The sequence below is a fragment of the Schistocerca nitens genome, chromosome 4 (assembly GCF_023898315.1).
Source record: "Schistocerca nitens isolate TAMUIC-IGC-003100 chromosome 4, iqSchNite1.1, whole genome shotgun sequence".
NCBI classification, from domain to species: domain Eukaryota; kingdom Metazoa; phylum Arthropoda; class Insecta; order Orthoptera; family Acrididae; genus Schistocerca; species Schistocerca nitens.
This window is the reverse complement of record NC_064617.1, coordinates 223,847,052-223,968,740: the sequence shown is the minus strand read 5'-3', so window position 1 is coordinate 223,968,740 and position 121,689 is coordinate 223,847,052. Positions and strand designations below refer to the sequence as shown.

At 38.7% G+C, this 121,689-nt stretch overlaps 1 protein-coding gene across 1 annotated transcript; it reads left to right on the top strand.

Annotated features, from left to right (window-relative positions):
* Nucleotides 1-33,396: 33,396 nt before the first annotated feature.
* On the top strand, nucleotides 33,397-121,362 carry LOC126252775 (opsin, ultraviolet-sensitive). The gene is made up of 8 exons (XM_049953704.1): nucleotides 33,397-33,595; nucleotides 88,145-88,324; nucleotides 93,116-93,331; nucleotides 97,917-98,047; nucleotides 99,250-99,422; nucleotides 112,539-112,699; nucleotides 112,814-112,915; nucleotides 120,726-121,362. Exons 1-8 carry the CDS (start codon nucleotides 33,540-33,542, stop codon nucleotides 120,838-120,840), a joined length of 1,134 nt encoding a protein of 377 aa, XP_049809661.1. The 5' UTR covers nucleotides 33,397-33,539; the 3' UTR covers nucleotides 120,841-121,362.
* The last annotated feature ends 327 nt before the right edge of the window (nucleotides 121,363-121,689 follow it).

Sequence of the window (121,689 nt, the reverse complement as noted above, 5' to 3'; positions counted from 1 at the left end):
CCCCCTCCCCCCCCCCCCAATTGACAATATCAAAGAATAATATTTCCTTATGCCATCTCCAGTATCTAATCCTTTGGCTTCACCAGTCACATCCTTGTTTACTGTGAGGTACACTCCACAGGAACGTACTAAATCCGCACATATCAGGGGTATGGACAAACTTTTAAGTCTCTGTCTACAACAATTCCGTTAAACACTCCATTACTTTTTAATGTGTACAATACATCTACATCACTTAGAATGCCTTGCCCCTCACTTGCCTTTCTGCCAAGAACTGGCTCTCTAATGGTAATAACAATAGACTTACTAGCTTATGTAATATGTATTCATAACTGTTCGGCTGAACACTTGTTCAGGCACAACTATCTGCCATAACCATGCTTAAAACTAACATGCATCTCAGTATATCCACTATGAACTATGACTGACCTTATCCATGATGTGTGCAAAACTTAAATATTCATGTAAGTATTCATTTGAGTTGAAATTTTTCTCATACTCAGGCTTATGATCATCATACATATTGATACCCCACTGGAACACAGAAATTCATTTCTAGCTATGTTGATATTATCACAAACTCTTTCTTTACATCCTCATTAACTTTACCCATATCTTGTGCAACTTGTAAAAGGTCCATAATTACAGCCAGGAGCATAATGGAAAAGTATTATAAGTGGTTCATAGTCAACAGCTCAACACTTAATCTTACAAAACTCACATTATGCCAATATAAACAAATCAAAATGATTTGCAGGTACCAGAACTAGAGATCAATGAGCATATAATGGAGACTATATGTGAAGTTCTTATGGATCCAAATGAATAATAAACTAATATGGCACCAGAACATAGATAATTTAACCAAAAACATCAGTTCTGTACTCTTTGCAGTAAGGAATCTCTCATTATGTTGATCTACAAACAGGATTTCTAATATACTTTCTTATGGAACAGTTTTCTGGGGAAATTCAGCAAACGTGATAAAGTAATTACTCTATGAAGCATGTAATATGAATATTGCCAGTTTCTTCAGGGACCTGGGCATTTTTACATATACTCCCTAATATGAAACGATATTGACAATAATATTAAAGGAAAGGAAGAGGAAGTAAATGAAGATGAATTGGGAGATACGATATTGTGAGACTAATTTAACAATGAAAATAATCATTTTTTGACTGTAACTGTATAGATAAAAAAAATCTATACACCAAGCAGCGGCAGGAGAACACATATATAAAGGTTTTATGTATGCAAGCTTTCAGAGACAGCTTTGGAAGACAGGGTAGTATGCAAGACAGAAATTACTGCTAAAACATCATGCATGAGTTAATAAGAGTGAAAATTGCATTGTATGTAATAGAGGTGGGAGGGGTACGTAGTGAAGAGGAGTAGTTACTGTGAAGAAATGCTGAGACAGAGGAAATTAGCATAAATTAAGACCAGGTGGTTGGTGAGAGCCAAGGACATGTTGGAGCATCAGTTCCAGCTGGAGTTCTGAGAAACTGGTGTCTGGGGGAGAATCCAGGTGGCACCCGTGGTAATGACTGGCACGTCATAGAGCCTGTTCTGCAACAGGATATTGTGTATTGCCAGTATACATCCTCTATGTCCGTTCATCCTATCTGATAACTTGGTGGTAATGATGATGATGCAAAAGGCCGAACAGTGTTTACATAACAGCCGGTATAGGACATGTGTCTTTTCACAGCTTCCTAAACACCCACACCATCAACTACCACTCCTCTCCTACAAACCGAGATTAGCCAACCTCCTTAACATCCCACAGCCTTCACCACTGCCGCCCAGACCAATAATAACTCATTATCACAAGAACCAGTCACAAAAATACAGTGGTCTCAACCTCTCATCTAAAGCACTCTGCCCTCCTGAATTATCTGTATTATTCAATGGTGTCACTTTCAGCCCTAAACCTGCATTTCATCACGCTGCTTTGGTGAAGGACCTACTTTCCTTCACATGTAATGTCAACTGGAAATATCACTTTGCAACCCAATCCAAAAACCTTCCCTACAGCAAACCTGATATTGAACCCTGCCTTGAAGAGTTCCAATCATGATCCCAACTTGATCTATAAGTACCACCACTACCTAGAAATCATCTCTTACAAACCCGTCAGGAATTCCTCACATTCAGGATTGCTTCACAACCCATACTCATGTCCCTACAGCATGACCCTAACCTGTCCTCTGCAGAACTCCAAGCTCTACATTCCCTAAAATCTGATGACTACATCACTACCCTCCCAGCAGACAAAGGGTCTATGTGGAACGTGGCCAACAGAAATATATTAGTGGAGGTCTACAGCAACTGTCTGACACCTGTACACACAGCATCTGCCATCAAGGTCCCTTCCTGACTCAAATTTACCTGCAGTTCCTCCTTGAAACCTCAGACCCCTCACAAGGACTAACACTTCAATCCAGAGAATTTTACCTTCTTCCTAAGATCCATAAACCAAATCATCCTGGCTGCACTATAGTTGCTGCCTTCAAAGCACCCACCAGACATACATCTGCCTTAGTTGACCCATACTGCACCCCATAGCACAAAGACTTCGCTCCTGTATTAAAGATACCAATTATTTCCCAGATCATCTGAAATCTGCGCCTGTCTCACTCCCATCACACATCTTGCTTGTCATCACTGATGCCACCTCCCTCTATACCAACGAGCCCCATATACATGGTCTGTCTGCTGCTGAACCTTTCTTCAGTCAGAAACCATCTGATTCCAAACCTATGACATCCCTCCCTGCTCACTTTAATCAACTTTATACTTAACAAAATTACTTCACCTTAGAGGAGCAGATATACTAACAGATCAGGGGTATGGCCATGGGAACCAGGATGGCCCTTCCTATGCCTACTTTCTCAGGGTCACTTGGAGGGGGCTTTCCCAGGATCCATAAGCCTTCAGCCACTGGTATGGTTTAGATACATTGATCACATCTTTGTCATATGTACTCATGGTGAGGCTGACCTGTTAAAATTCCTGGAATCTCTAAATACCTTCTCCCAATTAAATTTCACATGGTCCTATTTCGAATCCCATGCCACTCTCCTTTATGTTTATCTCCACATTAAACCTACTAACAAATAATGGTAATTATGTGGTTCTTGAAGTTTTCCCAGTGTACTGAATGTTTGATGATGATGTGGGATTTCAGACGGATCATGTTGACATCTTGCCACAATATTCCGACTGGCAATCATCCAGTCATCTTCAGGTGAGTGTCCATCACTGGAGACAGCAAATTTTCAGCATCAGCTTTATAAAAAAAATTGGTGCAAAAACGCATGTGCATTGGCAGCTGTCACAGGGGCATCCTCTATCGAAATCCATGCCCTCTGGAAATACTATTCTGTCTGTGGCACGCAGAGTAAAAACTACATGTCCGCCCTCTGTCAGAATACACACTCGTGTCACTAAAAACCAGATGTCAGATGTCACTAGACATGTCATTATGAATAAGCTGTCTTCTCTCAGAAGAAATTGGAGAGATCACTGGGGCCCAAGCCTTGTCCAGTTGAAAACCGTCATCATGATTTATAATATTTTGTGCTAGGTGTATTTCCACAGATTCTTTAATTACTGAATCCCAAAAAGTTCTCACTGGGCCAAGATTTTCATGGCATAAAAATCCATAGCATGTCCTGTGGTAATAAAATGCTCAGCTATGACTGACTTCTAACGTTTTTGACGACTAAGAGTGTGTGAAGTGTACATGCAAATTCCCCACTTCTCTTACACGAGTTCACTTACTTGGAAATGCGTAGCGAATCCTCTTCTCTGGATAGCCAGCTTCGGGAATCTCTACAAACTACTTCTCCAAAGAATGATGCTAGACACAGGAACCTTTAAGACTCTCTCTCTCTCTGACTTTGTGAAATAATGAGGTACTCAAAGACTACTATCAGAATATTTGAACTTCCACAAAGAACAAAATTCACACTTCTCACATAAACAATTAACTTCTTGTAAGTCACCCATGTCATCTCACATTAGAAACAATTAAGTTACATTTACAACAGAGTTGGCTTGATAACACCGACTCTATTATACAGGAATCATACACATGTCTTGCCTCTAGCAAGTTCAAGTTAAAAGTTACTAAAAAATCTTTTTTCATTCTACTGTTCTTTCATCACTAACAATAGTCACAGTTACAAAACAGCACAGAATAACACAGAAGTTCCTTGGTGCTGCCGTGTGCTTTCATTACGACTTCCATGGACTGGCCGACAAGTACTTGTCAGTGCCGTTCGACTGCCGTGTCTACAGTCTTCTCACGATAAACTTTGGACCTGCACACACAGACAGGAGATGTGCAATAGATAAGGTTAATTTCTCCCCACTCCCATCTAAAATGTCATGTATTCGAGACGGTGGAAGGCTGAGAGATTCTAGAACTATGCCGAAATTCTCGAAGCACTACAGACTTACTGGGCTGCGAAAGGCAAGTGTGGTGCTCAGATACCTCTTCAGGGAGGTGATGGCATTACAAATCCAGAGGCTGGACAAGCTATGCAATAAGCAAGCGAGATTGTTAAGTTCTCTGTGTATTTACTGAAATGTCGGGACAATGGCCTTTTTCTGAAGTTTGCCAGAGTGAGTAATTTTATTCGGACCGCCGCAGCAAAATTCATTACACGAAAGGCAAGCTTAGAACTAGTGAAGGAGAGGATCCAGTTTACTTACTGTGAACTGGACATCATATCGAAACAGCTGTTTCATCTGCATATGGAGATTGCATCCAGCCTGCCATCACTTTCCTGTGCATGGGATGACGGCGTGTCTGGACAAAATCAGACTAGGTCCATAAAGAGTCTACAGCAAGACAGTTTTCAAAGTTCATCAGGCTGTGAGTAACATTACCGCAAGAAGATGCTTTTCAATGCTCCTTGGTCAATTTAACGGATAAGGTTTTGAACAATGTAACACTAACTGTGCTTGGGAAAGGCTTGAACTTCGCCCCTATGCCGAGAACTCTGTCTCTGACTGATTTTTTTAAAGTGCTGTTGAGGAAGCTGTTAGACATCTTCCTAGTGATGCTGCAGAAGAAATAACATGTGAAACATGTCGTGCAATCATGAAAGCTCCAGCTCAGAAGAGCAACATTTCTGCCATAGAAAGGGCCGCACTACATAGTCTATGAGAAGATCCTCATATGGTGGTCTTACGATTGGGTAAGGGAAATGCCACAGTGCTGTTGCCACGTGAAGTTTACAAACAGAAGATTTATAACTTGCTGAATGAACCAATGTATCGGAAGACTGACAAAGACCCCACAGCGAAAGTGGAAAGGTAAACATCAGCACTGCTGAATTCTTCTTCTATTCCGCAAGAAGTGGCCAAAAGACTAAGATCTCATAGTTCTATGCCACCCAGGTTATATGGTCTTCCAAAGATCCATAACAAAAGAGGTTCCATTATGGCTGAATGTCAGTAATATCAATTCCCCCAAGTAAGATTTGGCAATGCATCTCGCCTCTATACTGAGACCTTTTGGGGGGAAGTGTGCGCATCATGTTCGCAACTCAGCTGACTTTATCAATAGACTGAGGTCACTTCAACTCAGTGAGCTTCGATGTCATCTCACTTTTCACTAAGATCTTCTTATTGACTCTTCATCGCTTATCAGCAAAAAGTTCACGGCCGACATAACAGCACTTTTCTGTCATGTCCTTTCCTCAACCTACTTTTTATTTAACAACGAATATTTTGAACAGACTAACAGTGTTGCCATGGACAGTCCTCTCTCACCTTTGGTTGCAAACTTTTTTATGGAAGACTTTGAGGAAAGGGCACTTGATTCAGCAGAACTTAAACTGAGAATCTTCTGGCAATATGTAGATGCCACTTTTATAGTGTGGCCCCATGGTGAAGAAGAACATCTGAATGCAATTCACAAGAACATCCAGTTTATGATGGAAACAGAGAAGGATGGTTGCTTGCTGTTTTTGGACATCTTGGTTACTAGGAGAGTGGATGGATCATTAGGGCATTCTGTCTACCTTTACCTGCAAGCATCAAGTTGCCATCATGCTTCACAAACTACCAGCATCCTTAGAACGTTAGGGTACCAGGCTCATGTTGTTTCTGATGGGGACAGCCTTACAAAGAGCTAGAACATCTACAGTCGGTGTTCAGAGGTAATGTTGACTCTCCACATCAGATTAGCATAGCACTAAGAAGGAAGAAATGTTACCACCCAAAACATCAAGAAGATAAGCAGCTATTCAATTCCAGGGCATTCCTTCCATATGTCAGCAACCTTTCATCTAAAGTGGGCAGGATCCTAAGGAAACATCACGTTAAAGTAATCTTCTGGCCACCAGCAAAGATTAGTGCCCTTCTCGGTTTGGTAAAATGTGATCTGCGTCTGCGGAAGGCCAGGATCTACAAAATATCTTGCCAGTGTGGAAACGCTTACATTGATCAGACGACATGTACAGTATATGAAAGGTGCACTGAACATGAGCACCACACTTGCCTTTTGCAGCCCAGTAAGTTGGCAGTAGCTGGACACGCTATGGATTTTTCTGCTACAAAAATCTTGGCCCCAGCAAGAACTTCTTGGGATTCAGTAATTAAAGAATCTTTGGAAATACGCTTAGCACAAAATCTTATAAATCATAATGGGGGTTTTCAATTGGACAAGGTTTCTGAGAAAAGGCAGTTTATTCATAACGACACACCTGGTGACATCTGGCATCTGGTTTTTAGCAACATGAGCGCACATTCTGACAGAGGGCGGACATGTAGTTTTCATCTTTATGCATGTGCCTGCGTGCCACAGATAGAACAGTATTTCTAGAGGGCATGGATTTCAATAGAGGATGCTCCTGTGACAGCTGCCAATGCACATGTGTTTTTGCACCAGTTTTTGTTATAAAGCTGACGCCGAAAACTTGCAGTCTCCAGTGATGGACACTCACCTGAAGATGGCTGGACGATTGCCAGCTGAAATATAATGGCTAGAAGTTATCATGATCTGGCTGCAATCCCAAAACCTCATCAAACAATGGTAGTTATATTTTGACAATTTCCATCCTTTCCATGTCAAATGTTACCTCCCATACCTTAGCATTTGAAACATACCTATTTTTTTGGATGGAGAGAATTTACAGCAAAACATCACCTTTTTCGCCTCAGCCTTCACTGAATGTAATTACCCCACCAGCCTAGTTCAAAAGCAGATTTCCTTGGCTATCACCTGCAATCCTGGTACTGATGGTTTTCCAAAACTCCTTCACCAAAGAAGACGAAGTAAATATTCCTGAATTCCAATAAAGAACAACAGCCGAGATGAGAAACGTATAAGTAGATATCCTTGGTGTAGCAAAGCAGCTTAAATCACTTAGTAAAGGCAAGGTCTCTGGTCCAGATTGTATACCAGTCAGGTTCCTATCAGAGTATACTGATATAATAGCTCCATATTTACCAATCATATACAACCACTTGCTCACAGAAAGTTCCATACCTAAAGACTGGAAAATTGCTCAAATCACACCAGTACCCAAAAAGGGAAATAGGAGTAATCCACTGAATTACAGACCCATATCACTAATGCGATTTGAAGTATATGCCTATGGAATATAACCTCAGTTGTGCAACTGGATTCGTGATTTCCTGTCAGAAAGGTCACAGTTCATAGTAACAAGCAGAAAGTCATCAAGTAAAACAGAAGTAATATCCGATGTTCCCCAAGGAAGTGTTATAGGCCCTCTATTGTTCCTGATCTATATTAACGACACAGGAGTCTAGCTGAGTAGCCCTACTAGATTGTTTGCAGATGATGCTGTCATTTACCATCTTGTAGTCATCAGATGATCAAAAAGACTTGCAAAATGATTTAGATAAGATATCTGTATGGTGCAAAAAGTGGCAATTAACCCTGAATAAAGAAATATGTGAAGTTATTCACATATGTACTAAAATAAATCCACCAAATTTCGATTATGTGGTAAGTCACACAAATCTTAAGGCTGTAAATTCAACTAAATACTTAGGGATTACAATTACAAATAACCTAAATTGGAATGATCACAAAGATAATGTTGTAGGTAGAGCAAACCAAAGACTGTGATTCATTGGCAGAACACTTAGAAGGTGCAACAGGTCTACTAAAGAGATTGCTTTCACCAAGTTTGTCCACCCTATTCTGGAGTATTGTTGTGCAGTGTGGGATCTGCATCAGGTGAGACTGATGGATGACATCAGAAAAGTTCAAAGAAGGGTGGCTTATTTTGTACTATCGCGAAATAGGGGAGATGGTGCCACAGACATGATACGTGAATTGGAGTGGCAATCATTAAAACAAAGGCATTTTTCTCTACGATGGGTTCTTCTCATGAAATTTCAATCACCAGTTTTCTCCTCCAATTGCGAAAAAATTGTTTTTTCCCACATGCCGTTCAAGAGTGGAATGGTGTTTCATTGAGCCCTGTGTCAGGCACTTTATTGTGAATTGTAGAGAAATCATGTAGATGTAGATGTACTGCTGACTCCTTCAAAAAACAACTTCAGAGCACGCCACTTTACACTCAGTATCACCAGGGTCTTGATTGTTTTAATCAGCTACTTCAAAAGGCCACGACTTCAGAAAATCATGCTCTGAAATGAGGTCTGTTCTGTATGAGATTTTGCCTACCACACCTACAATAGCTTTTCGTCACCCTCTGAATCTCCACAACATCCTTGTCAGCCCCTATGCTCCTTCTGCACCCATTTCCATATCCTATGGCTCCCACACCTCGGACTGTCCTTGCTGCAAGATTTGTCCTATGCACCTGCCTACCACTACTTATACCACCACATATACCTGGAAAAACATATACTATCAAAGGGAGAGCCACCTGTGAGCTGCTATGTAAGCACTGTTCAGCCATTTACATCAGCATGACTACCACCAAGATATCAGTTGCAATGTATGTGCATAGGTAGAGGATGTATACTGACAACATACAATGCACTTTTGCAGAGCATGCTCTACAACATGACATCTGGATTCTTCCCCCAGACACCAGTTTATCAGAATTCCACAGGTGGGAACTGGCACCACAAGCAAAATGGAACACAGATGGCTAAGAAATGAGATGGGCAGGAAGTGCAAAATAGGAAAACTGGAATGGCTAGAGGAGAAATGCAAAGCTGTAGAGCCATGCATAACTACTGAAAAGGTAGACACTGCATATAGGAAATTTTTTTAAAAAATCTTCAGAGAAAAGAAAAGAAGCTGTATGAATACTGTAAGTTCAGATGACAAGCCAAGTCAATATTAACCAAAGGAGGGAAGGATCAAAAATGGAAGGTATATATAGAAGAGCTACACAAGGGAAACAAATTTGAAGACAATGTCATAGAAAGGGAAGAGGGAGAATATAAAGATTAGATGGGAGATGTGATACTGTGAGAAGAAAATGATGATGCACTGAAAGATCTTAGATGAAACAAGGCAACTGGGTAGATGACATTTTCTCAGGTTTATTATGGTCTTAAAAAGAATCAACAATGACAAAACTATTCTATCTGGTACACAAGGTAAGCATCCACAAGACAAAGTTGGTTGTCTTCCTACACATATACACCATTGGCAGGTATGTAAATGATCATCAAATCGCATTAGCCTTGTTAGCGTTTAGTGTTGTTACCACACCTGCTAGGTAGGGTATATAAGGAGTAGGAACACTGTCAGATTTTGAGTGGTCACTGTGAAGGACAAAGAGATGTCACATACTCATGTAAGACAGAGTTTGTAGGGAGCATCATGTGGGTGGCTGGTCAGATCATGTAGTATCTAGATTTATGGGGCATTCAGAAGTGACAGAGGCCCAGTCTTGGACTGCATGGTATCAGGAGGGCAGGCATACTTGTCATTGAGGTTCCAGTCTACCACATCCGACCAACACAAACAAAAATTTCCGAACTGTGCACCAAGCACATAGCAACCTTTTCTGGTCTGCACCTGGCATCCGAGAACAACTTATGGACTCCCAGAAACATTCTGTGTCTTGCCAGTCTGCTATTAACAGCCAGCACAAAAGGCTGCATTTGCAGTGGTTCCATGGCCAGGAAGCATGAACTGGTGATGAATGGCATCACATTGTATTCAACAAGCTTTCTGGAGAAATGTAGGAACACTTGAAGCAATACCAACCCCACAACATATATCAAACCTACATTATTTTCTAGCATTTATAGCATTTTTAGATCTGGAGAGAACTCTTGATAATTTTCACTGGAATACATTCTTTGAAATTCTGAAGGTAGCAGGGGTGGACTAAAGGAGTGAAGGGTTATCTACAACTTGTACAGAAACCAGGCCACAGTTGAGGGGCATGAAAGGGAAGCAGTGGTTGAGAAAGGAATGAGACAAGGTTGCAAACTATCCCCCATGTTATACCATCTTCACCTTATGTAGGCAGTAAAGGAAATCAAGGAGGACTGTGGAAATTGATCGAAATCCAGGGAGAATAACTAAAAATGTTAAGGTTCCTTCATAAATTTGTTAGAGATCCAATGAAAGACATATGTCTTGAAACAAGATTGTATGATAGTCATCAACAAACATCGAACAAAGATAATGGAATGTACTCAAACTAAATTACATGATGTTGAGAGAATTATTTGAAGAATGAGATGCTGAGCAGTAGACAAACAACTGACAATAGCACAAGTGAAGATGATATTGTCAGTTGTGATTTATTTGTCTCATAACAAACAATGCTAATTGTTTGAATTGAGCCCAGGAGATGTGGTGTTGGAAATATGGATAATCCAGTTTTGTTAATATAAAACCCTAGTAAATATTGATGTAACTTTTTTGTGAAAAAAATTAAATTTACACAAGACAATTGATAAACAACATCCTTCCCAAATATTCAGTTCATACTTAATGAAATCTTCAACTGAGTAGTATCATTGCTAAAGTAGAGGATCATATATCCTTTTTTCAGTGAATCTAAGTTTTTATTAACAATGTCCTTGCAGACTTGTAATATCAAGAGAAGTTTTTCTGAGAAAGAGAAATATGTTATAAACATATAAATTTAAGCAGAAGAACTATTTTCTGAAAGCATTTGTCTGAAGTGTAGCACTATACAGAAGTAAAATGTGTGCAGTAAATAGTACAACAAGAAGAAAATAAAAGCTTTTGAAAAGTGGTGTTGCAGAAGAATGCTGAAGATTAGATGGGTAGATCAGATTACACAGGATGGACTATCAAGGAAAGATGCATCAAACTGAAGACCACAACAACAAGAAGAACTCATACAATTCCCTGCAAGCTACGTGCCATCATGATTCATGATGGAATACTCCAAATTATTCCCTATAGATAAAACACAACAATAATGCAAAATATGGAAGATGGTCACTGTCTCTATGAGATTTTCCCAAATAGTGATAGCTGGTCTCTTTATGACTAGGGATCATTGGTACTCTAGCAGCCTACTAAATGTATTTTGAAGACAATGTCATAGAAAGGGAAGAGGAAGAATATAAAGATTAGATGGGAGATGTGATACTGTGAGAAGAAAATGATGATGCACTGAAAGATCTTAGATGAAACAAGGCAACTGGGTAGATGACATTTTCTCAGGTTTATTATGGTCTTAAAAAGAATCAACAATGACAAAACTATTCTATCTGGTACACAAGGTAAGCATCCACAAGACAAAGTTGGTTGTCTTCCTACACATATACACCATTGGCAGGTATGTAAATGATCATCAAATCGCATTAGCCTTGTTAGCGTTTAGTGTTGTTACCACACCTGCTAGGTAGGGTATATAAGGAGTAGGAACACTGTCAGATTTTGAGTGGTCACTGTGAAGGACAAAGAGATGTCACATACTCATGTAAGACAGAGTTTGTAGGGAGCATCATGTGGGTGGCTGGTCAGATCATGTAGTATCTAGATTTATGGGGCATTCAGAAGTGACAGAGGCCCAGTCTTGGACTGCATGGTATCAGGAGGGCAGGCATACTTGTCATTGAGGTTCCAGTCTACCACATCCGACCAACACAAACAAAAATTTCCGAACTGTGCACCAAGCACATAGCAACCTTTTCTGGTCTGCACCTGGCATCCGAGAACAACTTATGGACTCCCAGAAACATTCTGTGTCTTGCCAGTCTGCTATTAACAGCCAGCACAAAAGGCTGCATTTGCAGTGGTTCCATGGCCAGGAAGCATGAACTGGTGATGAATGGCATCACATTGTATTCAACAAGCTTTCTGGAGAAATGTAGGAACACTTGAAGCAATACCAACCCCACAACATATATCAAACCTACATTATTTTCTAGCATTTATAGCATTTTTAGATCTGGAGAGAACTCTTGATAATTTTCACTGGAATACATTCTTTGAAATTCTGAAGGTAGCAGGGGTGGACTAAAGGAGTGAAGGGTTATCTACAACTTGTACAGAAACCAGGCCACAGTTGAGGGGCATGAAAGGGAAGCAGTGGTTGAGAAAGGAATGAGACAAGGTTGCAAACTATCCCCCATGTTATACCATCTTCACCTTATGTAGGCAGTAAAGGAAATCAAGGAGGACTGTGGAAATTGATCGAAATCCAGGGAGAATAACTAAAAATGTTAAGGTTCCTTCATAAATTTGTTAGAGATCCAATGAAAGACATATGTCTTGAAACAAGATTGTATGATAGTCATCAACAAACATCGAACAAAGATAATGGAATGTACTCAAACTAAATTACATGATGTTGAGAGAATTATTTGAAGAATGAGATGCTGAGCAGTAGACAAACAACTGACAATAGCACAAGTGAAGATGATATTGTCAGTTGTGATTTATTTGTCTCATAACAAACAATGCTAATTGTTTGAATTGAGCCCAGGAGATGTGGTGTTGGAAATATGGATAATCCAGTTTTGTTAATATAAAACCCTAGTAAATATTGATGTAACTTTTTTGTGAAAAAAATTAAATTTACACAAGACAATTGATAAACAACATCCTTCCCAAATATTCAGTTCATACTTAATGAAATCTTCAACTGAGTAGTATCATTGCTAAAGTAGAGGATCATATATCCTTTTTTCAGTGAATCTAAGTTTTTATTAACAATGTCCTTGCAGACTTGTAATATCAAGAGAAGTTTTTCTGAGAAAGAGAAATATGTTATAAACATATAAATTTAAGCAGAAGAACTATTTTCTGAAAGCATTTGTCTGAAGTGTAGCACTATACAGAAGTAAAATGTGTGCAGTAAATAGTACAACAAGAAGAAAATAAAAGCTTTTGAAAAGTGGTGTTGCAGAAGAATGCTGAAGATTAGATGGGTAGATCAGATTACACAGGATGGACTATCAAGGAAAGATGCATCAAACTGAAGACCACAACAACAAGAAGAACTCATACAATTCCCTGCAAGCTACGTGCCATCATGATTCATGATGGAATACTCCAAATTATTCCCTATAGATAAAACACAACAATAATGCAAAATATGGAAGATGGTCACTGTCTCTATGAGATTTTCCCAAATAGTGATAGCTGGTCTCTTTATGACTAGGGATCATTGGTACTCTAGCAGCCTACTAAATGTATTTTGAAGACAATGTCATAGAAAGGGAAGAGGAAGAATATAAAGATTAGATGGGAGATGTGATACTGTGAGAAGAAAATGATGATGCACTGAAAGATCTTAGATGAAACAAGGCAACTGGGTAGATGACATTTTCTCAGGTTTATTATGGTCTTAAAAAGAATCAACAATGACAAAACTATTCTATCTGGTACACAAGGTAAGCATCCACAAGACAAAGTTGGTTGTCTTCCTACACATATACACCATTGGCAGGTATGTAAATGATCATCAAATCGCATTAGCCTTGTTAGCGTTTAGTGTTGTTACCACACCTGCTAGGTAGGGTATATAAGGAGTAGGAACACTGTCAGATTTTGAGTGGTCACTGTGAAGGACAAAGAGATGTCACATACTCATGTAAGACAGAGTTTGTAGGGAGCATCATGTGGGTGGCTGGTCAGATCATGTAGTATCTAGATTTATGGGGCATTCAGAAGTGACAGAGGCCCAGTCTTGGACTGCATGGTATCAGGAGGGCAGGCATACTTGTCATTGAGGTTCCAGTCTACCACATCCGACCAACACAAACAAAAATTTCCGAACTGTGCACCAAGCACATAGCAACCTTTTCTGGTCTGCACCTGGCATCCGAGAACAACTTATGGACTCCCAGAAACATTCTGTGTCTTGCCAGTCTGCTATTAACAGCCAGCACAAAAGGCTGCATTTGCAGTGGTTCCATGGCCAGGAAGCATGAACTGGTGATGAATGGCATCACATTGTATTCAACAAGCTTTCTGGAGAAATGTAGGAACACTTGAAGCAATACCAACCCCACAACATATATCAAACCTACATTATTTTCTAGCATTTATAGCATTTTTAGATCTGGAGAGAACTCTTGATAATTTTCACTGGAATACATTCTTTGAAATTCTGAAGGTAGCAGGGGTGGACTAAAGGAGTGAAGGGTTATCTACAACTTGTACAGAAACCAGGCCACAGTTGAGGGGCATGAAAGGGAAGCAGTGGTTGAGAAAGGAATGAGACAAGGTTGCAAACTATCCCCCATGTTATACCATCTTCACCTTATGTAGGCAGTAAAGGAAATCAAGGAGGACTGTGGAAATTGATCGAAATCCAGGGAGAATAACTAAAAATGTTAAGGTTCCTTCATAAATTTGTTAGAGATCCAATGAAAGACATATGTCTTGAAACAAGATTGTATGATAGTCATCAACAAACATCGAACAAAGATAATGGAATGTACTCAAACTAAATTACATGATGTTGAGAGAATTATTTGAAGAATGAGATGCTGAGCAGTAGACAAACAACTGACAATAGCACAAGTGAAGATGATATTGTCAGTTGTGATTTATTTGTCTCATAACAAACAATGCTAATTGTTTGAATTGAGCCCAGGAGATGTGGTGTTGGAAATATGGATAATCCAGTTTTGTTAATATAAAACCCTAGTAAATATTGATGTAACTTTTTTGTGAAAAAAATTAAATTTACACAAGACAATTGATAAACAACATCCTTCCCAAATATTCAGTTCATACTTAATGAAATCTTCAACTGAGTAGTATCATTGCTAAAGTAGAGGATCATATATCCTTTTTTCAGTGAATCTAAGTTTTTATTAACAATGTCCTTGCAGACTTGTAATATCAAGAGAAGTTTTTCTGAGAAAGAGAAATATGTTATAAACATATAAATTTAAGCAGAAGAACTATTTTCTGAAAGCATTTGTCTGAAGTGTAGCACTATACAGAAGTAAAATGTGTGCAGTAAATAGTACAACAAGAAGAAAATAAAAGCTTTTGAAAAGTGGTGTTGCAGAAGAATGCTGAAGATTAGATGGGTAGATCAGATTACACAGGATGGACTATCAAGGAAAGATGCATCAAACTGAAGACCACAACAACAAGAAGAACTCATACAATTCCCTGCAAGCTACGTGCCATCATGATTCATGATGGAATACTCCAAATTATTCCCTATAGATAAAACACAACAATAATGCAAAATATGGAAGATGGTCACTGTCTCTATGAGATTTTCCCAAATAGTGATAGCTGGTCTCTTTATGACTAGGGATCATTGGTACTCTAGCAGCCTACTAAATGTATTTTGAAGACAATGTCATAGAAAGGGAAGAGGAAGAATATAAAGATTAGATGGGAGATGTGATACTGTGAGAAGAAAATGATGATGCACTGAAAGATCTTAGATGAAACAAGGCAACTGGGTAGATGACATTTTCTCAGGTTTATTATGGTCTTAAAAAGAATCAACAATGACAAAACTATTCTATCTGGTACACAAGGTAAGCATCCACAAGACAAAGTTGGTTGTCTTCCTACACATATACACCATTGGCAGGTATGTAAATGATCATCAAATCGCATTAGCCTTGTTAGCGTTTAGTGTTGTTACCACACCTGCTAGGTAGGGTATATAAGGAGTAGGAACACTGTCAGATTTTGAGTGGTCACTGTGAAGGACAAAGAGATGTCACATACTCATGTAAGACAGAGTTTGTAGGGAGCATCATGTGGGTGGCTGGTCAGATCATGTAGTATCTAGATTTATGGGGCATTCAGAAGTGACAGAGGCCCAGTCTTGGACTGCATGGTATCAGGAGGGCAGGCATACTTGTCATTGAGGTTCCAGTCTACCACATCCGACCAACACAAACAAAAATTTCCGAACTGTGCACCAAGCACATAGCAACCTTTTCTGGTCTGCACCTGGCATCCGAGAACAACTTATGGACTCCCAGAAACATTCTGTGTCTTGCCAGTCTGCTATTAACAGCCAGCACAAAAGGCTGCATTTGCAGTGGTTCCATGGCCAGGAAGCATGAACTGGTGATGAATGGCATCACATTGTATTCAACAAGCTTTCTGGAGAAATGTAGGAACACTTGAAGCAATACCAACCCCACAACATATATCAAACCTACATTATTTTCTAGCATTTATAGCATTTTTAGATCTGGAGAGAACTCTTGATAATTTTCACTGGAATACATTCTTTGAAATTCTGAAGGTAGCAGGGGTGGACTAAAGGAGTGAAGGGTTATCTACAACTTGTACAGAAACCAGGCCACAGTTGAGGGGCATGAAAGGGAAGCAGTGGTTGAGAAAGGAATGAGACAAGGTTGCAAACTATCCCCCATGTTATACCATCTTCACCTTATGTAGGCAGTAAAGGAAATCAAGGAGGACTGTGGAAATTGATCGAAATCCAGGGAGAATAACTAAAAATGTTAAGGTTCCTTCATAAATTTGTTAGAGATCCAATGAAAGACATATGTCTTGAAACAAGATTGTATGATAGTCATCAACAAACATCGAACAAAGATAATGGAATGTACTCAAACTAAATTACATGATGTTGAGAGAATTATTTGAAGAATGAGATGCTGAGCAGTAGACAAACAACTGACAATAGCACAAGTGAAGATGATATTGTCAGTTGTGATTTATTTGTCTCATAACAAACAATGCTAATTGTTTGAATTGAGCCCAGGAGATGTGGTGTTGGAAATATGGATAATCCAGTTTTGTTAATATAAAACCCTAGTAAATATTGATGTAACTTTTTTGTGAAAAAAATTAAATTTACACAAGACAATTGATAAACAACATCCTTCCCAAATATTCAGTTCATACTTAATGAAATCTTCAACTGAGTAGTATCATTGCTAAAGTAGAGGATCATATATCCTTTTTTCAGTGAATCTAAGTTTTTATTAACAATGTCCTTGCAGACTTGTAATATCAAGAGAAGTTTTTCTGAGAAAGAGAAATATGTTATAAACATATAAATTTAAGCAGAAGAACTATTTTCTGAAAGCATTTGTCTGAAGTGTAGCACTATACAGAAGTAAAATGTGTGCAGTAAATAGTACAACAAGAAGAAAATAAAAGCTTTTGAAAAGTGGTGTTGCAGAAGAATGCTGAAGATTAGATGGGTAGATCAGATTACACAGGATGGACTATCAAGGAAAGATGCATCAAACTGAAGACCACAACAACAAGAAGAACTCATACAATTCCCTGCAAGCTACGTGCCATCATGATTCATGATGGAATACTCCAAATTATTCCCTATAGATAAAACACAACAATAATGCAAAATATGGAAGATGGTCACTGTCTCTATGAGATTTTCCCAAATAGTGATAGCTGGTCTCTTTATGACTAGGGATCATTGGTACTCTAGCAGCCTACTAAATGTATTTTGAAGACAATGTCATAGAAAGGGAAGAGGAAGAATATAAAGATTAGATGGGAGATGTGATACTGTGAGAAGAAAATGATGATGCACTGAAAGATCTTAGATGAAACAAGGCAACTGGGTAGATGACATTTTCTCAGGTTTATTATGGTCTTAAAAAGAATCAACAATGACAAAACTATTCTATCTGGTACACAAGGTAAGCATCCACAAGACAAAGTTGGTTGTCTTCCTACACATATACACCATTGGCAGGTATGTAAATGATCATCAAATCGCATTAGCCTTGTTAGCGTTTAGTGTTGTTACCACACCTGCTAGGTAGGGTATATAAGGAGTAGGAACACTGTCAGATTTTGAGTGGTCACTGTGAAGGACAAAGAGATGTCACATACTCATGTAAGACAGAGTTTGTAGGGAGCATCATGTGGGTGGCTGGTCAGATCATGTAGTATCTAGATTTATGGGGCATTCAGAAGTGACAGAGGCCCAGTCTTGGACTGCATGGTATCAGGAGGGCAGGCATACTTGTCATTGAGGTTCCAGTCTACCACATCCGACCAACACAAACAAAAATTTCCGAACTGTGCACCAAGCACATAGCAACCTTTTCTGGTCTGCACCTGGCATCCGAGAACAACTTATGGACTCCCAGAAACATTCTGTGTCTTGCCAGTCTGCTATTAACAGCCAGCACAAAAGGCTGCATTTGCAGTGGTTCCATGGCCAGGAAGCATGAACTGGTGATGAATGGCATCACATTGTATTCAACAAGCTTTCTGGAGAAATGTAGGAACACTTGAAGCAATACCAACCCCACAACATATATCAAACCTACATTATTTTCTAGCATTTATAGCATTTTTAGATCTGGAGAGAACTCTTGATAATTTTCACTGGAATACATTCTTTGAAATTCTGAAGGTAGCAGGGGTGGACTAAAGGAGTGAAGGGTTATCTACAACTTGTACAGAAACCAGGCCACAGTTGAGGGGCATGAAAGGGAAGCAGTGGTTGAGAAAGGAATGAGACAAGGTTGCAAACTATCCCCCATGTTATACCATCTTCACCTTATGTAGGCAGTAAAGGAAATCAAGGAGGACTGTGGAAATTGATCGAAATCCAGGGAGAATAACTAAAAATGTTAAGGTTCCTTCATAAATTTGTTAGAGATCCAATGAAAGACATATGTCTTGAAACAAGATTGTATGATAGTCATCAACAAACATCGAACAAAGATAATGGAATGTACTCAAACTAAATTACATGATGTTGAGAGAATTATTTGAAGAATGAGATGCTGAGCAGTAGACAAACAACTGACAATAGCACAAGTGAAGATGATATTGTCAGTTGTGATTTATTTGTCTCATAACAAACAATGCTAATTGTTTGAATTGAGCCCAGGAGATGTGGTGTTGGAAATATGGATAATCCAGTTTTGTTAATATAAAACCCTAGTAAATATTGATGTAACTTTTTTGTGAAAAAAATTAAATTTACACAAGACAATTGATAAACAACATCCTTCCCAAATATTCAGTTCATACTTAATGAAATCTTCAACTGAGTAGTATCATTGCTAAAGTAGAGGATCATATATCCTTTTTTCAGTGAATCTAAGTTTTTATTAACAATGTCCTTGCAGACTTGTAATATCAAGAGAAGTTTTTCTGAGAAAGAGAAATATGTTATAAACATATAAATTTAAGCAGAAGAACTATTTTCTGAAAGCATTTGTCTGAAGTGTAGCACTATACAGAAGTAAAATGTGTGCAGTAAATAGTACAACAAGAAGAAAATAAAAGCTTTTGAAAAGTGGTGTTGCAGAAGAATGCTGAAGATTAGATGGGTAGATCAGATTACACAGGATGGACTATCAAGGAAAGATGCATCAAACTGAAGACCACAACAACAAGAAGAACTCATACAATTCCCTGCAAGCTACGTGCCATCATGATTCATGATGGAATACTCCAAATTATTCCCTATAGATAAAACACAACAATAATGCAAAATATGGAAGATGGTCACTGTCTCTATGAGATTTTCCCAAATAGTGATAGCTGGTCTCTTTATGACTAGGGATCATTGGTACTCTAGCAGCCTACTAAATGTATTTTGAAGACAATGTCATAGAAAGGGAAGAGGAAGAATATAAAGATTAGATGGGAGATGTGATACTGTGAGAAGAAAATGATGATGCACTGAAAGATCTTAGATGAAACAAGGCAACTGGGTAGATGACATTTTCTCAGGTTTATTATGGTCTTAAAAAGAATCAACAATGACAAAACTATTCTATCTGGTACACAAGGTAAGCATCCACAAGACAAAGTTGGTTGTCTTCCTACACATATACACCATTGGCAGGTATGTAAATGATCATCAAATCGCATTAGCCTTGTTAGCGTTTAGTGTTGTTACCACACCTGCTAGGTAGGGTATATAAGGAGTAGGAACACTGTCAGATTTTGAGTGGTCACTGTGAAGGACAAAGAGATGTCACATACTCATGTAAGACAGAGTTTGTAGGGAGCATCATGTGGGTGGCTGGTCAGATCATGTAGTATCTAGATTTATGGGGCATTCAGAAGTGACAGAGGCCCAGTCTTGGACTGCATGGTATCAGGAGGGCAGGCATACTTGTCATTGAGGTTCCAGTCTACCACATCCGACCAACACAAACAAAAATTTCCGAACTGTGCACCAAGCACATAGCAACCTTTTCTGGTCTGCACCTGGCATCCGAGAACAACTTATGGACTCCCAGAAACATTCTGTGTCTTGCCAGTCTGCTATTAACAGCCAGCACAAAAGGCTGCATTTGCAGTGGTTCCATGGCCAGGAAGCATGAACTGGTGATGAATGGCATCACATTGTATTCAACAAGCTTTCTGGAGAAATGTAGGAACACTTGAAGCAATACCAACCCCACAACATATATCAAACCTACATTATTTTCTAGCATTTATAGCATTTTTAGATCTGGAGAGAACTCTTGATAATTTTCACTGGAATACATTCTTTGAAATTCTGAAGGTAGCAGGGGTGGACTAAAGGAGTGAAGGGTTATCTACAACTTGTACAGAAACCAGGCCACAGTTGAGGGGCATGAAAGGGAAGCAGTGGTTGAGAAAGGAATGAGACAAGGTTGCAAACTATCCCCCATGTTATACCATCTTCACCTTATGTAGGCAGTAAAGGAAATCAAGGAGGACTGTGGAAATTGATCGAAATCCAGGGAGAATAACTAAAAATGTTAAGGTTCCTTCATAAATTTGTTAGAGATCCAATGAAAGACATATGTCTTGAAACAAGATTGTATGATAGTCATCAACAAACATCGAACAAAGATAATGGAATGTACTCAAACTAAATTACATGATGTTGAGAGAATTATTTGAAGAATGAGATGCTGAGCAGTAGACAAACAACTGACAATAGCACAAGTGAAGATGATATTGTCAGTTGTGATTTATTTGTCTCATAACAAACAATGCTAATTGTTTGAATTGAGCCCAGGAGATGTGGTGTTGGAAATATGGATAATCCAGTTTTGTTAATATAAAACCCTAGTAAATATTGATGTAACTTTTTTGTGAAAAAAATTAAATTTACACAAGACAATTGATAAACAACATCCTTCCCAAATATTCAGTTCATACTTAATGAAATCTTCAACTGAGTAGTATCATTGCTAAAGTAGAGGATCATATATCCTTTTTTCAGTGAATCTAAGTTTTTATTAACAATGTCCTTGCAGACTTGTAATATCAAGAGAAGTTTTTCTGAGAAAGAGAAATATGTTATAAACATATAAATTTAAGCAGAAGAACTATTTTCTGAAAGCATTTGTCTGAAGTGTAGCACTATACAGAAGTAAAATGTGTGCAGTAAATAGTACAACAAGAAGAAAATAAAAGCTTTTGAAAAGTGGTGTTGCAGAAGAATGCTGAAGATTAGATGGGTAGATCAGATTACACAGGATGGACTATCAAGGAAAGATGCATCAAACTGAAGACCACAACAACAAGAAGAACTCATACAATTCCCTGCAAGCTACGTGCCATCATGATTCATGATGGAATACTCCAAATTATTCCCTATAGATAAAACACAACAATAATGCAAAATATGGAAGATGGTCACTGTCTCTATGAGATTTTCCCAAATAGTGATAGCTGGTCTCTTTATGACTAGGGATCATTGGTACTCTAGCAGCCTACTAAATGTCACAATATGCCAGCTACACCTCATTTTTGTGGCCTAAATTGGTTGTAACACAATGTGACAGAAAATTTAATTTTGTTAGAGGTTTATTAAACACTGGACACCATATTTTTCAAGTATCTCTAAATCTACCCATGGCAGTTATGTGGCATGGCTTTTTCTTACTGGTTTCTTCTGCAGGTGCTGTTGGACTGTGATGCAACAAGTACATGAGTAATTTGCTGTTCTGAATACCTATGAAACACACACCTCTCTCTCTCTCTCTCTATCTATCTATCTATCTCTCTATCTGAGGTGTCACAGTTCTTCCTCAAGGCTTTGTTTATGAGACAATGTATATATGCTCTGTGGAGTATTGTCTGCAGAATCCTCTGTGAAGGGGGGTAATGGCTTGTGTTATGAAGATGGAAGTTACTACAAATGGACTCACTGTTGTCATAGTTGCTGATGGATCCATTTGCTCTTCTCTTAACCAGAGTGTCAAAACAAGGTAGCTTATCCTCTAGTCTAAATCCATTGTGAATTTCATAATACATCAGTGCTGAAGACATTCGTGAAGTTCTCCATCTCACTTGTCCAGACTACAAATATATCATCAACATACCAAAAGGAATGTGTTAGCTCCAAGTAAGTTGGAAATTACTGGAACTAACAGGCTGTCTCACCAAAAAGTGATGAAGCTGACAGAAGAACATGGCAAAAGAGATCTGTTAAATCCTTCTCAAATTTCTCAGCAATTAGTTTCAAAGATTCATTGAGTGATACTCTCATGAATATGACACTGCATAGAAACTGACCATGAAATTTCTCTTCTGAACTGCAACTCACCAGGACAGTGCACCAGTGCAGTTTTCATTTCTCATACAACCACAGTGTAATAATTGCACATGCTGTTATTTTTGTACTGAAACATGTTGTGCTCAACAGTGTGTTCTCCATAGAACAAGCAGAATCCACTGCTGTGCCCAATTTCAGTGGCTGCTTCACAACCCATGCCATTTGGATCCTTCCTGTCAAAACAAGTTTCTCTTACCTACATAGATTGACTACATCCTTGAAGCCCGTAATTCTGCTGACCTCATCTCCAGTAGCCCTTGCTCCTTGCCCACCTCCATCCCTGCTCCATGACTCTAAATTCACATGTACTGCACTCACATCCTCTTCTCAACAGTCTCCCTTCTCCTCTATTCCATCTCTCCCTCCCAAACAACTCTACCACATCATTGTGCACCGTGACAACTGCTGATGTCTGTGGTCGAAACGAGGTCACTGGTGCCATATTCTTATCCTGTGCATTTTCTGCTTCCCACTCCTATCCATCAATCCAGCCTTCCATAATCCTCTCTCCCATTCTCCAGCTGCTACCCCCCCCCCCCCCTATCCCCCATACCTGATACTACCCCTGACCCCAGTCATGCTGCAGTGCTGCACAGTGTCATCAGCTGGGACAATGTAGCCATACAATTGTATGAGTTTGTAGTTATATGTATTTACTCTACAGCTCTGAAGAAGTATTTGTTCAAAAGCTAGCAACATTCCCAATCTTGTTTATATGACTACTGATGACTCAACTCATCACCTGTTTGGTAAATTGTTATCTTTACTCTTTAAATTATAAATATTTTTATTATTCTAGTGTCAGAAACACTTAGTACAAAGTTAAAAACTACCATCACTGAAAAAAAAGTGTGTAATACCACTTCTGACCTATACATTGCAACATGAAACACATACTTCATTGTCTTAAACATTCAGTCACCAGTACAATGAAAAGGTCATGCTACACACTCGAGCTTATGTTTTCATGGTTGATTTTTGTAAAATTCACACTTAATGCTATTGGGACTGATGTAGACCCATCTCACAAGAAGTTAAATCCACTAAGACAGAAAATGAATCTGCAAGCAAGATCATTTAGGCAAGACTTAGTATCAACGATGGGCGTAAACCTGTAACTGCAACCTTTTGTTGGCTGACAGAGTAACGCCCAAATGTAATGAAAAACTTCAGAGATAATATCAGCTGGCTAATACATATGTTCTCCAAACATACCATTATCTTTGGAGGAGACCTGAATCATTCAACAATCAACTGACAAACTTAACAGTCTTATAAAGTGCTGGGTATAATAAGTCATGGCACCAAATAGGCTGGAATTCTTTGAGGATGTCCACATTGAATCGGGTATCAATAATCATGGGAAAATAAAACAATCAGAAAAAAAATACATTGTCAGTAAACTACGTAAAAATGAAGTAATGTCATATCTCAATGAAAAATGTGAAGCATTTAGTTCTGGGCAGTGACATGTAGGGAACTGAAGCTCAAGTTAAAAGAATAGTTTACCAAATACTGGATAGATATGTAGTAGCTATTAGAACAAATGATAATTAATTGAAACCCTCAGCTGAAAACAGGTGTTGTTGATATACCTCGATTGTATGAGTGTGTAGTTATATATATTTACTCTATAGCTCTGAAGAAGGATTTGTTCAAAAGCTAGCAACATTCCCAGTCTTGTTTATATGACTACTGATGACTCAACTCAACTATTAGAACAGTTTATGATGGGAGGGACCCACCAGGACATACAGTCTCTGTGAAAAACTTACAAAAAAGAGCAACTACTGCACAATATATGTTAAACAGGGCACAGAGGTATAGCTAGAGAGATACTAAATGAAATGCATTTGGCTGTGAAAAGAGTAATGTGTAAAATCTTAGATGTATACTGTAAAAGAAAGTTACTGAAAGACTTCCCTCTAACCCAAATACATTCTTGTCATATGTTACAGCTGTTATTAGTATCAAAGTTGGTGTCCAGACACTCATTGATGACACAGGAATTGAAACTGAGAATAGCAGAGCAAAAATAGAAATATGTTTTCAGATCCAGAATGAGATTTTCACTCTGCAGCGGAGTGTGCGCTGATATGAAACTTCCTGGCAGATTAAAACTGTGTGCCCGACCGAGACTCGAACTCGGGACCTTTGCAAAGGTCCCGAGTTCGAGTCTCGGTCGGGCACACAGTTTTAATCTGCCAGGAAGTTTCATGTTTTCAGATGTTCTGTACAAAGACAGATCTATCAGCAGAGCACTAATTTAATACTTACACCACTGCAAAAATGAGTGATATAGGTATAACTGTCAGTGGCATTCATAAATATGTGAAATGAATAAAATAGAACAAGGAGGAAGAGCCTGATGGAAACCCTCTCAGAATCTATACAAATTTTGTAGCTGAGTTAATTCCTCTCTTAATATAATATAATATCTTAATCTTTGGAACAAGATAACTGTGACCACTGGTTAGAAAAAAGCACTGTTCACACATATCTACAAGCAAGAGTAGCAGGAGTTATCCACAAAATTATTGTCCAATATCTTTGACACCCATCTGTTGCAGAATACTGGAACATATTCTGAGATTAAACATAATTAGGTATTTCAAACATAATACCCTCTTCCATGACAAACTGCATGGGTTCTGTGAACATCATTTATGTGAAACCCAACTCTCCCTTTTCTCACAAGACATCCTGGAGGCTATAGATCAGTAGTCAGATATATGCAGTATTGCTTGACTTCCAAAAAGCATTTGACTCAATCCCATAACATAAGTATGATCATATGGCATATCAAATGACTGGAGTGATGATTTCTTGGTAGTGAGGATGCAGTATGTTTCCTTGTATGGAGAATGAACAGTTGTAGAAATAACTTCATACATATCTCAGGGCAGCATAATCATATATTTTCTATTCACATTGTATATTAATGACCTGATGGACTTTTTGCTGATGATCCAGTTTTGTAAAATGAAGTACTACCTGAAATAAATACCACAAATATCCAGTTACATCTTGAGAAGATTTCAAAGTGGCACAGAGACTGACAAGTTTCTTTGAATGTTCATAAATGTAAAATTGTGCACTTCATAAGTACATTACAGATTACCTAATAACAGTAATAAAGTTCCATAGTTCAAGGCTCTAAGATGTACAGAAGTTATGACATTTCCTCTGACCACTTTACAGTAATAACTTAAATAAATTTTCCTTTAAAAGGGAGGTGTGCAGTGACTATTTTCCACAGACTGTCAAGATAAACCTCCTGTGACAGTCTGGTACACAAAGATTATACTGTCAGTGATCAGATACGAAAACAGAACACAGAGCAACAGTACTTGATGTTGAAACTGACCAGAAAAAATTAAAGAATGTAATCAGAAAAGTTTTAATCTCACAGTACAAAAGAGAAATGTAAAAAGGACTGTCAATTTGGAATGACAAATTTGCCATACTCATAACAAACACAGAGGAAGATAAAACTGAATACTCATGAGAGAGAAACCAGGAATGCAATTAAAGAGTTGGGATCATTATATGAGTAGCCCAGTTGTGAAAGTGACTAAGTGACCAAAAATCGGAAATTGAGTTAGAGGCACTTTCTGGCACAGGTTTTCACGCTCTATGTAATAATGTATCGATCAGGCTTCAAAAACAGTTCTAAGTATTTTAGAATGAGGTGAAAAAATTGCATGCGGATGCAAAGGCAGCTATGCTTTCTACGCATAAGGTTGCAAAAGCGACCAAATCCTATTCAGTTGCAAAAGTGGCACAGTCTTAATGGGATAATGGCTGGGCGTTACTCTGTCAGCCAACAAAAGGTTGCAGTTACAGGTTTACGCCCATTGTTGATACTAAGTCTTGCCTAAATGATCTTGCTTGCAGATTCATTTTCTATCTTAGTGGATTTAACTTCTTGTGAGATGGGTTGCAGAACCAGACATATCGTCTTGTCACATGTAACTCTAGTACCTTCCGCCACGGAAGTCGAACACGCGGCAGAACAAATGGACGTGGTCAGCCCATAGAGGGCTCCACCTCCGCGGCGGCTATTTTGCGCAGCGGCTCTCGTGCAGCGAGGGCACCACCGCTAAGCCACATGCAGACAGTGGCCAATAGCCGCTCCCTCCGGTTTCGCATATAGGGACCCGCTCTGCCCTAGTCCAGTCAGTCTGGTACTCACTCTGGATTTTGTTCCTGTCTTGGCGGTACTGCGTTCTGGTCGTTGCTCGTTGTTGACATTTGCCTGGCTCTGGTTCTGAGTGGATTTACGTTTGGTGTTGTGGTTTCCACAAGCCTCCGTTGTTTATCTCTTCCTTGTTGTGTCGCTCATAGTCGATCATGGTCAGTTGTTGTCAGTTGTCGTTGGTCTGTCGTCCGACTCGTCCTGTGTTTATCCTGGTGGTGCGTGCTCCACCGCCGGCGGCTTCCCCGCCTGGCAGCTCCGATCTGCAGTCCAAGGTGTTCCCGCTGTTGGTTGCGGTTACTACAGTAACACTTTTTAAAAGTTCCGATTTTCAGCAACATGTGACTAAAATGTTTGGGTTATCAGTACTGGGTAGGTTATCGTATGTTTTTGCTTCTATTGCTATGTTGTAGGAAGGAAAGTGCAAGAAGGCATTGTTATATGATAAAAAGACCTATCAGCACACTCGTTCCACTGTGTATATTAAAATGACTTTGTAGGCAGTTTTATTGTAGCACAGTTTGAAATGGACAAGGATAATGAAGAGAAAATTTCTACTGTTGGAGTACATTTCGATGAACCCAATGACAATAGAGCTGAGATTAGCATTAATGGTGAGAGGGAAGATGCTACAAGAAACTCTACTTCTAGGACGAGAAAACTGAATTTACAGCAATGGAAACGAAACATTGAGAAAAGGAAGAGGTAAGGAAGACCACTGTTTGTAGTAATATTCAAATATTCATTATAGGTTTAATTTGGTTGGAATTAATGATCTAGCAACATTACCTAACCTTTTCTGGAACATATTTCTTGTAAATTCAATGTACTTGAAAATAAAAACATTGAACTTCTCATTGCATTGACATAAAACTACTATCTGTAGGTACCAACCAAAAGAGTTTCCACAGATGCCAAACTGTAAACATCCTCCTGGAAAGCTGAAATGTAAAGAACTCACTATGCGGGAAGTAAGACAGATCCATCAAAAATTTTACAAACAAAATAATCGAGAATGGCAGAGCAACTACATTCAACAGCATGTCACTGTGTTATCTCCTCGAACATCTAAGCTTACAGGAGACAAAGTATCAAGAAAGCACTTATATATGAAGTTTGTGCTCCCAAAAAAACGTGAAAGAGTTTCTATAAACATCAGGGTTTGCAGAGCGGCTTTCATGGGGATTTTTCAGATAAAAAAAAAAAAAAAATGAGACTCAACAAAATTTGTCAGAGTATAATGAACTATTCCTCACCTGCAACTGCTGAAAGAAGAGGAAGTGACAGAAGAACGAAGTTGTATGAAGATAGGAAAAATGCAGTTGTCAGACACACTGAACAATTCAAGCTGATGGAAAGTCACTATTCTAGAGGAAAAATGCTACATCGCCAATATTTGCCCACTGAATTAAATGTGAAAATAATGTGGGAAATGTTCTGTGACAAACATCTTGATCTGGACATAAAGTATGACTACTACTGGACAACATTCTGCAATAATTGCTTCGGAGCACCTTATATTGACACATGCTCTACATGCTCGTCCCTACAAAGCATGATTTCCTTGGAAAATCAGCCATTGGAATAGAAAAATTTGGAACAACAGCTTACAACTCACAAAGTTCGGAGCAATGTTTTTTATGATAGACTGAAGGAAGACATCAAAGGTCAACTAATTTTAAGTTATGACTGCCAGAAAAATTTAGTCCTTCCCAGAGTCCCAGAGCAGGCGGCTTATTATTCCAGACACTTATATAATTTCAAGGTTGGCCGAGGTTCCTCTTCGAGTGGCCAGATGAAAGACAATGTAACCTCGTATGTTTGGCTGGAGAATGAAATTGCAAAGTGGTCGAATCAGACTGCGTCACCTTTTCATTATCAACTGCTGAACACCAATTTGCATGGTGTCACCAAACTACATCTCTTTTCAGATGGATGCAGTGGACAAAACAAGAATACAACAATGATTGGGATGTTGATGTACTGGTTCCTGTATGCTGCTCCAGTACACGTAGAGAGCATTGAAGCGTGGTTCTCAATTGTCAGTCATTCTTTTATACCTCTGATAAAGTTTTTGGAAACATGGAGAGAAAATTTTCAAAACTGAGCATAATCAAAAACCCAGCAGTATACGTCAGTATAATGGAAAAATTTGCCACAGTGATACATTTGGGGTCAGATGACTGCAAAGCTCCTGGATCATGGCACTTCCAGTTTCAAAAGTCAAAGAGAATTATCATCACAAAGACAACATACAGAAAATTATGTCTTGTGCAAGGAGAAGCATTCTTCAATTTTGAAAGTGGAGAGCCGAAATCTATTCTTAAAAGAGGCAAACATATCATGAAAGAAACTCTCCCTGAGGGGATTCCAAAAGGCCTCCCACTGAAAAAAGCTAAAATTATGGACATCAAGCGGCTCTTAGCACTACAGTGGAGAGAGACATGACCCAAGGAGGAAAAGTTAAAATTCTACACTGATGTTTTTGAGCAGCAGAAGATCATGGAAACAGATGAATGTCGAAACGGTGAGGATGAAGGACTTGACTTTGAGCTCTTAAATGACGACAATTCCCCAAACATAGCTTACACACTGTATACCTCATTTTACCTTGTGATTGTTGCTTTGTAATATTTCATTTACCCAAGATTTGTTTCCAAAGATTTCTCACTTTCATGACAGGTGTTAAGATTGGATTCAGTGATTAAATCTGAGTAATATTAAAATTGTACCTTCATGTTTAGTTTTTTTTTTATGTAAAGGTTTCAATCTTCTTAAATATTTAAAATGAAACAGCATTTCAGCACTTTGTTCATTTAATTTTCTTCCTTTCGCATTATTTTAGTATACTACTGTAGTTTATCATTCTTACCGACGTAGCCAGATAAACACCAGACTTAATTTTTCGGCCAGTTTTGCAACCAACTGCATCCCATCATGGTCGCCGATGCAGCTGCAGAAGCGGTTAACTGGCCCATTAGGTTGTAAAACGGGCTAAGTGCAAATTTTTACATAAAAATACTAATAATGGGTTAATGTAGGATTATAGAGACATTTATTATTTGGTTTCTACAGTCTTTTTCCCTTTTTTTTCAGACATTAATCACCATTGTAAAGTTGCTGTGAGAGCAAGGCAACACTTTTCGACTTTTCCCAAAAATCTTTTAAAACTGACTTAGTTGCTTTTGCAGCTGGGCTACTCATATGAACAATATAGAATATGAATTAAACATAATGCATGATAAAACATATCAACTAATGACCAAGCAGCAGCAGCAGAACACACACATGAAAAATGGTTATAATTATGCCAAAATAAATGCTGAAAGCATGAAGGATGTCGTGTGAAACCAGAAGGATTGACAGATTGATAGCTCATTCTCAACTGGTGGGTGGTGGTGCATGGCCATTCTTAGTTGGTGGTGCGCTTTTTCTGGTTAATTCCAATAACAAGTGAGACTCTAGCCTATTAACTAGTTGTGTGACATCCTTTGTGCTGCCAGGGATTAGTTTTGCATAGTTGTAGCCTTTTTTACGTACATGTTCTGCCACAACTTGATGGGTAGATTTTTTTATCCATCCAATTACATTATAATGTCAAAAATTGATTGTTTTTGTTGTTATATAAACTAACAAAGCACTTTAAGAAGACTCAAAGAGCAAAATCACATTATGTATAATTATGGACCAATTCAAATTAAAGTGGTGATGAACTCAGGGTCCACAGTGAAAATGATTGTCTTTTATACTATACATATCATAATTTTAATTAAAATTTTGACTACAGAGTATATTATCTTCTGGGGAATGGAATTCAGTGTATACTTAAAATCTGCTTTCCCATCTCTCATACATGTATATTACTGGGTAATTTGTGACTACATACAGCACATTGTTCTTCACCACTGACAGCTTTACTACTGAAGGTCATCTTTTCCTCTAGTGTCATAGCCATGGACATTTAAAAAAAATGTGGTGGATTATTTACATTGAATTTCATTAGTGTATACAAACCTGAACCTTGTGATTTTAATGCCTACTTCTTTGAAGATATGATTACAAGATGACCGTAAGTAAACATCACATACATGGTGACAATTGCTGAACTATAAGAAATAAAAATGCCGTAACTTCTGAATGGTTTGCATTAGGATGTTCAAACTGCACCATTGATCGCAGGGCATGATGAGCATTAGCATGCACATGCATTGTTTGATTTTAGCAATGAAGCCCTGTTTCATTTGGATGGGTTCATCAATAAGCAAAATTGGAACATTTGGGGGACTAAGAATCTGCATTTTGCAATTGAGAAGTCTTTTCACCCTCAATGATGAACTGTGTGGTGCGCAGTGCTCAGTCACAGAATAATTGGCACAATATTTCTTGATGGCATGGTGACTACCGAATGGTACGTGAAGCTTTTGGGAGATGATTTCATCCCCATTATCCAAAATGACCCTGATCTTGATAAGATGTGGTTCATGTAAGATGAAGGTTGACCCCATTGAAGGAGGAGAGAGTTTTATGTCCTGGAGGAGCACTTTTGGGACAGCATTCTGGCTCTGGGGTACCCAGAGGCCAATGGCATGGGCCTCAATTGACCGCCATATTCTCCAGATCTGAACACATGTGACTCCTTTTTGTGGAGCTACATTAAAGACAACTTGTACAGCAATAACACCAAAACCATTGCTGAGCTGAAAACAGCCATTCAGGAAGTCATCAACAGCATCAATTTTCCGACACCTCAGCAGGTCATACGGAATTTCACTATTCACTTGCATCACATCATTGCCATTGATGGCAGGCAGTTCATAATTGACATCCTGTATTATTCTCTGTGTTCACTGTTGTGCTAATGAGTACAAATGTGCTAAATATGTCAAGAAGTCGACTTATTCATTTCTAAAAAGCTTGTGCATATTTTCATCACTATGCACATCAGAAAGTTTGGAGCTTTCCACCCTATTCGAAGACTTCTGTTCACATGCTTCTTTAAAACATTATTAACAATTTCTTCTGTTGTTTCTCTAAGAGGATTAATTCTAAAAATTGTGTCAGCATAGAAAAATATCAACTCTGGTTGATTTATGCCAAGTGAGATGTCATTCACATATATGAATGATTGGACTGAATTCCGTGGGGCACCATTCATGATTTCTCCTTAGTCACTGAATTTTCTTCTTTCCTGTAACTTTTTCAGTTGTTTACTAACATTTTTTTGCATTTCCTCCCGTGTATCTATTTCAAACCAATTGTTTGTAATACCATAAATTCCATAAAATTTAAGCTTTTCTGAAAGATGATCATGGACTGCACAATTAAATTCCTTTGAAAGATCACAAAAATATCAACAGGTGACATTTTACTGATTAAGACTTGTAATATTTTGCAAGTAAATGTAGAAATGGAAAAAAAAACACTAAAATTTTCAGCAAGTAACCATAAGTGCAAATTTATTTTTGGTGTAAATGTAAAATGACTCATTCTGCATCATTATGATTTATCGTGCAAAATGACCCATGGAACATGAAACTAACTAACTAACTTCCCAGTTGACAACCCTTTCTAGAACTCATAGTGCACATACTAAATTGTTTCTGCTCTTGAGTAGACAACTTTTTAAAAATGTTTTGAGAAGAAAATTCACAGTAATCAAATTGGATAACAGTTACTTACATATTTAATGTTGTCTTTCTTATAAGAGTTTTAATAATGGCCTATTTTCACATCTCTAAAATAATTATCTGTGTTAGTGGTGCTTATAATGTGGTGTAGTATGTTAGAGCAACTCTTCTGAATTCTAGCTGTAATTCCAACATCCTAAAAACTTTTATTTTGGAGAACCAGTATAATCCTGTTAATAACAGAAAGTGACATGTTACTACTACTTCAAATTACTCAGATTTTTACAGAACATTATACTAATTAGGGAAGAAATGTTATTTTGTATATTTTCACATTTTGTGGATCACTTTCGTCCACTGAATACCTTTCTTGCATTTTATGTTTGCAAACTCTACTGTACATATATATTAATACAACAAAGATGTCAGATTGCTCTAACATTGCAAAGAGGATTTAACACTGCTATTGTGAATTGTATAATTCTATCATCCAAAGGATTATTCTCACAGCTGACATGGCACAAGCACTTCACAAGCTTCAGGCTTAATGTTCTGCTGTATCAGTAATCTGCTTCTACCTCAACCACTACACTGATAGGAGTACACTGGCCTATATAAATGCCTGGCTTTCAGTAATAGATCCAGTTGCTTATCCAGCTGGGTAATTGGATAGTCCTCTATAGCTGCTGATCTTGGCTCTGTTTACGTACGGAGGTCTAATCTCCTATTAATCAGATACATCCAAGCCACCACACACATATAAAAGGAGACCTGGATTACAGTCAACTGTAGTAGCCCAGGATGCAGCTCCAAAGCAGTGATTATTCAAACTCCACCGTGGTGGGACCCGAAGCAAGGTACACAAAAAAAAAAAAAAATCAAGATTTTTCACTTTTAAAAGTAACTACCTATTTTTTAACCATATTAGGGAAAATTTCTCTATTTTCAGAGAGTAAACACAATCTGGAGCTACATTTTTGTTTATAAATTATATATACATGTGAAATCATAGAAAAGTAGTAATCCATGGACAAAGTTTGCATATTTAATAGTGATGACAATAATATGATCATGGTTATGTGTGATACAAGCTTTAATTGGACATAAATTCAGCATTACACGTTAATGTCAGTGTTCTTACTAGAAATGATATAGATGTGTAGTACCAAAACTGTGAACTAGATTGTCTTTTAAGGTCCCAAATTCGAATTTTTCTCCAAAGGACGTAATTCTTTTGTCTTGTCTTAATTTACCTAACAAGGTGTGAATGGATTTACCACAAACAAGCTGCTAACTTGATCTTAGCAACAAACTTGTTGGAGGCACTTGTTGGAGGCACTTATTGTACTCACCTTTCAACAATTATGTCAAATATTAAGACAATGTATAAAGACACAATAATAATTCTAAGAACATGGAGAATCTCAAAGAATCAGTACATATGATGTGCACAAATGAAGATATAAAGTCGAACAAAATTTTTTATACTTAATTCTGCTAGCTTCATTTATCATTGCATTCTTTAAATTTTCAGGATCAAGGAACACCATTAAATTAAAAGAGAAAACACACATCTACAAACTATGATTACCAGATGAAAATATTTCTGTATGTTTTATAGAAAACAGACTGTGAAGTACCTGGGCAGCTGGTACCTCATTTTGTGAATGGTTGCAAGCATGTTCATCAACACTCAAATCAGTCCTGTGTGGTTCTCACAGTGCAGACCAATAATGATGAATGTCTAATACAGAGTATGTTGACAGAGCAATATCTTGTGAAGCTGCTACCAGGCAGCTAAAAGCAGCCAGGATTTCAGCTAGGGGGACACAACTTATGTCAGTTTTGTGTTGAATGATGCAATAATTTTGAGGTTTCACAATGAATGGCTCCGCTACATTTTCTAGTAGTCTATTATTTTATATGAAAATTAGTTGGCATTGTGATGTGATGGCATCATCATTAAAATGAATCAACACATTATTGCCTCAACTAATGTCATGTTAAGGCTAATGAGCTCATTATTAGCATGCAATCAATTTTCTTGTAAACAGTACAATATTAAAAATTGACTAGCCTAAACATTCTTGTAAGAGTGGTGTAAGCAGTACATTCTGGATTGCTTCCAACTATAGATAAATGCATTCAGAATGTTGTACTTCCTGCTAAGTACAAAAGACCAGAATTCAGGCAATAAAATTTCTGTTAAATAATTATTACCAATCACATCTGAGATAAAGAAGAGCTACGTTTTCTTTATTCTTATCAGACTCAAGATATTACTTAGTCCAAAATATAATAACAAAATTAGTATGTTTAGCATACAAAAGTAAAACCTTTGGCTGTGACCCACCCAACACAAGCCCCTTCTGAGATGTCAGATCAACAGACATATGTTGCCATTTATTTGATCAGTCAGTGGCGCTTTCTATTAACTCATTTTCATAACATCAGCTTCTTTTCACATTCATATGCTATTGCCTTATTAGATTGGGGTGAAAGCCCTCTGAAGGTTACTGAAACAGTTTCAGGAATAAGGTACACAATATTGTAGCTCTGATACCACAGCAGATCATGCCATCATGATGTTGTCTCTCTCTTCTGCTTACAATCCTTATGTGTTCTATATTTAACAGTCTCTCTTTCTCTTAAACCTCACCAATATGAACAATCTCTTATAGCCCTGATTTGAATAGCTAAAGGAGCCTTGAAAAAGTTTGTGCCTAGTCTCAGTTCTTCAAGATTCTTTCAAAACATTGTGTTATAAAAGTATAAAAATTTTTTATCTTTAGTGCTTTGTTGCCATACTTACATAAATTTTTTCCACACATCAAAGCCTCACGAGTATCATCTAAAAATATTGCCCTCTTAAACAATTTTCTGGAATGACATTAACTTATTTTTCCATCACTTCTCGGTAGAAGAACATCATAATGACACATGACAAGGATGCTATTGTGGATGTTCTACAGTACTAATTCATTCAGTTAACCAGTTTTTGGCTTACAAGGCCATAATTAGACTTTTAGTATCTATTGTTATCAAAGATGATATAATATTGAAAAAGATGTTAGACATCAAGAGGGAGTTACAATCTCAGAGTAAATGTCATCTTTGATAGCACTATGCTTATGTGATCAAAAATCTTAAAATAAAACAGCAGGTAAATTTAAAGGTAAAACGGCCAGAAAACTTTAACATTTAACATAAAAAAATTCCACATCATCTATTCAGTTCCATTCCTCCACGTTACTTCATCAATACTGTCAAACACAGTGCTCAAGTGAATCACCTAAGGAATGAATATAAGTGGGAAAGGTGCCAACTTGGATGATAAAATGCAACGTAAGAAAGTAAATCTGTCATTAACCCAAAAGATGATATCAGCACAACTGCGCTTAACTAAGCATGGTCCTATGTTAATATCCCTTGCCTTCTTCTACCTCTGGAAATAGCTTATCCTGCCAGTTGTACAGGAACCTATAGTATAACATGGACTCCAAATCATTGTGCAACAAGGCATTTATTACATTAACAAACATTGCCATAGGTGAAATAAGTGATACATGACAGATAAAAATCTTAGGGCTGACCAGGAATTAAACATGAGAGCTTCGGCTCTGTGGTCTGGCACTGTGCCACTGGCAGACCTACGATGTAAGGGTGTCTATTATTGTAATAATATTTACTTTTCTGTACAAGATTAATTTTCTACAATATTTTTTATCTGTAATGTTCATTTTTCTGTAATAGTAGCAACACTTTTAGAGATGTCCAGTTCATTCAAGATTTTGTTTGCAACAGTAGATATGGAGTACACGAAATGATTACATTTACAGATCAATAGCACAAGCAGTTCTGAGGTACCAGGTATCGACCCATGCTGAAACACCCATATTAGTAAGTGGTGTAGACTCCATGGGCAGCAATGTAGGTGCTGACTCTGGCATCCAGTCAACTGTACAGATGGTTAATACTGTTCTGGGATACACTGTGCCATGCCTGCTTGACTTGTTCTTGTAGTTCTGTAAGAGTTGTTTGTTGACGAGTCACCCAAGTCATTTCGTGTCCCATCGTATCCCACATGAGCTCAATTGGAAAAAAGTCTGGAGATCGTGCTGGTGAGGGGCATTGCTGCACGTCTTGTTGAGCACGTTAAGTTTCACAGACAGTGTTTGATTGAGCATTATACTGTTGGAACAACACATCATCTTCCTGTTGCAAGAATGGCAAAAGAACTGATCTAACAACATTCTGCACATATTGAGCACTGATCAGTCTTCCCTCCAGAAACACCAAAAGAGAATGAGAGTTGTAGCTTACCACACCCCAGACTGTAAGCCGTGGGGTGGGACCAGTGTATCTTGTATGAATGCACTCTAAAACTCAGCACTCACTAGTTCTATATTGTACGTACAAACGACCATCATTTGCATGCAGACAGAATCTGCTTTCATCGCAGAAGACCATGGCACATGGCAGATCTTCCAAGTGATTCTCTGGTGGCACCAGTCAAGCCATGCACATTGATGCTGTGGTATGAGTGGAAGATGGGCTAGAGGTATGTGTGCCCGTAGTCCCATTGTTAATAACCAGTTTGCAACAGTTGGTGTTGTCACATCTGGCCTCACAAGCTCTTTTATCGGTGCTGTGGTAGCTGTATGATCTGCCACTGCTGCCCTTACAATACCAGGATTCTGGTGAGCATCTGGGATGTGTTGATGTCCAGAACTTCATCTACAGGTGTGAGAATGTTCATTTGACCACTGATACCAGCATCATTGCAAACTGACATAGCACGTCCAACTGTGTGGTAATTCTACAAAAGAACCATTTCCTGTCACTCAGAAGACTACCATTTTACCTCTTTCAAACTCACTCAGTTGGGCTGTTGGAAGCACGAGTGTGTCTCCAGGGCACAGTTGCCTGCTTGTTTCACACGTCTGCACCACGCTGAGCCTTCTGGCTGTGAGCATTCCCTATTAAAGGATAGATGCTGATGGCGTTCTGGTAGCCATGCCACTATGCTATCTGTTGGCAGATGATGTTGAAACCATTACCTGTACATCTACTATCCAACAGGTGACATATGCCACCTTTGGATGAAAACTAACGTCTTTCCAGGTGTACTATTTTTTTCCCAGCAGTGTATTTACAATGTTGATCACCAGAATGTGAAATAAATAAATAACAAAACAAACAGGCAATGTTGAGATGCAAACAAATGCTGGAAAGAAACAAGAGATGATACTCTCAGAAGAAAAACTCAGACTGATCCATTTCAAGTTAGGGATTTGAGATTTGCTGCAGTAAAGAACTTGAGATACCTGCTCAAACGAACTCAACATAAATCTGTATGTAGAACAACGGATTATAAATGCACCCAGGGCTTAACTTAAGTACAAAAAAGAAACACTAACATCAAGGTTTCTATGATGAAAAATTAATTTGTTGAAACCGGTCAAGTGAAATAAACTCTGCAACTGATGACTAAATTTTATTCTGAAATATATACTACAGTTGCTGAAAAATAACAACTGTGAATAAAATAATAATATAATTTGATAATAGTAACTGTGGAGTTATATGTAACTGAGACTTTGAGTACTGCATTTGCAAATGACAAGAAAATATTTTTAGCTCAAAATGACAAATAAAATATTTGGTCCAACACAGGACACTGATGGCTGGAGAAGAAGATGGAAACAAACAAGTTTGGAAATTATCTAGCAGCCTAATATTGTCCAAAAAATCAAAGCAAGAACACACTGGTGGGCAGGACATGTGGCTCATACACGTGAACACATTCCTGCCAGAGCTGGGATGGTAGCCGGGTACTAAGCAACATATCAATTTCATAGACCTTGGAAGTGCTGAATGAATGATGTCATAAAAGATGAAACTTCCTGGCAGATTAAAACCGTGTACCGGACCGAGACTCGAACTTGGGTCCCAAGTTCGAGTCTCAGTCCGGCACACAGTTTTAATCTGCCAGGAAGTTTCATATCAGCGCACACTCCACTGCAGAGTGAAAAATCTCATTCTGGAAACATCCCCCAGGCTGTGGCTAAGCCATGTCTCCACAATATCCTTTCTTTCAGGAGTGCTAGTTCTGCAAGGTTCGCAGGAGAGCTTCTGTAAAGTTTGGAAGGTAGGAGGCGAGGTACTGGCAGAAGTAAAAGATGTGAGGACGGGGTGTGAGTCATGCTTGGGTAGCTCAGTTGGTAGAGCACTTGCCCATGGTAGGCAAAGGTCCCGAGTTCGAGTCTCGGTCCAGCACACAGTTTTAATCTGCCAGGAAGTTTCACATCAGCGCACACTCCGCTGCAGAGTGAAAATCTCATTTTGTCATAAAAGATCTTTGAGAGTCAAAGATAACTGAATATGAAATACCCAATAACTCAGTTACTTGGGGCAAACTATAAGGGTAGCATGTCATCTCAAAGGTCAATATTAGACGCAGTATAGAATTCAAAGAGACATGATCTTAGATGGATCATGGTCTTGGATACGAAAAGAGTTCAAAAGGTGGCCTTCAAATGGACAACGGTATTATCCATCTATGTTCTTCAAACTGATATAACACAGTGGAAACTATTGTCACAGAGTGAAGAGGAATGCAAAATTGATGTGATGAGAGTGCACCTCTTAGGGTAGGTAAAGATAGAAGGGTAGAGAAGTGACTTGCAACAGTCAATGTGAATTGTTTAAGCAGTAGTCTACAATGTGAGGTGGAGAATGTGTGGCTACATTTAGAGCCACTAGACTAATGATTCAGTTTAAAAGGCCACTGTCTTGGCTGAAAACTTCTTGGGTCACTAATATTGATGCTTTCAATCACTATAGTAAGTAGAGATTTTAAAACCTGAGAGCCTTCAAGTCTTCACATCTCCTACGGTGCAGTCCCTAACAATCAGTCTTTCCTTCTCATCCCATCCGGTAGGTCTCCACTGACCCAGGGTTCTGGGTGACTTTTCTGAACTGTACCCCTTTCCTTAAACCTTTCCAGTCCTTTTCCTTCACCCCTCTCCCTTCCCCTTCAACTCTTCTGTCGGAAGAAGAAGCCACTGGCTATGAAAGCTTGTAAACATTATATCCTTTTGTGTGTGTGTGTTCCCCTGCCACCACTTGGTGAGTGGTTTTTTATCTGTCATTTTACATTATATTAACTATAGCATGTAAGTAACACTTTTGTCTACCACAATACTTCTGTTTCCTCAAAGTGAAAATACGCTCTCTGTGATGCTGTGCTTTGATGTTAACTTCGTAGATTAATAAAAACCATCAACAATGGTAAATGACAGCAGCTAATCCTGTATGCATGAAAAGACATTTTTAATCATTCAAGGCAACAGCTGTGGAATTTTATTAAAATGAAGCAAATGACTTTGGTGTCTGCAGGAAGCAGTGTTCTTACTTCACTCCAGTCTCTAATTCTGGGTAACTATATGAGTAGATATATTATTTTACAAAAGAGGCTCTAAATTGTAAGCTGGTTTCCATAAATTAGAGAAAAGTCACAAATCCAAAAGGAACATAGAAAAACAAATATTGATTGGTTGCATTGATTTGGGGGAAGACACCAAAGTGCGAGGTCACTAGTCTCATCAGATTAGCGAAGGATGGGGAAGGAAGTCGGCTGTGCCCTTTCAAAGGAACCATCCCAGCATTTGCCTGAAGCAATTTAGGGCAATACGGGAAAACCTAAATCAGGATGGCCAGATGCGGGATTGAACCGTCATCCTCCCGAATGTGAGTCCAGTGTGCTAACCACTGCGCCACCTCGCTCGGTAAAAACAAAAATTAGTTGACATAAAATCTGGGTATTTTGTTATCACATTAGTGTATCACAAAAGTAATAAATGCAAACTAGGGGTGATGCAATTTATTTGCCTTGTTAGTATCTACATCTACATCTATGAGACGGAGGGTAAATGTGGAGGCTGGCCGTGTGGCGTTGCCCGCTCTGCCTGTGAGTGGACATGTGGCTGCTCCTTCAGCAAGGTCTGAGCAGGCACACGGGTGGAGGGGTTTATTAGTTATTGGGAGCTCCAACGTTAGGCGGGTGATGGAGCCCCTTATGGAAGTAGCGAAAAGGTCGGGGAAGAAGGCCAGTGTTCACTCTGTCTGCTTGCTGGGAGGGTCTCATCCGAGATGTGGAGGAGGCCCTACCAGCGGCGATAGAGAGCACTGGGTGCACCCGACTGCAAATTGTTGCTCATGTCGGCACCTATGACTCCTGCCGTCTGGGTTCAGAGGTCATCCTCAGTTCGTACAGGCGGTTGGTGGAATTGGTGAAGGCGGAAAGCCTCGCTCGCGAGGTGGAATCAGAGCTAACTATTTGTAGTATCGTTCCCAGAACCGATCGCGGTCCTCTGGTTTGGAGCCGAGTGGAAGGTTTAAACCAGAGGCTCAGACGATTCTGCGGAGATCTGGGGTGCAAATTTCTCGACCTCCGCTATCGGGTGGAGAAATGTAGGGTTCCCCCTGAATAGGTCAGGCACGCACTACACGCCAGAAGTGGCTACAAGGGTAGCGGAGTGCGTGTGGAGTGCACATGGGGGTTTTTTAGGCTAGAGAATTCCCTCCCTAGGCCCGACAAGACGCCTCCTGAGACGCGGCAAGGTAGGAGTAGGCAAAATGAAACAGGGAATAACAATATTAATGTGCTAATAGTAAACTGCAGGAGCGTCTATAGAAAGGTCCCAGAACTGCTCTCATTAATAAACGGTCACAACGTCCATATAGTACTAGGGACAGAAAGTTGGCTGAAACCAGATGTAAACAGTAATGAAATCCTAAACTCAGATTGGAATGTATACCGCAGAGGCAGGACAGTGAAGGGGGAGGCGTGTTTATAGCGATAAGAAGTGCAATAGTATCGAAGGAAATTGACAGAGATCTGAAATGTGAAATGATTTGGGGGAAGGTCTCGGTTGAAGCAGGCTCAGACATGGTAATTGGATGTCTCTATAGGCCCCCTGGCTCAGCAGCTGTTGTGGCAGAGCACCTGAAGGAAAATTTGGAAAATATTTCGATTAGATTTCCCCACCATGTTATAGTTCTGGGTGGAGATTTTAATTTGCCGGATATAGACTGGGAGACTGAAACGTTCGTAATGGGTGGCAGGGACAAAGAATCCAGTGAAATTTTTTTAAGTGCTTTATCTGAAAACTACCTTGAGCAGTTAAACAGAGAACCAACTCGTGGCGATAACATATTAGACCTTCTGGTGACAAACAGACCTGAACTATTCGAAACAGTTAACGCAGAACAGGGAATCAGCGATCAGAAAGCGGTTATGGCATCGATGAGATCAGCCGTAAATAGAAATATTAAAAAAGGTAGGAAGATTTTTCTGTTTAACAAAAGTGACAAAAAGCAGATTACAGAGTACCTGACGGCTCAACACAGAAGTTTTGTCTCAAGTACAGATAGTGTTGAGGATCAGTGGACAAAGTTCAAAACCATTGTACAATATGCGTTAGATGAGTATGTGCCAAGCAAGATCGTAAGAGATGGAGAAGAGCCACCGTGGTACAACAACCGAGTTAGAAAACTGTTGCAGAAGCAAAGGGAACTTCACAGCAAACATAAACATAGCCAAAGCCTTGCAGACAAACAAAAATTACGCGAAGTGAAATGTAGTGTGAGGAGGGCTATGCGAGAGGCCTTCAATGAATTCGAAAGTAAAGTTCTATGTACTGACTTGGCAGAAAATCCTAAGACATTTTGGTCTTATGTCAATGGGGTAGGTGGATCAAAACAAAATGTTCAGACACTGTGTGACCAAAATGGTACTGAAACAGAGGATGACAGACTAAAGGCCGAAATACTAAATGTCTTTTTCCAAAGCTGTTTTACAGAGGAAGACTGCACTGTAGTTCCTTCTCTAGATTGTTGCACAGATGACAAAATGGTAGATATTGAAATAGACTACAGAGGGATAGAGAAACAATTAAAATCACTCAAAAGAGGAAAGGCCGCTGGACCTGATGAGATACCAGTTCGATTTTGCACAGAGTACGCGAAGGAACTTGCCCCTCTTCTTGCAGCGGTGTACCGTGGGTCTCTAGAAGAGCGTAGCGTTCCAAAGGATTGGAAAAGGGCACAGGTCATCCCCGTTTTCAAGGAGGGACGTCAAACAGATGTGCAGAACTAAAGACCTATATCTCTAACGTCGATCAGTTGTAGAATTTTGGAACACGTATTATGTTTGAGTATAATGACTTTTCTGGAGACTAGAAATCTACTCTGTAGGAATCAGCATGGGTTTCGAAAAAGACGGTCGTGTGAAACCCAGCTCGCGCTATTCGTCCACGAGACTCAGAGGGCCATAGACACGGGTTCACAGGTAGATGCCGTGTTTCTTGACTTCCGCAAGGTGCTCGATACAGTTCCCCACAATCGTTTAATGAACAAAGTAAGAGCATATGGACTATCAGACCAATTGTGTGATTGTATTGAGGAGTTCCTAGATAACAGAACGCAGCATGTCATTGTCAATGGAGTGAAGTCTTCAGAAGTAAGAGTGATTTCAGGTGTGCCGCAGGGGAGTGTCATAGGACCGTTGCTATTCACAATATACATAAATGACCTGGTGGATGGCATCGGAAGTTCACTGAGGCTTTTTGCAGATGATGCTGTAGTGTATCGAGAGGTTGCAACAATGGAAAATTGTACTGAAATGCAGGAGGATCTGCAGCGCATTGACGCATGGTGCAGGGAATGGCAATTGAATCTCAATGTTGACAAGTGTAATGTGCTGCGAATACATAGAAAGATAGATCCCTTATTATTTAGCTACAAAATAGCAGGTCAGCAACTGGAAGCAGTTAATTCCATAAATTATCTGGGAGTACGCATTAGGAGTGATTTAAAATGGAATGATCATATAAAGTTGATGGTCGGTAAAGCAGATGCCAGGCTGAGATTCATTGGAAGAATCCTAAGGAAATGCAATCCGAAAACAAAGGAAGTAGGTTACAGTACACTTGTTCGCCCACTGCTTGAATACTGCTCAGCAGTGTGGGATCTGTACCAGATAGGGTTGATAGAAGAGATAGAGAAGATCCAACGGAGAGCAGTGCGCTTCGTTACAGGATCATTTAGTAATCGCAAAAGTGTTACGGAGATGATAGATACACTCCAGTGGAAGACTCTGCAGTAGAGACGCTCTGTAGCTCGGTACGGGCTTTTGTTAAAGTTTCGAGAACATACCTTCACCGAAGAGTCAAGCAGTAAATTGCTCTCTCCTACGTATATCTCGCGAAGAGACCATGAGGATAAAATAAGAGAGATTAGAGCCCACACAGAAGCATACCGACAATCCTTCTTTCCACGAACAATACGAGACTGGAATAGAAGAGAGAACCGTTAGAGGTACTCAAGGTACCCTCCACCACACACTGTCAGGTGGCTTGCGGAGTATGGATGTATATGTAGATGTAGATACATCCAGAAGGTCTAATATGTTATTGCCACAAGTCAGTTCTCTGTTTAACTGCTCAAGGTAGTTTTCAGATAAAGCACTTAAAAAAGTTTCGCTGGATTCTTTGTCCCTGCCACCCGTTATGAACGTTTGAGTCTCCCAGTCTATATCCGGCAAATTAAAATCTCCACGCAGAACTATAACATGGTTGGGAAATCTAATCGAAATATTTTCTAAATTATCCTTCAGGTGCTCAGCCACAACAGCTACTGAGCCAGGGGGCCTATAGAGATATCCAATTACCATGTCTGAGCCTGCTTTAACCATGACCTTCACCCAAATTATTTCACATTTTGGATCTCCGTCAATTTCCTTCGATACTATTGCACTTCTTATCGCTATAAACACGCCTCCCCCTTCACTGCCCAGCCTGTCTCTGCGGTATACATTCCAATCTGAGTTTAGGATTTCATTACTGTTTATGTCTGGTTTCAGCCAACTTTCTGTCCCTGTCTCCATTTATTAATGAGAGCAGTTCTGGGACCTTTCTATAGACGCTCCTGCAGTTTACTATTAGCACATTAATATTGTTATTCCCTGTTGCATTTTTCCTACTCCTACCTTGCCGCATCTCAGGAGGCGTCTTGTCGGGCCTAGGGAGGGAATTGTCTAACCTAAAAATGGTAGATAACTGCATGCTTGTAGTTAGGGCAACACTTATTACTCAAAGATTGAGGGAGAAGCATTGAGATGATGAAAAAAGCTAAGCAAGCCTTGAATACCACATGATGACTGGCTGCTGTCTCATTCTGTCATCTCACATCATGTGGATGTGGTATGGAGGAGCATGAGGTCAGCACTGTTTTCAACTTTTCAGACCGTAGATCCTCTACTTTTCATTCAAGTAGTTACTAAATTGGTATCATGAGGCTGAGTGCATCCCGTCAGACACATAGATCATTTCGGTATTGAGATGGCTAACTATATCAAATTCCCTTTGCCATGTACATTTTAGGATCCAAAAATTGTGGATATTGATATACATAATGACTTGAAGATCAAAGCATCAATGACAAAACCACAATGGATGGCTATTGTCACATTAGAGGCAGGTCAAACTAAGATGGATGCTAGCAGTAAGTTAAATGCACTCTTGTTTATTGTTCCTAAACTGGGGTTATTATTTTTAACTGCTTGTTAGGATACAGAAACATCAACCAAGAACAACCATGTTCTGTGTATGATTCATGCTAATGATCAATATTGATGATGTTGTGCATTCGAATGAATAGAGCCACAACCTAAACCCAATTATGGTACACCTAATTATGGTGATGTCACCAGGGCTGTGTGCAGATTTCACAAAGGCAATTCAATGAGACAAATAACTTACATGTTCAAAAGAAGTGCTTGCAAAGGTCATATCAACAAATGTAGTAGACTACATATCAATGGATGACTGTTCTCTTAACTGACAAAGCTCAGTTTAGTCTGAATGACGGTAGCCACATTTTGCTTTGCGGATGATCTAGAAGTCATTGTTATATACCAAATATCAAATTTTGACAGTGATCTAAGCTACTATCCTCAACAATATCGAACACACTCCATATGCTGCACCATTTCCTGAAGTCAATGCCGGAATTTCGTGTCATATGCCAAATGGCAGTCCTTGTCTGTTCATTGTAAACCTGTTCCAAATTTCATAATAAATTATTTGCCTCGCATTTGTGAATTTATTGGTCCTTTAAATTGCATTTTGTACATCTATGTCCCCATAAAATCTGCATACACATTCATGTTCTGTTAAGCACATGGTAGCTGGCACTTCCCATTGTACCAGTCATTAATGCTTATTCCCGTACCATTTACATATGGATTGTGGGAAGAATGATTGTACATACACCTCATTGCATGCTGTACTTAGTTACATCTTGACTTTGCCATTCCTGTTGGATCACTATGTAGGTGGCTGTAGCACATTCCTAAATTAATCATTTAATGCTAGTTCCTGAAGCTTACTAAGTAGGCTTTCATGGTATAATTTGAGTCTAGTGTTTGCCAGATCAGATCTTCCAGAATCTGGTTGCATTCTCCCTTGTTTCAAACAAATTGGTGACAGGATGTGCTGTATTTGTTTTCGTAGCTTCAACATCCCCTGCTAGTTCTCTTTGGTATGTGTCACACACACTTGATCAATATTCTAGGATGGGTTGTGTGAGTGTTTTGTACGCAATCTGCTTTGTAGACTGATTGTATTTCCCTAGTATTTCCCCAATAAACTGAATTCTGTCACCTGCTTTACTTACGACTAAGCTGTTTGATTATTCCACTTCATATCCATAATATTCCCACAAATTGTGATGTACCTTGGTTTTGTGCGAGTTGATTTATAACAACTGTGACTCATTGATTTTATATTCACACAATATTATGGCTCTCTCTCTCTCTTTTCTCTGTCCAAAGTGCAAAATTTACATTTCAAGCTTGTTCCCAATCTTTGTATCACTTTGAAATCTTATCAAGATCTGACTGAATGATGGTGCAACATTTTTAGACAGCATTTCACTAAAGATAACTGCTTCATCTACAAGAAGTCCGAGTTACTATTAATATGGTTTGAAAGATCATTAAATTACAACATGAACAGTGAGGGTCCTCACACACTTGTCTAGGGCATACCTGAAGTTACTCTATTTTGTTGGTGACTCGCTATTCAAGATAACACACTGAGTCTCTCTTCCAACACATCCTCAATCCAGTCACAAATTTTACTTGATACCCCATACTGTCAGATTCTTGATAATAAGAAGTATTTCTGATGCTAAATCAAATGCTTTTTGAAAGTCAAGATATACTGCACCTACTTGATTGCCCTTGATTCATGGCTTTCAATATGTCACATGAGAAAAGTGCATGTTGGGCTTCTCATGACCAATATTTTCAGAAGTCATGCTAGTTGGCATGGGGCAGCGGGAGGTGGAATTCTGTTCAAGACAGCCATTACATCTGAGATATCAGCATATGTTTAAGGTTCTACAGCAAGTCGATGTCAGGGGTATTCAATGGTAGTTTGGCTGATCATTTCTGCTGCCATTTTTGTAGATGGGTATGACTGCTGCTTTTTTCTTACCACTTAGCATGGTTTTTTGTTGGAATCTATGGTATATTATGGTTAAAAGAACTACAAAATTCAGTATAGAATATAAGTATTCCATCAGGCCCTGAACCTTTGTCCACTTTTAACAATTTCAGCTTTTTCTCTAAGCCTTTGACACTAATGTGTGTTTCACTCACCTATGCGATGGCATGAGCATTAAATTGGGGCAATACTCATGGACTTGTAAAGATACATTTGAATGCAGACTTCAGCACTTTTGCTTTTCTGCCCTCACTTTCAGTTCTTGTGTCAAGGCAACAGTGTTTTAGCTCAGTAAGGAACTATAGCTAAAATTTAAATGAATAACTGACCACAGCTTGTGATGCGAAGGACCCTCCAAGTCATACACTCACTCTAGATGAATTTCTAATGAAAGAGACCACTGCATAATAGGTGTAAAATAAAGCATAGGGCTATAGATAGAGAATGCAACACATTTACTTGTCAGGAAATAAATGTGTGTAGTCTTGCTGTCATAGCAGAATATCACCAAAAGATTTCTCACAAAACACAGAAATTGTGGTCATATGTAAAAGCTGTTGGTGGCACAACAGTTAGTGTCCATATACTTACAGGCCCATGGTCACTGATACCAGTTTCAATATGGAAATAATCAGAGGGGTTAGGTCTAATGTGTGGGTCAGTCTGCACCCCTTTTACTGGGAAATGGAGAAGGCATCACAATACACAATCCAAAACTAGATGAACAACACAAAGAGCTTAACATAGTTGGAGTGACAAAAACGAAAAGACTCCAACAGTCAGGACCATATAGTGAAAATGAGAGAAATGACATGGCCCAAAACTGCAATGGACTGGATCCCATCAGGTAGCAGATCAGTGGGAAGACTGAGGAAGAGAGGGATGGATGAGGTAAAACAAGACTTGCTGCTGCCAACAGTGTTAAAGAACAGGATAAAGTAACAAAAGACAGAAGCAAATGGAGAGCCTCAAGTATGTTGTTGCATGGTCCTCTGGGCATGATTGCAAGAAAAAAAGTAAGTAAATCTATTTGCTGGAATATTTAGTGACAGTGAAGATGATAACCACTCACACAATTAATAAGGGAATGTCATTCATGTAGAATTTCCTTCAGTTGTGGTATCTTATCAGTCTTTTCCACATTGCTCCACCCCTATGAAAGTCATAAAATCAAAGTAGGCCCTAATGGTACTTTACTTACTAGTAAGTGCTACACAATATTTCATATTCTATTAAGCTTTATGACCAATCAAATCCCATTTTATAGTAGAAAATCTTTGTTTTTGGTAACAGTTAATTGGCATCGAAACTATAAATTACTAAAGCGTTTTTCGCAAAAACACGAAATTATTTCATCACTCGGCACCTCAACATTTCTGGAGGCAAATGTAAAGAATTAAAGACTCTCTGCTATGCAAAACATTCATTTCAAAATGAAAAATTAACAGCTTTGTTAACGTGAAGATACGGAACTGACAAATATATAATATATTCAAACATCTTTTTCGTATAGACTAGAACAGTCAGAATTGAGCGATGATTCATTGTTGTTACAGAAAATAGTTTCCAATGTTCAACATTTTATACAAAAAATACTCAATATAAAACGGTACCATTATTTGACCCTATGTTGGGTGTAAGAATAACCTCTTGCATTATGAATTGTCTATCATAAAACGTAAGGAATACAAAATATTAGGGAAAAGAAAATAGTCAAATTTTTAGTCTGAAAGTAAGAAATAAAAGATGTTACAACAACATTTGACGTGCCTTTTGAATGCTTCTCGAAATTCTGAACAGAAAATGGAATGCAGATTGAGAATGCCCATTTCCTTTCCTGATATTCGAAGGAATCTCTATGAAAAAAATTTTGAGACACCTTTGGGCGAAAATAACAGATAAAAACGTCAAACGCATACAGCAGCAAACAGCATGTGGTCTATATTAATACACCAGACAAATATCTTCTAGTACCATTCTAAGTTAAACACTGAACTTTCAGTACTCAATCTTTCGAGCTTTCGACGGGCACGTCAAATGGTTGTCTAATTTGTTTTATTTCTTACTTTTAGGCAAATCGTTTCACAAAATTCTGCTTCTTCTTCTAATATTTCGGCTGTATACCTTTCAGCCATCTTCAGAGAGAGCCGTACGGCTCTCTCTGAAGATGGCTGTAAGGTATACAGCCGAAATATTAGAAGAAGAAGCAGAATTTATGCGGCTGCATTCCCGAAACCTAATGGAGCAGTCTTTGCGCCGCGAAAACCTGAAGATTCACGTTTCACATAAGTTTGACAGATGGTTCAAATGCCTCTGAGCAGTACGGGACTTAACTTCTGAGGTTATCAGTCCCCTAGAACTTAGAACTACTTAAAACTAACTAACCTAAGGACATCACACACATCCATGCCCGTAGCGGTCACGCGGTTCCAGACTGTAGCGCCTAGAACCAAGCGGCCGCTTAGGCCGGCCAAAACTTTGACACTGCTTTTTCCAGTTTTACATTTTCGTGTTTGTTCAGAAATCATGACCTTTTTGACACCTTGTTTGCTTTTCTGCCGTCTCCTGAGCTCAAACTGCCCTGGATTAAGGACTTGATTTGAAGGAATCCATTTTGACAGTTAGATAACACACCAATGCAACTTTTTATCCCGAAACGGCTAGGTCTTGAAGAGCTGAACTTCAAGATACTTCATTTACATAGTTAGCAGCAGCTGCTAGTGGAATATTCCATTTTCTCTCAAATCACTAATTATCTTTTCTTAATTACAGTCCACTGGCTAAAGCAATTATTTTTTCCATTTCCTACTCTTCGTTTGGTCGTGAAAATTCGAACAAAAACGCATCATGTAATTTAGAGTAAAGTCTTGTTTTCGCTCTGCTCAAACATTTGACCATAAAGAGCAATAATGGCCGCCCGGTGTGGCCGAGCGGCTTTAGGCGCTTCAGTCTGGAACCGCTCGACCGCTACGGTCGCAGGTTCGAATCCTGCCTCGGGCATGGATGTGTGTGATGTCCTTAGGTTAGTTAGGTTTAAGTAGTTCTAAGTTCTAGAGGATTGATGACCTCAGATGTTCAGTCCCATAGTGCTCAGAGTCATTTGAGCCATAATGATCACAAGTTAAGCAACTGCCGGTACCCGAGCTCGCTTGAAAAATAACATGTGAACAGAAAGACAGTGTAACGCTCAGTGTAAACAGCTAGGCGCTTTTCGCCATTGCACTTCTCTAAAGCCCACTTTACAACTAAGCGAACTTGCATCAGCGAACATGAATTCCCCTTAGAGTAGTGCAGACCAGCCCACTGTGGCGGCCTCCGAGACCAATGGTGTCTGGCCCAGTCAGCCGCAGTCGACACGGCTACGTGCCGGCTGCCTCAGCTCAGCAAAACAGGGCGGGCCGCTTCAGTGCGGCTAACGCTAGGAGGCAATCCACAGAAATACTTTTCGCATGTAACTGGGTAGAAGAAGGTTCAAAGTTTTATGTTGGGACAGACACTTTACTATATAGTCAGCATAAGAACCATGTGTTGCTCGAGAAACATTCGGTAGTGCATTTCATGCCACACATGAATCGGATAAATTCTAGTGTCTGATTCCACTCGTCAGCCTTGAGTAATAACGTTATACCAGAGGCAAGGACACTAGATAGAGACAGTATTTGAAACATAGATCACATATAGCATAGACTGCGCATGTCCCTATCTCTGTCGTGTTAACGCTTGAAACCGACATCCAAGTCACATGGCTCGGGGCAGAAAGCAGAGTTCCTGTCATTATGCGGTGTGTGAAGTGGAGCTGAGAGTTACAGTTTCTCTCATTTATAGCTGAAAACAAGCATTGATTCTGACAATTCGACAAACTGTAGCACTACTGTTACACATGTAGTAGTGCAGTTAACCTAGTTTCTCCGAAATTCCTGATAATAAAGTATTGGTTATCGTTTTTATATGTGGTCAAGCTGAAACGTATTGACAGTTCTTTTAACAAGCGACAGAATGACTGTTCTTTAGTGACTAATTGTTTTTCTTTTTGTACTTTGAACTCTTGTAGTTCATGGCTTCTACAGATATGGAAGACAACATAACAATTTCGAACGCAGCCATTTGTATTCTAACGATTCCATAAGAATATGTGTGTAATGCTTTACTAAGCTTCAGTAAGGAAGAAAATTGGTGTATATGCATAATGTCAGGTATTTACACAAAAGAAGCACCTGGGCAGAGTTCCTGTCATTACGCAGTGTGTGAAGTGGAGCTGACAGTTACAGTTTCTCTCATTTATAGCTGAAAACAAGCATTGATTCTGACAATTCGACAAACTGTAGCACTACTGTTACACATGTAGTAGTGCAGTTAACCTAGTTTCTCCGAAATTCCTGATAATAAAGTATTGGTTATCGTTTTTATATGTGGTCAAGCTGAAACGTATTGACAGTTCTTTTAACAAGCGACAGAATGACTGTTCTTTAGTGACTAATTGTTTTTCTTTTTGTACTTTGAACTCTTGTAGTTCATGGCTTCTACAGATATGGAAGACAACATAACAATTTCGAACGCAGCCATTTGTATTCTAACGATTCCATAAGAATATGTGTGTAATGCTTTACTAAGCTTCAGTAAGGAAGAAAATTGGTGTATATGCATAATGTCAGGTATTTACACAAAAGAAGCACCTGGGCAGAGTTCCTGTCATTACGCAGTGTGTGAAGTGGAGCTGACAGTTACAGTTTCTCTCATTTATAGCTGAAAACAAGCATTGATTCTGACAATTCGACAAACTGTAGCACTACTGTTACACATGTTGTGGTGCAGTTAACCTAGTTTCTCCGAAATTCCTGATAATAAAGCAGAAGTTGGTGAAGGGGGCAGCGGCTGGGGCGTTGGGAAAATGGAATATCGTTTAACAAAAGGAGAGTTGGGGTCCTCCGCCGACAATATGGTAAAATTTGGTTTTGCTGGAAGTAGTTTTTGGTAACTGTTTTGGAGTTCATGGTAAAAAATGTATATTAATAAATAATAAGACGCCCATTTTAAGTGAAATGATATTTATTGGTTTAGATAGTAAGCTAATTGCCCCTCCCATTCTTTTGTTAAAATGTGTTTAGAAATACATTGCAACTATATTGCTACATAATTATTAAAAAATGATTGAATCTGTTGGAGTAATATATTCGCTAATTTCTGAAGTCATTTTATCCAGTGTAATATGATACTCCATTGGGGGAGGGGGGCTATAGTCCCCACAGGCCCCCCTCCAACCCCCCCCTCCCCCCCCTCCACCCTTTGCCACCACCCTGATAAGCACGAGTTGTGTGTGAATTCCAAAGGGAACAAACTGCTGAGGTCATCAGTCCCTAGTCTTACACACTACTTTAACCAACATAAACTAGCTTCTGCTAAGAAAAACATACACACAAACCCATGCCTGAGGGAGGACTGGAACCTCCGGCGGGAGGGGCCGCGCAATCCGTGACATGGCGCCTGAAACCTCGCGTCCACTCAGCGCGGTTTTCTTTTGCTTTATGTAGTACACATTCTGAAACGATATCAAGATAGGAAGTGTAATATATTACAAAATGTTGGTTACACTGGTGTAGTGAGCTAGATACTAACGATATGTCCTCTCAGAATATTAGTCATTCACCTAGTTTCACATCCAAGGACCAACATCCATCCTAACCTTTAACTTGTGGAAATACCTAACAAAAAGCGTAACATTTGATCTGTAACAAAAATGTCAAATTGTGCACTATAAATGCCTAATGACATGGTCGGCATCATGTCCCGAGTCACGTGACTCAGATGTTGGCTTCAGTTAAATGACGTCATGTCAGTCTATCGTCTATGATTTGAAAGTAGCGGATGATGTCCGAAACAAAGGGAAAAAAATTACGATCACAATTCACGCCTTATTTTCGCACGAATTATATCGAAATGAACTGAAGATAACGGAGATAAATGAGAGCAAAACCAAAGAGAAATATTTATGCGTGAAGTAAATTACTGTTGTAATTTATGCAAGTAAGTAAAGCACAGAGAACATTTAAATAATATTCTAGCACATAATTCAATTCAATTTATTAGCGTCCTTGTAGTACATCATCGAAATGACATAGGACTTGTCAGTAAACATTACAATTTAAAATACATATACATGAAAATTTGTAATTGAATTTACTTGTCACTTAGACATTACAATTTTAATAGAACTTTTAGAACATTAACATAAAAATATACAAGTAGGATAACAACGTACAAAAAAAAAAGTTAGTGATTCTCACATCAAAGATTATTTACATTCTTACATTAACACTGTTTCACACTTTCATAGAAACAGCAAGTATTTAAATGTGAGCAATTACACATATTTATTATGTCAGGGAAATATTAACTGCGCTTTTATTGTCAACGATTCATAAACTCTTCAATACTGTAAAAACTATTGCTCAATAATATGTTTTTTAATTCTCTTTTAAATATGTACAGTTTTGGTATTATTTTTAGTTCTTTGGGGAGAGCACTGTAGAGGATTTTGGGTTGGTATAGTACACTCTTGTGATACATAGCTGTTTTATGAATTTCTCTGTGGAAATCATTCCTATTCCTTGTTTCGTAGTTGTGAAATTCTCTGTTTAATGTAGAAAATTCCTCGTGTTCTTTTAAGAAACATATGCTTTCATATATATATAAAGACGGTAGTGTCATGATTTTTAATTCTTTGAAAGCTTGCCTACAAGAGTCTCTATATCCTATACCTTTTATTATTCTGACTGCCTTCGTTTGTAGTCTAAATGAGTGTTTTGTTAGACTGATGTTCCCCCAAAACTGTACGCCGTATCTTAATAAACTGTGCATGAATGAGAAATAAACACATAACACTGTTTTAATATTACATGAGCTTTTAAGCATTCTAAGTATATAACATGTTTGACTTAATTTTTTGTTCAATGATATTACATGCTTTTCCCATCTTAAGTGTTCATCAAACCATACTCCCAAGAATTTAGTGTATGATGCTTGTTCAATCTGTAAGGTTAGTTTTTATTTTATTTGTAATATGTCTGAAGTTGATCCACGTTGTTTTTTTGGCATTCACAATGAGTCTGTTTTCATTAAACCGTCTGTCTGCTTTGTCTGTTGCTAATGTGACTTTTTCCTGTAAGTCAGCTTCACTATTTGCTTTAACAAACAAACTTGTATCATCAGCAAACAGTACTGCCTCTGCTTCAGATAGTTGACTTGGTAGGTCATTGATAAATGTTAAAAACAGTAATGGCCCTAATACAGATCCCTGGGGTACTCCATACAAAACTCTCTCGAATCTTGATGAATATGTCCTATCTGCCTGGCTTATATCCACCTTCTGATACCTGTCTGACAGATATGATTCAAACCATTTGTGGGCAACTCCACGTATCCCATAGGCATATAACTTCCTAAGCAGTAACTTATGGTCGATGACATCAAAGGCTTTGATAAGTCTAAAAACAATCCACAATTTAATTCCTTTCTGTTTATGGAATTTAGAACAAGTTGCAAAAAATTGAAGATAGCTGTTTCAGTTGATTTATTTTTCGGAAACCATTTTGCGCATTAACCAATATTCTATTATTAATAAGACAATAAGACAACATTGATAAAGGCCTAAAGTTACTAACATCATATTTATCACCATTCATGTAAAATGGCTTTATAGTAGACATTTTAAGTTTTGATGGAAACACCCCTGTCTTAAAAGATTCATTTATAATTTCAGTGAGATGCGAGACTATGTTTCTTGCAGGAATCCCATCACACCAACATGACATTTTATTTTTTAACTTATTTATAGCATTTAGTACCTCTGAATCAGTTGCTGGATAAAGGAACATTGTCATGTCATTCATGGGGATTTTTACCTTGCTATTGGAATTGCATTTAGTTTTAATTAAATTTATGGCTATATTTGTGAAATGTTCATTAAATATGTTGGCAATCTGAAGTGGGTCCTTAACAGTTTTACCCCCACTTTTAATGACAAAGCTGTTATCTTTTGTTTTGTGTCTACCTATATTTTTATTTATTACCTCCCAAGTTGACTTCATTTTGTTGTCACCTTTCTCAATATAGGTATCATTATCAAGCTTCTTAGCTGCAATTATTACTTTCTTGTACAGGCTTCTATAACATTTCACATGTGCTTTCAGTACTACATTCTTCCTGGCTGATTTATTTAACTTTCTGAGAGTGTCTGATGACTTTCTATAAAATAGCATAAATTTATAACAATAATTATTGACTCTAACGGGGCCACCGCTGGCAAGAGAGGCTTTTGGGTGGGGAGAACCAAAAATGTAATACAACTATGGGAAGTTAAAATAAATAATAGCATATATGAAACAGTAGAATGAAATTTGGACAAACTGACATAGAAGTCCTTAAAGCCAGTACACAAATAACAAAATTCACAAAAAGTAACAAGTATTGGATCGATAACTAGAACTGAGCTATATTCGTTAGTTATAGTTACCGATTCCAATATTGGTTAATTTTTTTGCAAGAGTTCAGAGAGCAATTACAAGTTCGGCGATCCTATTATATTTCAGTGCCCACACCTGCTGCAAGAACGATTCTATATAATGAACAGTGCAATAGTCGAAATCGGTAACTAGAATTGACCTATATAGCTTAATCCTAGTTACTGATTCCAATATTTATTTTGTGAATTTTCATTACTTGTGTACGGGCGTTTCTTTTAGGATTTCTGTGTCGGTTTCTCGTACGCTACATTCGATGGTTCCTTTCAAAGATTGCCTCCGTGTACAGGCTTTGTCTGTAGTTTGACGCCATTGCTCAAAGCCGACGTGTGGATTCGGACACTAGAATTGACCCCATGAATCAACAGGTCCCTATTTATTGAATCGACAGCTTCAACAATTCAGTTTATCAGATCTTGAAAAGCAGCTGCCTTAGCTGGGACAAAGACAGTGTCTTTTACGCGTTCCCATGGAAAAAAATCGTAAGCTTTGAGGTGTGGTGAGATGAGAGGCCATAAGCAACAAACAGTATCTTGTTGTCCATCTCTTCTTCTGGCGTTGTTAAGATAACGCCACACCACAAAGAGAAAGGAAGGTGCTGTCATGCACAAAAATGAAATCATTGGAATCTTCGTGAAATCGAAAAAAAAGCAGAAAAAAACCAATTTTGCAGCATATCCAGGTGTGACATTTCTGTCTCAGTAAGAAAGACAGACCCATAAACTTCGCTAATAGAAACGGCGCGAACACATACAGTTTTGGCGAGTCTCTTTCACATTCGACGACACCAGGATTTCCCGACACCCAAATTCTTTTCATAATGTCAGTTTACTTTATCCCATACATGAAACGTCGATTCGTCCAAAAAGATGAGTCGTTCGGAAAAAGTGTCCACTGCGATATCCTGGAGAAATGAAATGCAAAATTCGTACTTTCTGTTATGGTCGCCGGGAAACAATTGCTGCAGTTAAGTGCAGCTTGTGACAGCTTGGTCACAGTGCGTCCGATCTCACTCGTCATCTTTTGGCTGGGTCGAGCAGATTAGGTTAGGTTAGAATCTAGTCTAGGTATGAAGTAGGTTAGATTGTAACCTCCATGCGTGGGATGGATCATGGATACCACGACGCCTCTGTGCTTGGAGACGAGTGCTGCAGTGCGGCATTTGCTATTAAGAAGATGCCTAACGAGCTATATCTGTCTCGAAAAGAACGTTTCGAGTACTGTACACTTTGTCTTCAGCTGGGTTGCTGGTATTACCAGAGAAATTTTACGAAATACCCAGGTATTACGAAATCTTGTAGTTTCATTTATAAGCCACACAAGGATCTCTTCAATACACGTTGTTCAGAGTGTGGTTTATTATGCTACAATGGCGACTTGCGTGTATAAAGGTTTTGCCAACAAGGTTATGTGCACATATTCGTTAATTTACTTGGTGAAAGTAGATGTTTCTATTATAGGAGGAACGGACAAAATTTGTATGTGATTAAGCAAGTACGATTTAGTTATGAAAATTGATTTGCGGTTTCACAGCAACTCACTTTATTCTAAAGAATGGTTATAGTAATGCAAAGCTGGCAATAGTTACATTCAGTTAATCAGATTCTAGTAACGGAAACTTCACTGCCCTTTAAACACTTGCCTAGTGGATTTGAGAATGATGTAACAAGATTTCTGGTGGCAGTATTACATCAGATTGAGAGTAGCTTTTGATAAATAAAATCAACTATATTACAGTGTCTTTCAAGGCACTTGCACGAAGCATAGGCCATTATTCGGTAAAGAATAAATTCAAAATTTCGTAGAATTTGGGATGCAGGAGAAAAAATATTACCTTTTAAATTAGTATTTAGGGTACTGGTACGGTAAATAACATCCAACATGTCACAAAAACTTTGAAACTGTGCTTCTCGGAATGCGGGAAAGGCCGATAAATCATTGGAAAGACGTAATCGCCAAATGCCAAATATCAAAGTATCACTTCCAGTTTTACTTGAGCCAGAATTTCATATTTAACGCACGTATCGGATTTTTTAACAGAGCTCAAATCGCACCTCTAGGCAAGGACTAGATTTCTGTTTTCCAGAATTTATTTGAAGTTTTGCAGACATATGTCTATTAACCTCCAATGACTTTTCATTCAGCATAGGCTACTTGTGAAAGACAAACACGAAGTCTGGAATTAGAAGCTCTGCACACCTAAAGCACAGTAAAGTGGAAAAACATACGTGCACCACATTTACAAAGCACTTTATGGCACAGAATAACCAGACTATTGGCCTAAAAACGCCAGTAAGTAGTAACATTAATTTGAAGACAGCTAATGTCTACATACCACAACCCCAAAAGATCCACTAATTTAACTTTTGTTGTAAGATACACCATTCTTGTGACTTGAACAAATTATTTTTCGTGGTTATAAACAATACCTAAAATTGCCAATAAAGATTTTGCCTATTTGTGGTAAACAATAAATATGCGATATCAGTCCATAAATTCCGAGTTATATCCCGGTTATAATATTTTTCATCCTCAGGATGCCACAAATTACTCCTTCGACTAAACGTATCAGTTTCCCACAGTCCATGTTTCGTGTCGCCTCTCCCAACAGTATCCACCAATATATGTGCCACCATGACAGCAACCTCCGTACAATGACGCCACAGGCTCGCGCAGTGTGCGTATGTGGTATCTGTGATCCTCTCTCAAGGCGCGCTTGAGCAGACTGCATTCGGTTGTCTTCGACGCGCATTAGCATGCGCTCGCTCGTGTTCGCTCTGTTAGTGAACAGTCGAAGAAAGTTCGCGTCTTCCGCTTTGGCGTTAGGAATATAGAAATCTTTCAGTTTCGTCCGATTTGTTGTCTATTTTTGTTGTTGTTGACGTAAATTGCGTGAGGGATTGAATGGTCTTAAGAGTGAACTTATTGTTTCATTTAATGGTCTTAAGAGAATGTATCGTTGATTATAGAAGAATACTGAAGTAGACTTGGCCACTGTTTCTATGTTTCGATACAGTGTATCGATACGTGGAACTGTTTCAGTCATGTTTCAGTGTTTCGGAACGGCTGTTTCGAAACAGTGGTGTTTCATTCCTCCCCTGCCTCGGATAACCGGAGGCCGGAGCAGATTCGATCTCGAGCCAGATCCAGAAACTGTATCGTTGTTTCAAAATACGCTGTTTCAGTCCACCTGCGCTTGGAACGGACTAATTGTATCGAAACAGTGATGTTTCATTCCGGTCTGTGTCGGACGAGATTCGGGCTCGGCACAGGTACTGAAACACAACATACCACTTCATGAAACACTTTCAAGAGTGTCGGAATCTTTTTGACAAGCAATAGCATGAAGCTGAAGATATCCGAAAATAAAGCTTCTTTTCTAGCTGACTGTCCTATTCCGAAGTGGCGTTAACATCTCCTTTATAAACACTAACCAAACAATAAAACAGCGCATACTATTCACATTCAAAATAATAAATATGTGAAAATCATTCAGTTAAATTACACTTTTTTAAAACATACGCTTCTCTGTTCATGTACAGTAATCATATTAAGAAACGCAAGTAAGCCTACAACATTTTGAATAAAAAAAAAAGGCGTAGAGTGACAGTTATTAGACATATACATAAATTTGATGTAGGTATAATTGCAAGCAATCTGTTTGACATATCACTGATACTGTAATGGTGTACGGGAATGGCTGGGAAGCATGGTGAATTTATAGTAACGGTTCGAAACACCTTGAAACACAATTTTTTCTGTTATATTTTATTTATTCGAATTATTTGGCGCTATTTGTGAGTCCACAGTCAATATTATCCACAATGATTCCCTTTGTGTGCATGGAAATTAGTAGGATGGGTGTATTACCGATACTAACGGAATGTGGGAATTCCAGTAGCATATCCGTTGTTTCTGCAGTTTGTTCCCACCTCCAGTTCCGTTCGTGGTGGTTCTTTTGTCTTCAGCTATGGCTCTCCTCAACCAATTGAGAAGTATGAAAGTCACACGACACGAAAGCAGCGCATTTGCTGCAGGAAATACGAAACTGCCAAGACACCTAAGTGATAGTTTCATACTTTCTGCGATATGATTAGCGCTCTCGCACCTCATTTGTGTTTATATGGACATACTTATACAGTAGACATTCAAGATGATAAAATGTGTAGATTTATTAGATTACAAAACACAAACTGATTCACTGTTTCGAAACAGCGTATCGAAAGATTACATTGTACTGTTTCATTTGTTTCGAAACAGTTACGTGTTTCAGTTTGCCCATCTCTATACTGAAGAGACCTACATCACAACTGAAATACGGCTCGTAGAAAATTGGCAAAGCACTGTGTTCTGACTGGAGACGTGAAAAGACGATAAATTCATGAATGCTTGGCTCTGAGCACTATGGGACTTAACATCTTAGGTCATCAGTCCCCTAGAACTTAGAACTACTTAAACCTAACTAACCTAAGGACATCACACAACACCCAGCCATCACGAGGCAGAGAAAATCCCTGACCCCGCCGGGAATCGAACCCGGGAACCCGGGTGTGGGAAGCGAGAACGCTACCGCACGACCACGAGATGCGGGCTATGAATGCTTGCTTCGAGCGGGAAAGGACTGAAAAAGCACTATAAATTTCTTTAAAGTAAACAATGGCAAATATGTATCTATCGCGCTGATTAAAATTAATTAAAAATATGCGGAAGATCTGACGTTTCGTTGCTTACGTTCATTGTAACTGTAATTACATGGCAAATATATCATGTTGTGTTAAGAGATTTTTGTATGATGAATGAAAATAATTTTTCGGAGTCATTGTACGCCATCTGCCCTCCAGCAAACCATACAGCAGTAAATTTTTTTTTCAAGTTGCGTCTGCGGCAGATTTTGTATACAGTATTTCACATTTCATTAATTATATGTTATGGATGTTATCTTACTAACGCGTACTTTACTGAAATCCTTGAAATGATTGGCATGAGGCACTGCACACATCTGTAACTATCTGATGTAGAGCAGCTACTGAAATATCTCCAGCTGCTAACCACCAGATTGTAAATGCTAGCCTTTGTTTAGCTTATAGTACGTTGCTCGTCAGTAACGAGTATTCTGCTTTTATATTTCCTCCTCACTTGTAATGAGAAGCCAGCGAAAAACGTCAACGGTGTGCAATCTTTTGGACTAATACCAAGAAAAGTTGGAGCTGCGATTCAGTGTTAAGTGAATTACCTTCATTTTTATTTATTTATTTATTGTATTTTTTTTGCATGGAGACACCAACTGGTGTCTTTTGCAAACGTCATAGCATTTTTTTACAAGTTTAGTACAATATATATATATATATATATATATATATATATATATATATATATATATATATATATATATATACACAATAACTTATTTTAGTTTAATATTAATATTCACTTAAAGAGTATAAACATTTGTCAATCAAGAAATGTTTCAGTTTCACTTTGAATAAGTTCCCTTTGTGGCACCTTATAGAGCTCGGTAATCTGTTGTACCATATTTGACCACTAATGCATGGACTATGGTCTGTTGTTTTTAATTTTGTTCTTTGTCTGTAGTAGCAGTCTTTATTTCTTGTATTATAGGCATGCATATCAGAGCACTTTGTTTCTTTGTTTTGATGTGTCACAAAAAATATAATTAATTTGTAAAGATACAGTGAGTAGACTGTTAGGTATTTATGATGGACAAAGATTTCCCTGCATGAATCTCTATACCCTAATCCATGGATAATTCTGATTGCTCTTTTCTGTAGGGTTAATATTCTGTTCATATGTATGTCGGCAGCACAACCCCATATCTCTATCCCGTAATTAATCTGTGGAAAAATGGTTCCATAATAAATTGTTTTTAATGTCTGATGTGGAACTACCTTTGATAACTGGCTGATTAGATGTAATGAACTGCTGATTTTATTGCATAAAAATTTGATATGGTTTACCCATCTTAGATTTTCATCTAGGTGAATACCTAGAAATCTGCAGCCTTCTGTGTCCACTACTTCAATTCCACCTATGTTACTGATAGAGGTTTGGTGTGAGTTTGTAAGTTTAAATGGCAATAACTGAGATTTACTGATATTAACTTTCAAACCTTGATCTTGGAAATAAGTAGTTATTTGCTGTAGTCCCTCAGTGGCTACCAACGTTAACTCATCATTTTGTTTACCAAGAAATAACAGTGAGGTATCGTCTGCATAGGTTACCAATTGGGAGTTGAGAGGTTGCTCTATATCATTTATGTACACTAGGAAAAGGAAAGGGCCCAAAATTGAGCCCTGGGGTACACCTTGTGTGACTGTCTCATATTTGGACTGAAAATTAATGATCTGATTATTGATTTTGTAAGTCAGCATTGTACACTGCATGCGGTTAAATAAATATGTAGCCAGCAATTGCATGGATGCGGCATTTACATTGTATGACTCAAGTTTACTTAAAAGTAACTCATGGTTTACCGAGTCAAAGGCTTTAGTAAGGTCTAGAAATATGCCAGCTGTTTGCATTCCTTGATCAAGGGCACCATACGTTTTGTGAAGAAATTCCGTAATTGCTGTCATAGTACTATGATCTTTTCGGAATCCGTGTTGTGTCTCTGTTAGGAACTTATTTTCAAGAAATAGTCACTAAGTTGTGTCAGCAGCACATGCATTTCACATTTACGTACAGACTGAGACACGAACATTCTCCCTCTCTCTAAATGTAGCCTACAGTGCTGAACATCGTGTGTCATTTATTGGTGCCAATTAATAATAACGCGCCTTAAATAGGCTGTGTTCGTTATCTCGTTTTCTCTTCCTTTACCCCTCGTGCAAACGTTTGTTCGCAGATACAAATGAATGGTAATGAACACCGAATGCGAATTTGCTCCGGTCTAAAGGGGCTTCTGAGTGATAGATAAGCTCTGGCTGACCAGTGCCCAAATCCGGTCCTGGGCAATATTGGCTTAGAAGAAACCATACACGCGCGCTCGATTTAACTCTACTACTTGTGTTATCCTACGAGCGGCTTGCGCCTCTTTTTAAGCCTACCTCTGAAACAACCGCTCGACTTCGTCAGCGTCGTTAATTTACGAGAACACTCTAATAAGATTACCGTACATAGTAGGTATTAAATTAATTAAACGACAAGAGAACATACACTGTAGGATACTTTTTGTGTGGCGATGTAAATAACTTACATTTTTAAGAATTACTGTCCTTGGAGGTCGCTGGTTATCTTCGCCGCAATTTTCGTTTTGTTTTGCTTTATTACCACTAGAGTCGAAATATAAATCATCCCCTAGCAAAAAAAGGAAAAAAACGTATTACAGTATTAATTTATATCGCAATCTTCACTTATTGGCACATAGCATTTATACGTCAAACTTTTTTATTGATCATTTGACTTTTGTTACTCTCATTTCACAACACTCAAAACAGTGATTTGCAGGGATTTTTTTAAATGGCCTTTACACATTTACTAGCTGCCCTTTAGGGCAAGTCTGTTCAGGACCAGGAGAGTGCGGGCTCATGGTAAAATGGGACGGTCAGACATTCTTACGTTGCGCAGAGGCAGGGCCAATGCTAGATTTTTTTGCCACCTTAGGCGAGAACTGAAAAATGATGCCCCCTCCTTTTTGTTAGCATCTAGCTCCCCGATATGGCACCCTCCACCGCCACCAACATCCAACGGCACAGCAATGGACATCTGCTATTATACTTTTCATCACTAAACTAAGGTAACCAGACGTCCTCCTTTCCTGGGGATAGAACTTTAGTTTTACGCTTTGCCCTCCTTTAAAACTGATTGAGGACAACAAATGCCCTCAATTTCTTATTTTTTGTCCTCAATGTTCGAAATTTTCAAAAATAGTTCAAATGGTGCAAATGGCTCTGAGCACTATGGGACTCAACTGCTGTGGTCATAAGTCCCCTAGAACTTAGAACTACTTAAACCTAACTAAACTAAGGACAGCACACAACACCCAGCCATCACGAGGCAGAGAAAATCCCTGACCCCGCCGGGAATCGAACCCGGGAACCCGGGTCAAAAATAGTTGAAATAGGTAGAATGTACTGAACATTTTAAACTAGATCTCAACTGAATATACCAGAGCAACCAAAAAAGTGTGCAACTATTTTCTGGTGCGAATGAATTTTTCCTGGAATTCAGAAATCATGCTATACTGATGAGAGACATGCCGAAGCATCAAACTAAATTATCTGGATAATTATGATATTATTTCACTCATGTTTCAATTGAAATATTTTTGGAATGAGTACTAATCTCATCTTTTTCAGCATCCACTTCCGTCAAAATAAGTGAAGAAATATTAAGTAACTGTCCCATATGCTTTTGAAAACAATTTGGTGTTTTAAATTTTCTCCTTATTTGCTTTTCTATTTCGTTATTCAATTTGAAATAAATTTATTCCGCCATTTGTTGCGCTGAAAAGTTTGCTCAGTGTGCTTCAAAGCCCTGAACACAATGAAAAAAATTCAATTTAAAACAGCATTACAACACCTTCAATGCAAGAGAGCTCCTCATACCTGGGGGCATATGGGGACATGGGGGCCCCGGCCAACTCTCGGGTAAAGGGAAAAATTTTAAAGTTGGTATCATGTAGGTTTTTAGCAGGTCTGGAATTGGAACTTTTTTATGGCTACTCACAAGTCGCCCCCCCCCCCCTCCCGTGCCCCTCCTCCCACCATCCCACAACAAATTATCGTATGGGCACCGTTGATTTCATATAAAATATTGTGGACAACAGGAAGGTGAACAGCGACAAGCAGATGTGGAAAAATTAAAGAGAGCATTATTAAGCCATGTAATTAAAGAAAGTAATGACCATATATGAGTAGAGAAGTAAATTTCCAAATAATTTTCCTCACACACACACAGACACACACACACACACACGCGCACACACACACACCCACGCACACACACACACACACACACACACACACACACACACACACACAAACAGATATACACACATCAAAAAAAGTTTTGCATCACCTCGGTTCCGCAACCTGGAATAGAGACTAACATAAACATCATTTCTGCACTTTCTATTGCTCATCAAAACCACACATTGCGTGTTGTACCACGACGCAGCGAGACCTTCAGAGGCGGTAATCCAGATTGCTGGACACAGTGATACCTCTAATACCCAGTAGCACGTACACTTGAATTGATGCATGCCTATATTCATCGTGAAAGTTCATCAAGGCACTTTTGGTGCATATTGTCCCACTCCTCAATGGCAATTCAGCACAGATTCCTCAGAGTGGTTTTGGGTCTTGTCATCCATAAACAGCACTTTTCAATTACCCCAGGCATGTTCGATAGGGTTCATGTCTGCTACATGATGCGTTACTCCACTTCTGACGTCCATGATGAGATCCATCTTTGCTACCACAACACCATGCAGCATGGTACAGATGGGCTCAACAACATACCGAATGGACCGCTCAGGATTGACATCATGTTCTCTTCACTGATGAGTGTCACATATGCCTTCAACCAGAGAATCATCGGAGACGTGTTTGGAGGCAACCCGGTCAGGATGAATGCCTTAGACACACTGTCCAGCGAGTGCAGCAAGATGTAGGTTCCCTGCTGTTTTGGGGTGGCATTATGTGGGGTCGACACGTATGCCGCTGGTGGTCATGGAAGGCGCCGTAACAGCTGTACGATACATGAATGCCATCCTCCGACCAACAGTGCAACCATATTGGCAGCATACTAGCGAGTCATTCGTCTTCATGGACGACAATTCGTGCCCCATTGTGTACATCTTGTGAATGACTTCCTTCAAGATAATGACATCGTTCGACTAGAGTGGCCAGCATGTTCTCCAGACATGAACCATATCAAACAAGCCTGGGATAATTGAAAAGGGCTGTTTATGGACGATATGACCCACCAACCACTCTGAGGAATCAGTGCCGAATTGCCGTAGAGGAGTGGGACAATCTGGACCAACAGTGCCTTGATGAAATTGTATGTAGTATTTCACGACAAATACAGGCATGCATCAATTCAAGAGGATGTGCTACTGGGTATCAGAGGTACCGGTGTGCCCAGCAATCTGGATACCACCTCTGACGGTGGTACAACATGCAATGTGTGGTTTTCATGAGCAATAAAAAGGGCAAAAATGATGTTTATGTTAATCTCTATTCCAATTTTCTGTACAGGTTCCGGAACTCTTGGAACTGAGGTGATCGAAAACTTTTTTTGATGCATGTATATGCTTGAGCAAGCAACTTTTTTCCACAGTGAAGAGAATGAAATGTACCTACAGAAGCTCACTGCCAGACTTCAACTTCAGCACTTGTTTTCATATTACTAGTGATCAAAAGCTGGCACCAGAAAATATGCTTCACTGAAAAGCAAAATACATAACATTCATTGAAATCCTGTGTTTCTTTACTTAACTTTTAAATAAAGTGATAATGAAATGTAAATTTGTCAATTTAAATTTTTCCCTACAATGGCATCCATCGTAAGGTTGCATCAGTTAACTACCCCACATTATAATTTTTCTAATTAATAAAACAGTCTCAGAAAACAAATTTGCTATTAAATGCATTTATGTGCCATTGTGAAGTGATACACCTTCATATAACCTGACATTATCAGCCATAGCTTAGATCCAGTGTCAAGCTATCTTGTTCTGATACCTGCCTCCCATAACATTCCCTCACCCCTCCTTTATCATCATATATGTCACTGCCATATATTGCCATCCACCAACCAGTTGCTCACTGCTGCATAATGAGTGTGAGCCAGCTCACACGAGCAGATCGATGAACAAGCTTTAGGAGGTCCAGAAAAGTCAAACGAGATCCCACACGTGCTCACTACAGGCCATTCCATTACTTCAATAACCAGGTTTCACAAGACATCCCTGGTGATGCACATCACATGGATTCTGGCATTATCTTGCATGAGAAGGAATTCAGAGCCACAGCAGTCACCACATGGGCCAACATGATCTGTTCAGTGTACTGTGTGGCAGTATGGTTGCCATGGACAATGACAAGATCCATTTGGCTGTCAATACTGATGCCTCCCCATACGATCACAGAACTTAACTGATTTGGTTGATTTTTTGGAGAACATTTGGCAGGTTCAGTTCACCATGGTGTCTCCACATGCAAACATGGCCATCTTGCATTAGAGGACATCTGGTCTCTTCTGCAAATAACATGTTTTACCTATGATGAAGTTTCAATTTGACATGGGAACAGCAGATTGAAAGTGGGCTGCAAGATGTTGTCGTATCAAGCAAGGTACGGGAACAGGAGGTGTGGGTCATAAGGTCCTTCTCGTAACCTGTTCCTTATAGTCTCATTGGACTCAGTGCCTCCATGGGCCCTTCTGAAATCATCTTGCAGTACTCTGGCAGTAGCTGTATGATGCTGAAGCACAGAGATACCCTGATATCAGTCTCCACATGAGATTGTAATGCATTGTTTTGTCCAACTCACCTTGTGTACTGAACTGTATCCCTGTAGCACACCTGTATGGATAACAGATAGAGATACATTGGCATTTGCGGCAATACAATGGAAAGTCCATCCTTCTTGGATCAAAAAGACTGCCCTTGCAACTTACACTGCATTGTGATGTTATATTGCATGTGGTTGGTTGAATACAATGTTCACAAATGACAACTACCATCTGTGTACAATACACTGGGACATCAGGACTCACATCCTGCTGAGGGGTCACCAGATACAGTAATGCATAACACAGCTGATAGATGCCAAATGAATTTAGTTGTTGCATACATTGAAAGCAAAGATCTCAGGCTATGCAATAAGACCACAGTACTGACTGCATCAAAATAGATTTAGTATACCAGACAATGATGCATGTGTTCCCTAATTCATTTGAGCAGCATATTCTCTATAAACTAGATAAAAAGGCAGTAGTATCATACCTCTATAAGGAAATCAAAACATTCAGCTCTGGGGAGGCACATATAGAAGAACTATGGCTCAAGTTTGAAATACTAGTTGATCATGTATTTGATAGACATGTACCAAGTAGAGCATTTCCTGATGGGAGGGACCCTTAATTGGTATACAGTAACTGTAAATGAGCAGAGACTTCTCTATAATTTGTGTGAAGCAAAGCAGAAGGCTATAGATAGGGAGACGCTGGATAAAATGTATTTAGCTCTCAAGGGGACAATACATGACATCTTCATTTATTACTGTAGCAGAATATTATTGAAGGGCCTCTCATGAAACCTGAAGGAATTCTGATCATATGTAAAGGCTTTGCTAGTATTCAGTCATTCTTGGATGACACAGGAACTGAAGTTGAGGGTAGCAAAGCAAAGTGAAAGAGAAATAATGAACATGATTTCCAAATGTCACTTTGCAAATGAAAATCCAGGGGTATTGTCCCAGTTTAATTCCTGCACCACTGCAAAGATGACTGATGTCAGTGATGCTGAAAATAGCTGAAATTGGTAAAACTGAACAAAGCTCCAGGGCCTGATGGAATCCCTTTCAGAATCTATATCGAATTTGTTGACGAGTTAGCCCCTATTTTAACTATATCTGCCATAGATCACTGGAAAAAAAAGTTTGCAGTAATGGGTAGGAAGCACAGGTCACACCACACTTCCAGAAGGGTAACAAAAATGATCCACGAAACTGCCATCCAATGACCTTGACATCCATTTGTTGTATAATCATGGAACATATTCTGAACTCAAATGTAATGGGTTGTTGTTGTTGTGGTCTTCAGTCCTGAGACTGGTTTGATCTCCATGCTACTCTATCCTGTGCAAGCTTATTCATCTCTGGGTAACTACTGCAACCTACATCCTTCTGAATCTGCTTAGTGTATTCATCTCTTGGTCTCCCTCTAAGATTTTTACCCTCCACGTTGCCCTCCAATACTAAATTGGTGATTCCTTGATGCTTCAGAACATGTCCTACCAACCGATCCCTTCTTCTAGTCAAGTTGTGCCACAAACTCCTCTTCTCCCCAATTCTATTCAATACTTCCTCATTAGTTATGTAATCTACCCATCTAATCTTCAGCATTCTTCTGTAGCACCACATTTCAAAAGCTTCTATTCTCTTCTTGTCCAAACTAGTTATCGTCCATGTTTCACTTCCATACATGGCCACACTCCATACAAATACTTTCAGAAACGACTTCCTGACTCTTGAATCTATACTCGATGTAAACGAATTTCTCTTCCTCAGAAACGCTTTCCTTGCCATTGCTAGTCTACATTTTATATCCTCTCTACTTCGACCATCATCAGTTATTTTGCTCCCCAAATAGCAAAACTCCTTTACTACTTTAAGTGTCTCATTTCCTAATCTAATTCCCTCAGTATCACCCGAGTTAACTCACCTACATTCCATTATCCTCATTTTGCTTTTGTTGATGTTCATCTTATATCCTCCTTTCATGACACTGTCCATTCCGTTCAACTGCTCTTCCAAGTCCTTTGCTGCCTCTGACAGAATTACAATGTCATCGGTGAACCTCAAAGTTTTTATTTGTTCTCCATGGATTTTAATACCAACTCCGAATTTTTCTTTTGTTTCCTTTACTGCTTGCTCAATATACAGATTGAATAACATTGGGGAGAGGCTACAACCTTGTCTCACTCCCTTCCCAACCACTGCTTCCCTTTCATGCCCCTCGACTCTTATAACTGCCATCTGGTTTCTGTACAAATTGTAAATAGCCTTTCGATCCCTGTATTTTACCCCTGCCACCTTTAGAATTTGAAAGAGAGTATTCCAGTCAACATTTTCAAAAGCTTTCTCTAAGTCTACAAATGCTAGAAATGTAGGTTTGCCTTTCCTTAATCTTCTTCTAAGATAAGTTGTACAGTCAGTATTGCCTCACATGTTCCAATATTTCTACAGAATCCAAACTGATCTTCCCCGAGGTCATCTTGTACCAAGAATTCGCGTTAGTATTTTGCAGCTGTGACTTATTAAACTGATAGTTCGGTAATTTTCACATCTGTCAACACCTGCTTTCTTTGGGATTGGAATTATTATATTCTTCTTGATGTCTGTGGGTATTTCACCTGTCTCATACAATCTTGCTCACCAGATGGTAGAGTTTCGTCAGAAATGGCTCTCTCAAGGCTGTCAGCAGTTCTAACAGAATGTTGCCTACTCCCGGGGCCTTGTTTCGACTTAGGTCTTTCAGTGCTCTGTCAAACTCTTCATGCAGTATCATATCTCCCATTTCATCTACATCTACATCGTCTTCCATGTCCAGGATATTGTCCTCAAGTACATCGCCCTTGTATAGACCCTCTATATAATCCTTCCACCTTTCTGCTTTCCCTTCTTTGCTTAGAACTGGGTTTCCATCTGAGCTCTTGATACTCATACAAGTGGTTCTCTTTTCTCCAAAGATCTCTTTAATTTTCCTGTAGGCAGTATCTATCTTACCCCTAGTGAGATAAGCCTCTACAGCCTTACATTTGTCCTCTAGCCATCCCTGCTTAGCCAGTTTGCACTTACTGTCGATCTCATTTTTGAGATGTTTGTATTCCTTTTTGCCTGCTTCATTTATTGCATTTTTATATTTTCTCCTTTCATCAATTAAATTCAATATGTCTTCTGTTACCCAAGGATTTCTGCTAGCCCTTGTCATTTTACCTACTTGATTCTCTGCTGCCTTCACTACTTCGTCCCTCAGAACTACCCATTCTTCTACTACTGTATTTCTTTCCCCCATTCGTGACAATTGTTCCCTTATGCTCTTCCTGAAACTCTGTACAACCTCTGGTTTAGTCAGTTTATCTAGGTCCCATCTCCTTAAATTCCCACCTTTTTGCAGTTTCTTCAGTTTTAATCTTCAGTTCATAACCAATAGATTGTGGTCAGAGTCCACATCTGCCCCTGGAAATGTCTTACAATTTAAAACCTGGTTCCTAAATCTATGAGGTGTATCTAACAGAATGACCTACTCCTCATGTAGCAGCATGGATTCCGTAACCTTTGCTCATGTGAAACCTAACTTGCACTTTTCTCACATGATATCCTGTAGGCCATGGATGAAAGCATCAAGTAGATGCAGTACTTCTCAATTTCTGAAAAACATTTGACTCATTACCACTGAGGTAGAAGAATGCACCTGCATAGTTACAAACCAACATCCTTAACATCAGTTTGTTACAGAATTCTTCAGCACATTCTGAGTTCGAATATAATAGATCTCATTGAGACAGAAAAGCTTCTCTCTATAAATCAGCATGTATTTAAAAAGCAGCACTCGTGAAAAACGCAGATTGCTCTTTTCTTACATGATATCCTACAAACCATGGATGGAGGGCAACAGGTAGATTCCATATTCATAGATTTCTGGAGAATGTTTGACACACTGCCTCACTGCAGGCTATTGATGAAGATCTGAGCATAGGGTTTAGGTTCCCAGATAGGTGAGCAGCATGAAGACTTCTTAATGCAACAGAACCCAGTATGTTGTCCTCAATCATGAGTGTTCATCAGGGAGAAGGGTATCATGAGCAGTGTCCCAGAGAAGTGTGATAGGACCACTCTTTCTCAGGCAGGGTGAACAGCAATTTATGATGCTGGAATGTATGGGAAGGTGTCAGTGTTGAGTGACTGTAGGAGTATACAAGATGACTTAGGAAAAATTTCTAGTTGGTGTGATGAGTGGCAGCTTGCTCTAAGTGTATAAAAATGTAAGTTAATGTGGATGAGGAGAAAAATCAGTCCTTTAATGTTTGAATACAGCATTAGTAGTAGTGTGCTGGTTGACACAGTCACAGTGATTAAATATCTAGATGTAACATTGCAAAGTGATATGAAATGGAATGAGCACATTATGTTGGTGTTAGGGAAGACAAATGCTAGACTTTATTTTGTTTGGAGAATTTTGAGGAAGTGTAGCTCATCCATAAAGAGGGTGGTATATAGAATGTTGGTGAAACCTATTCTTGAGTACTGTTTGAGTATTTAGGATCCCCACCAGGTCAGGTACAAAAAGAAGACATTGAAGCAAGACAGAGGTGTGCTGCTAGATTTTTTACCAATACGTGCGATCAGCATGCATACTTTGTGAATTCAGATGGGGGCCCTATGAGGGAAGATCATGCTTTTTTTGCAAGGCTGTATTCCAGAAATTTAGAGAACCAGCATTTGAGACTGACTGCAGAATGATTCTACTGCTGCCAAGGTACATTTTGTGTAGTACCATGAAGATGACATGAGAAATTAGGGCTAATACTGAGGCTTCTAGACAGTCATTTTTTCCTTGCTCTACTTGTGAGTGGAACAGGAAAGGAAATGACTTGTAGTAGAATGTGGTACCCTCCACCAAGCACCATATTGCAGCTTGCAGATTATATATGCAGATGTAAAGGTAGACGTCTGAGGTTAGTTTAATTTTCTTGGTAATGTCATTAAAATACAACAGGAACAGCAAGGGTCCCAACACACTTCCCTGTGGTACAGTTTAAGTTACCACTACCTTGACAATAACTCTCTATTCAAGTTAATTTTCTGCATTTTCCCTACCACAAAAATCCTCAGTCCAGTTACAGTTTCAATATTACGCAATATGACAAACTATATGCTCAGATCTTTGTCAACAGTCTCCAGTGAGGCAGTGTGTCACATTCTCCAGAAATCGATGAATATGGAGTGTGCCTGTTGCCCTCCATCCACAGTTTGTAGGATATCATGTGAGAAAAGAGTGATCTGAGTTTTGCAAGAGTGATGCTTTTTAAATACTTGCTGATTTGTGAACAGAAGCTTTTCTATCTCAAGGAAAATTATTATATTCGAACTCAGAATGTGCTGAAGAATTCTGCAGCAAACTGATGTTAAGGATGTTGGTTTGTAATTGTGCAGGTGCATTCTTTTATGTTTCTTGTCTACAGGAGGCACCTATGTCTTTTCCTGTAGGTTGAGACTTCTTGCTGGACAAGAGATTTGTGATAAATGCAATCTAAGTAAGGGGGCAAAGCAGCAGAGTACTCTCTGCAAAACTGAATGGGGATTCCATCTGGACCTGGTAACTTACTTGTTTTCAACTATTTCAATTGCTTCTCTACTCCAAGAATGCCTATTTCTATGTCCTCCACGTGGGAATCTGTATGACAGTCAAACACAGTATATTTGTATGATTCTCCGTTGTGAACTATTTCTTAAACGTGAAATTTAAAACTTCAGCTTCCCTTTTTCTGTCCTCTATTGCCACCCCAGACTGGTTGATGACTGAGTAGAAGCTCTGACCTGCACAATGATTTTATGTATGACCAGAATGTTCTCAGTTTCTCAGCAAGAACTTTAGATCTTTTGCTAAGGTATGTCAGTAGAAGTTGTATGCTTCATGCTCTGATCTTCTTACAGACACATGAATTTCTACTAACTTTCATACGTCAACATTTGAGCATTCTTTTTTGAAGTGAGAGTGTAACAATCATTGCTTTCTCACCATTTTCCAAATTTGATTATTATCCCTTAACGCATGAAGGGCGGTCTCTCAAACCACGTGAGAATTTTCAGTCACTCTTCAAGGTCAGTTCTGGTGGATTACTTTTATACCACCACCCAACACTACTTAAATTACCAAACCTACAATGTTTTATTGTTAGTTGCATTATTGACTTGTTTGTTTATTGCTGATATACACTCCTGGAAATGGAAAAAAGAACACATTGACACCGGTGTGTCAGACCCACCATACTTGCTCCGGACACTGCGAGAGGGCTGTACAAGCAATGATCACACGCACGGCACAGCGGACACACCAGGAACCGCAGTGTTGGCCGTCGAATGGCGCTAGCTGCGCAGCATTTGTGCACCGCCGCCGTCAGTGTCAGCCAGTTTGCCGTGGCATACGGAGCTCCATCGCAGTCTTTAACACTGGTAGCATGCCGCGACAGCGTGGACGTGAACCGTATGTGCAGTTGACGGACTTTGAGCGAGGGCGTATAGTGGGCATGCAGGAGGTCGGGTGGACGTACCACCGAATTGCTCAACACGTGGGGCGTGAGGTCTCCACAGTACATCGATGTTGTCGCCAGTGGTCGGCGGAAGGTGCACGTGCCCGTCGACCTGGGACCGGACCGCAGCGACGCACGGATGCACGCCAAGACCGTAGGATCCTACGCAGTGCCGTAGGGGACCGCACCGCCACTTCCCAGCAAATTAGGGACACTGTTGCTCCTGGGGTATCGGCGAGGACCATTTGCAACCGTCTCCATGAAGCTGGGCTACGGTCCCGCACACCGTTAGGCCGTCTTCCGCTCACGCCCCAACATCGTGCAGCCCGCCTCCAGTGGTGTCGCGACAGGCGCGAATGGAGGGACGAATGGAGACATGTCGTCTTCAGCGATGAGAGTCGCTTCTGCCTTGGTGTCGATGATGGTCGTATGCGTGTTTGGCGCCGTGCAGGTGAGCGCCACAATCAGGACTGCATACGACCGAGGCACACAGGGCCAACACCCGGCATCATGGTGTGGGGAGCGATCTCCTACACTGGCCGTACACCACTGGTGATCGTCGAGGGGACACTGAATAGTGCACGGTACATCCAAACCGTCATCGAACCCATCGTTCTACCATTCCTAGACCGGCAAGGGAACTTGCTGTTCCACCAGGACAATGCACGTCCGCATGTATCCCGTGCCACCCAACGTGCTCTAGAAGGTGTAAGTCAACTACCCTGGCCAGCAAGATCTCCGGATCTGTCCCCCATTGAGCATGTTTGGGACTGGATGAAGCGTTGTCTCACGCGGTCTGCACGTCCAGCACGAACGCTGGTCCAACTGAGGCGCCAGGTGGAAATGGCATGGCAAGCCGTTCCACAGGACTACATCCAGCATCTCTACGATCGTCTCCATGGGAGAATAGCAGCCTGCATTGCTGCGAAAGGTGGATATACACTGTACTAGTGCCGACATTGTGCATGCTCTGTTGCCTGTGTCTATGTGCCTGTGGTTCTGTCAGTGTGATCATGTGATGTATCTGACCCCAGGAATGTGTCAATAAAGTTTCCCCTTCCTGGGACAATGAATTCACGGTGTTCTTATTTCAATTTCCAGGAGTGTATGTTGGGATCTCCTAGACTTCACCTCGTGAACTGTGTACCTGTTTTCATCAGTGGAATACAAAATGTGTTCGCAGGAATGTGTCAGTTTTAATCAGCCTAAGTTTGATGAAATTATTAGTCACAGATCTGCTGCAGAAATCATTCTAGGGAAGAACTTTAGGACAATTATGATGGAGACGTTCCTGTTTCTCGAATAAAATACATAAAGTGTAAGTCACAATCAAATGTGTTCTGAATAGTGCTAAAGAGAAATGTAGATCCTATCAATTGAGGGCAACATTATGTGCAAGTTTCCTGTGAAAATTTACTTGCTACAGAGATACTATAATATTTTGTAATGTAGAATTTAGTTCCGTAGCAGTGTATTTATGTGTACTATTTAAAAAATTGCCAAAAAGTATGAGCTTCTCTGTGATAAAAAGTCAAATACTGCAGGCTTATTTTAGTGAAATAATGTCAACAACAAATATTTAAATAAAAAAAAATTCAAATGATTTACACCTTAAACTTCAATTTAAACATAGCAGTCAGAGAGATTCCTCCTCATAGTATATGTTACAGAAATTCTCTCATGGAATAAGGGTTAAACCATAGAGGGTCCTTTCCATCCTTAATCTACTTACTTGGCACACACTTCTCCAGAGAACAATTTACAGTTGGTTTAAACTTTCCCCATAATTCCTCTGCATCTGGCATATTGGAGTTATATGACGTCTGTTCATTGCCTAAGTGGGATTGTAACAGTTACTTATTTGCCTTTTCAACCATAAATACTCTCATAGCCTTCTTGACAGATATAATAACTTTAATAGCTATCATTGCTATGATGACATCATGGTGACTAATTCCTTTTTTCTATACTGACACTGTCAATAGGTTCAGGCTTGTTTCTAGCTATGAGGTCTAATATACACTCTAAGACAAAAAGATGATGCATCATGAAGGAATTATCCAAATGAGATGGAAATCGGTAGACATGATGTATGTGTACTGACTAACACATGCTTACAATTTTAGAAAAATTAGCTAATTTATTCAAGAGAAAGAGTTCCACAAACCGAGTAAGTCAATAATGTGTTGGTTCACCTTTGGCCCTTATGCAAGCAGTTATTCTGCTTGGCATTTATTGATAGTGTTCTTGGATGTCCTCTTGAGGGGTACCATGCAAAATTCTGTCCAGCTAGCACGTTAGATTGTCAAAAAGCATGATATCCAAATGTTCTCAATTGGGGTGAGATCTGGTGACCTTGCTGGTCAAGGTCAAGTACAAAGAAAAGCAGAAGAAACTATTGCCGTGTGTGGATGGGCATTATCTTGCTGAAATATAAGCCCAGGATGTCTTGCCATGAAGAGCAACAGAAGAGAGCATACAATATTATTGATGTACTGCTGTGCTCCAAGGGTGCTGCAGACGACAACCACAGGAGTCCTGCATTGAAAAGAAATGGCACGACCAAAACATCACTCCTGGTTGTCGGTCCTTATGGTGGTGACAGTCAGACTGGTATTGCACTTCTGTCTGGGGTGTCTCCAGAGAAGTCTTCAGTTAGGAATCTCATTGACTGAAGTAGGATTGTCTTCAGTGCTGAGTCCCACTTTGTACTTAGCCTCGATGATCAGTGAAGATAAGTCTGTAGATGCTCCAGCAGCAGCAGCAGCATACCAACTTGACTGTCACCTGTCATGTGACCTGAAAACCAGGAGAGATGGTCTTGCGTGCTATTTCTTTTCATAGCAGGACCCCTTTGGTTGACATCCATGGCTGCTCACAGCACAGTGGTACATCAACAATATTCTATGCCCCGTTTTGTTTCCATTCACAGCAAGCGATCTTGGGATTACATGCTTACATTTCAGCAAAATAATGCCTGCCCACACATAGTGAGAGTTTCTACTGCTTATCTTTGTGATTGCCAAACCTTATCTTGGTCAGCAAGGTTGCTGGATCTCTCACCAATTGACAATGTTAGGACCATTATGGACAGAGCCCTCCAATCAGCTCGGTATTTTGATGGTCTAATGATACACCAGTTGGACATAATTTGGCACAATAACCCTCAGTAGGACATCCAACAACTCTTCCAATTAATGCCACGCTGAATATGTGCTTGCATAATGGCCAGATGTGGGTCAACACGTTATTGTCTTGCTCAATTTGTAAAGCTCCTTCTCTTGAATATATTATCAAATTTTTCTGGAACTGTAAACATTTGTTTTTCTCTACATGTACATCACATCTACTGATTTCATCCCATTTAGATAATTGCTTTGTGTGGAGATGTTTTTTCATTAGTTCATTTCCATCATAAGTGAGTTGCCTAACTAGTTGTTAAGGCAGTTTTTGGAAAAGTGTTCAAAGTGCTTCAAAAGATTGTCTGTATCACTTGCAGTGTATCCACATACTGCCAGTCTATACATGATAAACTCACCACCAATTAATACTGCATGATCTTGGTATTTCCATACTACTGAGCATAGGCTTTCCTTGATTGATTCTACACTCCCACAATGGATGACTTTTTGTGGATGACCCAGTTATCTGACAAAATATTCGGTCACATCAATGACAGAGAAGAATGTTTTTCATGTTTTCAAGAAACACTCCACCTGGAAAGTAACCTTGTTGTAATTCCAGAAATATCTGTCATGAAATGATTTCTTCATCCAACAAAAGAGGAAGACTTGTCTGGGTGCTACATCAGGAAAATGTGGAGGTGAGACAAAACTGATAACCCAAAGAAGAAGTATATATGGCAATGTTCTGTACAGAATAAGCTGGGTCCTCCCAGAACCTCATCATGAGATTTTGGAAGTATGTTCATGAGACTGGTTGTCTCTTATGAGCATTCTGTTAGCATCACACCACAGCATCAATAAAAAACACTTAGCATCGCCATTCTCAATTGTGGTTAGGTCTTCATCTTTTTCGGCATTGTTGAATCTACATGTTTCCAGTGCTTGCTTCAGTTCTTTGTCTAAGGATCATAATGATACATCCAGTACTCATCCATGATTATTAGGGGGCTAAAGAAGTCCCCTGGATTGGCCTGATGCAGCTGCAATCTGTTCACTGCTGTCTCAGTTCAACAGGCTTTTTCAAAGGGTGTGGACAGATACACAATCCAGTGGGTGGTGATCTTCATCATGTTCAAAATGTTGTCCAAAATGTGGACAACTGAGCCGTGACTGATTATCACTTTTTACAGTAATGCCTCAATTGTGATATTCCGGTCTTCAACCACCAAGACTTCCACTTTTCTTGTGATTGTTCACAGACAGATGATCTGCCACTTCGTTATTCATTATTGAAACTTGTTTGACCACACTGGAAGCTACTGTAGTATGATGATGCAGTGTCATTGTACAGTTCTACCATCTCAGCATGGATTGTCAGAGCACTGTTCCACTTCAAATGCAGAAAACGAATTATTGTTTAATACTCCACTGTACTACTGTGCTGCACCATTTTGTCTTGTTTCCCTAGTGGTGTGCTAACAAGAACAGAGATACACATTTTACATTACATTAGTAATATTGCAGGGAACCAACAGATTTATCTGTGGGATATGGAGAGAACTCAAAGATGTACATTTAATTTAACTTAACTGCAATACAGTGAAATGATTTTACATTAGTGTATGTTAATTCTAACTATAAACTAAGCTAAAACATTATTTTTACATTAAGCAAGAAAAAAAAATTAATTACATAGCTTTATTTTTTGAGGTGATAATTAAAACTCTATGACTGTTTCTCAAACTTTTATACCTAAAAGATAAGCATATTTCAATAGTATCTACAAAGCATGCCTTTTCACAATATTGATATGATTGTGGCTGGCATCCTTTGTGAGTTAACAGTCTTAAATTATAGCTATCACTAAATTAAGTGTATTTGAAGGGTTAGGAAACAAAGCTAGTTAACATTTTACAAAATATATTTCAAAGTATTTCAATAATGTCAAGTAGACAGCGAAAATTAAAAATCATAAACTGAAAAAGAGTCAGAACAACAGAGGAAATATTGCTGGATATCAGAAAAAAATATTGTTGACTGATACTATTACATGTGAAGAAACAGGAAGTAAACTTTAAAAAAGTGCTTATACAACTATGATGCCACCTACAATATCATGTTCACTTACTAAATTGTGCATTGGATTTATTGAACTAATTTCATGTCTTGTATTTCATAATATTGACTTACGTTGTTAAACCTGAACAAAATTTATTATGAAAGTTTCTTTGTGTAAAGTGTAACCCAAAGCAAGCATTAAACTAGATGAATGAGTGAAACCTTCCAAACCCACCCTCAAATTGTTCAATAGACCTAACTTAACAGCCTAGGATTGAAAAAGGATGGTCATTTTCTCCCCTGTTTGATATGTCGCAGTGCAGTCATGCCAAATGGGTTACACATTTCATTGCTGTCATTCATTCATTTCCAGATGTAAACGAAAACTTTAGAGAAAGCCTAAGTTCACTACTACTTAAGTTTCTCATATTGTTATCAGTATAGGAGACATAAATCATTCAACAATCAATCAAAAAAACTCCTGTTTTGTAAGAGGTGGGCAAATAAGACATCCTGGGAAACATTACTAAATATGTTCTGCCAGAATTACCTAGAACAGTTTGTTCAGAAGCTAACAGGGAATCTAGTATCAGCCACCAAGCTGAGAAGAGGCCAAGTCTTGGAAAGGACATATTTTTTTAGCTCAAAGTTTTACACTTTTCTTCTAGATTGTATCAAATTGGGATGTTCTTCTGTGTCTACTAAAATTGCTCTACCATTTAAAACTGAATATAGTTCACCAAGCCATGATGGTCTTTTTTCGTATGGAGAAAAGATGAACTAGTGTTGTGATGAAATTGTACAACAGGGAGACTGGGATTGTAACTGTGGAAACTGGGGACAGCTGTTGGCCATGTATACTACAGTGTTGCTTATTTTATGCAGCTGTAGACAGTTCTGATGTATGATGAATAATGGTACCCATTAGGGAAATGGCAGCAAGGGCTGGGAAGGAACGTGAGGTGCACTCAGTGTGTATGCCTGAGGGTCTCATTCAGAAGCATTAGTGACTGGCAGAGAAGGTTGAGAAGACCAATCTTGCTAACACAGTTTCAGTGAAGCTCACAATCTGCAGCATTGTTCCCAGAACTGGTTGTGACCACTTGGTTCAGAGTCAAGTGGAAATACTGAACCAGAGACTTCAAAGGTTTTGTGAGAAGCTCAGGTGTGACTTCATGGACTTGTGATATGGAGTTGGGAATTGTAGGGTCCTGCTGCATCAGGTGTTTAATATAATAATTATAGCTGTAGGGCACAGTGTCAGCATAAGGCACAAAGAAATGTCCCCAACAAACAAGAGTCATTAAATGCCAGAGCATTCACAACAGAGAGCTAGAGTTTGAAGTGCTCCTCAAAAACAGTGGAGCTCGCAAAATACTAAGTGCAGAAAGCTGGTTAACACTCAACATTAACAGCACTGAAACTTTTGAGGAAAGTTGAAGCACATATCAAAAAGATAGGGTTATGGTAAAGACAAGAAATTCAGAGCCACCAATACAGAAATGGAAACAGATTGTGGCATCGTCTGAATAAGACTCAGTATCAAGTGTGGGAATAAACTTACAATCAGATCCTTCTATTGACCACTAGATTCATTTCCAGATGTAAACGAAAACTTTAGAGAAAGCCTAAGTTCACTACTACTTAAGTTTCTCATATTGTTATCAGTATAGGAGACATAAATCATTCAACAATCAATCAAAAAAACTCCTGTTTTGTAAGAGGTGGGCAAATAAGACATCCTGGGAAACATTACTAAATATGTTCTCCCAGAATTACCTAGAACAGTTTGTTCAGAAGCTCACAGGGAAACTAGTATCAGCCACCATGAGTCAGTTGCAGCAACACTGATTACCATAGCAAAAAGGGCAAATAAAACAAGTAGAAGGATTTATATGTTCAGTGAACTGCATAAGGCGGCAGCAGTATCACATCTCAATAAGGAAATCAAAACATTTAGCTCTGTAGAGGAGCATTTAGAAGAACTGTGCCTTTGGTTTAGATATGGATGTAGTAGATAAGTTGCTTATGGGAGATGCCATCTGTGGTATACAGTCACTGAAAATAAACTTCTAAAGAAACAGACTACATAATATGCATAAAATGAAACATAGGGCTGTACAAAGGGAGATGCTGAATGAAATACATTTGGCTGTCAAGAGTGCATTACATGAAGCTTTTAATGGATATTGTAACAGAATATTTTTGAAGGATCTCTCATGAAACCCCAAAAAATTCTGGTCATATATAAAGTTGTCAGTCATGCCAAAAGTTAGTGTCTGGATGCTCATGGATGAGACAGGCAAAGATTTTGAAGCTAGGAAACCAAAAGCAAAAACAATGAACTCCATTTTCAAGTGACACTTTACAAATGAAATTGCAGGCATGTTACCTCAATTTAATTGTCATACCAATGCAAAGATGAATGATATAGACATTAATCTCAGAGATGCTGAGAAACTGCTGAAATCATTAAAATTGAACAAAGCTCTGGAGAATGATTATATCCCTATCAGATTCTATACCAAATTTGTGACTGAGTTAACCCCTGTTTTTCCATAAGCTATCATAGAGCCTATGAACAAAGAATTATGCCCATTAGTTGGAAGAAAGTACAAATCACCCACATCTACAAGAAGAGTAGCAGAATTGATCTGTAAAACTATCATCTGATATCCTTGACATCTATTTGCTGTAGAATATTATAACATATTCTGAGCTCAAAGGTAATGGGGTGTCTCAAACAGAATTACCTCCTCCATGTTCACCAATATGCATTCCAAAAAACAATGATAATGTGAAACCAACACACATTTTTCTCACAAGAAATCCTGAATTTCTTGACTTCTGAAAAGCTTTTGACTCAGTACCACACCTACGCTTATTGTCAAAAGTAAAATTACTTGGGTCACCAAGTGAAATTTGTGACTGAATAAGGATTTCTTAGCAGGGCAGATGCAACATGTTATTTTTTATGGAGAGTCATTAACAGATGTAGAAGTAACTTCTGGTGTGCTTGCAGGAACTGTGTCATGAGCCTTGCTGTTAACACAGTATATTAATGACCTTGCAGACAGTATTAATAATGTCAGACTTTTTGTAAATGATGCAGTTATCTATAAGGAAGAACTACCTGAAAAGCATTACACAAATATTCAGTCAGATACTGATAAGATTTCAAAGTGATGCAAAGATTGGGAGCTTGCTTTAAATGTTTAGTAAAGTAATATTATGTACTTTGGAAAGTGATAAAAACACAGAATCAAAAAATGGTTCAAATTGCTCTGAGCACTATGGGACTTAACATCTGAGGTCATCAGTCCCCTAACATAGAATCCTATGACTACAGTATCAGAGAGTGACAGTAGGAACTGATCAACTCATACAAATGTCTGAGTGTAAAACTTTGTGGGGATATTAAACAAAGCAATCATTTAGGCTCATTCATAGTTAAACCTCAAGGGGGCAGACTTTGTATGAAGTGCACCAACCAAAAATAACATTGTCTTGTACCATTCCATTGTTGTTTTACCATTGCAAGCTGATACCTATTCCTTCATTATTGCTTCATATAACACAGTGATAAGTTGTGTTGTCATATGTCCATGTGAGCAGCAGTAATATAAAACAGAGAGTTTGGTGAGAAAAAATTTACGATCCGTGCTAGAAAATGCCCCAGATTCTGAGCTGGCAGCACAATCCCACAATGAGGCAGTTGTCCACAAGATAATTAGTAATGGAATAATCATTTGACTGGGATCTGACGCAACTATTTTTCCTGAGAATTTAATGAAATAGTTGGAGAAATAAAAAGCTTAGTCCAAATACTAATAGAGGCTCCAAAAACAAAATTGCAATTTTTGACCTGCATAACATTTACACTCACCTTAAGTAGGACACAGTAGAACACTTAAAATTACTTAATAATAGATTATTGCTGAGGTAATAAGAACCAGTACTTGGTCTGTGATGGTGTGCTATACCAGTACCTCTGACAGAAAAAGTCAGAACTGCAGATATTCAGATGTGGTACAACTTTTGCTCTGTTGAAGTAATGCAAAACAATTGTCGTATTCACACTTTTAAATCATTCAGAAAAGCATTAAAATAATGTTTTAAGAAGTCTAGATTTCAAAAACACCCTCTGGAAGGTCACAGTGCCAGAACCTCCTACTTTATAAATCAAGCATCGATAAGAAATGTAGTAAACAAATACACATAGGTGTGTCATCAGAAGGAAATATAGCACAACATTGACAGTATTACCACATGTCCTGGATGGCAGTGCTCTTCAAATGTGAATAACTATGAAATACTGTCCATAATCAAAAGAGAGAGAGAAAAAAAATAAAAAAAACATGCATCATATTATGTGATATGGGGTAAACCTCTGTATCATGATATATCATTATAATTTCTAAGGGTAATACTACAAAGCAGTTGAAAAGGGACCAATAAATGAAATCAGTACTACACAAAAGTGTATCCTGAACCTGAGCTATGCTAGGGATGGAAGAAGACAAACCTAGAAGCTATTGAAACATATTGTCTATTAATCACTAAAATTATTAATACTACCTGCAATATGTCATTCTTAACTGAGAGTGTATAGTTTGTGTGAGATTTGCATATGTTTTGCAGTCTAGCATGTAACATGTAGATAGATAAAAATTCAACCTTTAGTTACATTTTTGGTAGTTTTGAACACTGGCTGGTAATACACAAAAAACATCATAAACTGAAGGTACAACATTACCGGAGCCTTTTAGAAAGGGACAATTAACTTGTAATAATTATGTTTTATCATTAAAATATTTTATTTTGTGTAAAAACAAAACAAAACATGTAATTTTATGTGTCAATAAATTCCAGCAAGTGTTCCCACATGATCACTCTGTACACCACATCTTGTAAGTATGCTACGTGTATACAAAATGTTAATTAATTTAATCCTTGCACTAGTCAGTATAGATGAAGTAGTGGCCTAGACTGTATCAGGATGACTGGAAGAAAAGATGCTATGGGCTTGTTGAAGGAATTATACCAACATTTCCTGGAAGTAATTTAGAGAAATCAGGATAGCAAGATAGGGATTTGAGTCACACTGCTCAAAAATACTAGTCAAATGTCTTAACTATTGCACAGATTCACTTGGTAATGAATTTGAAGGTGTAATAAAACATCTGATTATTAATTTAAGATATTGGCTGATTGATCTCATCTAAATGTGTTCACAATTGGAATCAATCCCAACCTCCCAAGGGCTGACAATTTTGCTTGCTGCAATAAATGCTCCACTTACTATAAAATCTATCTTACCTTACAAATGCTCCATATCCCATTAAATATTTCAAAACTTGTGAGTGAGTATCAGTGAGCATACATCTCAGGATCTTATAATTTAATCTCTCCTAAAATCTTTATCACACAATCCATACATTCTCTGCAGTCTAGTGTGTAGAGGAGAACTGAATATCTGTGACAACTGTGCAGTTAGGTCTCACTATTAGGTATAAAAACTGCAGTCAGTAACATGATCATCACCGAAGTCTTTCATTGAGAGCTGTGTTGACATTCCATGGATTGATCATAGTTCTCTTTCATCACATAATTTTTTGTGTTCCACTTACTATTTTTATTATCACACTAACAACAGTTGCTTGTTTTAGCACATCACATATTTTAAAGTCACCACCTTTGCGTGTAAGAGACATATTTAACTGCATCACTTGTCTTTTTAAAATTATAAAGACTTTCAGAAACCATGGCGTGTCATTGAGAAATTGTGTTAAACACAGATTCCTTACTTTATTTCTCCCTCTCATTCATTTGTCTTTTCTTTATGTAAACCATAATAGAAAGGCAATAAAGTCACACTGTATGTGCATAGATACATTATGAAATGCAAGCTCCTGTGGAGACAAGTTTCAGTTTAAGCAATTCTATGCTGATACTGTACAATGCATTACTCATGAAAAACACTATGTTAAATAAGATAATAGATAATACTTCATAAGTTTCTGAAGGAGCGATGAGTTTAAATGAGCCTTTACCTCATATTAAAACTTAATACACTCTTGTTCAGAGAAAACAGAACACCCTGTATATTAGCAAGTCCTGCAGAAACAATTAGCATTTCAGTCACCTCGGTTTATCATGTGTCCTGTTGCCCAGTAGGCACAGGTTCCACCACGGTTCCTGATTACTTGTTCCATGCATGATGGCATTGACATGCTTAAGGCATGAACATGGTCCTGTTGTATAGCCATCCATGCTACATTCACCTGCATGACAGTTCATCTGTGGTGATCAGTGCTGAGTCACAGTGCTGCACCCATCAATTTCACCATATCCCACACATTTTTGATTGGCAACAAGTCTGGTGATCTGGCAGGCCAGGGAAAAAGGCCGACATCCTGTGACACCACGAAGGTATGTGTTTGTGCAGCAACATGTGGTTGTGCATTAACTTGCTGAAGAATGGCATCTGGGGTTTGTGCAGAAGGATATGGCTACAGGTCACAGGATGTCATTCACATAGGTCACGCTGGTCACAGTACCATAGACACACACCAGCTGTGATTTTTGGTTGCACCCAGTAGTACCCCATACAATAAGGTCTTAAGTTGGTGTTGTATGTCTTGTGCAAATGCAGTCACTGAGGCACTGCTCCCCCTCTTTGGGGCAAACTAAAAAGCAGCCACCATTGCCGCAATAAATGGCGATGGACTGTCACCCCTGATAGTGTATGATGTTCCACTGTTGTGCCAGAGCTGAGGACGACACAGATCTGTCCGGCAGTGCCATTAGGATGAGATGTCAATCTTCTCAGGGGGTGGTCTGGGTGGTCCAAACTCACCCATCTTGTCATGTTCTAAGGCCTTCTGTGAACCATTCTGTGCACAACCATCACATGCAAACACTTGGTCCTACATGAGCAGCAATTTCCTGGATGGGTGCATGCATCACATTCTCTCGTGCCAATAATGTGTCCTCTTTCAATCTCACTGGTGAGATGGTACAGTTCATGCCTACATCTGGGAGGTATATTGCACACCTGTGCAAGTCACACTGATCCATTACCTTCAGCTTATAGTGACAATGAGAGCCGCAGGCACATTTTAACCTGTGGATGGCGTTGCACTGCGATATCGATGTTGACCCTGAACCCGTGGGCCTACTTGGTTCAAATGCTAATCGTTTCTGCACAACATACTAATGTACAGGGTGTTTCAAAAATGACCGGTATATTTGAAACGGCAATAAAAACTAAATGAGCAGCGATAGAAATACACTGTTTGTTGCAATATGCTTGGGACAACAGTACATTTTCAGGCGGACAAACTTTCGAAATTACAGTAGTTACAATTTTCAACAACAGATGGCGCTGCAAGTGATGTGAAAGATATAGAAGACAACGCAGTCTGTGGGTGCGCCATTCTGTACGTCGTCTTTCTGCTGTAAGCGTGTGCTGTTCACAACGTGCAAGTGTGCTGTAGACAACATGGTTTATTCCTTAGAACAGAGGATTTTTCTGGTGTTGGAATTCCACCGCCTAGAACACAGTGTTGTTGCAACAAGATGAAGTTTTCAACGGAGGTTTAATGTAACCAAAGGACCGAAAAGCGATACAATAAAGGATCTGCTTGAAAAATTTCAATGGACTGGGAACGTGACGGATGAACATGCTGGAAAGGTAGGGCGACCGCGTACGGCAACCACAGAGGGCAATGCGCAGCTAGTGCAGCAGGTGTTCCAACAGCGGCCTCGGGTTTCCGTTCGCCGTGTTGCAGCTGCGGTCCAAATGACGCCAACGTCCACGTATCGTCTCATGCGCCAGAGTTTACACCTCTATCCATACAAAATTCAAACGCGGCAACCCCTCAGCGCCGCAACCATTGCTGCACGAGAGACATTCGCTAACGATATAGTGCATAGGATTGATGACGGCGATATGCATGTGGGCAGCATTTGGTTTACTGACGAAGCTTATTTTTACCTGGACGGCTTCGTCAATAAACAGAACTGGCGCATATGGGGAACCGAAAAGCCCCATGTTGCAGTCCCATCGTCCCTGCATCCCCAAAAAGTACTGGTCTGGGCCGCCATTTCTTCCAAAGGAATCATTGGCCCATTTTTCAGATCCGAAATGATTACTGCATCACGCTATCTGGACATTCTTCGTGAATTTGTGGCGGTACAAACTGCCTTAGACGACACTGCGAACACCTCGTGGTTTATGCAAGATGGTGCCCGGCCACATTTCACGGCCGACGTCTTTAATTTCCTGAATGAATATTTCGATGATCGTGTGATTGCTTTGGGCTATCCGAAACATACAGGAGGCGGCGTGGATTGGCCTCCCTATTCGCCAGACATGAACCCCTGTGACTTCTTTCTGTGGGGACACTTGAAAGACCAGGTGTACCGCCAGAATCCAGAAACAATTGAACAGCTGAAGCAGTACATCTCAGCTGCATGTGAAGCCATTCCGCCAGACACGTTGTCAAAGGTTTCGGGTAATTTCATTCAGAGACTATGCCATATTATTGCTACGCATGGTGGATATGTGGAAAATATTGTACTATAGAGTTTCCCAGACCGCAGCGCCATCTGTTGTTGAAAATTGTAACTACTGTAATTTCGAAAGTTTGTCTGCCTGAAAATGTACTGTTGTCCCAAGCATATTGCAACAAACGGTGTATTTCTATCGCTGCTCGTTTAGTTTTTATTGCCGTTTCAAGTATACCGGTCATTTTTGAAACACCCTGTACATGCCTGTGAATGTGAACGTCCTATCTCTAGTCAAAGGTGTCCTGCACTGTTTTTTACATGAGTATATAATCTATAAATGACTATGGAGCCTCTCTCAGCATTCTTGACTGTACTTTATCTTGCCCTATTAATGAATGGGTTAAGGATTGGTTGAAATTAAGTTGTTTTGATTTTCAGTGTTAGGCATTAAAGTTCTGTTATTTAAAATACTCAAACAGTAGAATTAGTGGATACTTATTTTTTGTAATTATTTGTGCCTTCAAGTAAAGTATTCCTCTGATTAAAATTTCATGACACAGTTCATTTACTATATGAATAATCTATATATAAAGTTTAAAAAGTGCATTTTCTGTTTTAGGGTTGCACCACGGCTACTGGGGTGGAATGTGCCTGCTGAGGAGCTAATCCACATCCCCGACCATTGGCTATCCTACCCTGAACCTAGCCCATTGCTTAACTATGTGCTTGGCCTACTGTATATTATGTTCATGCTGGTTGCTCTCCTTGGCAATGGCCTTGTCATTTGGATCTTCAGCAGGTAAGGTCTAACAACGAACTTCAAAGTTCATATCTATTTAACTAAAACTTCAACAATATGGGAAGGATACATTGTTACTCACTGCACAGAGGAGGCATTGAGTTGCATACAGTCACAGTGAAAAAGAACATTAGAAATATTTTCAGCTTTTGGACAAAGTTCTTCTTCAGAAGTAGAACGCTCATCCCAGCACACAGTAATGACTCATACACACATGGCCACTAGAGTTCTAGTTCACTGTGCCTGTTTGTTACTCAACACGTTCTCTATGTGGTGAGTACCAATCTATCCATTCCATATTGATGTTATTCCGTACTGCTCTTTCCCTCGTTTAAGTAAAACTTCAATTTACTTTTTGAATGTAGGGTGCAGTTAAATTTTCTGCAAAATTGTTATTGCCAATTCAAAGAATTCAACAATAAATTTGTTCTCAATGATCCTTAAAGTTGTGTCATGGTTAGAAAAATCAAATTGCATGATCAACTCTGTGTTAATAGGATGCTCTGCAAGTTTTTGCGCTAAAGCACCAGTATTTATGTAATAAAAATTATAATGCTTAATTTCTGAGTATGAAAAACTAATTACAATTAATTGTCTAAAAGTAAATGTGGAAATCTGAAATTTGATTTTCTTTACTTACAAATTTTAACACTCTGGAATCTATAAAAAATTCAAAATATTAATTAATACATACAATGCACTTAGAACAAATGTAAATTGTTATGAAAACTATGAATGGTAGCCACTATCAGTATTCAACCAAGCAGCAATTTTATGGTGTAAAGAAGACATGGGCAAACTACCGCTGAATATGAGTAATTTCATCTCTGTTTAATTTTGCCGTTTTATGGATTTATATTATTTTAGAGGGCTTACATTTCCCATTCAAGTACCACATAGATAATGTCAAATCTTGTAGTTGCAGCTTATGGTGAAACATGTGACTTCTTAGCTTTTCATACACTTACGAGTCAAATAAATCATAAAAAGCCTTCATTCTTCTTTAAGATTGTGTGGAATGTTAATAGAAAGAAATAGCCAGTAAACATGTTATGCTACTCTAGTGACGATCAGAACACTAACCACCCCAAAGTTTTTATTACAAATTTTATTTTCATTATTTTATTCCATAAATTGTGTCGAAAAAATCTGAAATGCACTTCTGTTGTAACAATTATTGTAAATCCTTGTTGTCCCACAACGTGGCCACAAAGGACCACAAATGCTCAAGAATAATAAACTCTGAGCAGCTAAAAGTAATTAACTATTCTTCGGGAAATGTTGATAAGTTTTGAGAAATTAAATTCTCATCTGAAAACACACTACAAATGGCCCCAGTCACCTCCAAACTACCTGTAATTTTTATCATTCTTCTGGTTTTGCCCTCTACAAATTCCTGTAGTCCATGATTTTGATGTTTTACTACAAGTCCAATCATACTGTTTCTTCTTGCAGTTAGTCTTTTATATATGTTTATTTATTCATCAATTTTGTGAAAAATCTTCTCATTGCTGATCCTCCCAGTCCATTTAATTATCAACATCCATCTGTAATACCACTTATCAAATGCCTTGAGTCTCTTCTTTTCTCAGTTTCCGACACTCCCTGATTCACTTCCATAGAATGCAGTGGTACTTATGTACATTCTTTGAAATTTCTTTCTCATATGTTTTGTGGGAGCATGCAGAGGAATAGTTAGGTGTGCACAGTACAGGGGTAGCAGCAAAGACTCTAGTGTGCACATAATCATTTACTCTTTGCTTTGTGTTTGTTTTTGTCTTAGATGTTCTCTGTTAATGTCTGGCTCATTGCTTCACAATAAAGTTGAACATTAAGAATACGAACGAGTCCATCATTAATAGAATGGAGCTACGTAGTGGCTACAGTTTGTTACTGGTAGACTTCTTTTGGTGAATTCTCCCTTTTCCTGTGTTAATCTGCTTCTAATTTGCTTGTTGTTTTGTTGCTCATGTGTTACTTTGCTTCCAAGGTAGAAGTTTTTCTTCACTTTGTTATATACCTAGTCCCCAATTTTCACATTAGGTTTATCGCTAGTCTCATTTCTGCTGGTCCTTGATACATTCATTTGTCTTTGGTTTAGTCTCAGTTCATAATCTATACTCATGAGGAGAACATGTCAAGTGCCATAACCTGATTTCCCAGAAACTTTGCTCAGTGCCAGAGGAATGAAAATAAGTGAACACATGACTCAGCTTATCCAGTGACACTCAACCATTTCTGGGAAAATGACTGTCAAAGTTTTCAATGTAATTTTGATGCGTTTTAGCATGCAGTAAGCTTAGCTCAACTGGTGGCACAGTTGCTAGCATTGCACCCTCTTACATTTGTGTCTTGTGTTTGAAACCTGATTATTGTTTTTATTTATTTTATTTTTTCCTTTATCTACCCATGTCCATAAAAGGCCACTATATGAAAGTTTCTTGTCAAGTTAGGGGATACAAGGGTGTTATATTAATTGTAAAATTACAACTGAGTTGTTATGTTAATAGTAAAATTACAATTGGGTTTCACAATAAGCATCAAACATTTATTACATGATATGTGTGTATGGCATTTTCAGGCTATACAATCTTTTTAAATCCTTATATTCTTATGTTTCAGTCTTATATCAAATTTTAATTTATATATTTTATTTTCACGTTTATTCTTCTGGAAGATTTGGTACATTCTCGTGGATGGTGAATCAAGATACACTACATGAATTTCACCAAAAACAATTTCAAATTATTTTTCCTTCCATTTATTGTTTTTTCTATTAATTCACTCAACAGATGAATAAGAACAATATTATTTTAATGTACATTGGAAAACATTTGCGTAGTCATTTTCTATGGACATTGGTAAATAAATGGAAAACAAAAATAAAAATGATAATCATGCTTTGAACATGGGGTGCAAAAGTGTGAAGACATGATGCTTACTGCACAACAGCTCTAGGTGCACTATTTGCTTGATAAAAAGCACATAAAGTATTTCAAAAACTTTGACCATAATTTTCTCAGGAATGGTTGAGTATATACAGATAAGCTGTGATACATGTCCACTTATTTTGATCCCTCTTTCACTGAGGGAAGTTTCTGGAAAATTTGCTTATGGCACTTGCCATGTTTTTCTCATCAGTAAATTGTTTGCTCCATTCAACAGCTTCTATAATCCTGCCTCTCTTTCAGAAAGCACAGCAATACTGTATGTGAACCTTATTGATAGCCTGTCATTATGAATTATAATCACACTTGCAAAACTTTTATTTTATTTCCTAAATTGCTTTTTTGATATAAGTCTGAGTACTTCACTATTTGTCTTCCATACGTATTGTTCCCTCTTGATTTTTGTATATTGTCCATCTTTCCCTGTAGTGTATACCTACTTCAAACATCATGCACTGTTTTACATTGTTGGGCATTTTTTAGGGTAGCAAATCCTATGAAGGCATCTTCATTATCAAGTGTAATGTCAAAACTGCCTTTTTAAGTACATTTGCCTTTCCTAAAGCCAGATTGAGCATCATCTAGAGATTCTTTATTTTCTTTTCCATTATTTTGTATATTATTCTGGTCAGCAACATGAATGCATTAGCTGTCCAGCAAATTGTGTGATAGTTCTTGCATTTATCTTCTGTTTCTATAATTTGGATTGTGTTGATGACACTCATTTACTGGTATGATCATTTAGCTGCCACTACCCTCACTGATTCTAGAACTATGAGTTATATATTCCGTCTGTCTTATTTTACCACAAGTATTCCAAAGCTGTGTTAAACTTTGACCCTACACCTTCCAAAGAGACATCCATTTCATCCTCACTCAAGGCAATAAGCAGTTCCTCTCCCTTTTGCTTTCTAATGCTGTTGATATTACTCTATATTTATCTGTCCATATATCTTTATCCCATTTCCATTTCACTTAACTGATCCCTCCTATATCTAGATTCAGTCTTTGCATTCCCCATTTCATATTTTCTAGCTTCCATACTACATTCAGATTTTTGATACTCCACATTTTCTCCCAAATACCAGTTCATTGATGTTTGAATCTTTTTGTCTTGGTCTTTTCTGCCTTGGCAGACCTCAGAATTCAAATGGTGGACTAAGCTGCAATCTTTTGCCATTGGAGATATGAAGGGCTTATTTCAATAGTGGTACAAGTCCATTACCTCCACTTTTCTGTCTACAATGCTTATGAAATTAATGAGCCAAACAAACAGAAAGAAAGGTTCATCTCTAGCAAGAAGCCATATGCTTGAATATTTCTGGTATCTCAACTCCAGATTTTTCAGTGCTCATTTAACTTTAGGACTCTGTATCTCAATATGAACAAAAATATACTTGTACCACTATTGAAATAAGCCCTTCATATTTTCATGACACTTTTACGATTACTGGTCACACTGTATCTAAATATGTATTATGTGTCTTTAGTGTAGTAGTTTCCATTTCCTTCTGCATCCTACTGCTTTTGATTATTGCAATTGCAGAGGCAAGATGGTGCCCCAAATCTCTGTTATTTCCTCCATCTTCTTTTTTAACAAGGATGTTGGCAGAAAGAGAGTGTCTCTGAAAGTCAATAGAGTTACAATTCATTAAGGAAGAAATAAAAATGATATCATTTTAGATATCATAAAAAGCCCATGTAATTATTGGTAACAGTAGCTTAATAGCTATTTAATATTATTTTACTAAATTAAGTACAATCAGACTTTTTTTCCAGTAATTATGTTAGTTTTCTTAATAAAGACTTGTTTTACAGACTTGCAAACATATTTCTCTTTCAGTGCAAAATCATTACGCACACCATCGAACATGTTTGTAGTCAATTTGGCAATCTGTGATTTTCTAATGATGCTGAAAACACCTATCTTCATCTACAATTCATTCAACACTGGATATGCTTTAGGACATCTTGGATGTCAAGTGTTTGCATTTATAGGATCAATATCTGGGATTGGAGCTGCTACAACTAATGCAGCTATAGCATATGACAGATACAGGTAAGAAATATTTTTAAAATGTATTAATTGGAGTTGAGATATACAGAAAACAAGAAGCTTTGATAGTTATGTTTCAAAAATATTTGTCTGATATAAAGCATTAAAATAAGTTTAAATAATTATGATTGTAAACTTAGGTAATGTGATATGAGGCTACACCAAAACCAGCTAAAACCTTGTTTTAGATTAAAGCTTATCAATTCTGAAATGCAGCAACATATATTTTATGTCATTCCTTGCACAGAAAGTATTTTGGTTTCTTGGGAGAGGACAGAGTTTTTTATGCATTATGAACTGTTTCAGTAATACAAATCACAAAAATGGGATAAAATGTAAAGAAGATTATGGGTGAACAGCTCATCAACAAAATAGTCTTTAAGATATGGAGCATGACTTCAGGCTGGACAAGACCGTATCGTGATTAGGTCATGGGTTTTTCACAGGAATCATGCTGGTGTTGAAATTAAGTAATTTAGAGAAGCCATAGAAAATCTAAATCTCCTTCTGCAAATGAGTCATCTGTCTTAAACACTGCACCACCTAGGTGACTGCAGTCTGGTGATATTCTTGTGTGGCATACCAGAAAAAGCGTAAGTGTGATTGTCTGATGAGCCATTGGATCCAACATTAAATTTCGACTTATAAATATTGAGAGCAATATGAATGACAACAACTTCATCAAGAAACTTTTAGAGCCTAATCTATTACCCCTAGGTAGGTGACTCCACCTGCATGTTTCAGCAGAATGATGTCTGGCCACATGTGGTGAGATTTATGCAAATCTCCTTCAAAACATGTCAGGAACAGCTATTTCCATGGGCCTGCATGTTCACCTGACATGATATCATATACTGTTTTTAATTCCTAATAATTTGTGTCTCATATCATAGGTGGTTTACAATATTCATAAGTAGGATTAATGTCACAATAATAAATTTTATGGCCAGACCAATATTAAGCTAACCCATATCATCAGGGACCATCTCACTTTATGTATATGTCAAACATGATATACACCATGTAAAACACTGTCAGAGATACACCAAATTTACATTATTATTGTGTGTCATCTAAACATCAAAAGGAGTATATACAACAGAGTGAAAATCTCATTCTGGAAACATCCCCCAGGCTGTGGCTAAGCCGTGTCTCCGCAATATCCTTTCTTTCAGGAGTGCTAGTTCTGCAAGGTTCGCAGGAGAGCTTCTGTAAAGTTTGGAAGGTAGGAGACGAGATACTGGCAGAAGTAAAGCTGTGAGGGCCGGGCGTGAGTCGTGCTTCGGTAGCTCAGTTGGTAGAGCACTTGCCCGCGAAAGGCAAAGGTCCCGAGTTCGAGTCTCGGTCGGGCACACAGTTTTAATCTGCCAGGAAGTTTCATATCAGCGCACACTCCGCTGCAGAGTGAAAATCTCATTCTGGAAACATCCCCCAGGCTGTGGCTAAGCCGTGTCTCCGCAATATCCTTTCTTTCAGGAGTGCTAGTTCTGCAAGGTTCGCAGGAGAGCTTCTGTAAAGTTTGGAAGGTAGGAGACGAGATACTGGCAGAAGTAAAGCTGTGAGGGCCGGGCGTGAGTCGTGCTTCGGTAGCTCAGTTGGTAGAGCACTTGCCCGCGAAAGGCAAAGGTCCCGAGTTCGAGTCTCGGTCGGGCACACAGTTTTAATCTGCCAGGAAGTTTCATATCAGCGCACACTCCGCTGCAGAGTGAAAATCTCATTCTGGAAACATCCCCCAGGCTGTGGCTAAGCCGTGTCTCCGCAATATCCTTTCTTTCAGGAGTGCTAGTTCTGCAAGGTTCGCAGGAGAGCTTCTGTAAAGTTTGGAAGGTAGGAGACGAGATACTGGCAGAAGTAAAGCTGTGAGGGCCGGGCGTGAGTCGTGCTTCGGTAGCTCAGTTGGTAGAGCACTTGCCCGCGAAAGGCAAAGGTCCCGAGTTCGAGTCTCGGTCGGGCACACAGTTTTAATCTGCCAGGAAGTTTCATATCAGCGCACACTCCGCTGCAGAGTGAAAATCTCATTCTGGAAACATCCCCCAGGCTGTGGCTAAGCCGTGTCTCCGCAATATCCTTTCTTTCAGGAGTGCTAGTTCTGCAAGGTTCGCAGGAGAGCTTCTGTAAAGTTTGGAAGGTAGGAGACGAGATACTGGCAGAAGTAAAGCTGTGAGGGCCGGGCGTGAGTCGTGCTTCGGTAGCTCAGTTGGTAGAGCACTTGCCCGCGAAAGGCAAAGGTCCCGAGTTCGAGTCTCGGTCGGGCACACAGTTTTAATCTGCCAGGAAGTTTCATATCAGCGCACACTCCGCTGCAGAGTGAAAATCTCATTCTGGAAACATCCCCCAGGCTGTGGCTAAGCCGTGTCTCCGCAATATCCTTTCTTTCAGGAGTGCTAGTTCTGCAAGGTTCGCAGGAGAGCTTCTGTAAAGTTTGGAAGGTAGGAGACGAGATACTGGCAGAAGTAAAGCTGTGAGGGCCGGGCGTGAGTCGTGCTTCGGTAGCTCAGTTGGTAGAGCACTTGCCCGCGAAAGGCAAAGGTCCCGAGTTCGAGTCTCGGTCGGGCACACAGTTTTAATCTGCCAGGAAGTTTCATATCAGCGCACACTCCGCTGCAGAGTGAAAATCTCATTCTGGAAACATCCCCCAGGCTGTGGCTAAGCCGTGTCTCCGCAATATCCTTTCTTTCAGGAGTGCTAGTTCTGCAAGGTTCGCAGGAGAGCTTCTGTAAAGTTTGGAAGGTAGGAGACGAGATACTGGCAGAAGTAAAGCTGTGAGGGCCGGGCGTGAGTCGTGCTTCGGTAGCTCAGTTGGTAGAGCACTTGCCCGCGAAAGGCAAAGGTCCCGAGTTCGAGTCTCGGTCGGGCACACAGTTTTAATCTGCCAGGAAGTTTCAACAAAATTAATAATTTTAGAAATAATTTATTCAACAAGGTGAGTTTTGGAGCACAAAAGCAATACTACATCAATGAGTAGAAAGAAATGTTAGAGGTAATTCTGAAATATTTATCTTACGTATCAAGACATGTTGTTCCACTGCCTTGCTCAATAACAAGACACTTTTTTTTATACCATTTGTGCTTTAAAGAACAATGTTCCAAATCACAATAGGCACTAAAGACAAGACAAGACCAGCAACAAAACCTCATGACCTCTGCCACTCATATATTTACATTTTCTTAATATGCAGTTCATAATCTTTCATTGTTAGAAATTCATCATAATTAGTTTCATTGTTTTAAATAATTTTTGCATAATTCCTCTTATTACATTTCTTAGCCTGGTTCTTTCACCTTAGGACATGTTTCCTCTCACAAAATAGTCTTGATATACCAAAATTCAAATTTATACATTTTTTCAATTACTAATTTCATAGTGAATTAAAAACATTCTCTAGATTGGTGTTTTCAGTTATTATTATTGCTGTTAATCAATAGTTGTAAGAATGGATCAGAAAACTATGACAAAAGGTACAGAAGATGCAATGGGAAAGGTTACATAAGGAATCATGTGACATACACAAGTCAGTGCAAGTATACTGATAAAGTGTAAAGAAGATTCTCCTATTATAAAATAAAAACAATTATTAAAATAAAAAATAGTAAACATAATACATTTCAATATGTCTGGTGTATGACAAAATAAAAGATAAAACTTAGACATGGGGATGATCTGCCAGTCAGATCTTTGAAGAGCTCCACGCAGGTCAACTGAAACCAGCTGTCAACTTTGTTCTGTGGATAATAATGATGTGGGATGTGATGTCTTACATGCACGAACAGAAAGAGAACAGAAAACTGACAATATTCTTTTGCATCTGTACATATATTTTTAATGCAGGTTGTAGTGACAGATCTGTAGGGTAGCCCGGAGGCAGGGGAGATCAACTGAGTCTAACGATGTGGGATATCGCCTTCATCCTATGACGTAATGATGATGTCATGTGTGACATCATATGAGCACAGACAAAAAGAGAACAGAACACTTACAATTTTTTTCTGTCTATATCATTTTTGGAGTGTAGGTTGTAATGACAATGATCTGTAGTCATACTTGTGTATTTTTAACAGTCTTTATTAATACCCAATTATAAAATAAAATAAAAAATAATAAAAATGTCACTTATCCACAAAAATTATATTAAAATTTCAAAAAAGTGAGAAGATAAGCTATAGAAATACATTCTTACAACCTAACTGAAGTAGTTATATTTCAAGATGTGGTTACAAGTTTGGGTCCTGTTTGGTGAATGGTAATTCAAATCTATTATCTTTCTAGTTTCTGAAGTGTTCCACTCGATGATTTATAAAAGTATTGTGTTCATAGTCCATTTCCATATTTCTTGGATTTAGCAGAGTTTTAATGGTCCAAGCAATTGCTCTAGACAAATCTGTGTTGTTAACAACTTGTAGTAATCTCTGATAAGAAAAAAACTGTTCATGTTTTGCTTTATATTAGCAGTCATAAGCCAGATAAAAGACTGATGATAATATCTGGGTACTGTACAATAATTAGTATTAACTTTCTAAACATTCACACAGTTCTTTTGTAATGGTATGATATTTAAATAATAAGAGGGGTGTAATTTTTTTACTGTAGGGTAATAGCAAGGCCATTTGATGGTAAACTAACAACTGGGACTGCTGTTCTGTTTGTACTACTCATCTGGGCTTACACCCTACCTTGGGCGATAGTGCCACTTCTTGAAATATGGAGCAGATTTGCACCAGGTAAATCATTCAATGCTTCCTGTGGTATAAATTACAGAGATGCATTTGGTACACTTGCCTCTTGTATCGTATCACACTATACTTGTTTATATGTTGTTAAATACATACTTGTCTGTTTTCACATTTAAAACTGATCATTTTAATAAATTTGAACATAACATGTTTCTGTTCTTGTAAGGTTGTATTAAGAAGGATGCTGTGCCAGCAAAAAATATGGAACATATGTTTGGCCTTACCATCAGCTAGTATTCTACAGTAGAGAAGTGTATGTGTGTCCATTTATTCAGTGTGTATATAGTTCATATTGCTTGCAGATGAGCATTGTTAACAAATGTTATGAGTATTCCTCCTAAAGGAAAAATTTAATATAAATATATGCTCTGTTCACAATGGTTTCTCAGTTACATCAATTGGAAATGACCTGTGATGCAGGAATGATGCTTACAACAGATTGTAAATTATTGTGTTTTCCTTCCAATTACCCATCAAAACTTGTGGTCATACTGTCACCATCACTCTGAATTAAATGACGTTCGCAGCTTTCATACCAAGTATTTGTTTAGTATTCTCCCTTGACACATGCATAAGCACATTTTAATGAAAGCAAGCAATTACTCCCTTGTTTAAATTATTTGTATTTAGACTTTCAGCAACAAATAATTCTGCAAACATCACCATGACTAACTAAACACACAAATACATTTCATTGAGGTATAGTATAATAGGCTGAGAAATATGCAGAATACTGGTTGTGCATTCCTGTCCTTGTTGTCAGAAAGATTTTCTCCAAATACTTCAGCAACAGATTAATTCAGCTGTCCAGTATGGCACACAAAGGTTTGAAATAGCTGTATCTCAGAAACCATGGAGACTATATTATATTGTATTAAAAGGAGAACACACTTGAGAAAATTTAAAACTACCAGGAGGCAAAATTCCAGTTCTTTTTTTTAGAAAACTACTACTAGTTTTCAGAAATGTTAGTTTCTTTGTCAGAGAGGAAAGAGAGGTAGCCACAAAAAAGAAAATTGTTACTATCACTTATGCAGTTATTACAATGAAATAAAATATTTTAATGGCGCTTGCTTGCTGCAGTTATGATATTAGTATTAGTATAAGATGTGATGTTACTTTTCTTTTTGTTTATTAACTTCTTCATCACTACAGACAGGAAAGCTATATCATATGTTCTTTATTTACAGAGGGCTACCTTACTAGCTGCACATTTGATTACCTAACCAGCTCACCAAGCAATCAAATGTTTGTTCTAACAATCTTCGTGTTTTCATATGTAATTCCCATGAGTCTGATCATGTTTTTCTACTCTCAAATTGTTAGCCATGTTGTAAGCCATGAGAAATCTCTTCGAGAACAGGTATGTTCATTGATAAGATAGCTTAGTAAACAAAAATATTTGTTTAATATTAAATTATGATTAGATTGTTGTTCACAGCTCTCTAAAAGCACAGGAAGGGAAATTTAATTTTCTGATTCCTTTCATTAAAATTTATTTACCTTCTTTATCTTAATTTTTATTATTTTACTATTTGTAGTTAGTTGTTGATGCTACTTTCTCAATTTCCTAATAATTTTCTAGCATACTGTTGCAATATAAAGTTATTTTCATAATTGTAAAATCTGATATTTCATGAGTAATTGATCGCGATTTTCATGGCTAGCAGTGTTCATTTCTATAGAAAGTGAGATGCTTCTCTGGTTTAGTGCCCATTTTCTATGAGACATACTGATTCATAACATAGTGTTCACAGTTGCAGCAAACACCATCCAGGTTCATTCCATAAAATTTTGGGAGTATAGCTGCATAAACTTTATATCTCCTTTTTATAATACTTCAGCCATACATCTTCTGGTCTTCAGCGTGAGCTGACGGAAGCTACAGTATGATATAGTACTTGTTAAGTTGTTTTAAACAACAGGAAACTTAAGCACCAGTGCAGCTAATAATGACACATTGATATTCCAGCATGAATTAACCACATAACCACAGATTCAATTTATACATACTCTTTGCCACTGATTGTAGTCTCTGGTGCTTATATTTTTAGTGGTTTAAAATGATGGAACAAGCAGTGTAGTGTCCTGTAGCTTCAGTTAGCTCAGTGTGAAGATGGCTGAAAGTTATACCATTGAAATATTAGAAAAAGAAAAAATAAAGTCTATACAGTGTCATTCCAGAAACTTTATGGATGGTTGCTGTGAAGAGGTTCATCACAGTAGTGGACATAACATTAGGAGGCAGTCTGTTTCATGGACAAATGTAATCAACTACAAGAACTTATTCTGCCATATTTCTCAATATAAAATTGTAACCTATTCCATAAACTCAACACATCAGGAAAACATTTGAAATAAATGTGAATCGAAAGACATAGTGATCAACTGGTGATTTGGTCATCAATTGTAAGTTTGTTTTCATGTTTTTCTCTGTTCCTGTCACTTGGTAGCTATCCACTTCATATCAGCCCAACTGCTGCAGCCTGTCATGATAATAATATGCCATCTACAGATTGTATCATGATTACTATCATGAACTGACATACTACGTTCAGTTGTGAGCTGAGCTGGTGGGTCTTCACTTACAGCCCCAGGCGATGCTGTCTTCGGTCACACAGCTTGAGACAGTTGCTAGTGGGCACCACTGTGAAGGGACCACATTGAGGCTGACTCCTCACCTTTGCTTGAGGAAGATTGTTTCAAGGTGTGATAGGCAGAAAAAGTGTTTCCAGGGTACCAATTGTGAAACCTCCCTGGTTTGTCCGGCAAACAGTTTTCAAATGTCATATGTGGCTGATAAAGATCCTGAGCCAGCTATTATCATTCTCCCTTTTAAGTGAAAGCCTCTCAGTGTGCAAGGTCTGGGAATTCACAGAGAGTTGTATTATTGGTATCTGGGAGCTCCAATATCAGCCATGTGACGGAGCCCCTTGGAGTGACAGCTCTCAAGGAGAGAACAAAATTCAGTACGCACTCTGTGGGAATACCTGGATAGGGCGGGTGGGGGTAGGGAAGTCATCCTAGATGTGGAACAGGGCCTTCTGGATGCCATAAGAGCACAGGGTACAACCAACTGCCACATGTGGCCCATATTGATACTAATGATGTGTGTCCCTTTGGATAAGAAGAGATTCTCTCTGGTTCCAGGTGGCTATTTGAAGTGATAAAAACAGCCTGTCTTGCTTGCAAGATGAAGGCAGAGTTCACCATTTGTAGCACTGTTGATAAGACCTGTAGCAGACTTTTGATACAGAGACAAGTGGAGGGTCTGAATAAAAGGCTCAGACAGTTCTGAGACTCAGTCATGGGGAGTGTTTGGTGGGGACTGGACAGCTATTTTTAGGTTAGATGGGGTAGGGAAAGTACAAGCATGACTTCAGTCCCAGAGGATGCAGGTCAAACAGAGAACGACGATAGTCTTAAGAAACATCAGGATTATAATTATAAACTGTGTTGGGAAAGAACTAGAGCTCCAGATGTTAATAGAAAGCACTGACTTTGAAGTTATAGGTACCGAAAGCTGGCTAAAGTTGGAGATAAGTTCAGGTGCTGTTTCTACTGAGGATCTAATGATGTTCAGAGAGGCTATATTAAATTCAGTTGGTGTTGACCTGTTTGGTGATATTAGAAGTAGTTTATCTTGTAGTGAAATTAACACAAATAGTTGCTGTGAGTTAATATGGGCACAGGTTAGACTTGACAACCAGAATAAATAAAAATTTGTTTCCTCCCCTCCTCCCCTTGCCCCCCCCCCCTCTCCCCGACACACACCACACACCTCAGATATTATGGTTGCTGCAGGATTAAAAAAAACTTGAGTCTCATTTCAAATAAGTACTCAATTCATACAATTTCATCTGGTGGTGACTTCAGTCTATCCACAATATCTTGGCAAAAATATATGTTCAAAGCTAGTCGCCACCATAAAACAACAATTGAAATTAACCTAATTGCTTTCTCTGAAAATTAGTTTGAGCAATTAGCTTAGGAACCTAACAGAAATGAAAATGATTGTGAATACTTGAGCTCTTAGTAACAAATAATCCAGAGCAAATACGGAGCATCATGATTGACACAGGGATTACTGACCAAAAAGTCACTGTAGAGAGACTGAATGCCATAACATCCAAACCCACTAAAAATAAATGCAAAATGTATCTGCTTATAAAAGCAGATAAAATTTGCTTGATGCCTTCCTAAGAGATAGCCTCCATTCTGTCTGAATTAAATGCGTAAGTGTAGACTACATGTGGCTCAAATTCAAAGAAATAGTATCAACAGCAATAGAGAGATTTACACAAAATAAATTAATAAGACGCAGAAATGATTCCCCTTGGTCCACAAAACAGGTCAGAACCCTGTTGTAGAAGCAATGAAAGAAGCATGCCAAATTTATAAGAATGCAAAGTCACAGTTTCCACAGCAAAACTCTACCTCCGAATCTGGGAGAAAATCCAAGATTCTAGTCATACCATGTACGTAAAGTACACCAGCAGCTAGACACAATCGGAACCTTTAGTGCAATAAAAAGTTTCATGAAGGTTTGAAATTATTTGTAAAGTTTGTTGAAGTTCACAAAGTGCTCTCGTTACGAAAAAACTGGACGAATATTCTCTGGGTAATTTGCATGTCATGAATTATGCAGCTTCAAGAAATATACACAGTATCTGAATTTCATAGTTAACTTATTGTGTTAAATCTTTTAACATCAGGTTACGCCTCTTAATGTGTAGATTGTGACACCATTTTTAATTCTTAAATTCGCTCATTAATTGCCTGAAATACTGGCAATCAAAGTTTTGTTGCCCCTGGAAGCTGTGAAACGGGCAACCTGCAACTGGGACTGGATGATTGTTTCAGCCATTAAGTTGGTTGGTTGGTTGGGATTAAAGGGACCAGACTGCTACAGTCATCAGTCACTTAGCCATTAAGTAATGTAGGTATATTTGAAAAGTAAACTTGTCGATTAAGTCCCCATGTGATTGGGCTCAAATTTATCCATGGTTCTTCTTAGCAAGAAATGCAATACTGCTTCAGCATGTTTCATCTTACAATTTACTGTAGCATCATATCCATTAGAGGAAGTTTTCCACATGATGCCCATGCATTTGGATGTATGCACTTCATTACAAATTATTACATACCTCAATAAAACAGTCAGTAATGAAAATAAGTAAGTTCATCTACTACACAGCACTTGCATCTATGGAAATAAATTTCAATTTAAGAGCAAATTTACACATTATTCCTATACAATACAAATGTGCTAATGAAAATACTTAATTTACCAAAAATATGTTTGTCATGTACTTTGCACATGCTACCAATGCATTTAAAAAGTCATGTGTCATGAAGAAGTTGTTACAAAGGGAAAAATCAATTTAGTTTTATAATTTGCACCTGTCATACATTGTACGATACTGGGTAAATACATCAAGATTTTTGTGAAGTGTGTTTGTGAAACACACACACATGTATGAACCATTTATGATTTATTTATAACAACAAAAATAATCATTTATTTACAATATAATGTAATTGGATACATACAAAAATCTACTCACCAAGCGGTTGCAGGACAATACACACGCAAAATGGTTTAATTTATGCAGGCTTGGAGCCAGTGGCTCCTTCTTCCAGCAGAAGAGTTGAAGGGGAAGGAAGAGGGGTGAAGGAACAACTGTAGGTGTGAAACTGTAGGTGTTTAGGAAAAGGCCATCCTGTCCGGTAATCTTTCCCTGATCCAAGGTTCTGGGTAACTTTCCTTTACTGTACCCATTTTCCTAAACCTCTCCTGTCCTTTTCCTTCTCTTTCAACTCTTCTGCCAGATGAAGAAGCCACTACCTCTGAAAGCTTGCATAAGTTAATACTTTTTGTGTGTGTGTTCTCCTGCCACTATTTGGTGAGTTATTATATCATGGTAAATGATAACTGTTTTGACTGTCATCATTTACCATGAAGAATTTGAACAGTTGCTGTTTCAGTCATGTTTAAAATCTTGAGTTATTATTTATCTCTACTTGCAACAATTATGATACCAATAGAGAAAAAGAGAAACACTAAAAAATGTGAAGAGCATCGGACCATCAGTCTAATTTCTCTTGCAGCTAAAGTCTTGCTGAGAGTGTTGAATAGAAGGCTATATGGCAAGCTGGATAGAGGGATTTCAGAGGAGCAGTTCGGATTTAGAAGAGGAAAAGGAACAAGAGATGCTATTGGCCTGTTAAGAACTATAGGTGAAAGATATATGGAAAAAGGTAGAGAAATCTTTGCTGTTTTTATAGATTTAGAAAAGGCTTTTGACAGAGTTCAGTGGAATAAGCCGATAGATATGTTGAAGAGGAAAGGAGTAGATTGGAAGAAGAGACGACTGATACAGAATATATATTTACACCAGAAAGTAAGGATAAGGATTGGAAATGAAATGTCAGAAGGAAGCAGCATTGGATGAGGTGGTAGACAAGATTGTTGCCTTTCCCCACTGTTGTTTAATGCCTACCACGAAGAGGTTATTGCGAAAGGCTTAGATGGGAAAAGAGGAATATGTAAGGGTGGAAAGAGAATAGAATGCATAAGATTTTCTGATGACATGGTATTAGTGGCAGAAAGTGAGGGGACAGTGAATAACATGCTGAAAGATCTGAATGAAGCTTGTGTGGAATATGGGATGCAAATAAACACAGCAAAAACAAAGAGTACGGTCATCAGTACAAGACGCAAACTGGCCAATATTAAAATAGGACAATCTACCATTAGCTAAGTAAGTGCATTTAAATATCTTGGAACCACAATAACTGTAAACTTGAAATGCCACCAGGAGATGAAAACTCGAATTGCCATAGTGACGGAGGCATTCAACAGAAAGGGCATACTCTTATGTGGCAAATTAGATAAAGGTCTAAGGAAAAGGCTTGGCAAGTGTTTTGCCTGGAGTGTGGCACTATATGTTGCAGGAACATGGACGCTGAGACGAGAGGATGAAAAGCATTTGAGACGTGGATGTGGAGGAGAATGGAGAGAATAAGCTGGGTGGAAAGAGTGAGTAATGAAAGAGTATTGGAAAGGGTTGGTGAGAGAAGATATCTGCTGAATGTTGTAAGAGAAAGGAAAAAGAACTGGCTGGGGCATTGAGAAGGGAGTGCTTGCTAGCAGATGCTTTGGAAGGATCGGTTTGTGGGAGAATACTGAGAAGAAGAAGACCAGACAGCCTGGAGAACTACCATGTGAAAACCTGCCTTTTGGCAGAACACTGATGATGATGATGGGACTGTTGAATCAGAATTATTAACAAGAGGTCATTATGTGTGAGCCAAATTATTAAATAAGTTATTGATACTATTGTTGTTTTTTTTTCTCATCATTGTAGCCTTCAACCCAAAGGCTAGCTTGATGCAGCTCTTCATGCTAGTTTGCCCTGAGCAAGTCACATCATCTGTGCATGAGTACCAAATACCCACATCCACTTGAACCTGCTTAGTGCAGTCAAGTCTTGGTCTCCCTCTACAATCTCACTTTCCTACATCACCATGTTAATTGTTCTCTGATGCAACAGATTGTGTCCTACACCATGAGGTCCTTTTCTCTCCAGTTTCATTTATCATCTTTTCATTAGGTATTCAATTCACCTCCACTTATCTAATCTTCAGCATTTTTCTATAACACTACATTTCAAGAGCTATTCTCTTCTAGTGTCTACTGTTTCTCATACATATCTCATTCAAGGCTGTACTCCAGGAAAGCTTTTAGTAAGGACTTCCTAACACTTAAATCTGTATTTTATCTTGATATAATTCTCTTTCTTGGAACAAAACAATCAATGGAAAGTCCAGGATAGAATAAAATCAATATGGAAAGGGTAGATTGCTACTCACTACATAGAGGAGGCACTGAGTTGCAGACAGGCATAATGCAACATTTAAGCTTTTGAGCAAAAAAGTCTTTCTTCAAAAACAGAAAAAAAACACACACATTCACGCAAGCACAAGTCTCTCTCTCTCTCTCTCTCTCTCTCTCTCTCTCTCACACACACACACACACCTGGTTACTATTTCTGGCTGCTGCCCCCCCTCCCTTCCCTAGTTGTCTTTCTTAAAACTGCTTCATTTGCTATTGGCAGTCTGCACTTAATATCCTCTTTATTTCTGCCATCATCAGCTACTTTTCTACCTAAATAGCAAAATTCATCTACTACTTTTAGTATTTCATTTCCTAATCAGATTCACTAAGCACCATCTGATTTAATTTGACTACACTCCATGTGTGTTAATGTTCACTTTACTACCCCTTGTCAAGATACTATCCATTCTGTTCAACTGATCTTCCAAATCTTTTGCTGACATTAGCGACCCATAAAGCACTTATTTCTTCTTCTTGAACTTTTAAGTTCTTCAAAATTCTTGTTTCTTCTCTCTGAGTTTTAAGTCCTTTAATGGAAGTGGCAGATGGTAATGCTCTACTTCTGAGAGACTCCTCATCTGGTCTGTCCATTGTTAATCAGTCAAAATATTCCCGTTATTATATACATAAAAAACTGCATACACTGGGAAGAAATTCCTGTCATTTTTGAAGGGTAAATAGTTTGTGAAACAAACAGCTTGTTTTGCATGCTACTGATACATTTTCCATATGCACACGGTGCACCAAATTTGTTCCTTCAACAAGGCAATGGTTGGTTTCTTCCCCATATTGTCCTCTTGTAGTTAGTGACCCATCTCTAATTACCATGATTCCAGCAGGAAAGCTAGCCTATTGGGAATGCTGTTCTCTGGCTTAGCATATGTTAGCTGCTGCTCATACACAGTTGGAAATCAGTCTGAGAACTGTCTAGTGATTTGAAGCTGCTGCAAATGGATTTTTCAGGCAGGATTCCAAGAACAAGTAGCAAATATATCTAAGGTATGTCTTTTCAATGTTATTGTCTCCTCTCCAGGAAATATGGAATCTATTACCACTCACCTTGACTGTGAATGTTGTGTCAGTGGTAGATCTATGGCTATGCACAAGACATGCAGAGACCAGGGAGAATTCACAAGATTGCAATACTGTCTCCCACTGAATCTGAACCAGTGCAACACATGTCACCCGTTGAGAAGCCTGTTGTGTTCCATGTAATAATGAAGTAAGAGCAAAAGTGTGGGTGATGGTCTGTTCATCACCAGTGGTTCAAACATATGGAAAACAGCAGAATCCCTTAGTGAAGAAGCAGCAAAAGGTAAGAAGAATCACATTGTGCATTCAGTGTGTATGCCTGTAGGCCTCATTTCAAATGTTCAAGAAGCTATGCTGGCAGCCATTGAGGAAACAGGACGATGAATTCCAGATGGATGATGCCTCTCATCTGGGCTCTGAAGTCATACTTCAATCATTCCAGAACTGGCAGACACACCTGCCTTTTTCATGTAATGTTAGCATTGTTCCCAGAACTGATCACACCCTCCTGGCTCTGAGTTGAGCAGAAGATTTGAATTACAGACTTCTAAGGGTCTGTAACAGGCTAGGCTGCCACTTCCAAGACTTGTGCCATTGGTTGGGAACTGTAGGGTCCCTCAAAACAGCTCAGGCATACACAACACATCAAAGGCTACGGCCCAGGTACTGCACACAAGGTTTTTTTCTAGATTAGACAACTCACCATCCAGTCCAGTCCAGATAGCTGTAGGAAACATGAAAATAGTAATGTAAAATCCGAAGAAATGTCCCTCCACAGATAAGACTATTTAAATCCTAGTGTTTGACTGCCAAAACATTCTCAACAAGGTAACAGCTTTAGAACTGCTCCTAAAAAGAAGCAGACTACACATATATGTTGATTAAAGCCCCAGACTAACTCCAGTGCAATTCCTAGGTACATATAAGTGTATATTGAAAATATAGGCTCATGGGAAACAGAAATTGTGTATTCGTTACAGTAGACAAGGAACTCATATCTACCAAGAGAGAAATTTAAGGTGTATGTGGAATTGCTTGGGCGAGACTCAGTAGCAATGGTATCCTCCCACCAAACACCAGACCTTCCCTCCCCACCTTCTCACATACACACTTATGTAACTGTAAACTGTAACAAAATCTTCTGAGAAAACCTAACCTCACTGGTACATACAGGGTTTGGACAAAAAAATGGAAACACTGCAAGCAGTGCATGCTTGAACATAAATGCAGATGCTAGCCAAGCCTGCAAGTTGCACTGTTGAATTTGACTACAAATGTGCCTGTGCAATGTCCTCAATACTTTGCAAGTGTTAGTCATGGTCATAACAGTTTTCTCTGTAGTTGTGAGTGCATTACGTTGGAGCTACATGAACCTGAATATGGGAAAATTGTATGTGCTCGTATGGTGGGTGCTACCATGACCAAGGCAGCCGAAGTGTTTGGTGTTTCGAGAGGAACCATATGAAAGATTTATACCACATACAGTGAAAACAGAAAAACTTCATCCACACTATCACAATGTTGATGAAAGAGTGTGTTGAGTGACTGTGATATGTGGTCACTGAAGAGGTTTTTGGCAAATAATAAGAGGATGACAGCTGCAAAAGACACTGCAGTACTAAATATCACACTCATAAACCCTGTCAGCACCATAAAAACACAGAGGGAGCTCCAGAAGCAGGCAACTGCAGTGCAAGCTGGAATTCCAAAACAACTTCAATAGTGATAAAAATGCCCGTAACAGGAATGTGGTTCCAATGCCATAAAATCTGGACTATGGAGCAACAAACAGTGTCATTTAATTGGATGATTCTTGTTTCACACTGTTTCCAACTTCTGGTTGAGTTTAGGCTCCAAGAATGAATCATGGTGGGGATTCGTTAATGATTTGGGCAGCCATATCATGGTATTCCATGTGCCTCATGGTCACTCTGTGAGTTTGTATTACTGCCAAGGATTATGTAATCATTTTGGCTGATCAGGTACATCCCAAGATAGTACATTTTCCCCAAATGGTGATGCTGTGTTCCAAGATGACAGGATCCCTGCTCACACAACTCACGTTGTCCAGAACTGGTTTTGTGAGCACAAGGATGAATTGTCAAATCTGCCCTGGCCACATTAGTCACAAAATTTCATCATTATTGAGCCTCTGTGGGTTAATTTGGACGGAAGGGTGCGTGATCATTATCCATCTCCATCTTCGTTACCTGAACATGCCACTATTTTGCAGGTAGAATGCATTTATGTATTCCAAGACAACTGGAAGCTGTTTTGAATGCCAGCAGCTTTTCTACATTATATTAGGCATGGAAACGTGTTGAGTTTGTTGTGTTTCCATATTTTGGTCCATTCCCTGTATGAGTCCCAATTATACTGTCATAATTGGAGGAGACTTTAATCATACAACTATCAATTGCAAAAACTACAGATTTTTACATAATAGGTACAAAAAGATATCCTGTAAAATAATACAGAATGCTTTCTCTTAAAACTATTTAGAGCAGATACTTTAGAAGCCCAGCCAGGTTGTAAATAGATTAGATCTCACCACAAGAAACAGACCTGACCACTTTGAGGATATCCACATTGCAACTGGTATCAGTAACCATGAGATAGTTGTAGTAAAAATGACTGCTAATGTTCCAAGAACAACTAAAACAAGTAGGGAGATTTACATACTTAGTAAAATAGATAAAGGGCAGTATCCACACATCTCTAGGCGGAACTTAAAATATTTAGCCCTGGACAGGAACATCTATAGGAACTGTGGCTGAAGTTTGCAAGAATAGTTGTCCATGCATCATATACATTTCTGCATATATGCACATCTATATATCAAATTACTACCATACCAGTATCTAATTGTGAGACCTCTCAGAAAACCCATAGAAGTTCCAGTCATATGTAATCACTAAAATTGAACAACACACCAGGATTCAATAAAATCTATTTCAGATTCTATAGAGAATGTGTGGCTGAGTTGTCCCCTCACTTAGTTATAATATATAGTAGAGCCCTTCAGTAAGAATATGTACACAGTAGTTGAAACAAAACACAGATCAAACCCATCAAAACAAGTGTAACAGAAATGATTCACAAAAGTACCATCCAATATCAGTGGCATTCATCTGTTAAAGAATCTTTGAACATTTTCTGGCCTCAAATATTTGTGAGGTACCTTGAACAGAATTATGTCCTTCATGCCAGCCAGCATGGACTCCAAGAATATTGGCCATGTGAAACTCAACTGACATCATGATAGCTATGGATCATGACAATCAGACAAGTGCAGTATTTCTTGATTACCAAAAAAGCATTTGACTCAGTATCACATCAACACTTGCTGACTAAGTAAGGTCATAGACAGAATCAAATGATTGGATTGAGGATTCATCTACATCTACATCTACATTCATACTCCGCAAGCCATCCAACGGTGTGTGGCGGAGGGCACTTTACGTGCCACTGTCATTACCTCCCTTTCCTGTTCCAGTCGCGTATGGTTCGCGGGAAGAACGACTGTCTGAAAGCCTCAGTGCGCGCTCTAATCTCTCTAATTTTACATTCGTGATCTCCTCGGGAGGTATAAGTAGGGGGAAGCAATATACTCGATACCTCATCCAGAAACGCACCCTCTCGAAACCTGGCGAGCAAGCTACACCGCGATGCAGAGCGCCTCTCTTCCAGAGTCTGCCACTTGAGTTTGCTAAACATGTCTGAAACGCTATCACGGTTACCAAATAACCCTGTGACGAAACGCGCCGCTCTTCTTTGGATCTTCTCTATCTCCTCCGTCAACCCGATCTGGTACGGATCCCACACTGATGAGCAATACTCAAGTATAGGTCGAACGAGTGTTTTGTAAGCCACCTCCTTTGTTGATGGACTACATTTTCTAAGCACTCTCCCAATGAATCTCAACCTGGCACCCGCCTTACCAACAATTAATTTTATATGATCATTCCACTTCAAATCGTTCCGCACGCATACTCCCAGATTTCTTGGTAGGAAAGACATAGCACATTATCTTGGCTGGAGAGTCATTGACAAGATCTGGAAGTGACTTCAGACATGCCCCAGAGAAGGGTGTTGCAACCCTTGCTGTCAATTTTGTATACTGATGACCTGGCAGACAATGTTAATAATAATCTAATACTTTTAGCAGATGATACAGTTATCTATAATGAAGTGATATCTGAAAAAAAGCTATTCAGATATCAAAAAGGTTTCAAATTGATGCAAAGTCTGGGAACTTCTTTTAAATGTTCACAAATGTAATATTGTGCACTTCACAAAATGCAGAAATGAAAAACCCTATGACAAGAAAATCAACGAGTCTCAATTGGAATCAATAAATTCAAACAAATTGTATATTGAGCAAGCAGTGAAGGAAACAAAAGAAAAATTCGGAGTAGGTATTAAAATCCATGGAGAAGAAATAAAAACTTTGAGGTTCGCCGATGACATTGTAATTCTGTCAGAGACAGCAAAGGACTTGGAAGAGCAGTTGAACGGAATGGATAGTGTCTTGAAAGGAGGATATAAGATGAACATCAACAAAAGCAAAACGAGGATAATGGAATGTACTCGAATTGAGTCAGGTGATGCTGAGGGAATTAGATTAGGAAATGAGACACTTAAAGTAGTAAAGGAGTTTTGATATTTGGGGAGTAAAATAACTGATGATGGTCGAAGTAGAGAAGATATAAAATGTAGACTGGCAATGGTAAGGATGGCGTTTCTGAAGAAGAGAAATTTGTTTTCTGAAGAAGAGAAATTTGTTAACATCGAGTATAGATTTAAGTGTCAGGAAGTCATTTATGAAAGTATTTATATGGAGTGTAGCCATGTATGGAAGTGAAACATGGACGATAAATAGTTTGGACAAGAAGAGAATAGAAGCTTTTCAAATGTGGTGCTACAGAAGAATGCTGAAGATTAGATGGGTAGATCACATAACTAATGAGGAAGTATTGAATAGGATTGGGGAGAAGAGAAGGTTGTGCCACAACTTGACTAGAAGAAGGGATTGGTTGGTAGGACATATTCTGAGGCATCAAGGGATCACCAATTTAGTATTGGATGGCAGTGTGGAGGGTAAAAATTGTAGAGGGAGACCAAGAGATGAATACACTAAGCAGATTCAGAAGGGTGTAGGTTGCGGTAGGTACTGGGAGATGAAGAGGCTTGTATGGGATAGAGTAGCATGGAGAGTTGCATCAAACCAGTCTCAGGACTGAAGACCACAACAACAACAACAATTAAATTAAATGATCATGGGGGCTTAATTGTGGATAAAGCAGGTGGGAAACTTTGTTTTATTGGCAGGATACTAGGAAATTTGCTTTCCAAACACTCATGTGATTCATCCTAGAATCCTCCTGCAGTGTATGAAACTGTTCCCTCCTGTCCTTTATAGGTACAGTGCAACCTTGAGAACATAGTAGTAGTAGTAGTGGTAGTATATTTACAAAAGCAAAGTAACAAGAGATTCACAAATAACACAACTTCCAAATATTTACTGCACTTGAAATAATTTCACAGGCTAAGAAGATGAATGTAGAATCTCTACGCAGCAACACAGCACAGAATCAGACATCTGCTGAAATAAGGATAGCCAAAGCTGCTATTGGAATATGCTTCCTCTTTGTTGCTTCATGGACTCCATATGCTGTAATGGCCCTTATTGGTGCCTTTGGAAATAAGTAAGTACATTTAAATTACAAACAACAATGATGCACACTACTATTGTGATTAAAAGCTTGATCTAAGGCAAACCTGAACTGCAGAAGGTAAACACATACGATCCATTTTTACAGAGCACTGCTGACTCCAGGAGTTACAATGATTCCAGCTTGTACATGTAAAGCAGTAGCCTGTCTGGATCCTTACGTGTATGCCATCAGCCATCCACGATACAGGTAAATACAGTTTGAAACTGATCTCAATGTATTTTATTCATAATTCAGTGATCCTAAAAATCAGCACATGTGTACAATTGTCTTTGTTTGGCAACAGAAGATGGTAGATGGGTAAATCCTTTGAGTTATGGTACCAACCAACTTATTTTATGGAAGTTTTATTTACACTTCCAGTTTACTGGTGATGTATCAAAAATTCTTCTGTCAACGCGTTGTGCAACACAGCTAGCTCTTTATTCACACGAAGTAATGGCCGCTATCGACAGGGGATCTCAAGCTGATTCCATATTTCTAGATTTCTGGAAAGCGTTTGACACCATTCCTCACAAGTGACTTCTAATCAAGATGCAGGCCTATGGGGTATTGTCTCAGTTGTGCTACTGGATTTGTGATTTCCTGTCAGGAAGGTCGCAGTTCGTAGTAATAGACGGCAAATCATCGAGTAAAACTGAAGTGATATCAGGTGTTCCCCAGGGAAGCGTCCTGGGACCTCTGCTGTTCCTGATCTATATAAATGACCTGGGTGACAATCTGAGCAGTTCTCTTAGGTTGTTCGCAGATGATGCTGTAATTTACCGTCTAGTAAGATCATCCGAAGACCGGTATCAGTTGCAAAGCGATTTAGAAAAGATTGCTGTATGGTGTGGCAGGTGGCAGTTGACGCTAAATAACGAAAAGTGTGAGGTGATCCACATGAGTTCCAAAAGAAATCCGTTGGAATTCGATTACTCGATAAATAGTACAATTCTCAAGGCTGTCAATTCAACTAAGTACCCGGGTGTTAAAATTACGAACAACTTCAGTTGGAAAAACCACATAGATAATATTGTGGTGAAGGTGAGCCAAAGATTGTGTTTCATTGACAGGACACTTAGAAGATGCAACAAGTCCACTAAAGAGACAGCTTACACTACACTCGTATGTCCTCTGTTAGAATATTGCTGCACGGTGTGGGATCCTTACCAGTTGGGATTGACGGAGGACATCGAAAGGGTGCAAAAAAGGGCAGCTTGTTTTGTATTATCACATAATAGGGGAGAGAGTGTGGTAGATATGATACGCGAGTTGGGATGGAAGTCATTAAAGCAAAGACGTTTTTCGTCGCGACGAGATCTATTTACGAAATTTCAGTCACCAACTTTCTCTTCCGAATGCAAAAATATTTTGTTGAGCCCAACCTGCATAGGTAGGAATGATCATCAAAATAAAATAAGAGAAATGAGAGCTCGAACAGAAAGGTTTAGGTGTTCGTTTTTCCTGCGCGCTGTTCGGGAGTGGAATGGTAGGGTGATAGTATGATTGTGGTTCGATGAACCCTCTGCCAAGCACTTAAATGTGAATTGCAGAGTAATCATGTAGGTGTAGATGTAGATTTTATGTAAGTATTGTTTACACTTCCAGTTTACTGGTGATGTATCAAAAATTCTTCTATCAAGTAGGAGTTCTGAAGCAGAAAGAGATTAGGTTCACTGGCAGTATCACTGTAGATAGTGTGGTCCCATTGCTGGTATTTCTCTGAGCTTATCCTCCTTGTTTTGCGCTACTCAAAGAATACCCACAATTCATGTTGAAATGATTATGACAATGAAAATTTTGACAAATCATTTGACACTGGAATCCTAACCAAAAAATTTTTCAACAAATTTAGCTTTCTTTAACTGGTTGCATCTTCTGTTGGTTAGACTGTTATCTGCAGTTGCATATTTTGAGAGTATTCAACATAGCAGCTCATAAACATGTGACCTGTCTGGTATGGTCTGTCTGGTCTGGTTCTCAAGGCATACTGCAAACATCTAGTGTACAGAGGTGTCGACAATCTTTTACAAGGTATAGCACATCCCTAAAAAGAAATACAGGCTGAAAAATTGGCATTTTATTTTTAGTACGAGTTCAATCTTGTTAGATATTTTTCTTCAAGAAAATCACTATTTCCTGCAAATGTCATATGTCTGCAACATGTTTGCCAGCCACATCAGTGCAAAGCTACTTAAACTGTATTGTTAATCCTTAATGTAGTTTACAGGCATATCAGGCCTTTCCGAGGATGTTCTTTGCTGAAGCAACCTCGGCCTTGGTCTTATGTACTATTGTGTTCAGTGCATTTAACTTGTGAACTATAAGATGCAGCTACAACACTTTAGATAATCATTGTATGTGATAGTTTTTGGTAAATTGAGTGATTTTTTTAAAATCATGCCAACAGAGTCTGTTTATGCACTCCTCAGGTGTACTCCTGGACTGAACAGTGAAATTTTGACTTTTGACTGTGCAGAATTTACTAATCTGAACAGATTCAATTGGGGCAATGCGGCTGCACAGGTGTCTGTGTGTAGGAGTGGGGGGTGGGGTGGGGGGGGTGGAGGGTGGAGGCGGGGGCGAAGAGTGTGTGGCATGCGCAGATGCACATACGTTTCACACTCTGGTTTGTTATTCATCCAAATGCTAACAAAGTTTTTAATGCTTTTGGTGTACCTATTGAAGACTCAGTGTATCAACTATTTGGCGAACTGTCTCCTTTACTCCTAAATTATTTACAGTCTGCCAGAACTTTCCTTACCACTTTAATTTTCATATATAAATACAAGATAAATGAGAAGTCTATGGAAAACTTGCACATTTTTAATAACAATGAAGCACATTATCATGTCTAAGTATAGTCAAGTCCATAGAAAAAGTAGCCACAAAGCGGCAAGAAATATCAGATTATGTGCAAGTCTCAATTAATCAAATTTTTTTGCATGCAGTTTCAAGAGAAGTCTATGTACATGTGCAGTTTCAAGAGAAGTCTATGAACCACTTGAAAATTTAAGAAAAATTTCTAACTCCAATGGATATGAATGTGTAAAAAAAATTGTAACTCCATAATTCAAGAAAGACAACTGTAATTATTCTTTCTAAACAAGATAGTTGTCCAGCTTCATACCAACAAGACACATTATGGTATCTTAACTTAAAATTGCTGCAAAGGCATTTACGATGCATAAAGCAAGAAGACAGCTCATTAACCCTTTCAGACCCACATTAAATTTTACTTTCTCTTAGTTGCAGCAAAAATATTTTTCACAGTGGAAACCTCATGTACACATATGAGAATTTTCAATCTTTTTATCATGTACAAGTGTTGCCAGCTGTTGGGTTTCACCATAAAAATATCAACAAATGAATGTAGCAGTGCGCAGCAGCTTTTCACTGACACAATACACATAAGTGGTTGGTTAGATGCATTCCGCTGTATAAATAAACATTATTATTGTTGTGATTCTTGAGTTTCTCCCGGCGTATTTGATAATCAAAATATCCACGGGTGTACTGCCGGTCTACAGTGTCCAACGGGCACAATATTTCGGCGATCATACATGTCGCCATCATCAGGTGAACTGACGGACTGAGCTCCTGTGAACGTGCCGGCACGGAGATCCGTACACTATGGCTGCTCAGGTGGAACTGGGTTCGGTCGCGGCGGCGGCAGATTTAAATACCCTCCGCCCGCGGCGCGCTCACTCCGCCGTCCGCGCCCCGCGCCACGGTCGCGTGGTGGAACAGATTGCGACGGCGTCTGAGATGACGTCGGTGTGATGGCTCCGTCCGCCGTGGTCGTCACAACTATACATTTGCTCGATTTACTCTTGATTAACCCAATCGCTGGTTCCCAAGCCTTGCTAAGATTATAGCCACAGTCACGATTTATGAGGTCGTCATTGGGTACTCAGAGCGGCAGATTCAACGTGCTCTCCGCCCAACCACTACAGCACAACCTGTGGATATGGATGAAATCACGAGGGAGGAGGTAGGCACTGCGTTTATCCCATATACAGGCGCACTCTCGGGAAAGATCGCCCGCATTTTGAAGAAACACCGGGTCGGAACGGTGTTTTGTCCTCCGAATAAAACTCGTGCACTGGTGGGGAGCGCCAAAGATGACCTCGGTTTGAGGAAGGCCGGCGTGTACCAGATTCCGTGTCAATGTGGCAAGTCGTATATTGGTCAGACGATGCGTACCGTCGAGGATCGATGCCGTGAACACCAAAGGCACACTCGACTGATGTATCCGAGCAAGTCGGCGGTCGCTGAACATTGTTTGTCGGAAAATCACGCTATGGAGTATGAACGCACGAGGATTCTGGTACAGACGTCGAGATACTGGGACAGCGTTGTTAGAGAGGCCATCGAAATTCGCACCAATGACGACCTCATAAATCGTGACTGTGGCTATAATCTTAGCAAGGCTTGGGAACCAGCGATTGGGTTAATCAAGAGTAAATCGAGCAAATGTATAGTTGTGACGACCACGGCGGACGGAGCCATCACACCGACGTCATCTCAGACGCCGTCGCAATCTGTTCCACCGCGCGACCGTGGCGCGGGGCGCGGACGGCGGAGTGAGCGCGCCGCGGGCGGAGGGTATTTAAATCCGCCGCCGCCGCGACCGAACCCAGTTCCACCTGAGCAGCCATAGTGTACGGATCTCCGTGCCGGCACGTTCACAGGAGCTCAGTCCGTCAGTTCACCTGATGATGGCGACATGTATGATCGCCGAAATATTGTGCCCGTTGGACACTGTAGACCAGCAGTACACCCGTGGATATTTTGATTATTATTATTGTTATTTTGCGTGGTAATTATTGAATGATCAGTTTATTTATTACAAAAGCTAATATTCCAACATTAGCAATTTTAGTCAATAAAAAGAAAACAAAGTATATTTTGAAAATGGGTACATATTTTTGTATAAATCTTGTATCTAAAATCATTATAAAACCATCAAAGAGCATTATGGCATAAAGAAAAATTTTCCTTCCTCCAGAAAAAATTAAGGACTGAAAGGGTTTACATATTGTTCAGCAAAATTTATAAATTGAAACCTGTTGTTTTAATGTAGTTTCAAATAAAGTGATTATGGTTTGAAGCAATTCATACAACAATCATTAAAAAAAGAGCATCCATAACAAGCTTGCATAGATATGTTGGCAAATACACATACAAAACAGTAGAGGCATAGTTTCTCATTTACAACTCCTCCACTAAAATAAATGTCTGTATAATCCTCATACTTTCAGTCAAACATCCTAAATCATTCTATGATGTTGTATACTTAATAGCTACATATACCCCTTGATACATTCTTCCTAAACAGTTCTAATAACAGAATCATTTTCTCGGTTACTAGTGTAAATTTCCTTTTTTTTTTTTTTTAATTGACTAGTAGGAATGCAATAATAACATGAAAGTGATCTGTGTCTAAATCATATTATTTAACAGTTACACTAAATAAATATCAGTGTAAATAGTTGTGGATTACTGGGGAATGTCTCTCCATTTCGAAACCTTTGTGAGCAACCTGTAGATAATATATGTGCTTTGTATCTAGTAATGTGAACTTGTATGTTCTTTTTAATTTTGAAAGCCCTCTTCATGCCAATTCGCTTTTTATCTGAGAACAAAACTGCTGTTTCCATTGTGTAACTATAGTTCTTTTTGAATTATCTGAAAGCATTCATGTGAATCTTTGCTTTCTAAGGCTTCTGATGATTATGGATGTCTGTCCTATGCATTTTTAGAGTAATAGGAGGCACAATCATCCATCCTTATTGAGTTTGGAAATCTTTATGATCTAAGTGTTTGAATTCTCAGTGAAGATACAGTATTTTAGTCTTGGATGAATTTTATTCTTCTGAGTTGTTTTGATCAAATTACATGTCTCTTGAGTCAGCTCTACTCTCAGAATTTACAGGTTCAGATTCAACTGTTTCTGAGCTATCGTCCTTAATTTCACAACTTTCTCTGCCTGTCTCTCTTAACAAGATGCGATGTCATAGAGACTGCTTCACCCTAATATTTGTTAGGTAATCATGTATCAAGTAAAAAGGGTCTGGATTTTCTACTGTAATTCTGTTGAGCCTTACTGCCACTCCATTTTGTTCTAATGTGTAAGTTAACATCATTTGATTTTTTATGCCTTCATTGTTTAAGAAGTGTACTAGATTCCAGTTCATATATTTTTTTCATTGTCAGGGTGCAAAATGCAAACTTTTCTACTAGTTTGTTTTCCATGTATCTTCTTAACCCTCTGATAATTCCCAGTACTTTGTTTTTAACATGAGTGTGAACAGAGTCACTTTATTCAAACAATCATCTGCTAACATCAGACAATATTTAGCATGTTCATTTCAGAATGTATTAATTCAAGTATACCTTTCATTCTCAACCTGGAATGTTGGTAAGGTAATCTTGTCTGTTTATCTTGCAATCATGTAACACATGGAGAACCAACAGTTCTCATATATTCAATGTCAGTGGCCATATTTTTCTGTAAAGCTACTACTTTGTCATGGTTTAAGCTCTGTAATTTTCTAAACTACCAGTTAGCATCATTTTAAACTGATCCCAGTTTGTCCTCACAACAGGTGGGTCACTCTTAACATGGAGTGACCTGCTGCTCCTACCCAGCCTTCATTAATCAATCCCTCTTCCTACCTATTAAAGAAACACAAAAGTTACAGAGGTTTGAAATAATTTTTCTACTTTTAACAAAATGAATTAGGATAGATTACTACTCACCACATAGAAGGGGAGTTGAACAGTGGATAGGCACATTTAAAAGTAGTCTGTTAGATTTTTTAGATTCATGGTCGATGTCATCTCTAGGTGCATTTCCCTCTGCAGAACTTGAAATTTTGTCCCCAGAAGATAAGTATTGGCCAGCCATTCTGTCTCCTTGTAATTTAACTTTTAACTGATTATCTAGTTTGTCTGACTTGGAAGCAGTGACGAACATCTCATACAAGCATCCCTTGCTGGTGACTTGCCACTTACCTTGCTTTTGCTAAGGTTTTTTTTCCTCGCTGTGATTATAATTATAGAAAGACCTCAGTGCCTTGGGTATATCACATGTGTTATTGAAATTCAAGAGCTGACTGTTATTCAGTGTCTGATAAGCACATTTCAGTCATCATTTTCCGTAATAACTTAACATTCATAGAGTCTCTGGTTGTTGGTATACTGGAGTCCTCTAGGCTTACTATCATTGATTTGCATCCATCAGATAGTGCTTTCATCAAAATAAATTCTACCTATTAACTTTTCCTTTTAAAATTCAGTGTTTAACTAAATATTGTATTTACTTCAGCACTACATACTTTCAACTGATCCATTATTTTGCCTGATATGTATTTCCATTACTTTTTGTGTTGATGATATGTTTTCAAGGCAAACTTCCATATATTTCAGTTCTCTGTCTCTTTTAATTTTTCTGTCATGTGTTTTTAGTTTGTGCTAAAAGATGTTCTGATGTTGTATCTTGCAATACAGATACAAATATTTTTATTGCTCCAAAATGGAATATTTATAGTTTTTTCATAATTTTTTTACTTACTGCATCTTCTGGGCCCATAGCCTTTTGATTTAATGGTGGTTTCACCTTAAGTGTTCAATGTTTGAAGTAATTACGCAACATCTATTAAACACTGAATATCTATAACAAGCCACAATGGATACATTGACAGAGACTCGTACAAATTAGTGGAAGCATGAATTCTCATTCACAAGATTGTTTTTTCGTGCTGATTTGCAAAGGACACTATGTTCCTCCACTTTTAACTATATTTCCAGATTTTTTGTAACTTGATCGTCAGTGTTCTTATCCTAATATACATTCGTCATGTATCTATGCAACAGTTTGGCAGAATTTTTTATCTGTTCTATATTTAATTTGTTATGCTTTTGAAAATGTTCACGGATTTCCTTTTTACTGGTTTCATAAACAAAACCATAAACAACTGTCAACTACAGCTGTATTTTTCCATCATTCCAGGGTTGAATTGCAAAAGCGATTACCTTGGCTCTGTATTAAAGAAAATCAACAATCCAGTGACACAACTTCAACTGTCACAGCAACATCAACTGGTGCAACTACCACACCAAGTTAAGAATATTCTGATATGTTACCACGGATGACGACTTCTGCAATGTCTACGGTACTGGCAGTTTTTGAATGGAATGTGTGAGACCTGTAGATATATCCATTTTTGTTCTTGGATGTTGTGAGATATTGCAATTTTTGGTACACTATAGTGTCATGTGATCAATAAAAACTGTGTAAGAGAAATGCACTTAATTCTGAGTTCTACAAAACTGAAAATCACCATTCGTCTGTGCATGCTTTTCATTTATAAATGGTTAAGTGTAAGAATTGTCTCTCTGTTAATATCTCTCAACGTGCTCTGAATAATGTTTTTTTTTTAAGTGTGTCAGACAGTTTCTCAGTCTTTAATTCTGTGAAGTTAAAGAGAATCGGAGAAGCACTGTTAAAATTTATCTAATAAAGGTTCTGAGTTGTATAGAAAATTTTTGTGAAATAGTGTGTGAAATGCTCAGTGGTCTATTTTTTTCAATCGGTTTGTGATTCCATTTTCTTTTATTTGCAGCAGCAATAAACCACAATTACTGTATGTTTTTGTTTTTATTGATTTCAAATATGATTTTCCTTTCATAAACATTTGGCCAAATTGTGTACCTTTGGCCCTTCTTGAGAAAGTGAAAAAACATCCACTTTCATTGATTGTATTCAAAGATACTATTTAACAGAAAAATTAATGCTAGACATCAGTTTTAAGGGCTGTAGACACTGTACAAAACAGAAATTTAAGTTTTGGCTGAAATTAACCAAGACAAAAATAAATAACTGTTATTCACTTTCCACATCATTTACAAGAATTTTGAAGGCCATCAAAAGCCAACATTGGTCTGAATTTTTCTGTGTATCAGAGACAGAATAA

Coding starts and splice junctions, on each gene's coding strand:
- LOC126252775 (XM_049953704.1), top strand. CDS start 33,540: ATGCAGCTCCAAAGCAGTGATTATTCAAACTCCACCGTGGTGGGACCC. Junction 93,332..97,916: donor ATAGCATATGACAGATACAG/GTAAGAAATATT, acceptor TTTTTACTGTAG/GGTAATAGCAAGGCCATTTG. Junction 112,916..120,725: donor ATCAGCCATCCACGATACAG/GTAAATACAGTT, acceptor CCATCATTCCAG/GGTTGAATTGCAAAAGCGAT.